Source organism: Mercenaria mercenaria, chromosome 13, assembly GCF_021730395.1.
Source record: "Mercenaria mercenaria strain notata chromosome 13, MADL_Memer_1, whole genome shotgun sequence".
In the NCBI taxonomy this organism is placed as follows: domain Eukaryota; kingdom Metazoa; phylum Mollusca; class Bivalvia; order Venerida; family Veneridae; genus Mercenaria; species Mercenaria mercenaria.
In genome coordinates this window covers 23,110,357-23,229,038 of record NC_069373.1, presented here as the reverse complement: position 1 = coordinate 23,229,038, position 118,682 = coordinate 23,110,357, and the positions used below count along the sequence as shown (strand labels likewise).

The window sequence follows — 118,682 nt, the reverse complement described above, 5'->3', positions numbered from 1 at the left end:
TTTGACCTCTGAGTATGACCTTGACCTTAAACCTAGGGACCTGGCTCTTGCACATGACAATCTGTTTCATGGTGGTGAACATTTGAAATAAGTTACATCGAAATCCCTCCATGCATGAAGAAGAAATGCTCCAGACAAAGTTATTTTTGTATCTGACCTTTGGCCTCTTAAGTGTGACCTTGACCTTAGACCTAGGGCCAGGTTTTGCGCATGACATGTTGTCTCATCCATGGGAATATTTGTGCCAACTGATACTTAAATCCTGTCTTGCAAGACAAAGTTATAGACTGGACAGGAAAAAATCCTATTGACCTTTGATCTCGAAGTGTGACCTTGACCTTTCAGCTTGGGTTCTTGTGTTGCTCATGACACGTCTTCTCATCATGGGAAACATTTATGCCAAATAATATTGAATCCCTTGACAGATGACAGAGTTCTGGACTGGACAGGAAAAAATCCCTATTGACGTTTGACCTCCAATTGTGACCTTGACCTTTCAGCTAGGAGTCCAAGTTTTGCACATGACACTTTGTCTCATCATGGGGAACATTTGTGCCAAGTGATATTAAAATCCCTTAAAGGCAAAGAAAATCTCCTATATAAGTGACCCCCCCCCCCCCCAAATACCAGACTTTTTAATCCCCAATATACAAGATCCTGTCTGGTCCAGTCTGATACGGGTCCATAAAACCCCTGTAGACTTGACATGTAGCCTAATTATTGTCAGAGAATCATAAATTTTATTGCCTACAGGTAAATTGGTTATTTCCTGTGTTTTGCATTTTATTAATTTAAATGCTGTTGTTTTTTTTAGTCTTTTTTCAGCATGTACACAAAATTATTTTAATTGATAAGATACTAATTTTGATTGCTCAGTCATGTTGAGTAATATGACCTGGCCAATTAAATTATAACTCTTGTAGCAAAGCATTTCTCACTATAAAATAATTATTCAAAACTTAATAAGAGAAATTACAAGTTCGTTTATTCAATGATTATGATCTTTTTATCAAAAGTAACAAAATAAAAACGAAAAAAAAAAAAGAAGATAATTGCTGGATTTTATTAGAAATTAAAGAAGCATTCAGTTGCATTTTTAATAGATAAAGAAGGTATATAGACAGAAGGATGTTATACATTAAAAATGCTTAATTCCTCTTGTGTTGTCTAAATAATGTTAACTTTCTTTTATGTATAATAAAATCCAGCATTAAAGATATATCATTGTTCAAAATACACAATAATTTATTACTTCTAAAAGCTATGTGCCTGAATGCATTTTTTTATATTGTTGATAATAAAAAACAGCAATAATGAGATGTAACTGTTAAAAAACTTACTTTATTAAAAATATGATAAAACACTGTTGTATCTTATCACTTTGTTTATTTAGCCCTAATTCAATCAAGCTTTCTAAACTCGTTATAAAGGTGAGAACTGATTTGCTATAAAGGTGAGAAATATCACCTGCAATTTATTTACTGCACAGTAGCTATACAGTAGCTTATTATGATAAACAGAAGCAAGTCTACCAATGGTCCTGACTTGTGTATTGGCGTTATGGACCGGACACAAAACAGACCCTGTTCATGCCATGTTAACATTTGACTGCTAAGTGTGACCTTGACCTTTGAGCTAGGGGTCTGAAAGTTGTGCATGAGATATTGTCTTATTATGAGGTAAATGTGTCCAAAGTAATATTAAAATCCCTTCATGGAGTGGAAAGTTATGGACCAGACAGGAAAAAAACCTCTCTTGACCTTTGACCTCCAATTGTGACCTTGACCTTTGAGCTTGGGGTCCTGGTCTTGCGCCTGACATATCGTCTCATCATGGGGAACATTTGTGCCATGTAATATTAAAATCCCTTCATGGATGACAGAGTTATGGACCGGACACGAAATTGCAGACTGACGGAGAAGCGCATTCCTATAGTCCCCAAAACTGGTTTTCAACCAGTAGGGGACTAATAATGTAATAGTCCTAAACAAGAAAACAATGGGCTGTACTGAACAAACTGGATTTTAGCGAGGATTTGAGGTTATGGAGCCTGCATATCACAGAAACTGTCAAAGGTACCATATCAAGTATTAGAACAACTGAAATTAACTCAAACAATTTCAAATAACAAAGCAAGACAAAAACAGCGTTTTTATTTATTTATTTGGGTAACACAAACAATTTCAGATCAAATTAAGATTTATTATGCATTATTTTTTTTTAAATCCATTCTAAAGTAATCTGGAATTAATTATGGGTTTGACAATACTCAAGATTTGAGCAGAACTTTTACTAACACTACATATACATGTATGTTATGTTTTTACTGAATCACTTCAAGAAATAGTTTAAGAAAGAAATTCTTATGTGAATAATTATATATGAGGTTATTTTTGACAAATGTTAACAAGGAATGAATAAAACATGTGCATGTAAAATGAATCATTCAATTGGTGAATTTTTATATATAAGCAATCTGGTTAAATTATGAACCTGTATTTTGATTAAAATTTGCACATACTGTGTTAAATACAAAATAAAACAATAATAATAATAAATGAAACTTTTCAGTTAAGGTGCACAATTTAAAAAAAGGTATGTGATCATAAATAAAACCCATCAGTACTGATTGATAAATTTCAATAAATACTGAAAACATTCTGCAAGTAAATTTTTAGCATCTAATATAGCTCAATTTCATATGATGGCTGAACCATTCAGTCTCTGTGTTTGGAGCAAATGCTAAAAATAATGTTAATAGACAACCTGCTACATGTCCAGTCAAAACATTTTATAGCCAAGATGGTCATAATAGTGTAAGTTGCTCAACAGACCTTGACTATTTGACCTTGAATATATGTATGACAAACATGGTACCCTGGCAACTGTAGTACCCTGGCAAGGTCCTCTCTAAACTTTCTTAAAAAGGGTCATTCTAGAGATAGAAATAGAAAAACTGCTTGATGGTCTGTAGCATCATTATGAGGTCCTCTCCCAAATAAGTTCATATGGGGCACTTGGATCCATTAAGGGGCAACTAGAGCTAAAAATAGAAATACCATTCAACAACTTGGCGCGCTGGAAAAGAAACTGATTGACAACGGGCAAATATTTAATGAATGCCGTCAAGGATGTACTTTAAAGTCCTTGGTAACTTGTTAGAATCGAAATAATATATCTCATTAAGTGATTTGCTCTTGAATAAAATCACTGTTTGTCGTTCAGATGCGTATCATTATATCACTCGGGCTGCGCACTCGTGATATAATTCCTTCGCATCTGAACTCTGACAATGATTTATTCAGCAACAAATCACTAAATGAGATATATTATTTCTTAAATAACGTCTAAAAATCAGCATGTTTAATGTGCTGCTCTCTTTAATTATTGGCCAACATTTAAAAAAACAAGCACACGGACCTATACATTTTATTTCATCGTATTAATGTCCATATTTACAAGTAAGAACTTTCATTAAAACCTACATTGTAAAAATATTTCTATTTGCAAAAATGTTAGCAAAATTGCGATTTTTCCATTATGAAAATTTGTTTGAGGTCAAATTTTTTTCAATTCGTCCAGAAAAAAATCTTTTTTATTTGCCAGATTATATACAGTAAACCTCACTTATAAGGAACAGTTTTTAATTCCCCGATCACTAATTTCTTCTTAATTCAATTTAAAATTCCTCGGTTACAGGGAATTCAGTTATAAGGAACACTTGGTTATAAGGAACACTTTTTCCAGTCCCAAAGTATGAAATTCAATGGAAAACCCCTTGGTTATAGTGAACAGACATAAAGAATAAGAACTATTGAAAACCGGAAATAAACAGGAGAATCGCTGATGACATCAGAGTAATGTTGGCGACTTTCACGCGCTTTCATGCATATGAATAAACACAAATTATTTCATTTCTATGATATTCATGGATACAATAAAAAGAAAATATATAATATTATCATTTACATTTACCAAATACAAGGAGCCTCGGTTATAAGGAACGATTTTTAGAGCTCCCAAGCTGTTCCTAATAAGCGAGGGTTACTGAATTGAAGTTTTGAAAAAAAATTCTACATTGTAGAAAAAAAATGATCCAAACATGCAGAACTACCTTAAACAAGAGCTGTTTGTAAAACATATATGCCATCCATGATGGCTTGTCTCATTTTCAGTCCCATGACCACTCTTGATCTTTGACCTATTAGCCCCTCAAAATAATAAGTCATCAACTTCATAAGCTCAATCATGCTATCAAGTTTGAAGAAACTGGGTCAAGTGGTTCTAAAGTTATTGCGAGGAAATGTTTTTTTCAAGGTTCAGTCCCCTATGACCTTGACCTTTGACCTACTGACCCGAAAAACAATAAGGGTAATCTACTTATAAGCCCAATAATGCTATTAAGTATGAAGTTTGTGAGTGAAGTGGTTCTCAAGTTATGAGGGGAAATTGTTTTTAATGTTCAGGTCCTGTGACCATGACCTATAAACTGTTGCCCAAAACGAAAACAATAGGGGTTATCTACTTTATAAGTCCAATCAGACTTTTAAGTTTGAAGGTTCTATGTTGAGTGGTTCTCAAGTTACTGAGCAGAAACAGTTTCCAACGTTCAGGCCCCTGTGACCTTGACCTTTAGCCTTATTACACCCAATAAAGATAATATACTTTATAACCACAATCATGCTATTACGTTTGAAGAAACAGAGTCAAGTGGTTCTCAAGGTACTGCAAGGTAGCATGTTTTCAAGGTTCAGTCCCCTGTGACTTTAACCTTTGACCTATTGACCCTCAAAAGATCTAGGGTAATCTACGGTGTAAGCTTAATCAAGCTACTATGTTTGAACGTTCTGGGTCAAGTGGTTCTCAAGTCATTGAGCAGAAACAGTTTTCAAAGTTCAAGCCCGTGACCTTGACCTTTGATCTATTGACCCCTAAAACAATAGGGGTGATATACTTCATAAACCCAATTATGTTACTACTGGGTCAAGTGGCTCTCAAGTAAATAGGTGGAAATGGTTTTCAAGGTTCAAGCTCCTGTGATCTTGACCTTTGACCTACTGACCCCCAAAAAAATAGGTGTCATCTAACTCATAAATCCAATCAAGCTACCACCTTTGAAAGTTGACTGGGTCAAGTGGTTTTCCAGTTAATAGGCGAAATCCTTTGGAGGTTTGGGCCCCTGTGACCTTGACCTTTGACCTACCAACCCAAAAAGTATACAGGTCATCTACTTCATAAGCCCAATCATTCAACCAAGTTTGAAGCGTCTGGGTCAAGTAGTTCTCCAGTTATTGGGGGGAAACCATCCACACTACCGTCAGATGGACCAACAGAAAGACATAACCGACAGGTGCAGGGCAATAGACCCCCACTTCTTCAAAGGGGGACATAGAAAATGTGGCTACCCACAACCTGAAAAAAATACTAGGCAAAAGTGTTAACTTCTCAGCCACTGAGGTTCATGACATATATTAAATCTTACAATGCTAGTATACTGTCAGTGACAGATGAAGTTATGATTACCTAAGTAATGTCTGATGTAATTCACAACTGATAATAGCAAAATTACCTCTAAAAAGTAAACGGTTAATATCAAATAGAAATATTTATGACAAACTGATGTAACAATGTCAAATATTTTGTTTCAGCACTTTCTTATTAACACCTTTGGTTGTTTTCTTTCCCGCATTGTATCAATAATTATGTATGCTATGACAGAACACTTTGTGTCCGCATCTTTGCTTGCATTATAATAAAATGTAATTTACACAGTGAACAACTGAAATAACAACAAATGAGAGCCAATGCAGTGGCACTATGACTGCAAAAATAGAGTCATGAGTTTTGAGCCCCAGCTCCTCCAACAAAATTTAGAGTCCCATGTATTTGTGTTTTACACCTTGTTTGTTAAAGAACCAGGGGAGCTTTTGGAATTGAAGCTTCTTCTGCATCTATCCTTCAACTAAAAGTAGTGTCTTCTGGAGGAATAGCAAATATGGATTTCCAGTGGGGACTATGTATAGGCTGACACATACATCAGTGCAAAGGAATAAATTTCTTTATCCTAATAAGACTAATAATTTTAAAATTCACTGAGGTAGCAGCAAGATGTGTTCAATAATTGTTAAATACAGATTAATGTATAGTCTTATTCATTTCATGATTTAATTTACCTATAATTAAAAATCTACACATCGAGAAATATTTGAAACTTTTGGTCAGTTTTGTTATTTTGTTTGGCCACTCAGCAAAAAAAAAAAAATGCAATGTAAATACAAGTATATACGTACACAGGTATTTTTTTCAATTTTTAAGGGTGCATAGTTCCATAGTTCCATCCAAATAGTTAGTAAAACAAGAGGGTCATGATGGCCCTATATCGCTCACCTGAGTACTATTGCTCTTTATGATAAGATCAAGTTTCGACATAGGTCACATAGGCATACACATTAAATATCATCAGGATAAATATTTTCTTGTAACAGTCCCTTTTGACCTATGGGTCACTAGTCAGGGCCAATCTCCATACCAAGTTTGAGGGTCCTAGGTTCAAATGCTGCATTTTTGTACTAGCATGATTATTCCTTATCCTGGAAGACATAACTAACTTTTAAAACCAATTTCATTAGATGCTGCTGAGACATATTCATTTACACAAAATGAAGGGAGGTAATTTTGTCATAAATTCAGTCAAAAGTTATCTACTCTGATTGTCTGAGACCATCTGATGGCATAAATGAAATTTCAAATCAGTATCTTCATTGGTTACTGAGATACACCCATTTTAATTTGAAACAAAGGGAGGTAATTTGACATAAAATCAGTCCATAGTTATCTACCCTGATTGTCTCACTCCAACTAATGACAATTTAATGAAATTTCAAATGAGTCCTATAAACACTTACTGACATAAATCGATTTTTTTTATTAAAATCAGGGGAGGTAATCATGTATTGGTATATGCATGTGGAAGATACAGGGTACAAGCCTTATAGATATATTAGAAAAGTATTCATATCAATAAGCATTCAATCTAGAGTTATCTAACATGACTATTTCTAACCATTGAAGACATAAATAACGTTTCAAACCAATCTCATTAGAAGCTGCTAAGGTACATTTATTTACATAAAAAATAAAGGGAGGTAATTTGTCATAATTTCAGTCAATATGTATCTTCACTGATTGTCCAAGTCCATCTGATGGCATAAATGAAATTTCAGATCAGTATCTTCATTTGTTACAGAGATATACCCATTTTAATTTTGAAATAAAGGGAGGAAATTCGACATAAAATCAGTCCATAGTTATCTACCCTGATTGTCTCAGTCCAACTAATGACAATAATGAAATTTCAAATGAGTCCTATAAGTATTTACTGATATAAATCCATTTCTATTAAGATCAGATATAAAGTAAGTGCATAGTGTCTAGGTCAGCCTGATGACATACATTAAGTTTCAAAACCAATACCATCAATAGTTGCAGAGATATAACCATTTTATGGATAAGTGCTGACCTTGACCTCAGTGTGTGACCTTGACCTTCAAGCAACAGGAACCGATATCTTATTGTGATTTAAGTTGTGTGCATGATTTTCTAAAGTTGAATGCAAAATGCGACATTTATCACGTTCACAAGGTAAAAATTAACATATTTTGGCTCTTTCAGTGTTCATTCAGGGGCCATAACTCTTGAACACATGACTGGATCTGAAAGGTTAGGGTTAGGGTTAGAGTTATCTTGCAAGTTTGTATCAAATCAAACCATAAATGAAGTCTGTATATGGCTGCAAAAGCCGAAATAGCAAAATTTGGCCTTTAAAGGGCCATAACTCTGGAACCCATGATTGGATCTGGCCATTTTTCAAAAGGAACCAAGATATTATGCCAATACAAGTTGTGTGCAAGTCTGATTAAAGTTGATTGCAAAATGTGGTCTCTATCGTGTTCACAAGCCAAAAACAGTAGATTTTGGCCCTTTAAGGGGCCATATCTCTAGAACCCATGATGGGATCGGGCCAGTTTTCGAAAGGAACCATGATATTATATAAAAACAAGTTGTGTGCAAGTCTGATTAAAGTTGATTGCAAAATGTGGTCTCTATCGTGTTCACAAGCCAAAAATGGCAAATTTTGGCCCTTTAAGGGGCCATAACTCTGGAACCCATGATGGGATCAGGCCAGTTTTCGAAAGGAACTGAGATATTATGCCAATACAAGTAGTGTGCAAGTTTGATTAAAATTGATTGCAAACTTTGGTCTCTATCGTGTTCACAAGAAATTGTGAACGGACGACGGGCAGACAGACGTACGACGGACGAAGGGCGATCACAAAAGCTCACCTTGTCACTATGTGACAGGTGAGCTAAAAAGAAAACAAGACTTCACAGAAGCACTTCTCTGAGCCCCTGTAAATATTTTGTCTCGGTATTTTTCTTGTCTGGCTATTTCAATGGACTGTCATCATTGTTGCTAAACACTGTTTCTTATCCTTGTAGCTTGGATAAGTTGTATTCAAAGTTTTTTAAGAACATAAGTTGAACTCCACACAGACCAAACTTCTCATGACCAAGTACACCAATCAGTTGTTCCTGAAACAGATAATTTACATCTACATGAACACTAAAATCTAGACTTTTTTAAAACAGACAGTAATGTTTAACAAGAGGCAAAAATAGGCCTAAGCTGCTCACCTGAGGAGGACGATAACATTCTCAGTTTGTTTCTGAACAAGTCTGGTGAACATTTATTCAGCAGTTCATTAAAAAGTGTTTTTTTTTAATTGTGAAAGGTCTATCCAGGGATGCTAAAGACCAATTTCAAGGGTTTCATCAGAAGCTGCTAAAAGGTTTTTCTATTCTTAGCTTTGGCAGCCCCTAAAAGGGTCCAAGTTGAACCATTTGAATAAATTTGAGAGGTAACACAAGGACATTACAGGCCAAGTTTTGTAATGATCCAACAAGCAGTCCACGAGAAGAAATCATTTAAAGTTTTATCTATTTTTAGGTCAACAGTCAAATGAAAAATATGACTCAATTGAGAAAGGGTATCCAAGGATGATAAAAACCAAGTTTAATTAACTTTTTTTTTTTAGGCTCTGGTGTAACAGTCATGAGAGAAATTCATAGAAGGATTTTTCTGTTTTTAGCTCTGGTGATCCTAAAAGAAGCTAAGCAGACCCATTTGGAAAAAAAAACTGGAGAGTATTCCATGCAAAGATACTCTAGACCAAATTTTATAATGATCCACAAAGAAGTTCAAGAGAAGAAGCCATTTAAAGGTTTCCTATTTCTATCTCTAGTGACCACTAAATGGGGCCAAGCATTTGAACAAAACTGTAAGTGGTCAATGTATGGACACTGCAAGCCAAATTTGGTGGCAGTTCATCCTGCATTTCATGAGAAGAAATTGTTTAAAGTTTTTTTTTCAATTTTTAACTCTGGTGACCTCTAAAAGGGGCCAAGCAGATAAGAAAAAGGTATGAAAGACTGATATCTTTATGATTTCACACTTTACAAGTCAAACATTGAAATTGTGAAGTATAAAATCCTAAACTTGACGCTTTTACCTCCAAAACTTTACGTTAATTTTTAATGTCATAAATCATCAAATCATGAAGTACTGCACACTTCACAACTTCATGATTTTTCTATTAAGTCATGAAGTATGAAATGTAGACATTCACAATTTCACACATCATGATTTTTACAACTTCATAAAACATGATATCATAAAGTATAAAATTCGTAACTTCACATTTTCACACTTTGATTTCTAAATAATGAACCTAACAATTTCACACTATATCTTTGGCTTCACAATCTTTAAAATGTCATAAAACATGAAACTGTGAAGTTTTTCAGAAGTTTACCTTTAACAATATTTACCAAACATCTTGAAGTCATGAAATGGGAAATCACCAAGTTCAGCATTTCCTACTTTACAACTTCACCTTTTATAAAAAATCTAAAAAATCAAGAAGTGAGAGCTTATGAAGTTCATGATTTCATGCTTTACAATTTCACCTTGAACAATATACACAAAAAATTGTGATAAAATGAAGTGGGAAATACAGTTTTAAAAACAACTGTGAGTTGGGAAAGTGTTTAATCAAGATGTTCATAATAACACTTTACAGTTGCAGTATGTGAAATCATGAAGACACTACCAGCCTTTCTCAGAAAGGACCACACAAGGATGCATATGACAAAGTCTGGTAAAAATTAACTGGCTCATTAGAAGGAGACATTTTCTGCTTAAAGCTGTGGTGGCCCCTTAAAGGACAAGCTGAGCCATTTGAACAAATTTGAGAGAGATCCATACAAGGATGCAGCAGACCAAGTTTGGTGAAGATCCATCAAAAGGTTCATAATTAGAAATTGTTTAAATGTTTTTTTTGCCTTCTTTTTTTAGTTCTGTTTGCCATGATTTTCAAAAAATTTCAAGAATTTTATCAGACATTCTTGGAACATTACATTTTGTGTGGAATTTTTTTAAAATCATACCAACAGTTTCTGAAGAAATCTTTAAAGCTTCTAAAAGATACATATAGAGAAAAATGACTTCCCCATCAGGTGGCCATGTTCTTTTGCAAGTAAAATAGTTTGTACACTCTAGGTATGGAATAGTTGTGTGAACTATTTTGAAATCATACCAGCACTTCCTAAAAATAACTCTACTAACTAAAGAAAATCTTCCATGACGCTGGTAGTCAGATTTTAGTAAAAACAAATAATTGGAAGGAAATTGATAAAGGGTTACCCAAGGAACACTTGCATGAAATTACTTTGAAATGAAGCATCATTAATCTGATGAGAAGATTCTCAAAGCTTCCACTACAGCCATATAAGGAAAAACCTGGCTGCCATTTTTTTAACAGTGGAATGATCTGATGGAAATTAGTAGATGGTCAGTGGTAAAAATCGGACCAACAGTTTCTGACAAACAACAAACATTATTATTTCTTTTCAATAAATGCCACTGTTTCATTTTGCCTTACCTCTACCACATTGCACAAAGCCTTACCCCTGCCACATTGCACAAACACTATTATCTCTTTTGAATAATTTGCCACTGTTTCTTTTTGCCTTACCTCTGCCACATTGCACAAACACTATTATCTCTTTTGAATAAATGCCACTGTTTCTTTTTGCCTTACCTCTGCCACATTGCACAACACTAGTATCTCTTTTGAATAAATGCCACTGTTTCTTTTTGCCTTACCTCTGCCACATTGCACAACACTAGTATCTCTTTTGAATAAATACCACTGTTTCTTTTTGCCTTACCTCTGCAACATTGCACAACACTAGTATCTCTTTTGAATAAATGCCACTGTTTCTTTTTGCCTTACCTCTGCCACATTGCACAACACTAGTATCTCTTTTGAATAAATGTCACTGTTTCTTTTTGCCTTACCTCTGCAACATTGCACAACACTAGTATCTCTTTTGAATAAATACAGTCGACATCGTACTTGCGACCACCTCTATTAAGCGATTTTTGTATTAAACGACCAGTCCAAATCCCTCCCGAAAGTTTTCAGTATATAAATTCATTCCATTAAACGACTTTTTTAATAAACGACTAGCGACCACATTAATCTGGTCCCAACAGGTAAAATATTCGACAAAAGTATCTATTAAGCGACCAGGTACCAAAGTTCTACCGGGCATTTCTTCATCTGTGTAATTAGCGAGTACGTTTTGCACGTGACTGAATGCAATTAACCTTTTTATCAGTCAAACTGACAAACAATATTGCCATAATTTTCACGGTTTGTGGACTTGGAAAAGTGTTCAGGATGTTAATACAGATTTTGAAACCATACATGTGTGTTCATAATAAATACAGTTACATTAACAGTTAACAAGAGCTGTCGGAGGACAGTAACGCTCGACTATTCAACAGCCTTGGCAATTGAATGAATACAAAAGTTGAAAAAGGGGCATAATTTTGTAAAATGCAAAGTAGAGGTATTGAACCTCTGTACTGCATGTCATATCATGACAGTGAACAAGTGTGTGAAGTTTCAATCCTTTCAAATTTGTGTATACTGAGATACCAGCTTACATACAAAAACTTAACAAAAAACTGCTAAGTCAAAGGGGCATAATTTTGTAAAAATGCCAAGTGGAGTTATGGGACCTTCACAGTGCATGTTAGATCATGACAGTGAACAAGTGTGTGAAGTTTCAATCCATTCCAATTAGTGGATACTGAGATATCAGATTACATACAAAAATTTAACCAAAAACTGCTAAGTCGAAAAAGGGGCATAATTTTGAAAAAAAAGAGAGTAGAGTTTTGGACTTGCTTAGTGCATGTCAGATCATGATAGTGAACAAGTATGTGAAGTTTCAATCCATTCCAATTAGTAAGTACTGAGATACCAGCTTACATACAAAACCTTAACCAAAAATTTCTAAGTCGAAAAAGGGGCATAATTTTGTAAAAAAGCAAAATAGAGTTATGAAACCTGTGCAATGTAGATCAGTTCATCACAGTGAATAAGTGTGTGAAGTTTCAATCCATTCCCACAAGTGGTTACTGAGTTACCAGCTTACATACAAAACCTTAACCAAAAATTTCTAAGTTGAAAAAAGGGGCATAATTTTGTAAAAAAGCAAAATAGAGTTATGGAACCTGTGCAATGTAAGTCAGTTTGTCACAGTGAATAAGTGTGTGAAGTTTCAATTCATTCCCACAAGTGGTTACTGAGATACCAGCTTACATACAAAACCTTAACCAAAATCGGGACGCGGACGCGGACGCCGACGCCGACGCGGACGCCGACGCATGGGCGAGTGCAATAGCTCACTATTCTATGAATAGTCGAGCTAAAAATAACTTTTCTTTTCATCTGACTGAAATTCATTAAGAGACCATTCCATTAAGAGACCACTTCTTAGCAGTCCCTTGGGTGGTCTCTTAATACAATGTCGACTGTACCACTGTTTCTTTTTGCCTTACCTCTAATTTATTTTCATCCTTCTCTATACTCATAAGGCCATAGGCTTGTTGAAACAAGGCGACATCATTGTTCAGAACTTTTATACAGTAGCTGCAATACAAGGAAAAAATAAATGTACTATTTTACAATCTGTCACTTTCATTTCCCAAATATTCAATAGTTCTGTTGTTTAAAGTTTAGCAAACAAGCACACCATGCTAGAGGAGTGAGGGGCATGGATAGCAAACACTTGCAGAGAAACCACTCCATTAGCTAGAAAAAATGTTTACGATAATAATTACTAGACAAGCAAAAGACATTGGGAGGGAAAGATAAGTTTTTAGGGAATATCATTTTTCATTCAAACATATTTATTTTTCTAAAATGACGGAGGTCATACTGTCTGTCCTTCCATCCATCTGCAAGTTTCTCTGTCCATCCCTCCTTCAATTTTGCCCAGAGGACATATTCAAATGTATTAGAGATCTCATTTGAGCTTTGTATATTTATAGATATCTATGGCTGAAAGTGCCAAGTGTAAGAACAATAATTTTATCTTGAATACTTTTCAAATTGTCCAGAGCATAATCCCAAAAGTACACAAAAGATTTCAATGAAACTTAAAATAATAGATATATAGTAATGAGAGGAAATGCAGAACTTAAGAACCATAACTCTGTCTCGAATCTGTCTTGAATAATTTTCAAATTATCTTTTTAAAAAGTTGACATTTTTTGAGTCAAATAATGCCCATAATGGCCCCTGGAATGGAAAAATTAGGATCTATTTAATATGGACTTTTTTCAACTATACCACGGAAGAATATTTTTGACCAAGTTACTGCTATATGACCAGAATATACATATTATTAGTTACTATATTAAAAACTGAAGCTGATATTCATGTCTGTAAATACTGCAAAAAGGCATTAAAATCACTTCTTTAAATTTATTACATCTTGAACACAGATATTTTGCCTCAAAATTCAAGAAATAGTATACATGAAGATTGTGTCCAACTTAAAAATATCAGATACGATAATGAATTCATCCTGTGCTTAATTTGTCAGCTAATAAACAGCAGTTATAACAGCATTATAAAGCATACTACATACATTAAATACTGCATAGTAGCATCCTAACAGACACATTACAGGCTGTCTAACAGCATCAAAGCAAACAAAAACATGCTGTCTGGCAGCATGATAACAAAACATAACATGTTGTCTAGCAGCATCATAACAGAAACATAAAGTAGCATCAAAATAGACATATAACATGTTGTGTAGCAGCATAAAAAAACTAGACTCATAACATGCTATCTAGCAGCATCATAACAGATACACAACATGCTGTCTAGCAGCATAAACCAGATACATAACATGCTGTCTAGCAGCATCATAACAGATACACAACATGCTGTCTAGCAGCATAAACCAGATACATAACATGCTGTCTATCAGCATCATACCAGATACATAACATGCTGTCTAGCAGCATCATAACAGATACATAACAATCTGTCTAGCAGCATCATAACAGATACATAACATGCTGTCTAGCAACATAAACCAGATACATAACATGCTGTCTATCAGCATCATACCAGATACATAACAATCTGTCTAGCAGCATCATAACAGATACATAACATGCTGTCTAGCAACATAAACCAGATACATAACATGCTGTCTATCAGCATCATACCAGATACATAACAATCCAGGGTTTTTTCTAGCAAATTTGGGAACATAGCCTATACCCCCAAAATTGGGAATTTTGACGCGTAAATGTTCAAAATTGGGAAATGTTTAGACCATGGGATACCCATTGTTTCACTTTGTACAACCTCTTTAACATACTTCCATTACAAAATTGTCCATAATTTGGTCAATAGTTGTGCAATGTTGATAAAAAAATTTTCAGATTGTAGATTGGGAATTTTTGAACTCATTTTGGGAAAAATACATACTTTTTGGCATTGGGAATATAGCCGAATAACGGCTATAAAAACGGCCCAAAAAAAAGCCTGCAATCTGTCTAGCAGCATCATAACAGATACATAAAATGCTGTCTAGCAGCATCATAACAGATACATAACATGCTGTATAACAGCATCATAACAGATACATAACATGCTGTCTAGCAGCATAAACCAGATACATAACATGCTGTCTAGCAGCATCATAACAGATACATAACATGCTGTCTAGCAGCATCAGATACATAACATGCTGTATAACAGCATCATAACAGATACATAACATGCTGTCGAGCAGCATAAACCAGATACATAACATGCTGTCTAGCATCATCATAACAGATACATAATATGCTGTCTAGCAGCATAAACCAGATACATAAAATGCTGTCTATCAGCATTATACCAGATACACAACATGCTGTCTAGCAGCATCATACCAGACTCATAACATGCTGTATAGCAGCATCATACCAGACTCATAACATGCTGTCTAGCAGCATCATACCAGACTCATAACATGCTGTCTAGCAGCATCATACCAGACACATAACATGCTGTCTAGCAGCATCAAAACAGATATATAACATTACTGTATAATACTAAATATGTATCCAACTCTGATATAGTGTTTCTTTCCATAATTAGTACAGCAGACACTGTCACAGTGTATAAAATAGGCTGTATTTCAGGCAAGTTATGTTCATTTGTTTCTGATTTTGTGTGTGCAATTTTCATGTCTCAATAGTTATATACTATACATCTTACTTGTTATAAGAGTGATAAACTGAAAAAATAATACTCACATACTTATTAACGTTACTTCTTTTGGTGACATTGCAATGTACACAATATGGACAATTGAATCATTTGATAGTATTGTGAATACAATAAACAAAGTTGATGAATCAATTACTAGTATAAGAAAACATGAACAGAATGTGAACACTTTCAAAGTTTTCTTAAATGTGGAATAACAGTCAATGTTCATGTTTATTATAGCAAGAATTTTATTTACCAGGTGTTGCCAGGTGTGTCACCTTTTTATCACATCCCATAATCTGTGTATGTTTTAACAATATTCCTGCACTGAGCTAGTGTATGTTGGCAAAAATATAAAACTTCTCTTGACTGTTTATGCCAGTGTTAAACCAAACAAGAGAGTTATATATGACTGTGTACTTACTATTGTAGGTGTTCAATTTGTCGCAGCATCACAGCTTGTGGATCATGACTCCCTGTGAATTAAAGAAAACATACACATTTAATACAACTATTTATAAAAACATAATACGCACAGCAATACATTGTGTATGGCCATGTCAAAATGTTGCAATTAGAAATACAAATCACCAACATCACCAACATTTAAATACAAATGAGAAAATATAACATACATCTAGAAATATATATCATATAAATCAAGATTAAGCACATATGCAAATGATGGCCCTTGATACTAAGCTCTAGGGCTGGAGGTTCTAGACAAGAAGCTTTTGTTATAAAAACAAGACTTGACCACTGAGCTAGGTAAATTTTGACCACAGGGACATGATTTGAACAAACTTGGAAGATGAGCACTACACCATGCTACAGGCCAAGTATTTTAGCTAGACAAGAAGCTTTATAAAACAAGTGAACTCTGGGGTGAGGTAATTTTGACTCCAGGGGCACAATTTCAATAAATTTGTTACAGGACTACTAGATAATGTTACATATCAAATATCAAAGCTCCACACCTTTCGGAAAAGAAGATATCTAAAGTTTTTTCCTTTTGGTTGCCACAGCAACCAGAATTCTGCATGGAATGGAATTCTTTGAACAACTTTGGCAGAGAACCATTCAAGGAACATTTGAGCCAAGATTTATCAGCTTCCACCAAATGGTTTCAGAGAAGATGTTTAAGTAACAAGAGCTGACTGATGACAGCAACAACCTTGTCAACTGAATGAATATAAGTGGAAAAAGGGGCACAATTTTGTAAAACTGCAAAACAGAGTTATGGAACCTGTACAATGCATGTCATTTCATCACAGTGGACAGGCGTGTGAAGTTTCAATTCATTCCCATTAGTGGGTATTGAGCTATCAGCTTACATACAAAACTAAACCGAAAGTTGAAAATAAGTCGAGAAATGGGCATAATTTTGTAAAAGTGCAAAGTAGAGTTATGAACTCTGTGCAGTCAATGCCAGATCATCAGAGTGAACAAGTGTGTGAAGCTTCAGTGGTTAATGCGATACTAGCTTACAAAAACTTAACCAAATCGGGACGCTGAAGCTTGATGCAAAAATATGTTGTTTGCTCTCTATGAGAACCAAAAAATCAAAATAAAATGTCAGGTTATCGATCTTTTCAACATCTAAATAAAACAGCCAAAACAAGAGCTGTCACTATTGGTGACAAATGCCCCAGAAGCGTGCCCAAGAATGCTACAATTGTCTGCACAAAATATGCCAGAATAGTTTAGGTTTGAATCATTTTGTGTCCTTGACTTTGACCTGAGAGACCTGGGTCATAAGTGTGACACGTCTTCTCAATATGATTAACATTTGTGTCAAATTATTTTCAAATCCCTTGATAAATGGCAGAGTTATGGACCAGACAAGAAACAGACCATGTTAACATTTGACTTCTAAGTGTGACCTTGACCTTGGAGCTAGTGGTCTGGGTCTAGAGCATGACATGTCATCTCATTTTAGGGAATATTTATGCCAAGTGATTTTAAAATCCCTTCATCAATGGCAGAGTTATGGACCGGACAAGAAACAGACCATGTTGACCTTTGACTTCTAAGGGTGACCTTGACCTTGGAGCTAGGGATCTGGGTCTTGTGCATGACATGTCGTCTCATTATGGGGAATATTTATGCCAAGATATTTCAAAATCCATTTATGGATGGCAGAGTTACAGCCTAGAACAGACTTTACACGGACGGACTGATGGACGGACAGTGCAATTTTAATATGCCCACCTTTGGGGGCATAAAAACCCGCCCATGTTCAATTACAATTTGCCTTCTGTTAAAAATATAGTTCCTGATTTTTATTTAAAATTTCATTATACAGTGTAACTTCTGAAAACCGAAGGACCTCCGGACCAATCTAAAAGTTCAGTATTTGGAAGTTTCCAGAATTCAGAAGTTCGGAAGTTTTCAGGCAAATTAAGTGGACATTATGCACTAGAGTTATGTTTTCTTACACTTTGGATGAAGGAAATTATTATCCTTTTTAATTGTACAAATTTGTATAAAGTGATTCATTAATTGATTTAAGAATTATTGAATCAATATGTTACAAGCATTAAGGATAATCAATTACGTATAATAAATTTCCTTTTTTGTACATGTATATAAAACAATAATAGCATTTACTCAAACATTTTCCCCTTACATTTTACCATCTTTGAAATCCCGAGTTCATCAATATTTAATTGATGTTGATAAAGCGTAGTTTAATCGATGTAACTAATCAATTAAAATATCGATCATTTTTTCATTCAAACATTACAAAAGTTTTCCACACGAAAGACATTTAATAAATCATTTTTATATATTGAAAAGAAATTAAGTAATCGCTGATTAATTCTTTACTTTTGCATCAAATGATCATTGTGATTATAATGTGTATCAAAACAAATGTGTGCCGCTAATAGATAAACAAAAGAACATGTTGACATCTTGCCATGGGGGTTTTTAGATTAAAACATGTTAAAGACAGACCGGCAAATATTTTGCTGTTCGGTTTTCGGAAGTCAATTTTAGTGTTAAAATATAAACGGTCCTTCAAAAATCGTCCGGTTTTCAGAATTCGGAAGTTCCGGTTTTCAGAAGTTAAAAATTTAAAGGAATAAGAAGGAATACAAGAGGACCATGATGGTCCTGAATCGCTCACCTCTTCACACATGACCCAGTTTTGAGTATGACATCGTTTTTTTGTATTATTTGAAAAAGTGACCTAGTTTTTGAGCTCATGTGACCCAGTTTTGAACTTGACCTAGATATTATCAAGATAAAAATTCACAAAGATCCATTGAAAAATATGGTCTCTAGAGAGGTCACAAGGTTTTTCTATTATTTGACCTATTGACCTAGTTTTCGAAGGTACGTGACCCTGTTTTGAACTTTATCTAGATATCATCAAGGTGAAAATTCAGATCAATTTCATGAAGATCCATTGAAAAATATGGCCTCTAGAGAGGTCAAGAGATTTTAATAATTTTAGACCTACTGACCTAGTTTTTGACCGCAGTTGACCCAGTTTCAAACTTGACCTAGATATCATCAAGATGAACATTCAGACCAACTTTCATACAGATCCCATGAAAAGTATGGACTCTAGAGAGGTCACAAGGTTTTTTTATTATTTGACCTACTGACCTAGTTTTTTAAGGCACGTGACCCAGTTTCAAACTTGACCTAGATATCATTAAGTTGAACATTCTGACCAATTTTTATGCAGATCCATAAATAAGTATGGCCTCTAGAGAGGTCACAAGGTTTTTCTATTTTTAGACCTACTGACCTAGTTTTTGACCGCACATGACCCTGTTTCGAACCTGACCTAGATATCATCAAGATGAACATTCAGACCAATTTTCATACAGATCCCATGAAAAATATGGCCTTTAGAGAGGTCACAAGGTTTTTCTATTATTAGACCTACTGACCTAGTTTTTGACGGCACATGACCCACTTTCAAACTTGACCTCGACATCATCAAGATGAAAATTCAGACCAACTTTCATACAGCTCCCATAAAAAATATGGCCTCCAGAGAGGTCACAAGGTTTTTCTATTATTTGACCTACTGACCTAGTTTTTGATGGCACGTGACCCAGTTTTGAACTTGACCTAGATATCATGAAGTTGAACATTCTGATCAATTTTCATGAAGATCTCATGAAATAAATGGCCTCTAGAGAGGTCACAAGCTTTTTCTATTTTTAGACCTACTGACCTAGTTTTTGACCGCACGTGACCCAGTTTCGAACTTGACCTAGATATCATCAAGATGAACATTCAGACCAACTTTCATACAGATCCCATGAAAAATATGGCCTTTAGAGAGGTCACAAGGTTTTTCTATTATTTGACCTACTGACCTAGTTTTTGATGGCACGTAATCCAGTTTTGAACTTGACCTAGATATCATCAAGGTAAACATTCTGACCAATTTGTATGGAGATCCATTCATAAGTATGGCCTCTAGAGAGGTCACAAGGTTTTTCTATTTTTAGACCTACTGACCTAGTTTTTGACCGCACATGACCCTGTTTCGAACCTGACCTAGATATCATCAAGATGAACATTCAGACCAATTTTCATACAGATCCCATGAAAAATATGGCCTTTAGAGAGGTCACAAGGTTTTTCTATTATTAGACCTACTGACCTAGTTTTTGATGGCACATGACCCACTTTCGAACTTGACCTCGACATCATCAAGATGAACATTCAGGTCAATTTTCATACAGATCCCATGAAAAATATGGCCTTTAGAGAGGTCACAAGGTTTTTCTATTATTTGACCTACTGACCTAGTTTTTGAAAGCATGTGACCCACTTTCGAACTTGACCTAGATATCACCAAGGTGAACATTCTGACCAATTTTCATGAAGATCTCATGAAATATATGGCCTTTAGAGAGGTCACAAGGTTTTTCTATTTTTAGACCGACTGACCTAGTTTTTGACCACACGTGACCCAGTTTCGAACTTGACCTAAATATCATCAAGATAAACATTCAGACCAACTTTCATACAGATCCCATGAAAATATGGCCTTTAGAGAGGTCACAAGGTTTTTCTATTTTTAGACCTACTGACCTAGTTTTTGATGGCACTTGACCCAGTTTCGAACTTGACCTAGATATCATCAAGATGAACATTCTGACCAATTTTCATGAAGATCTTGTGAAATATATGGGCTCTAGAGAGGTCACAAGGTTTTTCTATTTTTAGACCTACTGACCTAGTTTTTGAAGGCATGTGACCCAGTTTCAAACTTGACCTAGATATCATCAAGATAAACATTCTGACCAACTTTCATAAAGATCCCATGAAAAATGTGACCTCCAGAGTGGTCACAAGCAAAAGTTTACGGACGCACGGACGCATGCACGGACGACGGACGACGGACACCGCGCGATCACAAAAGCTCACCTTGTCACTTTGGTGACAGGTGAGCTAAAAACGGGACTTTGAGTTTCGTGCGGTTTTCAAAGGTTTCCGGTTTTTAGAAGGTCCGGTTTTCAGAATTTACACTGTATCCCATGAAAAATAATGTACTGTTTTTGATTCAATTTTGGTCTTTTTCGTCAGAAAAATTAATTTTACTGTTCTTTTTGAAGTTATGGCGTAGAATTTTTAAAAGAATTTTTCGAACGATGGCATTTCGTTTTTTTTTTTATAAATGACGTCAGACTGCACATGTCCCTTACAGAAGCAAGCCTCTGTGGCGTACATGCTGCGTATTTGCTGTGTATATGCCGCGAACACAGTAGTACGCCAGAGGAGTACATTTTACATACACCGCATGCCATGTACATGCCGCATACTATTTCGACGAGTACACAGCATGTACGCAGGAGGTCACTAGTACACTTCAAGTACGCAGCACAGACTCTGAAAATTTAAGGAGTACACTGCATGTACGCAGGAGGGACTTGTACAAGAAAATAGTACACTGCATGTACACAGCAGATACTTTGAAATTTGTGCAATACACTTCATATAAGCGGGAAAGACTTGTACAGTTTCTTTTGGCATTTATACTTAGTTTTTTTTTATAAGTTAAAGTCTGAAGTAAACTTCATATACGCAGGAGGGACTTGTTCATTTTCTTTTGGTGTTTATACTTTGAATTTTTTTAGGTAAAAGTCTGAAGTGCACTTCATGCAGGAAGGATTTGTACATTTTTTTTGTTTTTGGAAGCAAGAACTTGATTTCCGAGTAACTTTTATCTTAATAGCATAGAATAGTTCAGATTACCGGTATCCTGAACAATGAAAATTTGCCAAACTATTTGCAATGTTCATTTGTGAAGCTTACATCTTAGTGATTTCTGAGCTGCACCTTGCATGCAGTGTAAAAATATATTCTTTTTCATTTTGAATTAATCCTGGAGCTTTCTAACTTGGATAATTGAAAAGCCTTATTTGAACTTCGTTGCATTACATTTTGTAATACATGAAATAATTACCAAGATAATGCCTCAACAGCGCCCGAATGAGAAGAATTAATAGCTCTCACTGTTACTTGAATACTCTTAAGCAAAACACTATTCTATCATGTTTTATAAAGGCTTTAATGCTCATTATGTTAACTAATTAAGGCCTCACCAAATTAAAAAGTTGTTCATCGGATTTGCCGCTCGTATATTTTCAGAACGTTTTCGGCTAATTGCGCTCGCCCCGTTGGAAAAAATCAATCCAAAATTTTTTGGTGCACTACTTTTTACGGACGTAAAAGTGTATAAATGCTATATAATTCCAGTCCTAGATTGTTCTCAGATCGATTTTAATCAAAATAAATACATACTACGCACACATTGTCTATAATAAATCATAACACTTATATTTAGTTGCATTAAAGTTGTTTCCCTTTGATGCAGTTACACCATTTTCTTCAAATGTTTACCAAATTACATGCTACAAAAATTGATTTATTTCACTGAAAAGTGGATGAAGAAAAGCATACTAATTTATTTGATAACATCATTCTACATTATTTTGGTAAGGGTAAATACTTATTGATGCATGTCACTTATCTTTTTTCTGCTTTTTTCTGTCCAAATGATCAGCATTTGCATACGAAAGTTGGTGGGGTAAGGAATTTACATTATCACAGCAGTTTTGCCACAAGAGTACACAGCATGTATGCAGCAGGAGTACACAGCATGTATGCAGCAGGAGTACACAGCATGTACGCCGCAGGACTCGGGCCAGGAGTACACAGCATGTACGCCGCAGGAGTACATAGCATGTACACCGCAGGAGTACACAGCATGTACGCCGCAGGAGTAGTACACCGCAGGCTCATTTGCATGTGAAAAGTGTATGTGCCGCGTACATGCTGCGTACTATTTCCCGCATACTAAATTCCTCCAGCGTACATCCTGTGTACTATGTAGTCCACAGCATATACGCAGCAAGTAGTACACGGCAGAGCTCATTTGCATGTCAAAAGTGTACTACAAACGTACTATCGGTGTATGTGCGGTGTATATCCTGCGTACTATTTAAAGCCCTTGATTTCAATACACATCATGTACGCATCATATACGCTGTATGTACACAGCAAGAGTACGCAGCAGGCCTTTTTCTTCTGTAAGGGGTATACAGTCTCGTGGAAAGGGCCATCCTAGATATCCATACGCTAATGTTGTTTATACGAAAATAAATGCTTTTCTCTTTCCATACAAAATATACAGTGAATGTAAATATATAAACTTACGTGCTAGGGCTTCTTTTGTTTTATCATCATCTTTCTGAAAAGGAATGATGTAACATTTAATACAGAGTAAAACAAAAAGTGATTGAAGTCACATGGGGATAAGCAACAATGCTCCAGTTATTCAGGGTTTCAAGCCATTTTGTTTACTGACCGGAATTTACACATAGGCCAACTACTGTGAAAATTAAAGTTCTCCTTTTCTTTATTTACAAAGAATTATGATGCATGATAAGTCTGTGACATAATCAAACAACACATTGTAAACATTACCTCATAGTTATCATCTTGGTTTTCGAAACAGATGTAATCTGTAATCATGATTTCTTAAATTAAATGCAAACAAATTTTGACTGAAGAACTTCCAATACTTTATCAATAATTAATATTGTCTTCTAGGACTTGTATTTTAATGTATGTGCTTTGTCTTAAGACATATTCTAACCAGCATAATTTTCTTCAAAATCCAATTCTCATTGTTTTTCTCACGATGTTTTGACTTTTGAAGAGTTCTTTAATTTAATAAAAAGAACATTTTTTAATAAATAATCTCATTAAAAGGTCAAATACAGTGGCAAACAACCACTGACATAACTGGAGAGAATATCTTGCAAATTACACAATGTGGGAAAATTTTATATATGATTTAGCCGATTTACTCTAATCATCAAAGGTGCAAATAATTTTGCAGCTAAACTCAAGTTTGCCAGTAAAATAAACAAGAGGACCCAAAAGGCCATATGTATCGTTTACTCAGCCTAGGTCTTACCCCAGATAACCTAGTATCAAATCTGGCCTAGATTTCATGAAAGACAAACATTTTGAACATGTTTTATGTAAACAAGGTACATCATAAATCGAGTCTGGCCTAGTGGCATAGTTTTTGGTCTCAGGTAACCTACTTTTGCACTTGACCTAGATTTCATTTAGAACAAGAGCTGTCAATAATGGTGACAAATGCCCCCGCAGCGCCTTGATCTTTGACCTGGTGACCGCAAAGTCAATAGGGGTCGTGTACTCAATAAGTACTATTAGCATGTGAAGTTTGAAGGTCCTGGGTGCAGTGGTTCGCGAGTAAAGTGCCTTCATGCAAAAAGTTACAAATGGACGGACAGTTGAAAACTAATATGCCTCCCTTCGGGGGCATAAAAACATTCTGACAAAGATTAGAATGATCAAAGTTTTTCTATGATTTGACTTAATGACCTAATTTTTTCCAAGTGACTCAGTTACAATTTATCCTAGATTTTACACAGACGAACATTCCGACCAAGTCTCATGAAGATCAGGTACAAATGTGGCTTTCTGAGTGTTAACAATGTCTTTCTATTATTTGACCTAGATAATCCAGTTTCAAACATGAACGAGATTTTATACAGACAAACAATCTTACAAAGTTTTATGAAGATCAAGCAAAAAGTGAGTCCTCTAAAGTGTTCACAAGGTTTTTCTATGATTCAACCTAGTGAAATACATTTTGTAGTGTAAGACATCAGGTAAACCAGTTTAGAAAATGACTCAAATTTCAAACGGACATACATTCTTGCAGACTTTTATGAAGATAAAGTAGTAAAGTGTGGCTGCTATAGTGTGAGCAATATTTTTTCTATGATTTGACCAAGAAACCTTGTTTCAGACTTCATATAACCAAGTTTTGACACTGACCTAGATTTTATACAGACAAACACTCTGACAAACATTTATGATGATCAGGTAGAAAGTGTGGCCTCTATAGTCTTAACAAGGTCTTTCAATAATTTGACCTAGTGACCTAGTTTCTGTTGTCATGTAACCAAATTTTGTCAATGACCTAGATTTCGCAGAGACAAACACTCTGAGGAAGTTTTAAGATCAAACAGACAATGTGGCCTCTACAGAGTGTTAATAAGGTATTACTATGACTTGACTTGATGACCTAGTTTTGACGAAGCAGCGTTCACGAACAATGGACAAAGGGTGATCACAAAGTGCTCAAAGTGAGCTAAAAATGAAAATTTTGTGTCAAAATTAAGGTCAGAACTAATTATTTTTTCCTGGAAAAGGTATGTTTCCTATCACTTATCATGCAAAAATTGTAAAATGCCACAAATTGAGGGCCATAGCTCCAGCGAAAATTAATGAACCATAACATGGAGCTATAAGTATTGTATACCTTCATATCTGTCATAAATATGTTTTGGCATGGCAGTGTAAAGTCCCAATTAACTAGGTTATCAAAACAGAGGGGTGTACAGTCCCTAATATTAAGGTTATCATGACAGTGGAGTATAAAGTCCCAATAAACAAGGTTACCATGACAGAGGAGTGTACAGTCCCTAATATTAAGGTTATCATGACAGTGGAGTATAAAGTCCCAATAAACAAGGTTACCATGTCAGAGGAGTGTAAAGTCCCTAATATTAAGGTTATCATGACAGTGGAGTATAAAGTCCCAATAAACAAGGTTACCATGACAGAGGAATGTACAGTCCCAAATATTAAGGTTATCATGACAGTGAAGTGTAAAGTCCCAATAAACAAGGTTACCATGTCAGAGGAGTGTAAAGTCCCCCAAAAATGGTTATGATGACAGAGGAGTGTTAAGTCCCAATTAACAAGGTTTCCATGACAGAGCAGTGTAACGTCCAAAATAACAAGGGTATCATTACAGAGGAGTGTAAAGTCTCAAATAACAAGGTTATCACAGCAGAGGAGTGTAAAGTCCCAAGTAACAGGGTTATCGTGACAGGAGTGTAAAGTCCAAATTAACAATGTTTTCATGACAGGGTAGTGTAAAGTCCTAATTAATAATGTTTTCATGACAGGGCAGTGAAAAGTCCCAATGAAAAATGTTTTCATGACAGGGCAGTGAAAAGTCCCAATTAACAAGCAAATTCATTGAATTGGTATCCCCCATCGAATGGGTTTGTGTTGAGGAATGGCAAAGAAATATATCCCGCAAAAAGTTAAGGATGTTACTAAGAAGCAAATAATTTCATTACATTTGAACTTAAAAGAACAGATGTCCATAAGGGAGCACAATCAAGTAAAAAATCTGGAACGTGGGTTGTGACATGTGTGTGTGTGTGTGAGTGGGTAGGGGGGGGAGGTGTTACAACTTCACATGTTGATAAATATTCATGGAAGGTTTGAAAAATGAAAAAAAAAAATGAAAAAAAATTGGAGGGGGGGGGGGGGGGGGGAGGGGGGGGGGGGGGTTGACCAGTTAGGTTACAGAACTTCACATGTTGATAATAAATATTGATGGAAAATAAAAAAAATTGAAAAAAAAATTGTTTGGGGTGGGACGCATGATCAGGGTGGTTGGAGTGACTGGGTGGAGGAGTGAGGTGGGGGGAGGGTACAACTGTGCATGTTGATAAATCTTCATGAAAGGTTTGTTTAAAACAAAATAAAAAAAAATAAATATGAGGAGTGGGGAGGGGAGGGGGTGTGACCACGGTGTGGGGTGACTAGGTGTGGGTACACAATTTCAAAAGTTGATAATAAATGTTCATGGAAAAAAAATGAAACAAGTTTAATAAAATTCTACCAATTGGTTAGTTTGCTACGTACAAATATGTGGATTTTTAAACAATTAAAGGGCAATAAGTCTGAAGTTACTAAAGAGATCCAGACGAAATCGTGTGTGCACTACCACATTGTGGTGACCTAAATTTAATTTAGGTGTCATAGTTCTAGGTCAAATATGTCACAAGTTATGAAGCAGAAATACCCTATATAGTTAACACTAGAAACTACTAAGGGCCATAACTCTGGTGTTACTTGGGCAATCTGACTGAAACTTGACGTGCCACATTTCCCTATAGTGGTGAACACGTATACAAAGTTTTATTTAAATATTCCAAACCACTTCCGAAATATGGCTCCAGAAGGACAGAAAGACGGAAGGATGGACAATGCCAATACTATATCCCTCTGACTACGGCGGGGATAACAAAGTAATTATGACAGGGCAATGTAAAGTCCCAATTTACAAAGTTATTATGATAATGCCTCAAATTAAAGGGGTAAACTTACTTTCAGTAGAAAGCTGACAACTGGTGAGAAAAATACACAGTCTGTCCTATCTAAAACCTGAGACTTCTTGCTTACAGGGCTAGTACTGTAACAAATCAGCTTACTTGCTGTCTAAATATATTCTATGCTTTAATGCAATATCAGATCCTATACCACAAAAATTGCATCACAACATATTACAGCTTTAAACCAGTATTATATGTACTTACTGGAAAGATACCAGTCATTGTGCGTACAATCAACTGCATCACATTAAAAGCATCTGTTGCAACTTGACTCTGTACGTTCTTCAAAGTCGTCTCAAAATCATCGGTACTTGATCTAACTGACAAATTAACATTAGACACAGACACCTGCGTATCTGTCTTTGATGGAGGTGTTTTGGACGAGGGTTTGATAGTTACATCTTTCTTGAATTTATCCACTATCTTTCCTACTTTTCCTCCATCATCTTTTTTAGCAATAATTGTTTTAATTCCTTTAAGTGTTTCATCCCCTCCAACAGCACCCTTCGCCTGCTCAGCTTTCCGTTTTTCTTCTCGCTTCTTTGACATGGTCTCTAGGAGTTTCTTTGTGTCAAATGGTCCACCAGCACCATGTGCTCCTTTCTTCCCAGGTTGGGGTTTCACTATACCATAAGCAGACTTGCCTGGTACCTCTGACGCACCATCTGCATCAGCTTTCGGCTGAAATATTCATCGAATTTAAAGAAATCAAATATGAATTAAATTAAGAACAAAAATTTCTAGAAGCATGTCAGCATCGAATCTGTCTAATGTATCCTAATATAGGAGTGGTCAAAATAACTGTCCAGTTTCATTTTTGGAAATTTCAATTCAAGCTTACTTTCTTGAGCCAAAACATTATTAGATTACTTAATATCATTCGGTACAATTCAGAGGTATATTTTGGGAGAGGTATATTTTGAGTGCCAAGCCGAATGATCAAGTTCATAACTGTCCAAAAATGTATAAGTCCCAATATCCTCCATAAAACATACAACACTGTAACTGTTGTCTTCAGACAATGCTAATGGAGAACATACAGTTTGCCTAGGACCTCCTGAACAGAAGTCTTACCTTCAACCTATTGAGCTAATCAGACTGGCAAGAGGCTACCGTTAACTCATTGCCAATAAAACTAGAATGTTGAAGCCTAAAGGGCAATAATGTTGAGCCCATTATTTGGTGACGACACCACCTGAATGACTCAAGATTTCAGCTGATTAAAACAACACACTGGCCATAGCTTTATCAGATCAAGTGGTTCCAACGTTGTTTGAGCGGTGAATTTTACGCCGATCAGATGGAGAAATATGGCCGATACTACAAATTTCCTGTATTGCAAGTATGGTTTAAAGGAATTTCTACCTGTTAAATAACGAGTCAAATGAAAACAATGGGTGCACCTGGAGCGCAAATGTGTCTATGTTTTAGCACGTATGTCCATTTAGCTGAGATTTGTGCCGTTTATTCAAACACTTCTGTACAGTCCGGCAGGGGAAGGAGATTTTTTACAGTTTTTGACAATGTCGCCTCAAATATAGTGTTTATCGGGAACAAGTAACTGTTCAAACACTTTTCATGTAAAGGGCTACCTCTTAAAACAAAGCGTGTGTATTTTCATAGAATTATTCAGCGTTGTTTCTAAAAAATCGGCCAAAAACCTAATACAACGCCGTTTCGAGTGGGCCGCTTTGCAACGCAATCAAGTGGATACCGTTCTGTGTCTTACTTGCGAAGTCTTATCCGTCTTAAAAACAGTCATTAAAGCCTAACAATTAATAAGTTTAGAGAGTTTTATATCAATTTAATGATCCCGCTGTTTCTTATATATTATACTTTTACATTTTTATGTTAGCTTAACATTTAACATCTTTTTGAGGACATTGTCAAAAACACCAAACAAAAACATAAAGCAAGGATGAACATCGAACACTATCATTAAGTAAATAATAATAATAGTTCGTAAAAACAAAAACCATTTCACGGATATTCATGGATATTTATCTCCTCTGCGAATGTTACTGATCAGCATACCAAACTCGGGTTGACTCTTTAAATCAGTATAGTTACAGTTGGTTAACTTTTTAGTTCCATAAAACCAATACATTGCGATTTCATTACTGATTTGTTGTGCATTTGAGCTGTTCATACAATTTAAATAAAATTTGGTCCATGATAAAAGTATTGATCAGTTGTTTGTATATATTTTCATTCATATTCCTGGTGTAGCGGTCATTAATTTTCACAGAGGTAAATCACAGAGAACGATAAAATTAGCCAGGGAAAAGACAATGTTTTATTTGTCCTCAATAAAACAGAAACGACGTAATAAACCTCTATGATCGCAGCTCAAAAATGAAAACATAAATGAAACACAGACACCAATGAAAGAAAATTAACGGACCAGCAATACTAATAGAGACGTGTCATCAAGCAAACTATTAAGAGCGTTTGTTTTCTTCATGTCCTCAAAGTGAATACATGTAATAATAAAAAAAACAACACACACACAAAGAAAATAAAAAAGACTGCAAACTCGAACTTCAAGCACCAAAATATCAAGAAAAAAACCTGTTCACAATAAGGTATTAAAGAGAGAGTTTTATGTGACGAAATGTTTGAAGAATTAATAGAGGAAGAGACAGATTTTTAGACATTGCAAGCAACAAGGCTATCCTGAGACAACTTTATAAGTACCCGTTGGCAAACATCGCTTTTGTTATTTGGTTAGAGACAGTTAAATAGTACAACTGTGGCACATCTCTATTAGTATTGCTGGTCCGTTTATTTTCTTTCATTGGTGTCTGTGTTTCATTTGTATTTTCATTTTGAATGGCGACCATAGAGGTTTATTATGTCGTTTCTGTAGGGATAACGCATGTGTTTTCGTGTTATAACGTCTGTAGAATCCCGAGGAAGTCTTCAGATGTTATAACAAGAAATGAACTGAACATGCGCTGACGCTATTCTAGCATAAAACGCGGAAAAATACTAATAAATGAATACATCCTACCTCAACGTCATTAAATTTCCATGAAATGCGCCGGAATGTCTGAGTTGTTTTTTTACGTTGACGTCATTTTGTTTTGAATTATCCGTTTTGGGGCCGAATGATTATAACCCTTTGCCACGGAACTCACATATATAAAAAGGTGATATAACAGCACGTGAGCGCAAGAATCTCGATCTCTGTTAACCCTTTTCCAATCATATCGCCCCGATCCGCCCTTATCGCTTATCCAACGAAACGCCTCAATCCGCCTGTGCCGCCTACAAACGAATCGCCCGAAACCGCCCGGATAATGCACTGTTTAATAATCGTCTTTTTCCGATTGAAAACGACGAAATTTCATTGGTTTAAAAGTTTAATTGGGTTTGGAAAAGTTCATTTTACGATTACGCCCGAGCCTCGCTTTCAAAACGTTACTATTTATGCAACAAACTTCGGAAATCCCCAACACATTTTCAGAAAATAAAATTGTACATGTACCAAAATGGCGGATAGTGATAGTGAATTTGAAGGATTTTCTCCGGATGATATTTATGAAATTCCACGTCGGGATCCCGTTTCAGATGTGGAAATTAGTGATATTTCGTCGGATGATTTATCAAGTGACTCCGATTCGTCGGAAGTAGAGGAATTATACGCGTGGCAATTAGAAAATGACTCGGACAGTGACACCCCTTTGGACGATCTGCGACCGTTAGTGAATTACAGAAATTGGACTAGGAATATTCGATCGCGGTATGTTAGGGACTTTATTCATGATAGCGGACCAAATTTGACTGAAATTCCAAATCAACAACATAAATTTTTTGACATGATGTTTGATCCAAATTTTTTTGAAATTATTGCTGAAGAAACAAACCGATATGCAAGGCAAGAAATTCAACGTAAACAACAGCAGGGTGGAAGGGGTGATGATGTTTGGGAGGCTCAGGGAGAAACAACAGCAAATGAAATGAGGGCTTTCTTTTCGGTAATGATTATTATGGGAATACATAACCTCACACGTGTGGAAGATTTCTGGAGCTCCGATGACCGACTAAGAGTAGAGGGTGTTGCCAAAATCATGCCTATTCAACGTTGGCGTAAGTTGAACCAGTATATTCATCTTACAAATAACCGTGACCAGCCTGATCCTACTGACCCTGATCGCGACAGGTTATTCAAAGTCCGGCCACTTGTAGACATGTGTAACAGAAATTTCACGAGTGACATTTACCGTCCAAGTCGTAATCTGTCTGTTGATGAAGCAATGATTGGTTTCAAAGGCCGGTCATTGCTGAAACAGTACATACCAAACAAGCCGACAAAATGGGGATTGAAATCGTGGATGTTAGCAGACTCTCACACAGGTTTCTGTGTACAAGCCGACATATACACTGGCGCGAAAGGTGGTCAAGGTTCGACTGAAGGTTTAGGGTACAAGGTTGTTATGGGTATGGCTCGGCATGTGCAAGGAAAGCATCACCATCTATTCTTTGACAATTATTTCACCTCGCCGAAACTGTTGATAGACCTTGTCCCCATGCAGATCTATTCTACAGGGACGGTGAGGCCAAACAGGAAGGGACTACCACCAAATTTTTCTGATAAAGATAAAAAGGCTGATAGGGGAAAGAGCGCTTTCTGGCAGAAAGGTGACATTGTAGCAGTGAAGTGGAAAGATAACAATTTTGTTCATCTAATTTCAACTAGCTGTGATGACACCATGAGACAGGCTTCAAGGAGGGTAGGCGGCCAGCTTGTGAACATCCCTTGTCCGGACATGGTGAAGACCTACAACAAATACATGGGTGGCGTCGATCTCAACGACCAGTTACGTTCATACCATCCAGTTGGACGCAAAGCCAAGAAGTATTGGAAGTATATTCTTTGGTTTTATGTGGATTTGTGTCTTATCAATTCATGGATCCTATATAAGCTTGCCGTGACCGACAAACCAAAGAAGACATATTCCCAACAAGACTTCAGGCTGGATGTGTGTGATGGACTTGTTGCAGGGTTCACGTCACGTAAAAGGAGGCTTAGCCAAGTCCGTGTACTGTCAGCCATTGTCAATCAGGAAAACGTAGGTGGACATGTTCTTGTCAAATTTCAAGGTCGGAAGCGCGTGTGTGTTATGTGTTCAAGGAAGAAACGTAAAACAGACAGCGGTCGCCCAGTGGAGTCTACATTCGGATGTCAGCAGTGTTCGGTGAATCTGTGTAAAGATGGATGCCACACGGAATTCCATGCAATAAGCGAATAAGTGTTCAGTGTGCCTGCCAAAATTCTCAGTGGATTTATTCATGTTGGAGTTATTTATGTGGATTTTATTTATTTATTTATTTATTTATTTATTTATTTATCTATGTATTTATTATTTATTTATTTATTTATTTATTTATTTCACTGATATATATATATATATATATATATAGCTGATATATTGTTGTAGATGGCTGGCATAAACCACAACCTTTTTATTTATTTATTTATTTATTTATTATTTATTTATCTATTTATTTTATTGATTATTTATTTATTTTATTAATTTATAGTTTGGGTCAGGCAAAATCTTTTAGCTTTTCGAACTGAACAACTTGCATATAGATGAAATTTGTTTTTTTTTTTTATTTTGTAAATAGATCTAGTAATTTTTGATTTCTTAAAAAAATACTAAAAAAAAAAAAAAAAGACTAAAACAGCCAACAAATTCAATAAAAAGTTAATTGTAAATAATTGGTAATACTGTTCAGTCATGTAGATAGACAAACATTTCAACTGTATAAATGTATATAATTTCATGTACAGATGCACAGTATACATGTATAGTATTTATTTTTTATGTATTATATATAATTATGAATATATTGCAAGTGTTGTAGATAATCAGAATTAAATTGTGCATAAATAATATCAGTGTAAAATGTGATTCAATGGAAAATAAAGCAATAAAAAAGGAATTTAGATGTGAGGAAATCAGCAAATAATCAACTAAGTGTCAATGATTGGAATTTATTAGTGTTAATTCAGTGGTGATTAAACAGACATACTCCCCACTAAGATCTTAGCAAGTGTCATCTACTGTAAGTTTATTCAATTATCCCCCATCCTGTGCATGTGTTGTTATGTTTTTTGCATGGCATGTGTTAATTAGAACAGTTTTAAATGACACACCCCATCATTTTACAGTGAATATCTGGCAAAATATTATCACAGGCAAATATCTCTGTTCAGACAGGCTTATCAGATCAAACAGATCTATGTTCACAGTAGGTATAGGTTTCCAGTGGAGTACTGATTGGAAAAGGGTTAACACAAGTTTTCTTCCCTATCAAAACACCCCCGATATGTGGCAATAATGTAGGGATAACGCATGTTTTTTCGTGTTATAATGTCTGCAGAATCCCGAGGGATTGGTTGGTGTCCGAGCCCGTAGGTCATCAAATTTCCATGAAATGCGCGGGAATATCCGAGTTGTTTTTCACGTTGACGTCATTTCTATTTGAATTATCCGTTTTGGGGCCGCAATACGTTTACGCTCTGCCATGGAACGCGCATATATAAAAAGGTGTATAACAGCACGTGAGTGCGAGAATCTCTATGTTAACACACGTTTTCTCTCCTGTTAAAACACCCCCAAAAAGTGACAAGAACAGCAGTTTTATGCTAGAATGTTTTATGGAGGACAAAAACAAATATTGTCTTTTCCCTGGCCAATTTTAACGTTCTCTGTGATTTATCTCTCTGAAAATTAAAGAACGCTACTACAGGAATATGAATGAAATTATGAACAAACAACTGATCAATACTTTTATCATGTACCAAATTTTATTAATTTTGTATGAACAGCTCAAATGCACAACAAATCAGAAATGAAATCGCAATGTATAAGTTTTAAGGGACTAAAAAGTAATCAACTGTAACTATACTGATTTAAAGAGTCAACCTGATTTTGGTAAGCTGTTCAGTAACATTCGTGGAGAAGATAAAAATCCATGAACTGGTTTTTGTTTTTACGAACTATTATTATTATTTACTTAATGATATTGTTCGATGTTCATCCTTGCTTTATGTTTTTGTGTTGGTGTTTTTGACAATGTCCTCAAAAAGATGTTAAATGTTAAGCTAACATAAAAATGTAAAAGTATAATATATAAGAAACAGCGGGATTATTAAATTGATATAAAACTCTCTAAACTTATTAACTGTTAGGCTTAAATGACTGTTTTTAAGACGGATAAGACTTCGCAAGTAAGACACAGAACGGTATCCACTTGATTGCGTTGCAAAACGACCCACTCGAAACGGCGTTGTATTAGGTTTTCGGCCGATTTTTTAGAAACAACGCTGAATAATTCTATGAAAATACATACGCTTTGTTTTAAGAGGTAGCCCTTTATATGAAAAGTGTTTGAACAGTTACTTGTTCCCGATAAACACTATATTTGAGGCGACATTGTCAAAAACTGTAAAAAATCTCCTTCCCCTGCCGGACTGTACAGAAGTGTTTGAATAAACGGCACAAATCTCAGCTAAATGGACATACGTGCTAAAACATTGACACATTTGCGTTTCTCCATCTGATTGGCGTAAAATTCACCGCTCAAACAACGTTGGAACCACTTGATCTAATAAAGCTATGGCCAATGTGAAACAAGTTTCTTTTCATTATCTTGACCTAAACTAAAGTTATTTAAAAGAAACGATCATCCACACAAAAAAATAACTCTTAAGTCCACAAAAATCTTTACCAGGTAAAGATAGGTCAAAATACACATAAAAATTTGATGTATCATCCATACTGTACCCCAGAAAAGTGGTCTCAGTTTTTCCATACCGCCTTGCTTCTGTGCTAGTGGATAAGTCGACAGAGCAAACAAATCTTCTTTTAATATAATTCTTAATGACATTTGTTCTCAAAACCTTTACAAGAAAAGAAGTATCTCAAATTTTCAAAAAAAGGTATTTTACTCAATATAATAAAATATAACATATTTCAGTTACTTTTGACACTATTTGCTTCAGCTCAAAATTATTTGGCAGTTGAATGTTTGCACCTTTCAGTATTGAAAAGGAAAATTCATCTCAAACTTTGAGTACTGAATATTAGTGAAACATCTCAATTACTTATCTATATCCCTACATATATATCTAAACATCTGAGTTACTTTTCTGTATGCCTACATACATCCTACTTATCCATGTACCTACATACATATGTAAACAACCCAAATACTTATCCTTATACCTACATATATATCTAAACAACCCTATTATATATCCATATAACTACATATATATCTAAACATCTCAATTACTTATCCATTTACCTACATATATATCTAAAAATCTCAATGATTTATCCATGTACTTACATCTATCTAAACATCTCAATAACAAATCTATGTACCTGCATCTATCTAAACATCTCAATTACATATCCATGTCCCTACATCTATCTAAACATCTCAATTACATATCCATGTACCTACATATATATCTAAACATCTAAATTACTTATCCATATACATACATATATGTCTAAACAACCCAAATACTTATCCTTATACCTAAATATATATCTAAACAACCCAATTATATATCCATATAACTACATATATATCTAAACATCTCAATTACTTATCCATTTACCTACATATATATCTAAAAATCTCAATGATTTATCCATGTACTTACATCTATCTAAACATCTCAATAACAAATCTATGTACCTGCATCTATCTAAACATCTCAATTACATATCCATGTCCCTATATCTATCTAAACATCTCAATTACATATCCATGTATGTACACCTATCTAAACATCTCAGTTATTTATCCATGTACCTACATCTATCTAAACATCTCAATTATGTATCCATGTACCTGTGTCTATCTAAACATCTCAATTACATATCCATGTACCTACATCTATCTAAACATCTCAATTATTTATCCATGTACCTACATCTATCTAAACATCTCAATTATGTATCCATGTACCTGCGTCTATCTAAACATCTCAATTACATATCCATGTACCTACATCTATCTAAACATCTCAGTTACATATCCATGTCCCTGCATCTATCTAAACGTCTCAATAACAAAACCATGTACCTACATCTATTTAAATATCTCCATTACATATCCATGTACCTACATCTATCTAAACAACTCAGTTACTTATCCATGTACCTACATCTATCTAAACATCTGAATTACTTATCCATGTACCTACATCTATCTAAACATCTCAATTACTTATCCATGTCCCTACATCTATCTAAACATCTCAATTACTTATCCATGTCCCTACATCTATCTAAACATCTGAATTACTTATCCATGTACCTACATCTATCTAAACATCTGAATTACTTATCCATGTAACTACATTTATCTAAACATCTCAGTTACTTATCCATGTCCCTACATCTATCTAAACATCTCAATTACTTATCCATGTCCCTACATCTATCTAAACATCTCAATAACAAATCCATGTACCTGCAGCTTTCTAAACATCTCAATTACATATCCATGTCCCTACATCTTTCTAAACATCTCCCTGTCCCTACATCTATCTAAACATCTCAGTTACTTATCCATGTCCCTACATCTATCTAAACATCCCAGTTACTTATCCATGGCCCTACATCTATCTAAATATCTCAATTACTTATCCATGTCCCTACATCTATCTAAACATCTCAATAACAAATCCATGTACCTGCATCTTTATAAACATCTCAATTACATATCCATGTCCCTACATCTATCTAAACATCTCCATGTCCCTACATCTATCTAAACATTACAGTTACTTATCCATGTCCCTACATCTATCTAAACATCTCAGTTACTTATCCATGTTCCTACATCTATCTAAACATCTCAGTTACGTATCCATGGCCCTACATCTATCTAAACATCTCAATTACTTATCAATGTCCCTACATCTATCTAAACATCTCAGTTACTTATCCATGTCCCTACATCTATCTAACATCTCAATAACAAATCCATGTACCTGCATCTTTCTAAACATCTCAATTACATATCCTGTCCCTACATCTATCTAAACATCTCCATGTCCCTACATCTATCTAAACTTCTCAGTTACTTATCCATGTCCCTACATCTATCTAAACATCTCAGTTACTTATCCATGTCCCTACATCTATCTAAACATCTCAGTTACTTATCCATGTCCCTACATCTATCTAAACATCTCAGTTACTTATCCATGGCCCTACATCTATCTAAACATCTCAGTTACTTATCCATGTCCCTACATCTATCTAAACATCTCAGTTACATATCCATGTTCCTACATCTATCTAAACATCTGAATTACTTATCCATGTACCTACATCTATCTAAACATCTCAGTTACTTATCCTGGTGTACCTAAAAATAACTATATATCTAAAGATCTACCTTAGGAGGTACTGGTGGTCTGACACCTTTGAAATAATCATGCTGCAGTATGACGTCTGCTGAAGGCCTAGATTCCGGATCTTTCTGCATGATTTGTTTCAACAGTTCAGTTAACTCGGGTTTATACCCTGTAGGCATGTTGGGCAACTGAAACAAAATTGTAAAGTCCATTAAAGGTTATAGTCCATATGAGGTAAACGCTATGTTATAAAGTTCATTTAATTGATAGTAAACACTTAGATTTAGAGTCCATTAGAACTAAACACCATTAAATTTCATTTAATTAATAGCAAACACTTAATTTTATAGTCCAATAGAAATAAATATTAGATTGTAATAGTCCATAATAGGTATACATCAGATTGTATAATCCAGCAGATGTTAACACTGTAGTTGTATAAATACTGGTAAACATTTTAAAAGCAGCTTGCCTCCTTTCATTTAAATAGTTTTACCTGTATATCTTTAATATTTTACGATCACCCTATTCATTCCATTGAAAATTATGACAAATTATAAATGAACAGGAAAAGGAAAGGTGCAAAAGTTTCAATAACGCCACTTGGTGATAATGTGCTCCTGATATTTTGACGAAAATATGTAGGCAATAATTCTGTGGACATATATTGTAACTATGATAGTTCAATGATGGTCCTAGATTGCCCATCTGAATTTCACAGCACAAGCATATTTCACTGGGGCTATGGTTTTTAACAAATTAATAGGATTCAGATATTTCAGCAGAAAGTTACCCAAGCACTGATTGTATGATATTGTTCTTAAATTAAACAGTTTTAGACAACATGATTGTCAAAGTGTGCACTACAGTATATAAAATACAAGGCCAGCACATTGCAACCATGGTTTTTAGTAATCAAGACTGACATCCTTTAACAGAAGTTCACTCAAGGAACATTTGTAGAAACAAAGTAACCTTTATATAAAACATAAAACCAGCACATTGCAACCATGGTTTTAAGTAACAGGGATGGTCATCCTTGATGATAGAAGTTTTAGCTCTCAAACTACACTATTTGAACTTAGTAATACATCTGGTGGCAACATAGCAAGCTATATTTTCTAAAAATATTTATTATTATCAGAAAAAAAAACTAAATAAATGTCAAATATTCAAATTTCTCAGTAGTATGAAGAGATGTTCAAAGAGCTGCAAACTAGTCTACCTTGTAAAGTCTAGTTTTTGCTGTGCTTTAATTAAGACTGAATAAATAACTGCTTGAATTCTACTGATAGGTCTAAAGTTATGCAAATTTCATCCACAGAAATATTAGAAAGGTTTTTCATGGAAATACTATAGGTATAAAGGTAATAATATGCCAGATGTGCCTCTGTGGTTCACTCGGATGTAGTTCATATCAGTATAAAGTGCCATTTTCCCTGTCTACTAGCCAGATATAGGCCTTATTGATGCTTTATTGTAAAGATGAATGTCTGTAGATGATTTTAAGCCATGTTATATGCTAGGCTGGTCAAAATGAAAGTTGGTATATCCAGATGTGTACCAACACAAAACTAGCATTTTTATCACATGTATCAGTCAAAAGACCATGGTTTCATAGCATTATGGTCAATCTTATACTTTTTTTTGGTAATTTTCAATTGCCTATAGCCAGATGTTGATGTGATCTTGCAAGAGCTGGAAATGATGATAAAACAAGAAACATGGAAATTCCACAAAAATCCGGTTTTCAAACTTTGCATCATGCCATCTGTTTTTTAGGTCATGGTCTGATACACATTTTGATTACATCTAATCATGCTATTCAAAAAAGATCCAACAAACATAAATCTGTCACTGCCATATGTCATTCCTGACTCAAGTTTTCAGTTTGACTTTGACCCTTTGGCACCTAGATGACCCTTTTTTATTATAGATATACAATCCCAACCTTTGGTTTTCTATAAACTACCTATAGGCCAAGTTTAATTTCAATATATATATATATATCAATGTACACTAAGTAATTGAGAGGAAACCATTTTTTTTTCTATTATAAGTAACTGTGACCTTGACTTTTACCCTAGTGATCTCAGTCAGTAACCCTTCCAATGACATTTGCCCTAGTGGAGACATTTAGTACAGTCTAACCTATACATAATACTGTCTGCATGAAAGTGGTCATTTTAGTTGTTTTATCATAATGTGGCAGCCTTGCTGACTGGTAACTCACCAATTAATTTTCAATATAATATAATGTCAACTTAAATGAACATACAAGCATCTGCTGTTGTTGTTGTTTTTTAGGAGGGTGGGGAGTAATCCCAAACAAAATGGTGCAAAATACTGTTTTAGATGCACAAACAACACAAACATTTTGGCCCTTTATGTATATTTCTGACTAAGTCAAGGATCATAACTCTGGTATACTTAATGGCGGAATGATGCTACAGATCTGAGAAGTTGTGTAGAGATTTCTTTCTATTGTGGCCATTAAGTGCATCAAGTGAAACTATAAAACTGAAAGAAGCCCATTCGAGGATGCTTCTGACTAAGTTTGGGGAACATCCATCCAATGGTTCATGAGAAGTTTCTTAGAGGTTTTTTCTGTTTTCAGCCCTTGGAGGCATTAAGTGCAGCCTTGTGAAGTTTGAACAAACTTGAGGAAAGTCTATGCCGAGATGCTACACAACAAGCTTGGTGTCATTCTTGCAAGTAGTTACAGAGGAAAAGATGTTTAAATATTGATGCCGACAGACAACAAACACAGGGTAATTACAAAAACTCACTTGAGCACAAGTGCTCAGATGAACTAAAAGGTTTTGAAGGAAAGGATACATTTTCTTACCCCTCCATGAACAATTTTAAAGACGAGTTGGTGCATTAACATGGCATCAAAAGGTCGCTCTAATGTAGCCATCTCATACACTATTACACCTAATGCCCATATATCACTCTGAAATGGAATAAAACATCTATTAATGTATACATGTACATCTTTACGAAAATTTATTTTCATTATTTGTTGTTACAGCAGCACTTGCATTTACATAAATCTGGTATTGAGATGTTTATGGAACTATTGACTGTTTTACTCTACTCATGAAGACACTATTGCTGAAACAGCTGAAAACATGTAGACTAATAAATATATATGTACTGTAATTATATTACAATTACTTTCCTCTGGTTAGAGCACTTACCCCTGTGGTGCAGTGGATAGTACCCTTTCCCAATGCAAGGACTCGGGTCAGAGTCCCATCAATGCACTTGAAAATATTTCTACAATACTTAGTTAGTACAACAATACGGCTGCATTAATGTATTAGAGTACCCCTGTAATATTTTGAAATAAGTTGCATACCACTGCCATTTTCTAAAAACAAGAGGGTCATGATGACCCTGGATCGCTCACCAGAGTAATATGTTTCAAATGTCAAACTGATGATTTTTAGAAATTTTTTGGAAAATTTTCCGATGTACAATCAAGTAACCCCTGGGGCGGGGCCAATTTTACCACGGGGGTCATGATTTGAACAAAGTTTGTAGAAGTCTACTAGGCAATGTTACATATCGAATATCTAAGATCTAGGCCTTCTGGTTTATTTTAAGCAAATTTATGAAGATTTCCCTATGTACAATAAAGTAACCCCTGGGGCTGGGTCAATTTGACCCTGGGGGGTCAAGATTTGAATAAATTTTGTAGAGGTCCACTAGGCAATGCTACATGTCGAATATCTAAGCTCTAGGCCTTCTGGTTTATTTTTAGAAAATATTGAAGATTTTTCTATGTACAATCAAGTAACCCCATGGGGCGGGGCCAATTTGATCCCGGGGGTCATGATTTGAAGAAATTTTGTAGAGGTCTACTAGGCAATAATACATGTCAAATATCTAAGATCTAGGCCTTCTGGTTTATTTTTAGAAATTTTTTGACGACTTTCCTATGTAAAATAAAGTGACCCCTGGGGCGGGGTCAATTTTGACCTGGGGTCATGATTTGAACAAATGTTGTAGAGGTCCACTAGGCAATGCTACATGTGAAATATCTAAGCTCTAGGCCTTCTGGTTTATTTCAAGAAATTTTTTGAAGATTTTCATACGTAAAATCAAGTGACCCCTAGGGCGGGGTCAATTTTGACCCCGGGGGTCATGATTTGAACAACTGTAGTAGAGGTCCACTAGGCAATGCTACATGTCAAATATCTAAGCTCTAGGGCTTCTGCTTTTTGAGAAGAATATTTTTTGTGGTTTTCCTATGTAAAATCAAGTGACCCCTGGGGCGGGGTCAATTTTGACCCCTGGGGTCTGATTTGAACAAATTTTGTAGAGGTCCACTAGGCAATGCTATATGTGAAATATCTAAGACCTAGGCCTTCTGCTTTATTTTCAGAAATTTTTTGAAGATTTTCCTATGTAAAATCAAGTGACCCCTGGGGTGGGGTCAATTTTGACCCCGGGGTCATGACTTGAGCAACTTTAGTAGAGGTCCATTAGGCAATGCTACATGTCAAATATCTAAGGTCTAGGGCTTCTGGTTTTCAAGAAGAAGATTTTTTAAGATTTTTCTATGTAAAATCAAGTGACCCCTGGGGTGGGGTCAATTTTGATCCCGGGGTCATGATTTGAACAAACTTGGTAGAGGTCCACTAGGCAATGCTTCACACCAAATATCTAAGCTCTAGGTCTTCTGGTTTTTGAGAAGAAGATTTTTAAAGTTTTTCCTTTCGGTTGCCATGGCAACCAGAGTTCTGCATGGAATTCAATTCTTTGAACAATTTTTGTAGAGCTTCACCCAAGGAACATTCCTGTGAAGTTTGGATGAAATTTGCCTAGTGGTTTATGAGGAGATGTCGTTTGAAGTAAAAGTTTACAGACAACGGAAGACGGACGACAGACGGTGAGTGATCCTAATGGCTCACCCTGAGCCTTTGGCTCTGGTGAGCTAACAATAACTTCACAACAAGATATAGTAAATTGAGGATCTGCAAAAGTGATAAACTACAGAAGTAGTTATGATAATTTACTAAATTTTGGTATGTCATTGTGGCCAACATATGTTTTTTTGGTGACCTTAATTAAAACTAATATTCAGCTTTTTGCCCTTGTTAGGCTGAGCCAAGTAATAAATATATGATAAAAGATGTATGTCTACATTCTAAACTAAGAAATAGGAAAATAATGCACCTGTCTCTCACAGACTGACTGTAGGCGGAATTCCCAATTGCTTCTTTATTTATAGATATGAATGCTACATCTCATATATGTCTTTTGAGTACATATTATGTAACTGTTATCAAAATATACCATTCTAATATGAAAAATCCATGCACATTTCTGTCAAAACGCAGAAATTTGACGTCACATTAAGATATTATTTGGCACTATACAAGCGCCAATAAAGAGTGCTACCATATTTGATCTACTATTTTAGATAAAAGACATTTTAGAATCAAAATGACCCTGTACAGATTATTAGACCTGCAGAATAACTCACTAGAAGTCTACGCAATTCCACGGGATGTGTTACTTCCAATGTTTTAACACTTTTCAAACACGGTTACGGGTTGACCTCATGCAAACATACTATATTTGGCGCCATACGTGCACCATGGAATAATGCTTCTATATTTCATCTACTTGGTTACATAAAAAGCATAACAGAATCGAAGTAACATATAACAGAACAATGTTTTAACATATCTCAACAATATGTATTGGTTTTATGTCGTATTATTCACTTGGGCTACGCCCTTGAAAAATTATGCCGCAGGTGTATAACCTCTTTGTATTATTTCAGTATGTTAAAACATGATTCTACTGTACATTAATTCTTAATTAAAGAATATAACGACAGTACAAAATACTATTTTCTGATGCAGAATTAATTAGGAATATTGGTTGTATAAAAAATCATTAGTATATGAAAATAGAAAATCGAATAAAATATTTTTTGTGGTATAGTTACAAATCAGCTCATCCAAACAAGGGCACGTGATGGCCTGTCCTATTTTCAGTCCCAACGACCTTTGACCTACTGACTCCCAAATTATAACAGTCATCTACTAACCTCATGCAATCATCCTATGAAGTTTTTAGATTGTATACTAAAGCTGTCTTTCAAGCTGAAAATAGTTAGAGTCTCAAGGTCACTGTAACCCTGACCTTTGATGGTGACCTAATAACCTCTAAAACAAAAAGACAGGCAATGAAGTGGAAGTAGAAAAACAGGCTCTAAAGTTACTGAGCTGAAACCATTTTCAGTCTCAGGTTCATTGTGGTCTTGACAATATGACATCCCAAACAATTTGTTAGTTCTACTGAACTTATGAAATTTTATGATTATAGGCTAAAGCATTCTCTAGTTATTGAGCTGAAACTATTTTCAGTCTAGAAGTCACTGTAACCTTGACCTTTAAAATACTGAACTAAAACCAATCAGTCCAAAGTCAATCATCCTATGAAATTTGGCAACTGTAGGCCAAAATGTACTTAATGATTTGCACTGAAACTGTTGTCAGGTTTAAGCACAATGTAACCTTGACCTTTGACCTACTGACCCAAATAAAATAAGGGTCATCTACTGACCAAACGGAATCATCCTATAAACTTTGATGACTGCAGGCAAAAGCAATATTTACTTACTGTTTTGAGTCCCGAGGTCACTGTGAGCTTGACCTTTGACATAATGATCTCCAAAAACAATAGGGGACATCTACTGACTACAGACAATCATTCTTGAAAAGACTGACTAACGGTCACTTTGACCTACTAACCCCCTCCCCACCCCACCCCCAACCCACCACACACAAAAAACAACATTTGCAAAAGTGCACTAATTTGAACAAATGTTACAAAGAATCTTGTCAGGATGCTACAGATTAAGTTTGGTATAAGTTTTCAGAGAAGAGTAGTTTCAGAGGAGAAGGTGTTTATGTAAATTGTGGCTGACAGACGATGAAAAACAAGGATGGATGCTGGACCACCCACCTATACAAACAGCTCACCCTAAAATTTCAGTTCAAGTGAGCTAAAACTTATTTAATTTTAAAAGTTTGCTATCCCATACCTTGGAATCATACGGTTTGCATGAGAATATTTCAGGACTCATGTAGTAAGGACTGCCACAGAAAGTTACTGCCTTGGCATTTGGTCTCTCTAAAACTCTGAAATAACAATGGTATACATAAATGTTCCAAAGCCTTGTCACTAAAACTGAACAAACACAATGACATATCAAGAGTTGTCAGCAGAGAAACAAGCACACTACAATTGATGCACATTCTGAAGCTGCAATGTTTGGTGGGTGGGGGCTGCTTGAGTAAGAAGAACTACTGAGAAACACAAAATAAGTAATATGAGCCGTGCCATGAGAAAACCAACATAGTGGGTTTGCGACCAGCATGGATCCAGACCAGCCTGCGCATCCGCGCAGTCTGGTCAGGCTCCATGCTGTTCGCTTTTAAAGCCTATTGGAATTGAAGAAACTGTTAGCGAACAGCATGGATCCTGACCAGACTGCGCGGATGCGCAGGCTGGTCTGGATCCATGCTGGTCGCACACCCACTATGTTGGTTTTCCCATGGCACGGCTCATATAATTGTGTGGCCTCAGGGAATTCAGTCTGAACCTGAACTAGATTTCTGAGACAAATATTCTGAAAAAAAGTTTTATGAAGACCAGGAAGAAAATGTGGCCTCTAGTGTGTAAAACAAGGCTTCCCTATTTATTGGCCTAGTGATCTAGTTTTTTATTCCAGATGAGCCAGTAAAGAACTCATCCAAAATTTTATTCAAGGTAATCTTCTGACAAAGATTTATTAAGATAGGGTCAAAATTGTGTCCTCTAGAGAATTAATAGTCAAACTGTTGATGACAAATGATGATGGCACTGGACGACAGACACAGGGCAATCACGGTAGCTCACCTTGAGTATATTATGTTCTGGTGAGCTAAAAATGGATGAACGTCAATGCATTTTATGTTTGAGTACTCTGTCAATGGTTATTTTTAATGTTTAGTCTAAGCTTACATTTTGAAAAGAAAATTCAAACAACATCAAATCATAGAAAGAAAGGGTTGTTTCAAATGAAAATTGAACAGCATATAAAACATTGTATTTTACTCTACAAAACAATTTTCAGTGTACTGGTATATTACTATATACATTGAATTCCGGAAAAGGACTGCATAAAGGGGCCATAGTTTAGGACAGTTCAATGCCTTTAAAAACTTACCATTTTCAAAGAACTGTTACATATGTTTGTTTTGATGCATTTGCAATGAATAATGTCTCAGTGTTGAAATTTCACATAACTAGGTGGAACATACTTTTCAGCAATTGTTTACTTTTATTTCTTTACAAATGGCATTCGTTTTTAAAGGGGGACAACTTTTTTAGAATATTTAAAGTATCCATCATACGGGACAGTATGGCAAAACAAGTAATGGTCAGGTAGGTTGTTGGTAAAGATGTTGTTTGTTTATCAAATACTTCTGTGTTTTGATGATATACTCCTTATCCTTAAATATTGAAAGTGCTGCTTTTTTTCACAGACTGTCCCAAACTCCAACGCAGTTATCTCCCTTGCCGCTTCGCTCATTGATCACTGCCACCACAACGTTCACGTGACCATGGTTCATCATGTGATGATCGGTTTAAAATTTAACTTATATTTTAATATGATATACCAAACTTTTGACAATAACATATCTTGGCCAGCAGGAAAATATTCAAAAGCCTCCATCTGTTTTGGCTTGGGTCAAATGGTAGCATTATAATAGTGAACGGCATCAAAGATTAACGTCGACATACTCGTTTGTTTACTTCTAGTTTGGTTTCAGGACACTTACTGGTCGTGTAAATTAATACCTATTTTCATTCAGAATCATAATTTTTTCCATTATGGAACATTCGCCTGTGCTAAAAGAAGTGTAAACTTAGAAAACAATGGGGAAAAAATAACTAAATAATTATATATCTTATAGAAGTCCACTTAGCTGAATTTTAGATAAAAACATTGTGTTGGCAGTGATCAATGAGCGAAGCAGCAAGGGAGATCACTGCATTGGAGTTTGAGATTGTCCACAGCTTTGCACCTCAACAAAATCAAAGCCTCTGCATACATACTAATTTTAATAACAAACATTACTTACTAATTTTAAATACATGTCCTCCCAGGTTGGGAATAGAGTCATTTTCAAATATCGTTTGGCAATATATACTTTACTGATCAAGATGTTTAAATATTCAACTGAAATGATTACTTCGCAAGTCCCATATCTCCAAGTTTAACCTCCCAATTCTCTGACAGAAACACATTCGGTGTCTTAACATCTCTGTGTATGATTGTCTTCCGATGTAAATACTGAAAGAAACATAAGCAAGTTCATTTCAGGAATATTGACAATTCACAACCCATATTCAAGCAAAAATTTGTAAGAAAAGAAAGTTCAGCAATTAATTTCTTGCTAAATGTCAATAATCAAGTTTAAACCTGCTGTCCTCCAGATTTATAGTTAGAACATGTTTTCATCAGTAAGTAATTACAATAAAAAGAAAATGCAAAGTGATTCCATGCATTCTAAAACCCTTTTATCTGTAAAAACAATCTTTTAATCAATACAATATGCAGAAAACTCTCAAAAGTGAAAATTTTATGAAAATAGAATGAATTTAGCTGTACTTAAACAATACTGGTTTATCATGATTTATAGAATGAATTTAGTTGACTTAAACAATACTTGGTTATCATTTTTGAGCAAAGGCTCTTAGTCATTAGACTTGACATACCTTCTTATATTGGTGAATGTTTGTGCCAGTTTACTTGAATATCCATTTTTGTATGTTATAGACTGGATCGACAAGAAAAATTGAAAGACCTTGACCTTTTAGCTAGAAATGTAGGTATTGCATGCAATACATTGTTTAGTTATGGTAATTGTTTGTGCCAAGGTACCTGAATATTCACCAATTCATACAAATGTAATAGACTGTCCAAGAAAAATGATGTTCTTAAAAGTATGACCTTGACCTTAAAGGTACGGCTATGGGTCTTTAATGCTTCAAGCTGCCTTCTTATGGTGAATGTTTGTGCCAAGTTATTTGAATATACGTGCATGCATAAAAAAGTTACAGAGCAGTTGAAGTCAAGCCCCAGAAGTATAGGACAAACACTTACCTGTAAAGCACAAGTAATTTGTCTGAACCATTCTGTAAGTCGATCTTCTTCAAGTTTCTTCCCCTTTCGTTTCTCAAGAAATTCCGACAGGTCTCCATTTGAACAGAATTCAGTAACAATACAAAGTGCTCCATCACTTTCGAATGAATCAGTATACCGTAGAACGTTGTTGTGATTAAGTTCCTTCAGCAGATTGGCTTCTTTTACTGCAAGTTCTTTCTCTTCTTCAGGCGATGTACGCAAGTCAATTATTTTCATAGCATACTGAAATTGTTTATAAGTTTTTTGTGCTATAACATGGCATTAATATAATTTGCTTAAGATATTCATTCTCACATAGCAGACGTCTACCCCGGTTTCCATCTCAGAACCATATCAAACCTCTGACGTATGAGAATGAAGATCTCAAATATATATAAAATGAAATAATATACAATACATAGGTCATCACCTACCTGACCTTGATACTTCAAAATCTTGATGTATCAGTTAATTCTCAAAGTTTGACCCAAAGAAAGGTTGATAACAAGAGTTGTTAGAGGAGACAACATGCTCAACTACTTGGAACTAGAGCTATCACCATAGTCACTTATACCCTAGCTGAGGAAACAAAACATTCCTGAAGATAATTTCAAATATGTGATGAAAATTGGGGAGTATGGGAACTCCAAATCTTCGTTCATCCCAGAAAAAAATGACACACACATATATCTACAAATAATGGAGTCTGTCAAATATGATGCAGGTGTTGGTGTGGATCTCAACATTAACCAGAAATTATAAGTATAACGGTGTCATAGTTCATATAATATTTCTGCCAGAGTTATAGCCCTTGTGATGTAGTTGATGATGTGGAACACTTTTAAAGTTCCATCAGGCTTTATATTCAAATCAGATGTACTAGTTAGCTGTTATACATTCGAAACTTTAAAAATAAAAATTAAAAATGATATATTATAGTCTACGAGCTTGTCTATGTAGCAACCAAATGGTAGTATTTTCACAAATATTTCAAGGAAGATACATGTACTGTTGAAAGACATGAATGAATGTTTAAAATTTCATACAAGATTTTCAAAGAACACTGGGACAACATATTAATAATCTGTAAATGTGTCTTGGTTGGAATAAGTTGATGAGTCATTTTTTAGCTCACCTGTCACATAGTGACAGGGTGAGCTTTTGTGGTCGCCCTTCGTACGTCCGTCTGTCCTTCCACAATTTTTTGTGAACAAGATAAAGACCACATTTTGCAAGCAATTTTGATCAAACTGGTACAAAACTTGTATTGGCATGATATCTCAGTTTCTTTCGAAACCTGGCCAGATCCCATCATGGGTTCTAGAGTTATTGGCCCTTAAAGGGCCAGAATTTGCTATTTTTGTGTGTCAACAATTTCTTGTCTGCATGATAGTGGTTTCATTTCTGATTTTATTTTAACCAAACTTGCACACAACTTGTATCACCATAAGGTCTTGGTTCCATTCTTGAACTGGCCAGATTCCATTATGGGTTCCAGAGTTCCTGAAAGGGCCCAAATTAGCTATTTTGACCATGTCTGCACAATAGCAGCTTCATTTACTACTTGATTTTAACCAAACTTGCACACAACTTGTATCACCATAAGATCTCGATTCCTTTTTATACGCCCGAAGGGACATACTATGTTATCGCCTTGGTGTCCGTCTGTCTGTATGTCTGTTGGTTAGCAATTTCCCTTCTGCTCTGTAACTCTTGAACCCCTTGAAGGATTTCAAAGAAACCTGACACAAATGTTCACCTCATCAAAACGATGTGCAGAGCGCATGTTTCGGATGGCTCACTTCAAGGTCAAGGTCACACTTAGGGGTCAAAGGTCATATGTTTTGTGTGTATATTGCTCTGCATTTGGGTCGATTGCAGTGCTCTTGTTTTTATTTGACAGATCCTTCTTTAGTTCACTTACAATAATTTTTTTAATTACTTCCCTTTTATGTTACTATAAATAGCTTATTTAGTAACTTTTTTATTACTGGCCGTAGGGAAAAACCAAGACCACTTTTCTGCAGTACAACATGGATGGTACCTCCAATTTTTGATTGATCTTGATCATGATTTTTTGACCTTCTTGTCCTCAAGTGCAATTATAACAGGTGAGCGATATAGGGCCATTTTGGCCCTCTTGTTTAAAGATTCCTCTAAATATTCAGGCTAGAATTATAACAAATACTAGCTGAATTAACATTTTACCATGCAATTATGGCCTTCTATAAAAAGTATGTGTTTTAAAGGTGGTCAATCACATTTAATCAACATTTAATGACATTTTTTACTTTTTGTATATTCTGGTAGAGAATTATTTAAGGAACAAAAAGACCGATTACATAGAGTTAGATTCCTATTTGAAATGTATATTTTATTATTTTTATAAAATTTTGTAATTACTCCCCTTTAATATGAAAGTATAATAAAAAGCTGGGTATTTCTTTTTATTTCGATACAATGTCTAGTTTTACATTTGCATTTGATAGACATATCAACTATTGAACAATCTGAACCAAAATGCAAGTTTTAAAGCTGTGTGTAGCTTCTGAATTCATTTATTTCCAATCTATCTTGGTTGCGCAACCAAGATAGGCAAAGGGAGGTAATAATATTTTTTCAAACTTGCGTTTCTAATGAATTCCATCTAAATACATAATTTTTAATGCAAGTATTTCACAAATATATTACAATATGTCTAATATTTATACATTTCCTTAGGCAAAGTATGTTTATCAAATTTATACTTATGATAAAATAACTCTATCTTGGTTGGGCAACCAGGATAGGAAAACGAAATTTTAAAAATACCTCCAGTGAAAATCTAATTTGTATTAAGTGTTAAGTGAACATAAATGAGTGTAAATGATCAGATGCTAAAGTTTCGAACAAATCCGTTACATGGCCAAAATCTGATTATCCACCTTTAATCATGTTTATTAGTATTACATAAGCTCATTTGTATGACAATTTGTGCACTAATTCTATAGACAAAAATACGATTTCTGAAAATTAGTGTGCAGCCCGCTACATAGATCTACATGTAATAATTAATTTAGACGTCAAGCTACGCCAGTGGTCAGTTCTTTATTAATCTTTTTATGACCTTAAAAAGACGGTAGATTGACAAACATTGCAACATAATTTGTCGGCCAAAAAAACCTACTTTCGCTTTCAACTTTCGTTTTACATACATCTCTACATAGTGCCAAGAATATCCTCTTGCGTCCCAGAATAACGGTATTTTAACTCCCCACCTTCCTACTAAATTAGACTAACATTTAAAGTACAGTTTAATAGATCTATATAAATCTATTGTACCTGTTTGTTGTCTTCCTGACCTTTAACCAGGTACACTTTACCAAAAGCCCCTTCCCCCAATGTCCTCTCCAAAACAAACTCGTCCGACGTCGACATTCTTTTCACATGCTATAAATATTTATCAGAATTTCTGTTATAGAAGCTATATCACTGACATAAAATCCCGTACTTTTCTTTTCTTGTTTAATTCTTCCGGTTTGCTTTAAGTCGAAAATAGGTTTAAACTTGTATAAAACTTGTATACAAGTTAAAGTTACAACCTTTAACCTTCTAGGGAGAAGTCGTTGTAAATAACTATAAATATTATAATAATAGATCTACACTATAGTCTTAATGAAAACAGTAATGATAAATTAGATCTTATGAAAGTAAATTAAGTAAGTTGGCAATATACAAATTACGCGATATGTGTACAGTAACTCCAACGCAGCGAAGCGGTAAGGGAGATAGATGCGTTGGCGTTTGTAATGACCCAGCTATCGCCCTGCATTCCAGCAAATATGGTGGCTGATTTGTGCCATTTCGTTATTTCGTTCTGTCGCAGCGACACAACGATAAACGCTGAACGACGCCATGTCGAATGTCGGCCCGTCGAACGTCGCCCCACCGAAAGTCTTTACGGCGCCCGGCCAAACGTCGTCGCCCCAACAAAGAGCTATAAAAATAAATATTATTATACCTTTTTGGCCCCAACAAACATCGCCCTGTCGAATGTTGCCCCTGCCGAATGTCCATCGCCGATTGTGGATCCGACAATGTCAGCCACCATAAGCAAAGTAATTTAAAAGGCAGATGTATCGAACCCCTTGTTTACAGATAGAAGCTTAAATGAAAGTAATATTTGCAGTGCTAGACAAGGTTGCCAGCCTATAATATTATTTGACGATGTCACTAAACCAAAGCCATATTACTTGAATCAGATTTTGTTTCTTATTTTCATAACTGTTAACTGTTGGATTTACAATTCAAAATATTTATTTGATGTGCCACGATTTGAATAAACGGCGCGATGATTCAACACGTGTCATTGTATTCGATCGATGAAACGCATGCAACAGTTTATTTCTGTTTCCCTTCTGTAATCATTCTGAGTAGTGAGAGTACGCCTCCTAACAAAAATGCTATGCTGAAATATTATATTTTCTAGTTCATTTTTCCATATTCATGCATTGTCCCTAATCAAGGTTTTCATTGATTTTTTTTTTAAAAAAAAAATCGAGCTAAAAACTCTCCGCAAATCAGCCAGATGGCTTCTTCGCCGCTTAGTGAAAAAAAGTTGACATTCGCTTAGGGCCACGCAGTCTTAAAAGCCCGGCTATGGCGATCATAACCGATGTTCTGTTAATCTTTTTAATAATCGCTTCGAAATTTCAAGAACTAATACAACCAGGAAGTGGATTGCCGTAGTTGCAACGACGCAGATAAACTATTTATGTTTATTGTAAAATTGTTTATTTCAAAATGGCTACAGGTGACGATGAACAGTTTGAAGTTAAGGGACTGATTGGTGAAGGTGCTTTCGGGAAAGTTTTTCTGCTGGAAAAGCCGTCTTCTGGGGAACAGGTATATTACTATGTCATCTGGTGACTGGGTCATCAAACCGAAAGTAAATGTGTTATTTAGTCACTCAAAAGCAATTTATATTCCATATTTCATGTACTATAATGCCCAATCGTTTAGACCGTGTGTTTGTGCTTCATCACTCAAGAAGAACGATGTGGCCGGCTGCAATAATTTAAAGTATAATCTCGACCATACGGAGTTCATTTAGGAAGTAAATTTATAGCCTAATGGTAGGAGGTCGCAAAGTAACTGGAACATACACACGCGCACGCACACACGAACGTATGAATGCACGAAGACTATCAGCCGAATGACATCAATACATGTATATTTCAGTTAGCCTTAAAGATGTGCCAACTTGCTGGCAGACATCCAAAAGAAATTGAGCAGACGGTTCAAGAAGTTAAACTTCTGGCGTCACTGCAACACGAGTACATACTGAAATATGTCGAGGCATCCCTTGAAGAAGGCAAGTTGATGATCATCACGGAATATTGTCCCAATGGCGACCTCCAAGCGTACCTTGCTGAACATGCCGGAACCGTCATGGAAGAACGCCGACTGGTGGAGTGGATTCGTCAAATAACAAGCGCGCTTCAGGTAAAACTTTGTCCCCGTCATTTGAGTAGAGCATTGGTTTAAAGAGGATAAATGTAGACCAACGCCCTCTGTAGCAGGTTGAGAAAACGTATAGCTACGTAGGCCGGAAGTCGAACTCGTGGCTCTGACGGTCTACCACAACTTACACACCTTATTCATATTAAACTAGGAATACAGGATCGGAATGTGACATACTTTTCTTCTTAATCGAGATCCATCGTCGACGAATTTTTACGGACACACAAAAAATACTGTGATGCATGAATTTCTCATGAACTATATCTTTAAGCGCCATATTGGCGCCCCGCATTGGGTGCAAAATGTTACATGGTTTAAAAAGAATGTGCAGTCAGACCGGGACTGTAACCCAAAGTCACGGTATATCGCTTCCATTGGCTTCTAGCTGAGCTACAAGTAGCTACAAAATTATTCAAATATAAGCATTTTATTAGCGATATGTAACGTGACAGTAATAACGTATTTATACAACGCCCCCTCGATAGTAGTGTCAATAATTATATTTCATAATACTATATGTATATGTATGAAATTTCTAACCCATTTAGAAAAATTATGTGACATATACAAATTTCAACTAGATGGAATAATGCTATGATATCGTTTTATGTATTGTACTACCTAAACAGCAGAGTTTACAAAAAAAGCAAATTTCGTTATAAGATAGGCAAATCATGACAAAACAAGTTAAGTTCTTTATGTTGGAAACACATTTGACCACAGATCAGGGAAACAGTATCCACACATCTGCTCCTTACACGTTGAATAAAAGGTAAAACATTACCCAGTAATATTGTGACTTTTTAGAGGTTGAAAAATGAGTTTTGTGATATATTGCAGCATTCAGTGTTTTGTAACTTTTCCATATGTTCTAAACAACAGATTTGTCTAGATGACTAAAATTTCATAAACCTACTATAAGTATTATTAAATATATTGTCAAAAAAATCGAATGGGCATTTGTAGTTTCAAGCGATTCATATTTTTTTTGCAGTACCTCCATGGGCTACCAAATCCTGTCATACACCGAGATCTGAAAGCTGCCAACATATTCTTCGATGCTAAATGGAACACCAAACTCGGCGATTTCGGTATAGCTAGGTAAACTGTCCTTTCCCTAATATTTTCTATAGACAATGAAGTCAAAGACAACAGCCGTGACCTCAAACATGTCTGCCAGTACCTCATTGATGTATCTTATGCCCGTGCTTGTTATTATGGGATGCCGGTGGATACCTTGGTAGCTCAATGTTCACTGTAAGGATTTCGAAATCAATATCAGGACAGTCAGTCAGTGTTTAAGTTTAATTATGGTCCATCCGCCCTTTTGGACACAATGGAGCATATAAATGCCCCGTAGAGTTATAGACCGCTCAATATCAGGCCCTGTAGGTCTCTAGTGACAATGCATGTCCAAATATTAATGTCTATGTCTCTAAATCTGCGGTTAATGTCAAGATCTCTAGATTTCTGAAGTGAGTATCTAGATCCAATTAGTCAGTGTCCAGATCTCAATGACCATTTTTTCCAGATCTCACGGTCTGAGCCGTCAATATCCATTTCTCAAAGATCAATCTTAAAATCGAAATAGTCAATGTCAAGACATCAGTGTCTGGTGGTCTAAGTCGTCAAAGTCCAGATCTCAGTGAAAAATGTAAAGCTGTTAAATATATCAAATGGCCATTGTTCAGTGAAATATTTTATCTTTAGGTATTTACTTCAAATTGAGAAAATCCTCACCAATGTATTTCATCTAGTAACAGCCAACTGTTAAAAAACTTCCAGTTTTTAGCGGCTGTACACATGTATACTGTGTTAACAGTGTATACAATGTCTACTATTTTAATGTTTTCAGGTATGAAATTTAAGTCTAATATACCTTTAAGACCTGAACCGTCAATGTCCGGACCTCAGTGAAAATTGTAAAGATCTTAAAATCTAAGTCGTCAGTGTCAAGACTTCAGTGAAAAATGTAAAGATCTTAAGATCTAATTCGCCAATGCCCAGGCCTCAATGAAAAATGTAAAGATCTTAAGATCTAATTCGTCAAGTCCAGACCTCATTGAAAAATGTAAAGATCTTCAGATCTAAGTCGTCAGAGCCCAGATCTCAGTAATGAAAAATGTAAAGATCTTCAGATCTTTATCGTCACTGCATAGACCTCAGTGAAAAATGTAAAGATCTTAAGATCTAGGTTCTAGGTCGTCAGTGTTCAGACCTAAATAAAAAATATAAAGATCTTAAGATCTAAGTTGTCAAAATCCAGACCTCATTGAGAAATGTAGAAATCTCAGAATCTAAGTGGTCAGTGTCCAGATCTCAGTGTTCATTGTAGAGATCTCTATCTCTTTAGTGGTCAATTGGCACATCTCAGTGATCAGTGTAGAGATCTCTAGGTACAAGTGATCTATGTACGGCTCTCTAGATCCGTGAGGTTAGTGTCTATATCTCTTGAATATCTACATCCTGCAGATCTTCGTGTGTAGATATTTCCAGAATGTTATTGATTTTAATTGAAGAGACGGAGGTTCGATCATACAGCCCTTGCTTTGGTAGTCCGACGTCTCACTACTTGACCACAAATCCACTCCTGTGGATGAACGTCTCCAATCGCTCCAATCATATATCTTTAGGAGAACCGCATACAAAAATGAACTGAAGTTGCAAGGTTTGTGGGATGAATTAGTATTATACTTGTGTCGGTGCAAAAAGCACGCACGTAGGAAATATCCACAGGCAGGTATTTTGATTAAACAAAAATTAAAAACACGTATTTCTTAGGCTACTTCGTATTACGTTTTACTACTTATTCTTACTATTTCGGTGGTGTGGAACTTATGTTCGTTTTGTCTCATGTATGTGCATTGTTCATCAAACTTGTCAAAAAGGGAAAATTTGTGCTAAAAACCATCTCTACGTCGACTATTTATATTCATGGAAATGATGTATTCAGAGAACACTGGTACCTGATAACACAGGCTGACTACGAAACCAGGGGTCGTGAGTTCGAGCTCCTGATCCTCGAACTAAAGTTACTAACATTCAAAGAAGAGTCCCGCTTTACACCTGGCACGCTTAAGAACTCGGGATACTTCTGGAATTTAGACATTGCTGTGTTCCATTTGGTTATGTTCTGTTATTTGCTGTCGTATTTAGGGTACTCCAGTCAGCGAGCGACTTGGCGATGACACAGTGTGGAACACCTATGTACATGAGTCCAGAAGTGTTCGCTGGAATACCGTACTCGGATAAGGTAAATTGTCCAAAGAATTACTTTTGTTTAGGTGACAAAAGCTTACATACGAACAAAGTTTACAAACTTTCACTATTAAGGTAGTTCTGCACGTTGGAAACATATTGTTCTAAAGTGTATAATTTTATTAAGCCATTTATTATTCAATGCATCTTTATTTCCAAAAGAAATTAGGCAATAAAAAGATAGGGTTATGTGCCTGATTTTTTAAAATCCAATTTGAAAGCTTTGGTCCTCCGGTCGATTTTCACAATGGCCTTCTATAGGTAAGTCGCACTTTTGATGATATTTTCGCGCATAGAAGAAGTTCAAGAATACAGATTTTAATATATATCTTAACCTATTATATACGGCCAAATAAAATGTATCGGTTCGTATTCGCGACATAATAAAATGTCCCAAATTTTATGATAAGGTATAACTCATTTTCATATTACTTACCCTTTCTGTTGTCATGTAATAGATGATCTCTTACGATAAATATTCTGATCAATGTGCATAACGGTAAATATATAAGCAATATACACATATAAAGTAATGTATATAATTGACAAATGGCCAAAGAAAAGATTTTAAAATCAGATGGTCGTTCTATATGAATATGTTAATGGCAACCAGTGAGTAATTTTATCAAAAGGGCAACGTTATACCTTTCAAAAGACGAAATTAGATACTAAAACGCTTGACACTGTAAACTGTTTTGCCGAGTTAGTATCTACTATTGAATTATTAGTGCATTTCTGCACGTAGCAAGATTTATTTCTTGGCTATATAAATTGAATATATGTAAAGGATTTATGAATGATGCCTTTTTAAAAATTTCTTTTAACTGAGTGAAATTCATATATAGAAGTTTCACGTTTGAACCTTTAGGCCGGATGTATTTATTACACCAATATGTTGTATGTTTTAAGTTGTTACGTTATGCACATGCCGGTTTTATAGAAGAATGACTTACTTAATACTTACAATATTATAATGTAATGGAAAATTGGCACACGTTAAAAGGGTCCATCTTACAAAACTACGTCATGTTGAGAAATAACGTTTACAGTAGTTTAGCTTACATGAAATGATTTTTCTTAAACAGAAAACAGATATGTGTTACGATGTTGCCAAAAAGAGTTCGAAAATTTCAATCCAATGGTCGTTTTTAGCCTGACTATTCCCATTAATGATATGCTGCATGTTTTACTCCGCAGACTGACATCTACTCCCTGGGTATTATGATGTATGAGATGGCACACATGGACAAGGAAGCTATACTTCCACAGATGATCTTGTTCAAAATCGTCCACCAAACGGTACTGTATACAATCAGTTTCAATATAGTTTACAGTAGCTTCGTATGGGTTTTTATTTTGTTTGGGTAATATAAAGGGAGAATTTGGTCATATAGTAAACAAGAAATAAAACCCCTCTCATTACCGTAGAAAAAAATTCTATTGTGACTACCATAGTTTAGACAGTATACATTGTTCCTGTGGGGTTTTTTTTTCAGGTATCCATTTACAGGCGATAATGTCAAGTTATAAAATCAACAATATTACATACGATTGTTGTCTACAATTACATGACAAATTAAAGTTAACAAAACAAACTTTCCAGTATATTTACATGCATTTCCAAATTTTATTCAACACTTATATCTCACAGCATTGTAATATGTGATGAAATACTAATAATATTTAAAAAATACAGTGCTATAGAATAACACCAAGTTAAAGGTCCATTACTAAGGGAAAGTGAGTTGGCAATATGTTTCATAGCCAGTGCATAGACTTCTGCAAGACACTAAATAATGAAGATTGGCAGGTCAAAATTTACAGAAGGTCTTTGGAACTCAAAGAAATGTATGTGTATTATGTTGAAATTTCAATGAATCGACAGAATGACCCCCCAGAGCTTTTTAACTTTCTTCATACTTCATAGAAAAATAATTGTACATATACTGCGATTCATTTCGAATTTCTACATACCAACTTTCATTTTCGAATAAAATGAAATAGTTTCTGTGCTTTTTAAAAGAAATTAAAATGTTCACTTTCCTTAGTATTGGACCTTTAAATTAACAATCATAAAAGTGCTGTAAACTTGTTAACTTAGGTCGATTTTTATCATCTTTTTTTCTCTTCAAAAATAGCATTGACGTCAATGGAATGTCAGAAATTTCAAAATTTGCTCATGTTTTTCACGGATATACATGTGTACAATGGTGTGTGAAACTTTGAACTGCTAGATAAAGATTTGAAACTGAATATGCAAGTTTCATGAATGCTAGTACGATAGAAAAAAATCAATATTGTTCACAAAAACACGAGAAATACATATAAGTTTACATGGATAAAATCATTTTGTGAATTAGCTTTGCAAAAATGCAAATGAAAATATGCTTTCCTTAATTAAGTTTATTTGACTGCGAGTTTTTTTTGTAAACCATAAGAAGTAAGTTCGTGATCAAAGAAGCTTAAACTGGAAAGGTAAAATAAGTCGAAATGACGTCGATAAAAATGCCAGGTCTATACATATATCATTTTGTTTATCAAATACTAGACATCAAGGCCTTCGAGTAGTTTCTGCCTGACTAATCAGAATTCGGGTGCCACGAGGTCGCCAGCTCGAGTGGATAGGTAGCTCTGAGCATCAGAACGATTGCAAATCAGGCGATGAACCATTTCAAGAACTTGATTATTTTCTCCCTTACATATTCATTGAAATATTTGGATAAAACAGTAGGCACTCTTATCGCATCTCGACAGTTTTTATCGCTGAATATATATATAGTTTGATCATTTTCTTTGTTTATTTGGTAGTCATATCGAGTCATGTTAGAATAAAGATTTTGAAAAAAGTTGAGGCAATAAGAGAAGTCGCTGCCAGTAATCTCAGTTCGGTGTATTTCCAGTTACCGACGATGCCAACGGATTACAGCCGAGGAGTTACCGACTTATTAACGCTGATGATAAACAAAGACCCTCAACAACGTCCATCAGCGGCACAGATACTCCGCCATGACATCTTCAAAACTACAAAGAAACCTCCTCCTATTGTAAGATAATTTCGTCATAGTTCTAGCTTATAACTTAATTAGTTATGGAGGCATAAAATTAAAACATCATGCTTTTTGATGAAAATCAAAATTTGTTCATGTTTTCATAGTTTGAACATGGACGAACGTGAGGTATATTGAGTTAGTTGGTGGATTTTGGAGTGGACGTGGGTATGGCTTCTCGGACAGAAGGAAACAGATTAGTAGTTTCCTGGTGAAATTAGTAGCATTTCGAACTGTTTCCATTTTAAACAAACCATAAGTATTGTATGACGATTCTCCATCAGCAGCTCGAACTGTTTCCACTTTAAACATACCATAAGTATTAGAATGACGGTTCTCCATGAGCAGCTCGAACTGTTTCCAATTTAAAGAACCCATAAGTTTTTGTATGACAGTTCTCCGACAGCAACTCGAACTGTTTCCATTTTAATCAAACTATAAGTTTTTGAATGATATTCTCCGACAGCAGCTCGAACTGTTTCCATTTTAAACAAACCATAAGTATTTGAATGATATTCTCCGACAGCAGCTCGATTTATTTCTATTTTAAACAAACCATAAGTATTTGTATGACGATTTTCCGACTGCAGCTCGAACTGTTTCCATTTCAAACAAACCATAAGTACATGTATTTGGATGACGGTTCTCTGACAGCAGCTCGAACTGTTTCCATTTTAAACAAACCATAAGTACATGTATTTGGATGACGGTTCTCTGACAGCAGCTCGAACTGTTTCCATTTTAAACAAACCATAAGTATTTGTATGACGGTTCTCCGACAGCAGCTCGAACTGTTTCCATTTTAAACAAACCATAAGTACATGTATTTGGATGACGGTTCTCTGACAGCAGCTCGAACTGTTTCCATTTTAAACAAACCATAAGTATTTGTATGACGGTTCTCCGACAGCAGCTCGAACTGTTTCCATTTTAAACAAACCATAAGTATTTGTATGACGATTCTCCGACAGCAGCTCGAACTGTTTTTATTCTAAACAAGCCATAAGTATTTGAATGATATTCTCTGACAGCGGCTCGAACTGTTTCCACTTTAAACAAACCGTAAGTATTGTATGCCGGTTCTCCACCAGCAGCTCGAACTGTTTACACTTTAAACAAACCATAAGTATTAGAATGACTGTTCTCCATCAGCAGCTCGAACTGAACTGTTTCCACTTTAGAAAACCTGTAAGTATTGTATGACAGTTTCCACCAGCAGGGCGACTTTTTCCGTATTAAACAAACCATAAGTATTAGAATGACGCTTCTCCGACAACAGCTCAAACTGTTTCCACTTTAAACAAAGCATAAATGCATGTGTTTGGATGACGGTTCTCCGACTGCAGCTCAGACTGTTTCCACTTTAAACAAAACATAAGTACATGTATTTGTATGACGGTTCTCCACCAGCATTTCGAACTGTTTCCATTTTAAACAAACCATAAGTACTTGTATGACGGTTCTCCGACAGCAGCTCGAACTGTTTCCACTTTAAACAAACTATAAGTATTAGAATGACGGTTCTCCATGAGCAGCTCGAACTGGTTCTATTTTAAAGAAACCATAAGTTTTTGTATGACAGTTCTCCAACAGCAGCTCGAACAGTTTCCATTTTAAACAAACCATAAGTATTTGAATGATATTCTCCGACAGCAGTTCGATTTCTCTCTATTTTAAACAAGCCATAAGTATTTGTATGACGATTTTCCGACTGCAGCTCGAACTGTTTCCATTTTAAACAAACCATAAGTATTTGAATAATATTCTCCGACAGCAGTTCGATTTCTTTCTATTTTAAACAAGCCATAAGTATTTGTATGACGATTTTCCGACTGCAACTCGAACTGTTTCTATTTCAAACAAATCATAAGTATTTGGATGACGGTTCTCCGACAGCAGCTCGAACCGTTTCCATTTTAAACAAACAATAAGCATTTGTATGACGATTCACCGCAGTGCTGAACTGTTTCCATTTTAAACGAACCATAAGTTATTGAATGATTTCTCCGACAGCAGCTTGAACTGTTTCCACTTTAAACAAACTATATATGTATGGACGGTTTTCCACAGCATCTCGAACTGTTTACACTTAAAACAAACAAATAAGTATTGTATGACGGTTCTCCACCAGCAGGTCGACTTTTTTCCGTTTTAAACAAACCATAAGTATTAGAATGACGGTTCTCCGATAGCAGCTCAGACTGTTTCCACTTTAAACAAAACATAAGTATTATTTGTATGACGGTTCTCACCAGCATTCGAACTGTTTCAATTTTAAACGAAACCATAAGTATTGTATGACGTTCTCCGACAGCAGCTCGAACTGTTTCCACTTTAAACAAACTGTAAGTATTAGGATGACGGTTCTCCATCAGCAGCTCGAACTGGTTCCATTTAAAAAAAACATAAGTTTTTTGTATGACATTTCCGACAGCAGCTCGAACTGTTTCCATTTAAACAAACCATACTATTTGATGATATTCTCGACAGCAGTCGATTTTTCATTTTTAAACAAGTCATAAGTATTTGTATGACGGTTTCCGACTGCAGCTCGAACTGTTTCTATTTAAACAACATCATAAGTATTTGGATGACGGTTCTCCGACAGCAGCTCGAACTGTTTCCATTTTAAACAAACAATAAGTATTTGGATGACGATTCACCGACAGTAGCTTGAACTGTTTCCATTTTAAACGAACCATAAGTATATTTGAATGATATTCTCCGACAGCAGCTTGAACTGTTTCCACATTAAACAAACCGTAAGTATTGTATGACGGTTCTCCACCAGCAGCTCGAACTGTTTACACTTAAAAACAACAACATAAGTATTGTATGACGGTTCTCCACCAGCAGCTCGAACTGTTTTCACTTAAAAACAACAACATAAGTATCGTATGACGGTTCTCCACCAGCAGGCGACTTTTTCCGTTTAACAACCAAGTATTAATACGTTCTCACAACTCAAACGTTCACTTAAACAACATAATCATTTGATGACGGTTCTCCGACTGCAGCTCAGACTGTTTCCACTTTAAACAAAACTGAGTACATGTATTTGGATGACGGTTCTCCGACAGCAGCTCAAACTGTTTCCATTTTAAACAAACCATAAGTATTTTAATGATATTCTCCGACAGCAGCTCGAACTGTTTCCATTTAAAACAAACCATAAGTATTTGTATGACGATTCTCCGACAGCAGCTCGAACTATTTCCACTTTAAAATCAGCATAAGCATTTGAATGACGTTTCTCCACCTCCAAGTCTTCTTACGTGGAATGTTTGGTCAATCTAGTTTTAGTGGTTTGAACGCCGGTTTTAACGGAGGATTATTTAAGGATTGTTTGCAATGTAACTTTCAAAGAGGATGGATCTGGATCAATAATTCATATTCCGGTAGTCAACATTTATGTTTTTAAAATAGCCAAAAAAAACAACAACTTTTATCACATCCCTTTGATTTGTAGTTTACGCATATTGAATGACTTGTCAGAGCCATTGCCCGAGATTCGAAGGACCGAAGGCAAATATTTTGGATATACAGACACTAAATAGGAAAATGGCATAATGACGGATTCAAATAGTTCTGAGCCATTTTCCTTATTTCATTGCACTGTTTTGCTGAAATCACACGACAGATCTCTGCTTGGCATTTAGGTAGCATTTTCACAATGAAATAATAACATTACAGAATTTATCATGGAAACATAGGTCATACTTCGGGGTCTCATTTTCGAGCTGATTTTTCAGTCTGTTTGTTTGACAGAAATAAAAAAAAATTGCATCAAACATGGCCCCCACTTTTCTTTTGGTTCAGCACTGACAATATTCTTCAAGAAAAAGTAAGTTACAGACATTTAAAGTGGGTTGTGTTGACGTGTGCTGCAGCCACTGGATGTCAGTTTTATATAGAATAAAGAAAAAACAGCTATTTAGTGTGTTTATGCCTTTAATTTCACCTGGTGGTTTCCTTCACCATGAAAATCCGGACAGTCCCATATGACCTATGCTTGTGTCGGTGCGACGTTAAAGGAACTGGTCTCCAGATTTTGGCTAAAAATGATCTTTCTTTATTTTTTTATTATTTTTTTTTTTTGTTTCTGAACTGTCTTAAAAATGCAAAGTCAAGAAAAAAAAATGCCCAAGTTGAGAATCGAATCCGGGTCCAGTAAACATTTTCCTGCGGTTTTTACCGCTATACGACAGAGGAATTACTTTATAATTAAGGCGGTTTACCTCCAATACCCTGTTACAAACACTATTTAATTCTGAATTTAAAAAAAAAATAGTAAAAACAACTAATTCTTATGTGTTTACATAACTTATAATATATCAGTAAGTAAGTTTCAATGCCTTCTTAAGAAATATAGCAATACTGTTCTGATATCTAAAATATTTCTCTCTTTTTTTGTCGTATGATCTGGAGGTCAGTGCCTTTAAATCCAACAAAAAATAGACCCGTCATATAGCACAAACTATGGACCGGCGAATTATATAAGGAGTCTTATAAAAATGATAGACACCTCTGTCTGTTTTACATTTCAAAAGTCAACGATGCAGTCATTAACAGGCTTTATTAGATATCCCCCCCCCCCCCCCCCCCACACACACACACACATACACCCTCCCACACACACACACACACCGCCACCTCTAATTAGCTTGTTTAATCATCCAAGTATATCTCTTTTCAAAAATAGAAAAACAATGAGTCAATATTTTGTTACACATGAAAATTGAATCAAAGAGCTCACATGGAGCGATACTACGACAATTGTCGTTGAGATGTTGTCACATTTTACAGTTTAGACATGATCTATACTGTAACGTCTGTCACTTCATATTGAACTGCATATAGTTAAAGGCGCAAATACATTAGCTTCGCGCTGAGGCGACGGTTTCAGGAGTGTACTATTTTACAGCCTTCCCGAAGGAAAAGTAACTTGGATGATGTTGACGACGAGGACAAGGAGGATGATGGCATGAAAACCATTCTTGGTACCCTGACTCAGCTTTATCATCCTGATGGTCAGAGAACATTGGGTGGTGGAGCGGCAAAGATGCTGAAAACCAGTGGTGAAGTTGATAATGGCAGACCAAATATGCAGACAGATGACGAATATGAAGATAATCCCGTCATGCATCTTGTCAAGAGGACGCTGGCTGATATGGTATGCTATATATTCTCTCAGAATATCAGTTGCTCATATATCGGTATATGATTCGTAAACATTTTCTTCGCGCTTATTTACTTTCAAAATACTTGTTACTTAGTTTGAATTTGTAAAATGCAAGACAAGCTAGTATTTTTAATATGATGTGGAATTATAAAGTGTTGTTTTGTTTTTCATGTCTAGGGTCATGATCAAACGCAAATTCAAGGTAAGCTAGTTTTATCTTGTTATTAATTCTGTTTCATATCTCCTAGCATGATAAGTTTACTACTCAGGCAACTTGCTGAGTAAGCACTATTATTTAAATAACACGTGGAAGTGAGGGTGTTATTGATATTGTCCACCCGAAAACTGTAGTAATCGGCGAGGGTATTAATACAATTTTAGGGTTGACAATATCCGACATGTGTTATTTATTTTATTATACTGAAGCAACTATTGAGTGCGAAGCGCAAAGGAAACCTCTGCGCATGTGTTATTAAAATTATTACCTGGGGATTATTCGAAAACGCGGATCTGCATGAGAGACATTAAAATTAATACATTTTGAGAGATATGGACTCTACATTAGGTGTTTTACATGAGGTATAATAAAATGATATAGTAACCAAAAACAATTGGTTTATTACCATAAAATATATCGTACTTAAGTCTTTTCTATTACTGACAAATTGCAAAATGTGTCGGTTGACTCTTGCAAGTTACCCCAGTTACCCAAACCAGTGTAACTGGGCAATATTTCTTAGGTAAATTAAAAACAACAAAAATTACTTTGTTATGTTTGTCCGATAGTACTTGGTCAACATTTTAATTTGATTGTCTTCAGGTCATTCAGTACTGGAAAGACAAGTGGAAATGCTGAAAGTGTAAGTATAGTTTACATCGCAACCGAAATAAATGTTCGCATAAAATAGTGAATACAAATGTAATTGTTTTCAATACGAATTTTTCCCTTTTACTATTTCAGATAGTTTTCCCGATAGCTTTAAGTATTTAAGGGAAAATGGTTTATCTGCGTCTACTTTTTCTTCAATATTATACCGAGCAGAATCTGATGTCACCAACTAATTTTCTAAATGAGATAATTTAGTGCACAGCATACACACTGATTTCTACCCTACATAATAAGTGATGCATGTTGTCGGTTTTTAATAAATGGAGATAATTTATGATATTATATTCAAAATTTCTATTAGAAAATTACACCATGATAACATTATTTATGCAAGGGTAAAAAATAGGGAAAATCTAAACTAAACTTACAGTATACAGCCGTTTACTATAATGAATACAGAAAACTCAAAATCGCTCTTAAAAATATTGCAACATTTTAAATAATGGTGTATTCAGACATAGTATTTTTTACGAATGTTGTGTTCTCTCTTTGTATACAAGAATTATAATATTCTTTAGGAACATCTATATGCTGTATTTAATAATAATATTCATATATGGTACCATTGCAACAAAGAACCCATTAAAATACCGTCGTTAGAAGTCCAGCTTTACCTTTTCAAGTCCCTTTATTTTGAAATAATTTGAATTAAGTGAATATTAAGGTAGTAAGGACAGAAACTCTATTTTCAGTTGTTTAATTCTTGCCATACTAGTTTGACCGTGCTTGATGCCTCAGTAAATTTCCAGCCTAGCTCGACCAAGCTTATAGCGTCTGGAACGTAGATTTACATCCTATAGCTCGACCAAGCTTATAGCGTCTGGAACGTAGATTTACATCCTATAGCTCGACCAAGCTTATAGCGTCTGGAACGTAGATTTACATCCTATAGCTCGACCAAGCTTATAGCCTCAGGAACGTAGATTTCCATCCTGGCTTGAGCAAACTTAATGCCTCAGTAGATTTCCAGCCTACCTCGACGAAGCTTATAGCCTCAGGAACGTAGATTTCCATCCTAGCCCGACCAAGCTTAAAGCCTCAGGAACGTAGATTTCCATCCTTGTTCGACCATGCTTATTGTCTCAGGAACGTAGATTTCCAGCCTAGCTCGATCAAGCTTAAAGCCTCAGGGACGTAGAGTTCCATCCTTGTTTGACCAAGCTTATAGCCTCAGGAACGTAGATTTCCATCCTTGCTTGACCAAGCTTATAACCTCTGGAACGTAGAGTTCCATCCTTGTTCGACATGCTTATAGTCTCAGGAACGTAGATTACCATCCTAGTTCGACCAAGCTTATAGTCTTAGGAACGTAGATAGATTTCGTCCAAGTTTATAGCACCAGGAGGATAGATTCTCTTTCTAGTTCTGCCAAACTCGTAGATTTCCTTCCTAGTTCGGCCATGCTAATAGCCTTAAGAACGTAGATTCCATTCCATGTTCGACACACTGATAACTTCATAAACTGGTCGGTCAAGCTAACAAACAGGAACGTAGATTCTCTTTCTAGTTCGGCCAAGCCTAAAATCGCAAAAATGTTATTCTGCTAAGCTAATAGGTATATGAACGCAGGTTCTGTTTCTTTTTCTGCCAAGCTATTTGCCTCTGAAACGTAGATACCTTCCTGGATAATCCAAGCTAACAGCCAGAGGAACTAAGATTCTCCTTCTTCTTTGATTCAAGCTCCATAATACTACATTGCACTACAAATACGGATTATGGCAGACCAGTCCTTGCTGAATTGTATGAATGTCATTACCTATTGTTAAATGTTTATATTCTTGTAGATATTCCTCATTGGCAATATTCAAATCGATGATCCTTTTACATTCGTATTAGTTAAGTGCTCTCCGTTCGTACTTATATAGAATAAAAATCACTGTGAAGATGCGAAGGAAGATGCAAACGAGGCGAGGCGTGGTGTTCTAAATGAACAATAATTATGTAAAACCTTTGTAGAACGAAAATGAGTCTTCACATTCTAATTTAAACGTTCTTGTTCCAGAAAGGTATAATAAAGCACAATTAGATGTCAAAATATAAATTAAATATAAAATGTAAAAGAAGGTGCTTGAAAGTAAGAAGGTGAAACGAGTATTAACGAGAACATGTAACAAATCAAAGCCCTAAAAGGACTGTAGGGAAGCGTAGCTGAACCCGTCTGCATTTTAATCGAGAAGCCAGGCAAGAAAAGATTCCATCATTTTGCAATATTCCACTAAATGCTTCCAGGTTTTTTTTAACTCATTGAACCCAAAAGTAATCCACATCCAGACCAAAGTCAGTAAAGGTTTCTCAAATCATAATATTTGACTTGACTCCAGATCTAATAGGGAACCAATGTCTGTATGTATGAAGTCTGATCATCAGTAAAAGCAGACGAAGGCCTTAAAGGTCGCTTTGACCTCGACACAAAAATCAAAAGGGGTTGTTTATGTCTTTGGCAAAGTTCTAAGAGAATCAAACAGACTAGACTGAAAGCATGTTCGACAGTCATGGCAGGATCTTCCAAATTGAGATGTCAATATATTAACCAAGAGAACAAACAGAGAAAATGTTAAAATATTTATTTTCTAGACTGTGTAACAAATTTTTAAAAATCTTACAAACCTGTGTAACAAATTTTTAAAGATCTTACAAAACTATGTAACACATTTTTAAAAATCTTACAAGAAAACAAAGTGAGATTAAAAACTCAGTATGTTGAAGGCCCAATATTTTCTACATGTCAAGAAATCCAACTAATTCACTTAATAGTACTCTGTGTGCACTTGAAAATAATTGGGCCAGACTAGCAGCATGTCAACAAAATACCACAAGAGGGTTGGCAAGACTAGCATCATATCAGTAATATATAAGAAAAGGGTCCGAATGGCATTTTTAATTATAAGTGACTACTAACTTTTGCAAATACATCATAAAAATATATATCCGTTATTTTCAGGTTATAAAGATTGGTGCTACCGACGACTTGTATTTTAACAGATTAATTGATATAGTTTTCCGTGTGTCATTCGCCTTGGTCACATGACAAATATTTACCACATAATTAAAGTAGTTCAATGCGTAGACAAAAAATAATACATTTATAAAATTTAGAAGTGTATCCGATCAAAACCACGTTTTTTAATTTAGAAATTAAAATAAAGTGTTCACATTTATTGCATATCCATAATAAATTGCATCGATCTGTTTACTCTCAAATATTTCAATTTCTCGTAAGTATTGAACTACTTTTACGGCGCATGCATGGAGAAAGGTAGCGCTGAACCGGAACCATGTGTTCTTGGTCTTGGTCATGTGATATATATTTACGTCGTAAAGTAGTACAACGCGTAGGCAATGTTCTTTACAAGAACTTATAATCCTTGCTATATTTTTTATTTACAAACCATAAGTGTTCACATTTATTGCATATGCTAAATAAATGGTATCGATCTGTTTACATTCAGACCCTTGAATTTCATAGAAGTACTGAACTACTTTTATAGCGTATGTATGAAGAAAGGAAGGCTACGCTTCCCAAAAATGTGATACTTCACGTTTACAATATAGCAACATTTGGCTTGCCATATTAAGTAAACCGAAAATACGTGTCTTCTGGACGCATTATGGTCAAAACCAACAGGATGCTTTGGGTTTTGACCTTGCACAAGATGTTGTAACTTTAATGCTTGATCCCATTTCAGATATTGTCTTCACTGTTTGGACAACAACATGAGCTTGTTCAAGCGTGCCTGCGAGGCCCTGGATAAAAGTCACAGTGAGGATGAAATAGAGGTAAACTATAATTTTGTCCATACTTCACTTTGTCATAACGAAAAAGAGGCGTCCTTGTAAAACCACCAACCTTTCGCTAACACAACTAAATGGCTTCTTCGGATGGATGACAGTTTGACTGCCATAGCATGGCTCGAAACCGTAATGACGAACCTGTCTTCCTTTAAACACACACTTTACTCTTAAGCCTCTCAAATTTGGCATGTTGCGCTGAAAAGAACATACTAGTACTCCTGTTTTCGATGTTTTGGTTTTAGCAAAAAAAAAAAAATACTGTCTTAAATTGGAAATGATATATTTGTATTTGAGATTCACCTTTAAACGAAGCAAGCTACACGAAATTGTGCGAATAGTGTCGTGTCTTGAGACCTTTCAATGTGTTCTTTTAACGCATTGACGTGTCTTAGTATGGCTGTGAGTAATATATATTTACTGATTAAAAGCATTATACGTAACCAATTTCATGCGATAACCGCATCTTTTCATCTTGCCGGGATCTGACATTGTTGGTGAATTTATACGTAGTCCTTACAATATCAATTTTTGGTTGAGCTTGGAGCCTTTTCGATATCGGGATACACACAGAATAGTGAAACAACGGACGTCATATTAATTGTATCTAAATTTTCCATTCTAATTCATATGTAGGACTACAAACACAAGAGGTTTTCTTCAGACATAATGTTTTGATCATTACTTTTTTTTTATTTCAGGAAACGCTGATTCGTATACTCGGGCATGAGAAATATGGACTGTGTGGGGTGCAGTTGCTTCATTACAAGAACTTTACATTCAATCTCCGATCTTAGACTGAAACCATATTAATTCATTTTATATGTTTTACGATTGGTAGAAACTAGCATACATGTGCATTAGTAGATGGTTGTGATTGTTCGTACATTTTTACAAGAATTCTTGTGCAAGTTACCTGTTGCGGTCCTCTGTCGTACGTACATCCGTTACGTACATCCATTCAGGGAAAAGAGAGATCGTGTTTGTCTACAAATCCGGTGTATTTTCTATCTTTAGAACTGACAGTGATCGGGTGGGCAAAAGCCGATCGTCCTTGTATTTTTGGAAAAAAATGATGTTTTCCTAACGGTCTATTTGTTAAAACACAAATTAAATCAATGATTTTTTTGAAAAGGTTATAAAACAAGCAATTTATTAATTACATTTAATTGTTATTCCGAAATAAAATGAATTAATTATGAACGCTTAACTTACAGTGTTTTTCCAAAAGTTTTTAACATCACTATGCCGCTTTTAAAATTAGGCCTATGTCATTTAAAACGGTTATTCACTGAAAAAAGATATTTGAATACGACAACATGAAAATTGTAAGTATTTCAAATCTTTTTGAATTTTGAATATCCATAAATGAGCAAAAAAGTTATTAAAAATTAAGAATTCCGATCCCATATGCAAACGATTTAAAAACATTTGTTTTGCCCACCACCAGATAAACATATGTTAACGCGTGACGTCACGGCGATCTTGGTGGAAGCTGATAAAATTTTATTTATATTGGTGTTCTTTGGATATTTTTTCCATAATTGTTTAAATCGTCCGCAGGGCCACAAGAGCTAAAGATAAAAATCTTCAATCGAACTATCTATACTCAACGCGAATGCTCTCTTGTAGCTTTGATCGTTATCTTCCGTAAATTTACGTCCATCATCGAAATTTAGAAGTGGGGGGGGGGGGGGGGGGGGGGGGGGGGGCATAGACCTTGTTTTCAATAAGAAGCATATTTTGTTTAAATAAAACATTATTATCATTTTATTTTATGTACTTTTATTTTATTGCTGCAATGTCTCCTTTCTTTCAACAACACATGTTTATTTTGTACAGTGTCATAAAGGTGCAAGTCATAAAGGTTTAAAATACCCGCTATCAGCCCCCATTATTACATTTTATAACCCCCTAGTAGGACTGATAACACCAAACAGGAAGTAGTCCAAAATGTAGTTCCATGGTGTTGATAAATCTGGCATAATGAGTCATACGAGGATAGTCCAGTTATATTTATGGCTTAGTTTTATTGCTTATTTTATTGAGAAAAGATCTAGATAATTTTCATTGTGAATTTGCAGGTATTAGTTTTATTCTTTGAGAAAATGTCTACATACGCGTAATTGCTAAACGGTTATTTTCATGGGAGCATTTTAGAGGGCGATATTTTTCAGAACAAATTATTTTTCTTATATGTAACATAACATGTCAATATTTTTTTCTATTTTTGATAAGAAGACATGTCATACTAAATGACCATATATGGTTTTCATACCAATGAAATGCTCTAAAGTACTGAAAATAAGGTCTCAATATTTCATTATTTATATGAAATAAAGAAGGAGCTGAATTGGTAGTATGTAACCTAAGATGGTTTCTAGATTATTTGCCATAAGAGGTAATAAAAGTAACAAGATTAAGTACCAGTTAGAGCGTACGCAAAAAGTGTTTTTGATTTATTGTACCTTTTCAAATATCTAAATATTTCAACAATTTTGACGAAATAACCGACTTAGAACTATTGTTTCCAAATGACTGTTTGTGAAAAATGACGTGTACTGTTTCCAAATGACTGTTTGTGAAAAGTGACGTGTACTGTTTCCAAAATGTGTTTGTCTTTTTTTTTGTGAAAAGTGACTTGTACTGTTTCCATATGACTGTTTGTGAAAAGTGACGTGTACTGTTTCCAAAATGATTTTTTTTGTGAAAACCGACTTCTTCTGTTTCCAAATAACTGTTTGTGAAAAGTGACGCAGTGTACTGTTTCCAAAATGTATTTTTATGAAAAGTGACTTGTACTGTTTCCAAATGACTGTTTGTGAAATGTGACGTGTACTGTTTCCAAATGACTGTGAAAAGTGACGTGTACTGTTTCCAAATGACTATGAAAAGTGACGTGTTCTGTTTCCAAATATTTGTGGACATTGACGTGTAATGTTTCCAAATGTACTATTTGCGGACAGTGACGTGTACTGTTTCCAAATGTACTGATTGTGAAAAGTGACGTGTATTGTTTCCAAATGACTGTTTGTGAAAAGCGACGTGTACTGTTTCCAAAATGTATTTTTGTGAAAACCGACTTCTACTGTTTCCAAATGACTGTTTTTGTGAAAAGTGACGTGTACTGTTTCCAAAATGTATTTTTTTGTGAAAAGTGACTTGTACTGTTTCCAAATGACTGAAATTTGCGGACAGTCACGTGTAATGTTTCCGAATATACTGTTTGTGGATAATGACCCGAGTTAGTTCACACTTGCAATCAACAATCCTTGTGGCAAGACCTACAAACTGACCTACATTTCGATGACTTTGACCATTATATGATATTGATCTGCACACTTAGAACCTTAAATGCAACATTTGTTTTTCATAATTTTCTTCCCGCTCTTCCTGACAAACATACAACAGTCTTTGTGGCAAGACCTACAAATGACGTTAACCCCGACATGACCTTCACCGTCAAACTGAAAACCTTAATGAACAATTTGTTTGGTCCTACAGCCCACTTAAATGACCCAATTTGGTTTATTCTAAAACTCAACAAACCTTGTGGCAAGACCTGCAAACTGACCAATATAAAAATGACCTTGACCTTCATTGATCTTCACCTTTAAACTTAAAACCTTAAAACATATTTGGCCATACACCCGAGGAGCATGATTTTGCGTTTAGAAAACGCAGCTCCTTGTTCAAAGATATTTCTTTATATAAGTTATTTATTTTTATATAATATTTTCATATATTTACCAATTATGTATTTATCTGGCGCTTTCCCTGAGTTAAATTACGTAAATACTGCAGTACACAGGAACAGATAAAGTGAAATTGACTATACTGAAGCAGGTAGGGTAAAGATTTATTGGTTGGGTGCATATTTACAAAACAGTACATATTATAAACAAACTGGATTATACCATGTCCACAGAAACAGGGACTGAAACAAGGGATTTAACCATGTCATCGGGCACAGAGGCTGCAGCAATGAAGCAGAGGGTTGTGGCTATAGCTGTGGACGGAAGTGAAAACGCAAAATATGCTTTTCAGTGTAAGATTTTTTTATTTCAAAATGACTGGGTTTTGAATATATATGTTATGCTACTGCGCTTTTATATATATGTACTTGTGGCCTGTTGCGTATTTAAACTGAACAGCCTGGGTGTATTTATACTAGAGTTGCCTTGATAAATTTGGGGCTGCCAGGGACGTAGCTTGGCAAAAGTAAATGCTCCGATTTAATAAGAGGTCCGTGGACATGCCCAACTCAGAAACTTTGAAAAGGTACTTGCTCTTGTTTTTAGGTACATGTGTACTCTGACGAAAAATAAAGGAAATTACTTTGCAGTGTTTTTCCTTGCTAACGTTTTTTTCCGCACATGTGCTAATAGAAGAATTTTAATGCAGAAATCTTAAACAACAATTACACGTTATTGAAAAGCAGACAAATTACGCAATTATTTGTAATAGAAGATTGTTTAAGACTATTTTAAAGGTGGTCAATCATATTTTAAGCACGATTTCATGGCACGTTTTCACAGATTTTAATTTCTATAAGTAATGTATGATTTATGTGTTATGATTTTTTGTAACTAACTGCCACATTTCTGTGATATGATTTTTAAAGAAACGGATAGTTACTTTCAATTTCTCTACAATTAGTTTTACATGTTCAACTGCTCAGTGGGGAGAACGCGGATTGCGGGGTCTTGAGTTCGATCCCTGGCGCGATGTATATTCTTCGTGACGATTTGATAAAAGAGATTGTGTCTGAATTCATTCGTCCTCCACCTCTGATTCATACATTTGGGGAAGTTGGCAGTTACTTGCGGAGAATAGATTTAAACTGGTACAGAATTCAGGAACACTAGTTAGGTTAACTGCCTGTCGTTATGTAAGTGAAATACTGTTGAAAACGGCGTTAAACCCAAAACAAACAAACAAACAAACAAACATAACATGTTCATCTGATAGATGTTGGGATATTATTACAAAAATCTGAACCAAACAGCGGATTTTAAGACGGAACGTCTATAGCTTTTACAATATATTGATCTTTTGCGCAACCTAGGTAGGCAAAACGAGGTGATAATAAATTTCAAACAAATGTTGGCTATGCAAGTCTTTGACAACTTTAATACAATAGTTCTTATATGCATATCATTATACCTTCTTATCATACCTATGTTTACTAAATTTATACTTCGGCTGAATAACTGGTTTCTTTTTGGTAGGGCAATCGAGATATGAAAATAAAATATTCAAGATACTTCTAGTGAAAATCTAGCATATATTGATATAAAGGCCTGGATAAATACAAATGAATATAAACGTTAAGTTGCTTAAGTTTCGAACAAATCCATTATCCGGCCAAAATTTGAAAAACCACCTTTAAGGATGTATTTTTTCTTTATATTTTCTCCAGTTTTACCTCGGTTGTTTACTTCAAAATGCATTCAGAGCGATCAGGTTACAGTTAAGTGAACTTAAGAACACCGAAAAAATGCAATTATGTATATATCGCAAGGTATATATATATTGCATTGAATAAAGAAGCGCTTATCTATTTTTTGTGGTGGCGTGACAGTATTATATACTTCATATACATGTATGGGTAAATTCATGAAATTACAGTTCATATAGTCTTCGTTTGAGCATCTCGTGAACCAAAATCTAGACCGAGGAAGCTGTCAATTCTACTGATCTAGAAAAAAGACACGATCATCTCGTTAACCAGTGATTTAGAACATGAGAACTTCGTATCGATCACGTCGTATCTGTGATCTAGAACAAGGGCATTATCGTTCCGATCCTGTCGTATCTAGTGATCTAGATCAAGGACACTGTCGTCTTGGTCATGTATTTAGTGATTTAGATGAAGGAAATTGTCCTATCGGTCATGTCGTATCTAAGATCTGGACCGAGAAAAATGTCGTCCCAATCATGTCGTATCTAAGATCTGGACCGTGAAAAATGTCGTCCCAATCATGTCGAAAAAACCTAAGATCTGGGGCGAGAAAATTTTGTCCCAATCATGTCGTATCTAAGATCTGGGCCGAGAAAAATGTCGATCCAATCATGTCGTATAGATCTAAGATCTGGAGCGAGAAAATGTCCTCCCAGTCATGTCGTATCTAAGATCTGGACCGACAAAAATGTCGTCCCAATCATGTTACAAGATCTAAGACATGGACCGAAAACTTTCGTCCAAGTCATGTCGTATATAAGATCTGGAGCTTGAAAACTGTCGTCCCAGTCATGTCGTATCTGTTATCTAGATCAAGGACACGGTACTGTCGTCTTGGCCTTATGTTGTTAACCAGTCATCTAGATGGATTCTTGGCTATATGATTAACCTGTGACCTAATCAAGGACACTCCGTCTGGATCATATCATTGACCTGTGATATAGATCAAAGACACCGGCGTCTTGTAAACCAATCACCTTGATTAAGGGGAAACATTTTGTAAACCAACCTTCTAGGTCAAGGATACTGTCATCTCGGCTATCTTGTACACCAGTCATCTAGATCAAGCACAATTGTCAACTCATATATCTATAATAAAAAAAAACATTCCTCTAGATCAAGGAATCCCTCACCGATGTGGGTTCGAGCCTCACTAGGCACGTTGAATTCTCCATGTGAGCAAGCCATCCAGCAGGCTTGCGGAAGGTTGCTCGGTCTATCCAGGTGCCCGCCTGTGATGAAATACTTCATGGTGGGCACCTGGGGTCTTCCTCCGCCATCAAAGCTGGAAAGTCGCCATATGACGTATATGTCGATGCGACGTTAAACCCAACAAAATTAATAAGTAAAATAGATCAAGGACACTGTCGTCTTGGCCGTATATTAACTAGTCATCTAGATCAAGGACACTGTCGTCTCGGTCGTAATTAACCAGTCATCTGGATTAAGGACACTGTCGTCTCGGGAAAGGGTCGTTAATTAAACCAGTCAATGTCTGGAATTAATGACATCGCGTCTCGGCCGTATATTAACCAGTATCTAATAAAACACTTCTCGCCGTATATTAACCAATCATCTAGATCAAGGACACTGTCGTCTCGGCCGTATATTAACCAATCATCTAGATCAAGGACACTGTCGTCCAGGCCGTATATTAACCAGTTATCTAGATCAACAACATTGTCTTCTCAGCCGTATATTAACCAATCATCTAGATCAAGGACACTGTCGTCTCGGCCGTATATTAACCAGTTATCTAGATCAACAATATTGTCGTCTCGGCCGTATATTAACCAGTCATCTAGATCAAGGACACTGTTTTCTCGCCCGTATATTAACCAGTTATCTAGATCAAGGACACTGTCGTCTCGGCCGTATATTAACCTGTCATCTGGATTAAGGACACTGTCGTCTCGGCCGTATATTAACCAGTTATCTAGATCAACAACATTGTCTTCTCAGCCGTATATTAACCAGTCATCTAGATCAAGGACACTGTTTTCTCGGCCGTATATTAACCAGTTATCTAGATCAAGGACACTGTCGTCTCGGCCGTATATTAACCAGTTATCTAGATCAACAACATTGTCTTCTCGGCCGTATATTAACCAGTCTTCTAGAACAAGGACACTATCGTCTCGACCGTATATTAACCAGTTATCTAGATCATCAACATTGTCTTCTCAGCCGTATATTAACCAGTCATCTAGATCAAGGACACTGTCGTCTCGGCCGTATATTAACCAGGTATTTAGATCAAGGACACTGTCGTCTCGGCCTTATATTAACCAGTTATCTAGATCAAGGACACTGTCGTCTCTGTCGTATATTAACCTGTCATCTGGATAAAGGACACTGTCGTCTCGGCCGTATATTAACCAGTTATCAAGATCAATGACACTGTTTTCTCGGCCGTATATTAACCAGTCATCGAGAACAAGGACACTGTCGTCTCGACCGTATATAAACCAGTTATCTAGATCAACAACATTGTCTTCTCAGCCGTATATTAAGCAGTCATCTAGATCAAGGACAGTTTTCTCGGTCGTATATTAACCAGTCATCTGGATCAACAACATTGTCTTCTCAGCCGTATATTAACCTGTCATCTAGATCAAGGACACTGTTTTCTCGGCCGTATATTAACCAGTTATCTAGATCGACAACATTGTCGCCTCGGTCGTATATTAACCAGTTATCTAGATCAAGGACACTGTCGTCTCGGCCGTATACTAACCTGTCATCTGGATTAAGGACACTGTCGTCTCGGCCGTATATTAACCAGTTATCTAGATCAAGGACATTGTCTTCTCGGCCGTATATTAACCTGTCATCTAGATCAAGGGCACTGTTTTTTCGGCCGTATATTAACCAGTTATCTAGATCAACAACATTGTCTTCTCAGCCGTATATTAACATGTCATCTAGATCAAGGACACTGTTTTCTCGGCCGTATATTAACCAGTTATCTAGATTAACAACATTGTCTTCTCAGCCGTATATTAACCTGTCATCTAGATCAAGGACACTGTTTTCTCGGCCGTATATTAACCAGTTATCTAGATTAACAACATTGTCGCCTCGGTCGTATATTAACCAGTTATCTAGATCAAGGACACTGTCGTCTCGGCCGTATACTAACCTGTCATCTGGATTAAGGACACTGTCGTCTCGGCCGTATATTAACCAGTTATCTAGATCAAGGACATTGTCTTCTCGGCCGTATATTAACCTGTCATCTAGATCAAGGGCACTGTTTTCTCGGCCGTATATTAACCAGTTATCTAGATCAACAACATTGTCTTCTCAGCCGTATATTAACATGTCATCTAGATCAAGGACACTGTTTTCTCGGCCGTATATTAACCAGTTATCTAGATTAACAACATTGTCTTCTGAGTCGTATATTAACCTGTCATCTAGATCAAGGACACTGTCGTCTCGGCCGTATATTAACCAGTTATCTAGATCGACAACATTGTCGTCTCGGCCGTATATTAACCAGTTATCTAGATCAAGGACACTGTCGTCTCGGCCGTACATTAACCTGTCATCTGTATTAAGGACACTGTCGTCTCGGACGTATATTAACCAGTTATCTAGATCAACAAAATTGTCGTCTCGACCGTATATTAACCAGTTATCTAGATCAATAACATTGTTTTCTCGGCCGTATATTAACCGGTCATCGAGAACAAGGACACTGTCGTCTCGGCCGTATATTATCCTGTCATCTGGATTAAGGACACTGTCGTCTCGGCCGTATATTAACCAGTTATCTAGATCAACAACATTGTCTTCTCAGCCGTATATTAACCAGTCATCTAGATCAAGGACACTGTTTTCTCGGTCGTATATTAACCAGGTATCTAGATCAAGGACATTGTCGTCTCGGCCGTATATTAACCAGTTATCTAGATCCAGAACACTGTCGTCTCATTCATCTAGATAAAAGACACTGGTGTCTCGACCATATTAGTGACCTCTGGTCCAGAGTATGGACACTGACGTCTCGATAAGTCATCTAGATGAAGGACACTGTCGCCTCGACCATCTTGTAAACAAGTCATCTAGATCAAGGACATATCACTACAACTACAGTCACTACTGCCAGTACCACTACCACCATCTGCACAATTATAATCACTATAACCAGCACCACTACAATCACTACTACCACCACAATCACTATTACTACCGCCACAACTGCAATCATTATCACTACAACCACCACCACCACAATCACTATTACTGCCACCACCACTGCAGTCACTTTTACCACAACCACCACCACTACAGTCACTATCACTACAACCACCACCACTACAGTCACTATTACAACCACCATCACCACCACAATCATTATTACTACCACCACAACTGCAATCATTATCGCTACGACCACCACTACCACAATCACTATTACTGCCACCACCACTGCAATCACTATTACTACAACCACCACCACCACATTCACTATCACTACAACAACCATCACTACTGTCACTAGTATAACCACAATCACCACTACAATCACAATAACTACCACCACCACTACAGTCACTTTTACAACCACCATCAATATTACAGTTACTATCACTACAACTACCACCACTACAATCACTTTCACTACAACCACCACTACTACAGTCACTGTTACAACCACCATCACCATTACAATCACTATTACTACCACCACCACCACCACAGTCACTGTTTCTGTCACCACCACAACAGTCACTATTACTACCACCACCGCCACAATCTCTATTACTACCACCACCACTACAGTCACTATTACTACCACCAGTACTACATTCACTATTACTACCACCAACAACATTAGAGTAACTTTCACTACAACCACCACCACTACAGTCACTATCAATACAATCACTATTACTACTACCTTATCACTACAATCACTGTTACTACTACCACCACCTCTGAAGTCACTATCACTACAACCACAACCATTACAAACACTATAACTACAATCATAACTACACTCACCACTACAATCACTGTTACCACTACAATCATTTCACCAATTGACATTACAATCATTACACTGTTATCACTACATTTACCATTTTAACCAATACACCTATTGTCACTACGATTACTTCCACTGTTACCATTATAACCATTACACTTATTAGTCATCTACTGGTTGAAAACCAGTTTCGGGGACTATAGGAATGCGCTTTTCCGTCATTCCGTCCGTCCGTCCGTCTGTCCGTCAGTCCGCAATTTCGTATCCGGTCCATAACTCAGTCATCCATGAAGGGATTTAAATATTACTTGGCAAAAATGTCCCCCATGATGAGACGACGTGACATACGCAAAACCCGGACCCCTGGCTCAAAGGTCAAGGTCACAATTGGCGGTCAAAGGTCAACAAGGCTTTTTTCCTGTCCGGTCTATAACTCTCCCGTCCTTGAAGGGATTTTAGTATTACTTGGCAACAATGTTCCCCATAATGAGATGACGTGTTATGTGCAAATCCCGGACCCCTATCTCAAAGGTCAAGGTCCTAATTGGAGGTCAAAGGTCAGCAGGGCTTTTTTCCTGTCTGGTCCATAACTCTCCCATCCATGAAGGGATTTTAATATTACATGGCACAAATGTACCTCATAATAAGATGATGTGTTGTGCACAACTTTCAGACCCCTGGCTCAAAGGTCAAGGTCACACTTAGCAGTCAAATGTTAACATAGCATGAACAGGGTCTGTTTCGTGTCCGGTCCATAACTCTGACATTCATTAAGGGATTTTAATATCACTTGGCACAAGTGTTTCCCATGATGAGACGACGTGTCGTGCGCAAAGCCCGGACCCCTAGCTCAAAGGTCAAGGTCAAAATTGGGGGTCAAATGTCAACAGAGTTTTTTTCCTGTCCCGTCCATAACTCTGCCATCCATGAAGGGATTTTAATATTTCTTGGCACAAATGTTCCCCATGATGAGACAACATGTCATGCGCAAAGCCCAGACCCTTAGCTTAAAGGTCAAGGTCAAAAGTCAGTAAGTTTTTTTTCCTGTCCGATCCAGAACTCTGTCATCCATCAAGGGATTACAATATTACTTGGCATAAATGTTCCCCATGATGAGACGACGTGTCATGCGCAACACCCAGTACCCTAGCTGAAAGGTAAAGGTCACACTTTGAGATCAAAGGTCAAGAGGATTTTTTTCCTGTCCGGTCTATAACTTTGTCATGCAAAACAGGATTTAGATATCAGGTGGCACAAATATTCCCCTGGATGAGACAACATGTCATGCGCAAAACCCAGGTCCAAGGTCTAATGTCAAGGTAACACTTAGAGACCAAAGGTCAGACACAAGAATGACTTTGTCTGGAGCATATCTTCTTCTTCATGCATGGAGGGATTGTGATGTAACTTGGCACAAATGTTCACCAACATAAGACGGATTGTCATGCGCAAGAACCAGGTCCCTAGGTCTAAGGTCAAGGTCATATTTAGAGGTCAAAGGTCAAATTCAAGAATGACTTTGTACGGAGCATTTCTTCTTCATGCATGGAGGGATTTTTATGTAACTTGGACGAAATGTTCACCACTATGAGGCACCCTTGTTTTTAGAATTACTTTCCTTTGTTTTTACTATAAATAGATTTTATTGTAACTTTTTTATTACTAGCGGTAAAGCAAAATCGAGACCACTTTTCTGTGGTACAACATGCATGTTACAACCAATATTTAGGTGTATTTTGACCTATCTCTACCTGGTAAAGAGTTTCTTGTGGACTTATATTATATAGATTTTTTTAGGATTGATTTCCCTTTGTTGTTACTATAAATAACTTATATGATAACTTTTTTTATAATCAGCCAAAACAATTCAATATGAAATCAACTGTGGGTGTTTATATATGCACATTTTAATCCAAGTGTGTTGTTATAACATATTGTATATATAGTACAATATTCTTTATACATCATTGACAGATATCAGTTCATTATGTTATACTGCAGTAGAGAAAATTAGGTGCCTTCCAGTAGGGGACTTTGTATTGCATGGCAATACTTCATTCACTTGTTGTCACTGTGATAACTTCCAGTTTTGCCACAACAGTCTCTACCACTGTTACCACTACAATCACTTCCGCTATTGACACTACAACCACTACCACTGTTACCATCATAATCACTACCACTGTTACCACTACAATCACTTGTACTGTTACCATTACAACCACTACACCTTTCGTCCTTACGATCACTTCCACTTTTACCATTATGACCACTACACCTATTGTCACTACGGTCACAGTTTTGCCACAACAGCCTCTACCACTGTTACCACCACAATCATTTCCACTATTGACACTACAACCACTACCACTGTAACCATAATAATCACTACCACTGTTACCACTACAATCATTTCCACTGTTACCATTACAATAATTTCCACTATTGACACTACAAACACTACCACTGTTACCATCATAATCACTGCCACTGTTACCACTACAGTCACTTCCACTGTAACAATTACAACCACTACACCTTTTGTCCTTAAGATCACTTCCACTGTTACCATTATGACCACAACATCTATTGTCACTACGGTCACAATTTTGCCAAAACAGTCTCTAACACTGTTACCACTACAAATACAATCACTGTTACCACTACAATCACTAACACTGTTACCACCACAGTCACTAACACTGTTACCACCACAGTCACTACCACTGTTATCGCTACAATCACTTTCACTATTGACACTACAGTCATTACCACTGTTACCACTACAATTACTTTCACTTTTGACACTACAAGCACTTCCAACGTTACCACTACAATCACTTCCACTGTTGACACTATAATCACTACCACTGTTACCACTACAATCACTTCCATTGTTACTACTACAATCACTTCAACTTTGGACACTACAGTCACTACCACTGTTACCACTACAATCATTTCCAGTGTTACTGCTACAATCACTTCCACTTTTGACACTACAATCACTACCACTGTTACCACTACAATCACTTCCAGTGTTACTAATACAATCACTTCAACTATTGACACTACACTCACTACCATTGTTACCACTACAATCACTACCACTGTCACCACTACAATCACTTCCACTGTTATAACTACTATCACTTCCACTGTTACTATTATAATCACTACACCTAATAGGCTATTGTCCTTACGCTCACTTCCTTTGTCATTACACCTATTGTCACGAAGATTACTTCCACTATTGTCACAATAATCCATACCACTGTTTCCACTGCAGTCACTACTACTGTTACCACTAGAATCACTTCCACTTTTAACATTGCAGTCACTACCACTGTTATAACTACAATCACTTCCATCGTTACCGGCCTTCCATACAGATTAATATAGATACAGAATTTTGTCCTATTTCAGATTCAAATATTGTCTAGTGCATAGACCGATATTTTTGTTTTTCAGATTACGTGCAAGAAATAAGAAAAGAAAATGACAAAGTTTTTTTGATACATTCTGTTGAATTTAACAGTATTCTACATACAACACGTTGGGATAGTTGTGAGTATACAAGTCTTAGTTTACTTTACGTAGGATTTTGGCAGCTGAAAATATATTTAGTATTATTTATATTCTATATTTTTGTTGTATTTTGTTTATAAGTGTTCTAGCAACGCCATTAGACAGAAAGCTAAATATGACTCTTTAGTTTGAGTTAAAACTAATTATTTCGCTGAAACGTAATGTCATAAAGTTTTGTAATTTCGCTGGCAGGTCATGCCATAATGTCTTCGCTTACAGGTCATTTCAGAAAGTCCTTTCTGTAATTTCGCTGACAGATAATACCATATAAAGACATGTAATAAAGTATTTGTAATTTCGCTGACAGGTCATGTTATAAAGTCCTTATAATTTCGCTGACTGGTCATTTTATAAAGTCCTTTCTGTAATTTCGCTGTCAGGCCTTGTCATCAAGTCCTTCCTGTAGTTTCGCTGACAGGTCATGTCTTAAATTCATTTTGTAATTTCGTTGACGGATCATGTCATAAAAGTTTTTTGTCATTTCGCTGAAAGGCCATGTCATCACGTCCTTTCTGTAATTTCGCTGACAGGCCTTGTCTTAAAGTCCTTCCTTTAATTTCAATGACAGGCCATGTCATAAAAAACTTTTCTGTAATGTGGCTGACAGGTCATATCATAAAATTATTTCTTTAATTTCGCTGACGGATCATGTCATTAAGTCATTGACGGATCATGTCATAAAGTTCTTTCTGTAATTTTGCTGACGGTTCATGTCATAAAAAACCTTTCTGTAATTTCGCTGACGGATCATGTCATAAAATTCTTCCAGTAATTTCGCTGACAGGTCATGTCATAAAATTCTTTCCGTGATTTCGCTGACAGGTCATGTCATAAAATTCTTTCCGTAATTTCGCTTTTTTTCCGTAATTTCGCTGGTCATATCATAAAATTATTTCTTTAATTTCGCTGACGGATCATGTCATTAAGTCATTGACGGATCATGTCATAAAGTTCTTTCTGTAATTTTGCTGACGGTTCATGTCATAAAAAACCTTTCTGTAATTTCGCTGACGGATCATGTCATAAAATTCTTCCAGTAATTTCGCTGACAGGTCATGTCATAAAATTCTTTCTGTTATTTCGCTAGCAGGTCATGTCATAATTTTTTTCTGTAATTTCACTGACATGTCATGTCAAAAAGTCCTTTCTGTAATTTCACTGACAGGTCACGTCATAAAAACCTTTCTGTAGTTTCGCTGACAGACCATTTCAGAAATTCCTTTCTGTAATTTCACTGACAGGTCATGTCCTGAGGTCTTTTCTGTTATCTCGCTGACAGATGAGCAATTACAGGTTTTGACCGATCTCAAGATAGTTCAGTTTCTTCGAAGAAGACGTTTCTTATACCTTTACGTATGTGCACGCGTAATAGATATTTCTGTGTACAGTGATAAGCATCTTACTTAAATATATTCAGTTAATTAAATTATTGCACGTATGCATGCCCGAGCATCCCTTTTTTAATTTCAGCCCCGTTTACTATTGACATGGACACCATAGGATCACTGATGAAGCAGGAAGACCAGAAAACTAGACAGAAAATGAAACAGTTTGAAACTCTGTTGAAAGAATCAGGGGTAGGTATTTTGCTAGTATATACACAGACGAGAATAAGAAACGCCTCATTCAAACTCATTGTACAATGTTTTGTTAACCGTGATTCAAAATTCATAATTCCATTCGCAGATCTAATGATTTAAAAGAATTGATGGTTAATTCTATTAGACAGCATTTCATGGTCACTCTATGCTTCAAATCTTAAATTTCAACAGACTGGTCGGTGGTCGCCTCAACTGGCAACCACAGCAGCAAAACGTCGCCCTATGGACCCGCACCACTTACGTAGAAGATACCGTGATATTCTGGCCCACTCCTGGTGGAGCGCTGCTATCAGTTTCTGGACGTTGGCAGGCTGCGGTTGACGTTGACGTAACCGTCGTCTAATTAAATCCCGGGCGTGTTCAATCAGATTGCAGTCCGGTGAGCACGCCGGCCAAGACAAAATGTCAATGCTGCTCTGTAAAAAGTTCCTTGTGGCACGTGCAACGTGAATCGCACACTGTCATGCTGAAAGACTAAGCCTTAACGTTGACGGAATATAGGGACAACCAGAGGACGTAATATGTGGTCGATGTGACGCCAGGCTGTGAGATTACCTTGACACACGACGAGTTTGGACTTAAACCTATGGTTGATGGCTGCTATTATTCCGTCCCCACCGTAAGAATTGTGCTGCAGAACGCAATTGTTATCGTAGCGCTCACGACATCGTCTGTAGACACGGATACGTCCGTCGGTGTTCCACAAGTTGAAACTTGACTCATCACTAAACACTACGTATTGCCAACGCTGACTGCGATGGTTGTGGGCCCAATTTAGACGTCGGTGACAATGACGTAGCGTAAGAACTGACTGTGGTAGGGCCGGCGGCAGATAATTTCCCGTTCTCTCAGCCAATTTCTCACTATATGTAGACCTATTGACCTCCACGGTTACCTACCACTAAACGTGACGTGAATTTAACCGTAACACACCTGTCACGAAAATGACATTAATGTATGTAATTGTCCTGCCGTACGGACGTTACACGCAGTCTATCCGAACGAGGCCTATCGACAAGCGTTCACGTCGAACGAAATGCAGTATTGTCGAACGAGAGACGTTAAAACGTCTATCGACTTGTTCTTGTGTTTGCCCACATTCGAGCATGGCCGAAACTTGTGCACTCTCTTCGAAATTTAGCAGCGGCATTATCAAAAACTGATTAATGAAAATATGGTCGTATGTCGACTAACACATATACCTACGTAAAATTCGTTCAATAAAACCACATGGTTGACACATACGGGATGCAAGAGGAAAACACGAGGTACATGAATTTAGCCATTGGCTGAATATGAGTTTCGACTGGCTGTGTTTGTCGGTCAGAGTACATGTAGCCAACATTTCTGACTTTGCTCAACAAATTTAAACTATGTAACGAAAATAACGCCAACTTTAGACGAGGTGTTTCTTTATCTCGCCAGTGTAGATGGAATATTAACCCGTCTTTACTGAGGTTAATGAATAATTAATTTTTGAGAAAAGATTGTATGTACCCATCAGAGGTTATGCTGTACAAACATCTCAAACTACATTTCGCGCGCGCCAAAAATGTCACATTGGCGTTCGCGCGAACATATACTGGTGTGTAGTCCTGACGTGTGCGCCAGCGCGAGACAATGAATCGCGCGGTGAAATCTTTGTAAATGGCATGAACGCCAACGCGAAACAATGAAACATTTGATTTCGTCATGGCATTGGCGCCAACGAGCCAACACGAAATTTTTGTTGATGGCGCGTGCGACAGAACGAAATGTTATGTTTCATTCTGTCCCATTTTATATTTTGTTATGTCGCGTTGTTAGCTTCGTTTTGTCGCGTTGGCACACGCTCCAAAGCGACACATAAAACTTTCAAAATTTCGTTATGGAGCGTTTGAGCGCGCGCCAGGACGACAAAACGAAATTTGCTACATAAAGCGCGCGCAGCCAGCGCGACATAACGAAATGTCCTAAATCAGCCACCATATATAAATGAGTTATCCTTCCAGATAGATGGTACAGTGAAAAGCGTTCATGCTGAACAAACCGGTGAAGCTATATGCAAAGCTATCGGTGAAATTAACGCGTCACTTGTTGTCATGGGAACGAGAGGAGTCGGCAAGATTCGGCGTACATTCATGGGAAGCGTCAGTGATTACGTTGTACATCATTCACACGTCCCTGTGTTGATTTGCAGAAAATGAACATGGACAGAAGGATGCATTTGTGAAAGGACCAACTGGTTGAATTTTTTTTTTACATGTTTACAAAGTAGCCATTTATTTTTATTTAATAAACGTTTTATTCCAACGAATTTTCATATGCTTTAGGATTTGTAATGTACCCAGCATTTTAAAGGAAACCCGAAATAGAACTCGAAAAAGGAGTATTTGATTTAAAATGTTTAACACTATATTTGCAAATTCTGCCTGAAAGACGTTTGTTGTTGGTTTTTTTTTGGAAAATTAAAGGAACTATATCATTTCATTGTCTACTTTTATTATGATATGTACAAGATCACTGTTTAATGTACACCGTCGAGAAGGAATTTTGAGACCGATGCGGGCTACAAGATCAACGTTTCTACTACACCACCGAGAGGTTTTCAGAGCAATGTGAGATACGAGATCACTGTTACCTTTACACCACCATCAAAATGATCTGAAACTCCTGTAGGCTACAAAATCACCGTTACCTTTGCATAATAGAGAAGAATTTAAGATCCATGTGGGCTATCGCCTCATTTACACAACCATAAAGAAGATTTTAGACCCGTGTGAGCTAAATGTTTACCATTCTATTTACACCATCAGGAAGATTTAAGTCCCATGTAATTTAGAAGTTTGCCGTTCAATTTAAACCATCGAAAAGATATGAGACTCATGTGGGCTATAAGTTTACCGTTCTATTTACACCATCAAGAAGACTTTTAAACTCGCGTGGGCTATAAGTTCACCGTTCCATTTACACCATCGAGAAGATTTAAGTCCCATGTGAGCTACAAGTTTACCATTCAATTTACACCATCGGGAATATTTAAGTCCCATGTGGGCTACAAGTTTACCATTCAATTTACACCATCGAGAAGATTTAAGTCCCATGTGAGCTACAAGTTTACCATTCAATTTACACCATCGAGAAGATTTAAGTCCCATGTGAGCTACAAGTTTACCTTTCAATTTACACCATCGGGAAGATTTCAGTCCCATGTGAGCTACAAGTTTACCGTTCAGTTTACACCATCGAGAAGGTCTGAGGCCCATGCGCTCTATAAGTTTACCGTTCTATTTACACCATCGAGAAGATTTAAGTCCCATGTGAGCTACAAGTTTACCGTTCAGTTTACACCATCGAGAAGGTCTGAGACCCATGCGCTCTGTAAGTTTACCATTCTATTTACACCATCGAGAAGATATGAGACCCACGTGAGCTACAAGTTTACCGTTCCATTTACACCATCGAGAAGATCTGAGACCGATGTGGCCTATAAGTTTACCGTTCCTTTTACATCATCGAGAAGATCTGAGACCCTCGTGGGCTATAAGTTTACCGTTCCATTTACACCATCGAGAAGATTTAAGAGCCACGTGAGCTACAAGTTTACCGTTCCATTTACACCATCGAGACGATCTGAGACCCATATGAGCTACAAGTTAACCGTTCTTTTTACACCATCGAGAAGATTTAAGACCCTCGTGGGTTACAAGTTTACCGTTCTATTTATACCACCATAATTCCATTATATACTTTATCTGCTTATCTGGTCCGTGAAAAATATATTTTGGCGAAGTTTTTGAAAAAAATATCAAGAATTTCTGGCAGACTCGTTGTATTGAGTAAAGCATCTATCTATGACGCTTTTTAAACTTATTACATTCTTTCAAGTAATAAGAAATCATAAGAGTTACCTGACTCGAGCGACTTTTCCCGCGTGTAGATACTAGTATTAAAAAGTCATGTGGGGTGATAATTCAACATTCAAAATTATCCAAGTTGAAATTGAAGCGACATAATTTTTTTGCCTTTCCGAGAGAATACTTAATTTCAATACATAGCTAAACCGTATATAAAGACTAAATAATTACTACTTTCCATAAAATGTATTAAACTCAATAATTTGTTTGTACGATTCAAGATTTATTCTACCTTAAATAATATCATTTAGACTGAGTAGATAATTCTAACATAATATTAGATATTGTGTAAAATGACCTCCCTTCTCAAATAACATATTTTATCGTACACTTGACGTTTCCCACATGTGTGCAAACTTCATTACTAGAGAATTGTGTCCGTATTCATCAACGTTTGAAGACTGAAATTTGTTATCGTTGGATTAGCACAGACTGTAATGAGGCTGTGCCTGAATGTGCAGTCTAAATCTACAAACCGCTCAGCAAAACTCCGCAAAGAACACAGTTATGACGAATTCAAGATAATCATTTTTATCACAAACATTTCACATTTTAAAAGCCATTATCGCACCCATTTTCAACAATCGTTGTATTATACTATACCACTTTTGTACCTCTAAAGGTTTATGAAAAAACAGAACAAAAAGTTTATTTTGATATACAAAATTTTAAGTAAGATTCTCAATGTCACGCATACAAATGAAATTAATTGTCAATGTTTTGGCATCACATGTAAAAGCTTTTACATTGTTAAAAGGAAGAAACAATTCCAACAAAAGAGATATACAAGTACAGCATGGGGCTGTATAGCTATTATATGATTTTAAAGGTTTTTCTATTGATGTATCTCACACATGATTCAAAGTCATGATGCTAGTATCACAACATTTGGAACATCCCTCGTAAGTGCACGATGTACCTGTGTTATTCATATTACATATTGTAAGCTGTTTTGAGTATAATTAGTTAGGTACACAGATATTTTGCCTGCAATAACTTTCAGCTAAATTCATACACATATATGTGTTGAATATGCCGATTTAGCTGGGTCGGACATATTCTATCTAGCATGACCCTGGGTCAGATATATTCTAATAGCATGATCACAGGATCCTAAATCGAATTAGTACGACCAGGAATTAAGATAAATCCATTTAGCTTTAAAACAATTTGAATTAGTACGACCCTGGGTCGGACACATTGCAATTAGTATTACCTTCTTTAGTACGACCCTGGTTCGGACATTTTCAAATTAGAATGACCTTATGTCGGACATATTCCAATTAGTATCACCCTCCAATATGTCTGACCCTGGGTCGTACTGAATATGAAATGACTTAAAGCTAATTTTCAGTTAGAGTCATACTAAATTGAATATGTCCAACCCTGGGTCGTACTAAATGAAATAGCTTTAAGTCAATTCTCAACCAGGGTCATACTATCCGACCCTGGGTCGTACTAAATAAAAGAACTTTAAATTGATTCTCAACCAGGGTCATACTATCCGACCCTGGGTCGTACTAAATAAAAGAACTTTAAATTGATTCTCAACCAGTGCCATACTAAATACATTTAGAATATGCCCGATCCTGAGTCTTAGTGAAGAGAATTTTCTTAAAGCTGAATCGGCATTTTCGACCCTAACGGTACATCAAACATATGCAACATAATTTTCGATGAATATAAGTGCATTGTTCATTTCATGTTGACAATATAAAGATAGAATATGAACTTATGCAATATTGTATTATGACGTATAGAATTGGGAATAAACAAGAGTTGCCGCTATATATTGACATATGTCTTTAAATTGACGTTTTTTATAATCTAGTTATTTTGGATAAAACATTGTTTAATTGCTGTGTATATCATTCCTAGAATAATAAACTACAGTATCGGCCTCTAGAAATGATGTGATTTTTACAACATGTGCAACGTATGTACCTCTAGAGAGGGGTTGTCACTTTAAAAGTTATAAACACTGAATGATCTCTAGATAGTACGACAACAAAAAATAAAAAGAAAATAATTAGCTATCTGGAAATTATTGCTGTATTTCTTAAGAAAGCTTCGAAACTTAGTTACCGACAGATTATATGTTATGGAAGCACTTAAAGCCTATTAACTACTAATTGTGGTGTACAGGAAGATAGGGAAGTTTTAATTGCCGGTGTACAGGAAGATAGGGAAGTTTTAATTGCCGGTGCAACATTAAATCATGTATTGATCCCGTTGAAAATTGACCCCATTGACCAATCAAAATTTAATGTTGAAATGTTGACGGGGTCAATTCTCAACGTTGAAAAAAGACCCATGGGGGTGGGGGGGGGGGGTCTATTTTCAACGGGGTCAGTATTTAATGTTACACTAGCGCGGCCCGAGTTCGATTCCCAACAGGGGAATAATTTTTTATTTCTCAGCATTTTAAGATCTAGTTTAGATAGTTTAGAAACAAAAACTCGTGTTTAAATGTTCATTATATGAATAAACTTCATTTTATTAAAAAAAAAAAAGATTATTTTAGCCAAAGTCTGGAGTCCAGTCCATTTCGTCATCCAGAGAATAACTATATTCGTTTGTGTTTCCATGATGGTACATGTAATAAACTGCAAGTATGTCACCTATATAAACGTTTAATTGAATTAATGTAGCAGTTTACATAATACTTGTATTTAATTAAGTTTAGACAACATTCATTCTCTCTAATTCAAAAGCGTTATATGCACAAAGTTTGCATTTGTGATATTAAAAAAATCAAATATCTACCAGATTCTATTTATACCTAGTTCTAAATATGTTCTAAATATGTTACTTCTTTTCATTAACATTGCATTTATTAATGCACTAAACATTCATCTATATTATGACCTAGCTTTTGTCACAATTCATATTCCTCACTCACTTGTTCTTATACAGTCTTAGCTTTTCGATGATAATCAAGCTGTAACTTTGAGAACACCCCTCGTGTTCTAGATCGTAAAGCTTTATACCTGTGCGTTTGATGTATGATAAACAATGGCAAGGGAAAAGACAAATATACATGCAGATAATTTACGATTGACAGCGAATTGAACTGATAGTCCTCTTTACGTTAAATGTAGGCGTGTTACGAAAATAAGTGAAGTTTAAATCTGGATTGTTAAGTATTTTTTGGATAAAAATGGCAGAACAGACTGATACTGAGGCAGTAAAGCAACGTGTGGTTGCCATAGCAATAGATGAGAGCGAAAACGCGAAATATGCGTACCAATGTAAGTACCCAGTTTATATTTCAAATACCTTTATATCAAAACAACCTGTAAACAATACGGTTCATTGCGAACTATTGTAAATTCGTGCTCTATATACACACTGGCCATAGCTTTCGCAGAAGCGGTGGTTCCAACGCCGTAGCGGTGGATGATTCGTCGCAGATAAATATGACCGGCTGACTACATTTAGTTTACGCTGTCATCGGTAAGTTTTCTAATGAGTTTTTCACGTTTGACTGAAAACAACCAGTGAGACAGGAGCCCACATGTGTACTCTTCCAGTCACAAACACTTGTTTAGTGCAATTCTTTGTCATTAATGTAAACACTTCTGTACAGTTCAGACAGTTTGACCAGTTAACGAACATTAAAGAAACAAGATACACCGTAATGCGTTGCAATTGTACCCACCGCACACTGCGTTTGAATAAGTCGACTGTTTTATATGCCTGCAATGAAAATTCACCGATTACGAAGGAATAGCTGTTGCTCGACAGTGTCATACTTGCGATTTGATGCAAACGTGCTCAGTGGTCGCTTTGTACAAGATTTTGCAATTTTTGATGGAAATTCTACAAAAACGGCAGTCACTGGTCAAACTGTACAGAAGTGTTTACATTAATGACTTTGCACTGAACAAGTGTTTGTGACTGGAAAAGTACACATGTCACGGGGCTCCTGTCTCACTGCTTGTTTTTGTCAAACGTGAAAAACTCATTAGAAAACTCACCTATGACAGCGTATACTCAGCCGGCCATATTTATCCACCGCTTCTGCGACGAATAATCCACCGCCGCGGCGTTGGAACCACCGCTTCTTCGAAAGCTATGGCCAGTGTGGTATACGAGATGGGCGAAATTTTTCCCAATAATAGTCTTCAAACGTTGGATATTGAAGGACAATCATCTAAGAAACAAAGATATGCAATAAAAGTCATAGGGCACCAGTATTGAAAAACAGTTATCTGCTCTTGAAAACGGCATCTCACCCCCCCCCCCCCCCCCCGACCCCCTCACCCATCCATATGGCAGGTTATGTCGTAGTGTGTTTATGACGTCATTTACATACTGTCAAATTATTATTATATTAAAGGCAAAATTTTAATACCCTTTAAAATAGATTACGTTCTAAAGTTTATGGTTAAGATGTAAAGCATAAGCTGGAAAAAGTAGAGAAATTATTTCAAGTACAGTCCAAATAAATATCTAAAAATGAATTAAATCCGCTATTTTGTTTTATGTTGCATTGAAAACAAAATGGCTTCCATTGTGATGAAGCTTTAAAATGTTCGTAAACTCTGTATTTCTTAGCCGAATTTGAAAATTCTTTCATTACCATAAATGGTTGAAGAAGATTTTTCATATGGAATTAACACTGAAACAACATTGCCCTTTTCTTTAAATTAACGTAAAACTAGTAAGTGATGGCGAGATAAAAGCGTGATTTAGCTAGGAAAAATGCAAAAATCGAACATTTAACAAAGGTATACTTATATTTTCAATAAAGGTTGTTTTATTAACGCCAGTCTTGAATATGAATCCTTTGAATATCGGCCATAACAGTGCTATGTACATGTTATTCCCCATTATGCTTCACTTGATTTGATAAATATTGATGATAAATTATTCACTGTGAAGCCTATCCAAGTTTTCAGATATCATGTATATCAACAAGTTATTTATATTCTGTGGATTTACATACGTTTAATCATAAATGCTAATAAACAATGTGTTAACATTATTTCAAAGTCTGAGATTTTCTGTGTTTTCCAGAATCTTTTTTTTTTTACTAAAGTGCTAGAAACTTTCACGGTGCTTTAAAAAGCTGTCTGAGGAAATAAAAGAACCTAAACAAGATAAAAGTACCCATTTAAACATTATTTTAACATTTAATGGATTTACATTAACATTGTTGATTTAAAAATTATCTTAAAAGGCAGAATTTATATTTGTTGGATAGCCTAAATTCAGTTTGGATTATATGTGAGCTTTGGAAAAAAATATTGATTGGATTTAAATTTGACCAGGTCTGGACAAGATTTGGGCTGTTCCTGAATATTAGAATTGGACTTCACGGAACACAAAGTTATGAAAGACTTTCATTATTCAGATTTACGATAGTAAGTTTGAACTCCAGGCGAGGTGTTTGTTATCCGTGACAGTTTGATAAAAGGCGTTTGACTGACCACTGATTCGAGTGGAGAAGTCAACAATTACTCGCGAAGAAGGTACAGAATCCAAGAGTACAGATTAAATTAAATACTGTTGGAAGATGACGCTAAATCCAAACACAAATAAAAAAACAAAACAGGTAAAACAGAAGTTGGGTAGATGGCTATCAATGAATGGTGGGTGGATGGTACTCAGGAAGCTGGGAAGATGGCTATCCGTGAAGCTCAGAAGGGATACTCTCTGGAAAGTTTAGAAGATGAATGTTGCGGGGATAGCTATCGAGATGTTTGGGATGATGGCTACTAGTGGATGTAGCCTCATGTAGGGATGCTGTCTAGAGATTTTGGAAGATGACAAATAGTGAATGCCGGTAGTGATACTCTCTTGCGGGTTGGGAAGATGGCTGTCAGTGGACGCTTGGGGATGCTACTCCGAATGATTGGGAAGATGTGTACAAAGTGGAATGGATACTACATATGCTACATGGGAAGCTTGTGAAGATGGATTGCAGAAATAGTTGGTAAAGCTAGTAATCAGTCTACTGGGACAGGGTTGATAAGCAGGTTACAGTGAGGAGAGAAAGGTTTGGAAGTCAGTGACAGTCTTGACCTTTCCACTTACACACTCTCTTCTGACATTTGTTTAGTTCCCGGCTAACCTCTTTTATCTGGTTTTGTTACAGATTATCTCGAAAATGTTCGGAAGGAAAATGACAAGGTCTATTTGCTACATTCAGTGGAAACCAACACAGTTCTTCACTCCTCGGGCTGGTACAGTTGTAAGTATATAGGTGTAATAAACATACCAGTAAAAATACCCTGTTCATTGCGCATCTGCTTTATTAAGGGAACAGGGTGGACTTATTCTTGAAACCGGTATAATGTACTGGTACAACAGGATTCTAAATTTTTGTGTGTAATTAAGATATATGCATGTGTATGAAAAAATATATGATTAATGTAAACACTAGCTATAGCTGTCTTCTTTATTTTATGTAAAATGATCAAACTTCCGTTGGCTCCACTGCGCGCCATGATCACCTTTTCATGTCTTTATGTCATTTTAGCAAAAAAATGGCCCTTTAATTAGGAAAAATCCCCTTAAACTCGAAATGCATCTGTTAGAATGAGTTTACATTAGTGGATAAATGTTGATAATCTACGTTTTCAGCACCTTATTCCTTTGACCATGAAGTGTTGATGAAAATGTTGGATGACGAAAGAGAGATCATCAAGCGTAAACTTCAGAAGTTCGCCACTCTACTTCAACAAGCTGGGGTAAGTAGATTACTCAACATCGGCTGTATATGAATGCAGAGTAGTATAAACGCAGTTTGGTAGTGACTACCATGCACCGCAAAATCATACATATCTTTGTTTCTTAGATTTAGTAAGTATCATGGAAGGTTCTTTTCCCAATAATAGAAAACGATAAAAAAAATGTAAATTCCGAGCGTGTGAAAATATGTTTGTTTAGCGGTTTGGCGCCGTTTTTCAATAGTATTTCAGTAACGGCAGACAGTAGCCTAATCAGTTTTCCTTGATTTTTACAATACAAGTAACAGCCTGTTCCCCGCAAGTAAACTGACAACTTCTGCGTATGAATTAGAAGTGGAGGATGAAATGACTTCAGACAAATTGTGTTGCATCAAATCGTCACAGAAAACATTATCCTACCGCGGTGACGGAACTCGCTACTCTGTGGTCTGTAGACCTGCGTTCTCCCTTTTGGTTTAAACATATTTTATTAGCGAGATAGTTTACAAAATACATATACAACTGAATTGTTTTCAGTGTGTAAGGGGCCTTAAACTGTCCCTTAACCTTAGCATTGTTATATTTATCTTTTTGGAATGAGGTTGTTGCGGGGGTAGGGGTTGTAGTACTAACATTTTCAGATTTTCAGGCATAACAGTGCATTGCTCATTTTGCGAATTACGTGTATTGTTAACACAAACAATAGACTTACTTTATATCTCGATATCAAAAATCACTATAAACAGTGTCTGCAAATAACTATATGTATTTACATATCGTTCAGTTTTAGATAACAACTGGTCATAACTGGAAGCATAATTTACTCCCTTCAAAAATTTGACTTTGATGTTAGAAAAGAGGTGATATATATCTGTGCAACATACAGCCATTCCCGTTCTTAAAACCACTTGTCATAGACATGTCATAAATCATTTTGGCACTTGATGATATTAGCGACATAAAAGTGTTGCTAAACATGTTGCAAATGGAAGAAATTATTCTTCTACGTTTGTACAATCTGCGCAAGTGAGAAAGATAACAAGGGAATTCAAGTGACTCTGATCATTCTTGTATCACATTATGTAAGTGACACTGATCATTCTTGTATCACATTATGTAAGTGACACTGATCATATATGTATCACATTATGTAAGTGACACTGATCATTCTTGTATCACCTTATGTAAGTGACACTGATCATATATGTATCACATTATGTAAGTGACACTGATCATTCTTGTATCACCTTATGTAAGTGACACTGATCATATATGTATCACATTATGTAAGTGACACTGATCATTCTTGTATCACCTTATGTAAGTGACACTGATCATATATGTATCCCATTATGTAAGTGACACTGATCATTCTTGTATCACCTTATGTAAGTGACACTGATCATATATGTATCGCATTATGTAAGTGACACTGATCATATATGTATCGCATTATGTAAGTGACACTGATCATATATGTATCGCATTATGTAAGTGACACTGATCCTTATGTAAGTAACACTGATCATATATGTATCGCATTATGTAAGTGACACTGATCATATATGTACCGCATTATGTAAGTGACACTGATCATATATGTATCGCATTATGAAAGTGACACTGATCATATATGTATCGCATTATGTAAGTGACACTGATCACATATGTATCGCATTATGTAAGTGACACTGATCACATATGTACCGCATTACGTAAGTGACACTGATCACATATGTATCACATTACGTAAGTGACACTGATCACATATGTACCGCATTACGTAAGTGACACTGATCACATATGTACCGCATTACGTAAGTGACACTGATCACATATGTACCGCATTGCGTAAGTGACACTGATCACATGTGTACCGCATTACGTAAGTGACACTGATCACATATGTACCGCATTACGTAAGTGACACTGATCACATGTGTATCACATTATGTAAGTGACACTGATCACATATGTATCACATTATGTAAGTGACACTGATCATTCTTGTACCACCTTAATATGTAAGTGACACTGATCATATATGTATCACATTATGTAAGTGACACTGATCATTCTTGTATCACATTATGTAAGTGACACTGATCATTCTTGTATCGCATGATGTAAGTGACTCTGATCATATATGTATCGCATTATGTAAGTGACACTGATCATATATGTATCGCATTATGTAAGTGACACTGATCATATATGTATCATATTATGTTAGTGACACTGATCATTCTTGTATCACATTATGTAAGTGACACTGATCATTCTTGTATCACATTATGTAAGTGACACTGATCATTCTTGTATCACATTATGTAAGTGACACTGATCATTCTTGTATCACATTATGTAAGTGACACTGGTCATATATGTACCATATTATGTAAGTGACACTGATCATATATGTATCGCATTATGTAAGTGACACTGATCATATATGTATCACATTATGTAAGTGACACTGATCATTCTTGTATCACATTATATAAGTGACACTGATCATATATGTACCACATTATGTAAGTGACACTGATCATATATATACCACATTATGTAAGTGACACTGATCACATTATGTAAGTGACACTGATCATATATATATACCACATTATGTAAGTGACACTGATCATATATGTATCACATTATGTAAGTGACACTGATCATATATGTATCGCATTATGTAAGTGACACTGATCACATTATGTAAGTGACACTGATCACATATGTATCACATTATATAAGTGACACTGATCATATATGTACCACATTATGTAAGTGACTCTGATCATATATGTACCACATGATGTAAGTGACACTGATCATTCTTGTGTTACATTATGTAAGTGACACTGATCATATATGTACCACATTATGTAAGTGACACTGATCATTCTTGTATCACATTATGTAAGTGACACTGATCATATATGTACCACATTATGTAAGTGACACTGATCATATATGTACCACATTATGTAAGTGACACTGATCATATATGTATCACATTATGTAAGTGACACTGATCATATATGTATCACATTATGTAAGTGACACTGATCATTCTTGTATCACTTTATGTAAGTGACATAGATCATTCTTGTATCACATTATGTAAGTGACACTGATCATATATGTACCACATTATGTAAGTGACACTGTTCATATATGTATCACATTATGTAACAGTAAGTGACACTGATCATATATGTATCTTATTATGTAAGTGACACTGATCATATATGTATCACATTATGTAAGTGACACTGATCATTCTTGTAGCACATTATGTAAGTGACACTGATCATATATGTATCACATTATGTAAGTGACACTGATCATATATGTACCACATTATGTAAGTGACACTGATCATATATGTATCACATTATGTAAGTGACACTGATCATATATGTACCTTATTATGTAAGTGACACTGATCATATATGTATCACCTTATGTAAATGACACTGATCATATATGTATCACATTATGTAAGTGACACTGATCATATATAAATCACATTATGTAAATGACACTGATCATATATGTATCACATTATGTAAGTGACACTGATCATTCTTGTACCACCTTATGTAAATGACACTGATGATATATGTATCACATTATGTAAGTGACACTGATCATTCTTGTATCACCTTATGTAAATGACACTGATCATATATGTATCATATTATGTAAGTGACACTGATCATATATGTATCACATTATGTAAGTGACACTGATCATATATGTATCACATTATGTAAATGACACTGATCATATATGTATCACATTATGTAAGTGACACTGATCATTTTTGTGCCACACTGTGTTAGTGACACTGATCATTCTTGTACCACCTTAATATGTAAATGACACTGATCATATTATATCACATTATGTAAGTGACACTGATCATATATGTACCACATTATGTAAGAGACACTGATCATATATGTATCACATTATGTAAGTGACACTGATCATATATGTATCACATTATACTGATCATATATGTATCACACTATGTAAGTGACACTGATCATATATGTATCACATTATACTGATCATATATGTATCACATTATGTAAGTGACACTGATCATATGTGTATCACCTTATGTAAATGACACTGATTATATATGCACCACATTATGTAAGTGACACTGATCATTCTTGTACCACACTGTGTTAGTGACACTGATCATTCTTGTACCACACTGTGTAAGTGACACTGATAATTCTTGTTCCACATTATGTAAGTAATTCTGGTGATTCTTGTGCCACATTATGCAAGTGACACTGATCATTCTTGTACCGCATCAAGTTATGCAGGTCTTTTATGCTGGGCAAAGGTCATTCCGAATATTACATTATGAATGTTTGGGTCTTCGTGCCCGAGCGGTTATGGCGGTTACTGAGTCCTCACCACTGTAGGTTCGCAGCTCGCACATGGAGTGTAGAAAATTCTTTTTATGTGATGAAGCCATCCAACTGACTTTCGGGAGGTCGATGGTTCTACTCAAGTGCCCAACCCCTCTGCTTGTCTGAATAATGCCCGGAGGGGCAGCTATGGTCTTCCTGCTAAATTAAAAGCTGAAAAGTTGCCAGTTGTGACATTCATCAAAACGAAAATCATGCATTATGCAAATGACAAATGTCGGTCCTTCATTCCACGGTATAAGCTACACAGATCATTACTGCACTGTATTGACGATACTGGTTCCATATTTTGCAGGCGATACAAATATATATACATGTATATCATTTTTCCTCTGTATTATACAAGTTCCACATTTAATTCTGTAGCAGTCACTGTTTTGTAAATGTGCACAAGTCATTGTATCATGTTATGCAGGGGACATAGATATTGCACGGACTAAGCAGGTAACATTGACGATTCTGGGGACATTAATAGGTGACACAGGAAACCTTTTACCACCTTTTGCACTGATCACAGGCAATTCTTTAGTCATACTTATCCCTCTTGACTTTCACTAGTAGCACTAGTCCTCTTGTGCCACATTATGTAAGTCTGTGTCACTTGCATTTTATATGCAAAATTTATCTATGTCATATATACCATTATGGAAGTGACACAGATCTTTCTTTTTACCAAAATATGGAAGTAACACTGATCATTCTTGCATCACATTATGGAAGTGACACAGATCATTCTTGCACCAGATTATGGAACTGACACAGATCACTCTTGCATCACATTATGGAAGTGACACAGATCATTCTTAAATCAACTTATGGAAGTGACACCGATCATTCTTATACCAGATTATGAAAGTGACACAGATCACTCTTGCATCACATAATGGAAGTGACACAGGTCGTTCTTGTACCACACTTTGTAAGTGACTCAGATAATATTTTCATTACATCATCATGGTAAGTGACACGGGTAATATCATTGCCATATAATGGGTTGTGACACAGGCAAATTCTTCCCCAGTATTATGCAAATGACTGATAACTCCGCACTAGTTAAGTAACACAGACCATCATTATCTTATTTTTCAGGTTGATGGTACTGTAAAGAGTATCCATGCAGAATCGCCTGGTCACGGTATCTGCAAGGCTGCAGAAGACATTGGTGCCACTATTATCGTCATTGGGACCCGAGGAATGGGCAAAATAAGACGTACATTTCTGGGGAGCGTCAGTGACTATGTTCTACATCACGCGCACATTCCGGTGTTGATATGTAAACACGCGAGTGACCATCACCACGATCAGCATCATGATAAGGACAAATAGTTAATATAAAAACACTAAAGATATTTATACGAAACTTTGTTTATACGCATACATTAATCAGTCTATTATTATTTTCCCCCGGGGTGTAATATAAGATTCACTTTGACCCTCCCATCCCGTCCCATCATCTCAGGAATCCATACCCATATCAATGTTTAAACTTACAATATCTCTTTAAAACCATAAGACAAGCTCATATACCAGTTCTTGATTTTTGTTTCGATGAAATTATTTCCCCTTTCCTCTTAGAAATGCCTAAAAGACTAGCTTTTTTTTCTCAGTGTTTGTGAAACCTATTCGTGCATTTGACCTAAACTGGATAACTTTAGTTTATACACCAAGTTCCATAACTCTGCCTTTCATTTTCACAAACTTCTTGCCAATTTTTAAATAGAAAATATGGCAAGATTGAGTTTTTTCTGTGGATATCTTTGAAATCAGTTAATATATTTGCACTAGAATGTCAATGTCGTAAGTCAAGTTAACATAGCAGGTCCGACAACTCTGCTTTATTCAGAATTATTTTCATTTTTGCACTTGTCCCAAAACTGTTCTTTCAATATTTTATAAACCTATGTATGTACTGGATTAACTTGGATCATGGTGCAGCTATACACTTTAAGTCGCGTTAAGTATTTTAATTTGACAAAGATATTCCCGAATTTAAAAAAATGGACCTAGAAAACGTCTTAGAATTTTCTTTAAATAGCTCTGAAACCAATGGGGGTATTTCATTGGAACTTGATATAACCTTTAAATTTAGACAGCAAGACGACATAAGATTTCCCAAAATTTGGATGTTTTATACAACATTGAAAGGCTAAATAACAATAAATCTACCCTGAATAATAACGAGGTTATCTTCTTTTTGTACCTTTTTTAATCTTTATCATAAATTGCAATAACTTTAAGTCAAATGAATGGAATCTAGTATCTTTACACAGTGATATATAACAATGAACGGAAATGAAGAGTAAAAGACCCACAAGTATATCATAAATTTATATAATATTTTCATATTTTTAAGACATTACTTCCAATCCAAAGAAGGAAATTCGAATTAGCTTGATACAGTTGTAGATGAAAATAAAATAATCTGAAAAACAAAACAAAAAGTTTCTCCTAAATAAAGATAATACCGGGTATTATCTCCCAGATTGAACATAAAAGGTGCAATGAGTAGCAATCAAAAGATACAGTGAGGGTTATTTATTATAGCCTGTTCAAATGAGGTTTTTAGTCGGAATATGAATCACATTAAATGATAGTTTTAGTTGCATTACAAAGAAAACAGTGAGGATAAAGCTTTTAATCTGTAATTTATACAAACACTTCATTCCGCGTGGCCTTCGGTCCATCATTTTTGTACGGACTGGTATTTGACTCAACCGACGTTCCATAAGCTGGATTTAATGGCGGAGGGACACCTTTCAGTTACAGACCGGTATTTGGCTCAACTGATCTTCTATATGGTGGCCTTAACGATGGAGAAACACCTTCCTCATGTCCTTTACACTGGCAACTGTCGTTAGAGACCTTTGAAATAAATATCGCTGCCATTAAATCCTCTCAAATAGCACTTTCTGAAAAGAAAAGAAAAACAATATCTCTTATCTCTGACTCTAAAACGTGCTTAAAGAGAAAAGGGTTTTCTTAGAAATTATCAGTGTCATTATAAAAACGAAATAAGCTTTGTTACAGATTACTTGATCTCAACAGACTTTGTAAGTATACTTTCCTTCAGTGCCTCATTTCATGCACAGACTGGTATTTAACTCAACCGACATTCCACAAGCCAGTTTTAATGGTTGGGACGACTTCCATGTGTCTTTTTGTGCACAATTCTGTTTAGAATGGTACTAGTATTTGACTCGACAAGCCGATTTTAATGGTGGAGTGACACCTTCCGTGTGTCTTGGTGTGGATCATTTCAATTGACCTTCCACAAGCCGGCTTTAATGGTTGATGGACACCTTCCATGTGTCTTTGTGTGCACCATTTCATGAACAAACTGGTATTTGACTCAACCGACCTTGCATTTAAGCCGGCTTTAATGGTGGAGGGACACCTTTAATGTCTTCCTTCGCACCATTTCAGACTAGTATTTGACACAACCGACCATCCACAAGCCGGCTTTAATGGTGGGTGACACCTTCTGTGTGTCCTTCAATGCACCATTTCATGCACAGGCTGATATTTGACTCAGTCAACCTTCCATAAGTCGGCTTTAATGGCTGGTGACACCTTCCGCGTGTCCTTCAATGCACCATTTCATGCACAGACTGGTATTTAACTCAGTCAACTTTCCAAAAGTCGGCTTTAATGGCTGGTGACACCTTCCGCGTGTCCTTCAATGCACCATTTCATGCACAGACTGGTATTTGACTCAATTATCCTTCCATAAGCCGGTGTAATGAAGTATTTCGACCCCCATAGAATAACGACACCCCGGTCATTATTCTATAGAAAATGTGACTCCTTTCCTGTAAAATATTGACTCCCCTTATAAAAAAAACTGACTCCCTTTGAAAACTCTATAGAATAACGACCCCCGGTCATTATTCTATAGAAAAACTGACCCCTCCAAGTAAAATACTGACTCCCTAAAGATGACTCCTTCGAATCTCATAGAATAACGACCCCGAGTATTATTCTATAGAAAAAGTGACTCCTTCCATGTAAAATACTCACTGCCGAAATTACTACATTCGAACTCTCATACAATATCGATTCCCGGACATTATTCTATTTAAAAAAGTTACTCTTTCCGTATAAAACACCGGCTCCTAAAAAGACTCCCGACGATAATATCTATTAAAAAGTGATCCCCACCAAACCTAACGGACAATTTTACTAGATCTACAACTCTAATACCCCTCATTGCCAAAAGTTAACATTTTGATTGTACTACTACTACTGGTGCCGCTACTTCTATTGCTATTACTACATGTACTTCTTCTTCTTCAACTACTACTACTACTACTTCTACTACTACTACAACTGCTACTACTGATACTACTATACCTGCTTCCACTAATACGTCTTGTACAGTACATCTACCTCTTCTTCTCCTGCTGCTGTTATTGCTGTCACTTATTCCTCTGCTGCTGCCGCTACTGCAACTGCCACTACCACTGCCACTACTACTAATACTACTACTACTACTACTACTTTCTATTGTTGCCGCTACCGTACTTTACTGCCACTGCTAAGTATTGCAACTTCTATTAATACTAAGTTCTATGCTAGCAGTTTCTTGTGCAGTTTTCTTCTGAAGAATTACTTCATACCGAAGTTTGCAGGGATTATTGACACTGATGTGTTTTGTGAACGTATTGTGAATTGTTATTTTCCTAAAAAAATGTATACACCAAGATACATCGTCTAAAAACAGAATCCCTTTTCCCGTTGCGGAATGCTCTGATTTCTGTGTCAAGTGATGGTATCTGGGGCTAATGGTCAAACGGAAGGACGGACGGACAAGGGCAAATCTATATGCCCCCCTCCCCCGAGTGGGGGCATAAAATGCAGCAATTAGGCCTTAGATACATGAGTTATCACTAAATTTGACCAAATGACCGGGGGTCGTTTTTTTATGGGGGTCAATATTCTTCGTGAGGTTCAGTTTACTTCACGTGGGGGAGTCATAGTACTATGATCTGGAGGTCATAATACTATGACCGGGGGGGTCACTTTTTCTATAGAATAATGACCGGGGGGTCATTATTCTATGGGGGTCGAAATACTTCATTACACCGGCTTTAATGGCACTTGACAACTTCCGCGTGTCCTTCAATACACCATTTCATGCACAGACTGGTATTTAACTCAGTCAACCTTCCATAAGTCGGCTTTAATGGCTGGTGACACCTTCCGCGTGTCCTTCAATGCACCATTTCATGCACAGACTGGTATTTAACTCAGTCAACCTTCCATAAGTCGGCTTTAATGGCTGGCGACACCTTCCGCGTGTCTTTCAATGCACCATTTCGTGCACAGACTGGTATTTAACTCAGTCAACCTTCCATAAGTCGGCTTTAATGGCTGGTGACACCTTCCGCGTGTCCTTCTATGCACCATTTCATGCACAGACTGGTATTTGACTCAATTATTTTTCCATAAGCCGGATTTAATGGAGGGTGACACCTTCCGTGCGTCTTTCTTCGCTAAATTTCTCACAAACCGGCCTTAATGGTAGAGGGGCACCATTCGTGTGTCTTTCTTCTCACCATTTCAAGCACAGACGAGTATTTGACTCAACCGACCATCCACAAACCGGCTTTAATGGTGGGTGACGACTTTCGTGTATCTCTCTGTGTACATTTTATACAACTCGACCTACACAGACTGGTATTTGACTCAACCGACCTTCCACAAACCGGCTTTAATGGTTGGGGACGACTTTCGTATGTCACCCTGTGCACATTTCATACACAGACTGGTATGACTCGACAAGCCAGCTTTAATGGTAAAGGTAAGCTTGATTTAAGACTTCTTTCTGATGTCAGGTGTTTAAAGGAGTATTGTTTTTACACTTTAGTAAATCGTTGATTTACAACTTGCTGGCTTACGGAAGGTCGGTGGTTCTTCCCATGGTGCTCGCCCGTGATAAAGTAGTGCACGGAGGTGCACTTGGGGTTTTCCTCCACCATTAAAGCTTGGAAGTCGCCATTTGACCTATAATTGTGCTGGTGCGACATTCCCTCCCCCCACCCAATTTCAGTAGCACATGGGGGCTTCTGGAAAAAGAGTGACTTCCGTATCTTGAACTATTCTCCAAATAACAGAGTTCTGCAAAGCTGACCATACGGGGACTATAAATAAGCTTACAAACACACAAGGGCTAATGATGCTGATGTTTTATAAGGAGAAGTGTCCTGTAGGAATGGTTACGAGATTAAGCTGTATATGACAGATTTTCGATGGTTCAGTAAAAGATGATATTAAAGAACGATTATATTAGAAACGATTCAGAAAGGTTGTCAAAAGTGGAACGATATTCATAATTGGCATTTGTACAAGTCATTTTTACTAAATGGAATATATTTGTTTCATCAATAGTTCTTCATTAGTTACTAGCCCATACAAAACCAGAAATGTTACATAATTTATATAGATTGCGATCGCAAGTCATACAAAACTGAAAAATAAAAAGATGATTTGAATGAACTTTGCTATTTGGAAAATATTTCTGTTACTCAAATTTATTTCTTGCCAACTCAGGATTTATTTAAGTTTGACATACCAGAAAATAAACATTTTGAGTCGGTTTCTGTGGACAGTGACGGACAATTGAAGAATTAAAGGAAGATACAAATACAAAAAAAAATTGTTGGGCGATGGCTTGCTATGAGGACTGGACACAGTGGAGAAACCGGGGGCAGAAAGTTTGACTGGATGCAATGGTTTAGTCTCATGGCAGTGGACTTTTGTTGTCCAGATTAATTTTCAATGCAGAAGAAAAGATACAAAAAATATATCCTCGGAGTACATTGTACAACATATCAGCATTCATTCAAAATGTGTTACGAGAAGTTAACGGAAGAACGAACGTAAACATTTTAGATTAAAAAAATGCTCATTTCGCCGGATTCTGGAAAGATAAAAGAACTTACGAAGGAATGTATTTTGTATACTAGTAGTGTGTTTGTGAGAGATCCGCCACGACGGGAGTGGGAGCGGGGAGCAGGAGCAGGAGCGGAGCAGATTGCGTAATCAATTAATTAATTAATTAATTAGTTAATTAGATGCTTGGGGGAGATTGCATCATGCGGGTGTTGATTGCGCGATTTAATCTCATTTGCTGAGGGCAGAAAAAGTGTATTGAAAGGGATCAGGTGTTTTTGGCCACTGCTTATCTTGATCAATTAATTAATTATATATAATTAATAACGATTTTGTTATAAGGAGAAGTGTACACTTCGTCGGCTGTAGGGAGCGTAGACAAAGTAAAAAAAAAATGGATGCCGGAAAGAATTTCGAGATCAGACAACGCAGGAGAGTGCGCATGCTAGAGTTTTCATTAAAGGTTCACTATGCACAAGCTGTGGTAGATAACATAGAATACGCCGCAAGGTCGGCTTGCTGCGGGTGCGAATACAGAAGTTTGTCACAGACTGATCACTCGTGCGTTATGCTAAATCAAGCTGAGAAGCTGCGCATTTACTTTGATAGGATATTAGTAAGACTTGATGAGGAAAAGATCATTCTTAAATGGCAGAGGACAGTCAGCCTTTTTTACGGATACGACTGCCTCATCAACATGATGAAATGCTTCATTTCTGTGAACTGATATTTGAACCTGTTACGTACAGTTTCTCCGCCTTCCTATGAATATGTTAACAATATATTTTTATTCATTTTATGACAAGAGACAAGACAAGAAAAAATTTTATTATGATAACTTGTACACATATTGGAACATCGTTATATACAAACAAAATTGTAAATGAAATTCGTATAAGTCAGTGAACTAAACACATGAAGTAAGAACATATATACAGATATGGTATTATTTATTTTGTAAATATTACGGAATCGTTAAGACCAGATAAACTGAATGAAATGTGTGTGTATACATTTCTATGAATTTTATCCACTCGATAGAAAACATTATTAACTTTAAGTGGAGAATGAAGCAGTTTTTAATTGAAAATTCATAGATACTATGGATTAAATATTAACTTTAAGTGAAGAATGAAACATTTATTAATAATAAAAGTATGGATTACTACATTTAGGTAGTCGTTACTAGGGGAGGCAACCCATGCATGAATCTTATACTATTTCCTTTATTAAAGTAACAAAAAAGTATTTAACCTTTTCAACATGGTTTCAAAGGGAAGACCTTTAAACTTTTAAAGCGTCCTGTAAACGCAACGCACGTCGTATGAATAGTTGGTTGACAATACGAGAAAAATGATTACCGCTTTAAAAAAGTAAGATTCATTTTTTTGCAATATTTGCCTTAATAAGAACGGGACAAAGATTTTTTAAAAAGTTTTTTTTATTTTATTAAATTTTTTTGCGTAAATTTAAACATACTCGGGCGGTAAAATAGTAGCCCCTTGGGTAAATTTGTACTCGAAAAAAATATTCTAACGCTTTGCACACAATCCCCAAAGGGTTTACCCCGCCTTCTATCTCGTTTGAATCACAGAGAAAACAGATTTCTTTGGGTGGCGCTCTAAGCGATCCCCTTTTCCATCCCTTTCCCGGGAAACTCGATGCGAAGCCTGGGGCCGCGGACAAAAACGAATTTTTAAAGTTGCGATTAAAACAACCCGACCCAAAAACCTTTGAATAACTTTTTGAAATTTCAAAAGCTGAAATTAAATTCGGATAACGAAAAAAAAATTTCACCTTTACTGCAAAAGAAAAAAGAACAAATTTTAAAAGTGTTTTTTAAAAGTAACAGAAATTTTCTCAAATTTTAAAAAAAAAATTTTAAACTTTTTCAATGATTACAATGGGTTAAAGTTTGTAAAAATCAAAATCTTTGGGGAGATTTTTTTTTAAAAAAAAAGTAGAACTTGAGGGTTTCCTTTTTTCCCTTAAAACCTTTTTAAATAGGGGAAGTCCCGTTTGGCAAAATTTGACTTTTAAAACATGCTGTATATTTTAACGTAAAACCTTGGGGGAAAGCAAACAAAAAGTAAAGGCCCGTTCAGGGTTTTATCTTCTTCGCCCGAAAACTGTACGAAAAAACAAAAAAACATATACTAAGAATAAAAAAATTTAAAATTTTTTAAAAACCCCTCTCAACTTTCACAGCGTTTAAGCTCGTCAGGGAAAACGAATACTTTGCGTTTAAAAGTATTGTAATATTTTCCCGGGATCCCTAAACAGAATACATAATATAACTCCATGTTTAAAAAATTAAAGAAACGCGCGCATTGCTAGGGCGTTTTTTTTTTTTGTGAAACTAAGGCATATTTGTAACGTGAAAAAACCCTTTTGTGCCATAAGTTTAAAGACTCTAAGAACCCCAGCACTTTGTTTATTCATACCCCGTTTATCATCTTTTAAAAACGAATTCGTCCCGCCTGGGCCGCCAAGAATGAAAAACATCTCGTTTTAAGTTTTCAACCGTTTTCTTTGTAAACCCCCCAAACTTTCACAGCGCTAACTCTTTTCGGAACCCGAATATCTTTGCGTTTATTATCATAAAAATTTACTTTCAAAAAACCCTGGCAGAATACATAATTTAAGCAACATATAATTGAAAAAGGGCGCGCTTTGCAAAGGGCCCAAATTTCCTCTGTTACAAAGGGCATATTTTTTACGTAAAAAAATCCCCCTGTGCACAAAGTTTAAAGATATGTAAATGTATCTCAGAAACTTTCTTTATTCATCGCCGTTACATCAATAAACGAATTAAACCCCGGGGGGGCCAAGAAGGGAAAAAATATCTGGGATTATTTTCAAAACCGTGTTTAAATTTAACTTTCTTTTTCGCAATCCGGCCCCCTTGGATTACAAGTTTCCCGGATAACTGCCCGTTTTTTACCAACTGTGAATGGGACCCCGGGCAGGTGCTGAATAAAAAACGTGTGAAATTCAGTTTACCGAAAGTATATTAAAAAACGAAAACAATCATTCCCAGCGACCCCGATTGAGGATTCCCTTAGAGCAAATAGGCGGCAGATAACAATGTGAATTTTATCAGATATTCAGATAATTTAATTTAATAAAATTTTTTTTGCTTTTAAATATAAAAAAAGGGGTTTGGGAAAAAGGGTTAATCAACATTTTTAAAAAACCCTCCCCCCAAAAAATTTTAAACAAAACAAAACCAGATAAAATGTGCAGGTATGAAGGGCATTTCGTTAACCGAAAAGAATAGAAAATATTTTTTTATTTTTGGGGGAAATACGATAGACATCCTGGGGCCCGGGGTTTCCCCCCATGGGAAATCTCTCCTCTCTTCTCCCCTCCTCGTTTACTGATGTGTGCGAAAGACATATAATTTTGGGAACTGTAAAAATTGTTTTTAAAGGGTTTAAAACGCGTGCAACTAAATTTAAAGATATACGAAAAGGCCGGGGTTTAAGAAAGAAAAACATCTCGTGGTATTTTTTGGACGGCGTAAACATTTGCTGATCAATTCTTGTCACGTTTTTTTTTTGTTTGTTCTTTTGGTCACCATCTGACATACACTTTTGGCGAACATTTTTTCACAACATATCCAAAACCCTTTTATATAAATTTTAAGCAAAATTTTTAAAGGGGCCAAAACGATTACAAGAAAAACGGTTCAAGTAAATTGTAAATCGGGAAACTCTTGCGAGCGCATATTTGCGGAGAGAATAAATGTTAATTTTTGTTAGAAATTTTGTTAGATAAAAGAAACCCTTTTTTTCTAAAAAAAGGGTTTTAAAAATTTAATAGGAAATTATTTTGGTTTGCGGGAGTGGGCCCTGTGTCCTTGCTTCTTTTTATAACGCAACCCATTGTATGAACGAATTTCTTTCCCTTTAAACCCGCAAGTTTTGTGAAAATTATTTTTGGCGGTCTCCAATAAAGAAAGCATAACAGCGTTTGTATTTCAAACAACAAAAAATAAATATCAAAGATCACCCTTTAACGTTCCCAAAATTTTTCAAAAATTTCCCGGGCAAAACACTTTGCGGAAAAAAAACTTAAAAAAAAATAGCCAAAAAGTCAGTCTAAAACAAATCACAAAACAAACGTTGGTTTAAAAAAATTGATTCTGCCGAAAATCGGGACGGGGCCTGTTAAAAGATATAAAAATCCCAAAAACATTTCACCCAAAGAAAAGTGATTGAAAATTATAGGGAAAGTCCAATAAAAAAAAGCAGTGGGTTACTAGAATTGCGCCTTATGATCTGTCCGTGCCCAACAACGGTATTTTTTTTTCCCTTTACCTTTTTGGGAAAAAATCAAAAAAAAGGGGAATGGGGTTAAAACATTTACTGATGTTGAACTATACAGTTTAATCTTTTAACCCTGTTTTAAAAGGCTATTTTAAATTTTTAAAAAGGGAAAAACACCTCAAACACATAATCGGGGGGACTTGGGGGTTTAACCTTTTGATACTTTAAATTTCTTTAAGGGGGATTTAAATGGAATATGGTTCAAACCACCCTTCCCCTTCACAATTTACTAAAAACATTCACTAAAACTAAGTACAATTATAAAATAATAAAGGGCAAATTTAAAAAGGGAAAATAAAATAAAGAAATTTTTTTATAAAAGCCCAACCGTAAACATCCCCCCCCCCTTTACAATTTAGTAAAAAAATCACTAAAACTAAGAAAAAACTAATAGCTACACAATAATCTGTCATCAAACCCTTTAAAGGATGGGGGAACCCCCCTTTTTTAAGCCCGTTTTTTTAAAAAGAAAAAAAAACCGGGATACCCAAGGGCGGGCACTTGTTTAAATTTTAAGAAAATAACAAAGTCATATTTACATTTGATTTATTTGGCCCCAGTTTTTCAAAAGAAATATCCTCTCTTTTTCCGACCATTTATTAAATGCGAAGGGGTTTTTTTTCATAAAAACAAATTTAAGCACCCTGTTTAAATTTTTAGCAGTGGGGCTTTTCAAACATTTATTGCGGGTTTAAAAAACCTATGATAACTAAACGCCCCCGGGCAAGGGGAAAGGAAAACACTTTCCCGCTCCCCTGCCCAATTTTTGAAAAATTTACAAAATTTAACTTTGTTTCTGCAACCCGAGGATACCCCAAAAAACTTGTAACCCCTAACATCCCATTTGTGTACAGACAAAATTTCCCTACGAAGAGAAAAAAAAAGGGAAGACTGACCCTACGGTACAAAAGTAAATTTTCGCTGCCCTTTTATAAGGCTTATCCCCCCCGTCTTAAGGGGTTCCGGGAAAAGGGGTGGACACTTACCGCTACCGCGTGAATGGTAGTAAAATTTGGTGTGGGTGTCTAAAAAAAAAAAAAAAAGGGTTTGGGAAACCCCAAATTTAAACACGGGATTTTTCCCACTATACCCAGGCATTTCGTTTTTAATGTGCATGGGGGAAATTTTACCTATTTAAATTTTTACTCACACCCCACACCACCCGAATGGCCATTTTCTTGTTTTTTATTTTATATATAAATGTTTTATTTTTTTAACAAAAAGCATAGAAATAAAAAAACAATGACTGTGGGGAAAAAATTCGACACTAAAAGAAATTTTAAACCCTTTAACTGGGGGGGTTTAAAATTAAATTTTTTTTTTTTCTAAATTAAATTTGCTTAAAATTTTTTTAAAATTAGAAACGTTTATTAAAAACCCCCGAAAAAATTCTGTATATCTACCTTTTTTTTCCACTTGAAAAAATTAAATTTTTTGCACTTTACTTGGTTTTGTTTCAAGAGAAATAGGGACATCGGCCGGTGCAAAACCTCCAGTTGAAAATTTCTACTAAATGTATTGACCCCAAAACGCGGGGAAAAATTTTATGTAATAACCCTTTTAGTGAAAATTAATTTTGCCCTCGGGATGTTAAAAAAAAAACTTAGTATATCTATCAGAGGGAAAAGGGGGGAATAGTGCTTGAAAACGTGAAACATAGTAAACTTGTGAATTTTTACCAAATTCTTGGATTTAATTTCAAACTAAATATTTAAAAAGGGAAAATACATTTTTTAAATGTTCTTTTTCCTACTCTGCTTTTACTTAAATAGTAAATGAAATGTAAAAACTTTAAAATTTGAAAATAGTCTTTTTTTGTAACTATTATTTTAAAAAAAAAAGAATAAACGGACCTTTCCATATAGAGAAAAAACCCAACAACAACGAACTACTTTAAAAAACCCCGAACATTTACAAACAAGGTTTTTAATACAGGGGGATATCCCTGTAATTTTTTCTTTCCACCCATTTCCTTTACTGAAACTGTAGGAAATTTCCCACGATCAGCTTTTTTAATTCAGACAACCTTCTCCCAAATTGTTCAAGTTTTCATGAAAAAATGGTTCAAAGTTTTTAAAAAAGGGGGGGCAGGGTTTCCTTTTTTGGGTTAAATAAAACAGACAAGGACAAAACAGAAAAAGCCCTACAGGCGAAGGGGTCGTCAAAACAGAGAAAATTAATCTCCATAAAAATTTCAATATTATTTTTAAAAATTATTTTCAATTTTCATTCTATTTTATGACGGGACCCGCTTTTTGTCAAAAATTTTTTTAAACTTTTTTCCCTGCCTTTTCCAATTAAAATTTTGACACAGCAACAAAAAATAAAACACCACACACTTTCCCCGTAACCTATCAACAAAATTTTGAACTTTTAAAAATTCCCCCAAATGGGGGCAAATTCGGGGAAAAAAGTTTAAATTTAAATCAAATTAACTCAATTTTCAGGAACTGAAAAATGCATTATTATCCACTGCCCCTATTTGTACCCAAAAGGTCTTGAAATACTTTGGCTTTCAATTAAAATATTGGGAAAACTTTTTACAGCTGCGGATTAAGATACCTTAAACAAAGCGTGAAAAAGTCTGGATCAACCAAAAAATTTAGTTTTAAAATAATCCCAAAATCAGTACATTAAATGCTGAACAAAAATTTAAATATAAGACAACAAATTTTTAAAACAAGAAAATTTTTAAAAAAAATGTCGCAAAATTGTTAAAGCCCAAAAAACACAAAAGGGGTTTCCCATATCATTTGGGGGTCTTTTCGGGCATCTATCATTTATCTTTTTGGGCAAATACAAAACTAAACCCCACACTTTAACCTTTTTTTTTCGTGGGTGGGGTTTTTTTGGGTTTCGTTTAATCACAGAAGAAAAATTTTACAGCTCGGGTTTTTTACAAGTTTTTAACAAAACAGATATTTTTGGGGGCATTTTTCATTCTCATTTCTTTTGGAAATATGAAAAATTAAAAATTTTTAAAGGGTTTTAAAAAACATTTTTCCCCCCAGGGGACGCAAAAAAATATTTCCCCCAGCCTTTGTAAATTTTTTATTAAAATAGGAAATGCGGGCAAAAAGGGGGTGCTGGGGTTCACAGGGGGAAAGTAAAAAAAAGGGAAAAAACCCTCCCGGACGGGTGTCAGCAAATTAATTTTGCAAAAAATTTTTTTGAACATTTGCTTGGTCTCGAAACCCTTTGCATATTTTACAGTTTTATTTTTTTTGAAAATATTTCAAACAAAGAAAACACTATAAAAATAAAAAAATAAGGGAAACATAGAATGCCCCATGTTTAAAAAAGCAACAGATTCCCATAAGTAAAACTTTAAAATTTTTCAATCGGTCACTGTCTTTTGTCAGCTAAGTCCGTCGATTGAGTGCCACAGGATTGAGACAAAAAACCCGGTCGCAAGCCCGGGAAAAAAAAGGCAAGTTGCTTAGACAAAAAGAAACAGATGTATGTAAACTTCAACCAAAACATGCCAATGAGATATAGACGAACTTTTTGCGAATAGGGGCCACTTTTGGTAAAAATGCTTTTTACCCTTTGTAAGACACAATAATGCCCCCAAAAAAGTTTTTAAAAAAGAACAACCGTTGTTTTAATTTTCAAACCCAAAAAAACCAAGGATCCAACTTCCTTTATTTTAACAGAACTACATTAGACCCCGACCCCTTTAAATACCCGGGTTTCCTTCAGAGCTAACACCACTAACACTGACCCCAGAACTAACATTTATGCCCCCAAAAATAAACGGGCATTCCCCCAAAAACTAAAAACTGACACCAACAGAATTATCCCCAAATTTACCTACACATCTAAAATTTTAAATTCCGAAGCCCCCCAAAAAAACTAGAACGACAAGAACAAACCCACTGACCCCCCAAGAATATCTACAAATGTTGAAACCCCTAGTCAATTCTTTTTCCTTGGGAACCAGTGGGAAATTTTTATTACTACTTTGTATCATTTTTGTTTATTTTTTTTTTTGGGCAAAAAAGTACTTTTAAAAAAAAAAGAAATAGGCAAAATGTGAATAATCTGTGGCGTGCCGTTTTTTTATTTTAAGCACACAGGACTGTCCTACACAAAAATATATAGGAACATTAAAAAAGAGCAAACGTGCACCTAGAACATGCTCAAAGGGTGCCCATAATATGCAAAACCCGCAGGCACCCGGGAACCCTACAGTTCCCAAAGTTAGCCCCCAATCCCCTCTTCACAATTAAAAAAGGCCAGCTACTCAAATTATTTTAAAACTTTAAAATAGGCCCAGCCAACATCATCGCATTATTAAATTTATAAAACTCTTTCCCTATAATGCCCGATCACAAATTGTGCATGGTATTGAAATGCGTCAATCCAATAAAAAAAAATAATGTATAGAAAACTAACATAGGCTAGGAAAAATTCATCAAAAAATCAGGGGCCGTTCGGGGGGAAAAAGAATTTAAATAAGTATGCATCTAAAAATTTCTTTTGAAAAAGTTAAATCGGGAAACTCTTGCAAGGGGTTTCTTTTTTCTTGGAAAAATAATCATCGAAAAATTTGGGGATAAAGAAAATTAGGGGCTTCATTAATGGGGCCACACATTTTTTGTTTTTGGGAAAACTGAAGAAGACCACAGGACAGTTCTCCTGAACTTTGGGATACGAGTGCCTACATAAGGGTACTTTATTTTTAAATTTCATTCGAAAGAGCTCATATTTCATTTTGTGTCCCCAACTTTTTACAAGGACTTTTTTTTAAAAAGTAAATTTTTAAATTTTTAAAATTATTTCCCTCAAACCCCTTACTTTTTTTCCAATGACAATATTTTATAAATTTTATGTTTAAATTCATTTTTACTCACCCAGTTTGGCTGTTATTTTTTCGATCTTCTCAATCGTTTCAGCACGATTTTAAAAGTCGGGGTTTTTGGTAAATTTAGTTTCTAAAACATGACCAATTGGGCCCTGGGTTTTTTCCAATACCCCCCGCTTTCATACCCTTTGGGTTTGTAAAATTCCCCCATGGATATGGTGCCTTTTTTTTAAAAATTGGGGGTTTTTTGACATTTCCCCTTTGATACCCAGGCTCCATAACCTTAACCCCCTTTCAAAAATTCCAGTTTTTTTAGTTCTGCCCTTTTTTTTTTTTTCCCGTTTGGGGCAAACCTGTTTTTTTATTTTGGGACCAAACGCCCCCTCTTCATGGAATTACACCCCTAAAACACGTGTATCATTAAAGGTTCCCTTGTTAAAACCGCCTTTTGGAATACATCGGGCGATGCTCAAAATTTTGCTTTTTGGGGGGGGGGACTTTTAGCATGTGTAAATGTTGATTCTCCCTCAACCCGGGGCTAGAGGGGGTGGAGGGTAGCTTTTTTTCCCCACTACCGTCCATAAACCAGGTTCAATAAAAACCAAACCCTCCCAACATTTTTCGTTTTTTTCTTTGTTGAGAAACCCGGGAAGTTTTCCCACTTTTTGTTCTATTTTTGTACAAAAAAATGAAAATAAAATCATTTGGCCACAATTGACCTCCTGTTGTTAATGATATCTGAAGGGGTTTGGTTTTTGTAGGAAAAGGCCATATCGGGGGCCCTTAGAGCGAAACTTTTCAAATCTGTATTAAAAATAGAAGCAGATAGACCGTTTTCGCTCTAAGCCCTCGTATTTTTTTGTTTTTGATAATGTATACTACAGTTCCCCTTATAAATAAGCTAAAATTTAAAAAACTTGAAATTAGGTGAAAATTGGGAAGAATTATGGATCATGCTAAGGGTTACCCAAATTTCCCCCGGTACGGAAGGTGGGCCTTTTAATTTAAAACCCGAATTGTACACGATTTGTTTTCCCAGTTTTTAAATTTGATATTTTTCCCCGGGGAAATATAAATTAAAATTTTGGCGATGATGTGGTTATTTTTTTAAAACAACAGCAAAAGGGAGTATACATTTTGGGGGATATCCAAATCTTTTTGTTCCTCTGCCACAGCATGCTATCTTTTTTCCCAAGCTTTAAATGTAATTGAAAATGCCCATGGCCCCTATTTTGCTCACATTTTATAGCACACGTAAATTTTACAGACATTTTGCAGATTCTTTTTTTTCCCAAGTAAAAACCCCAAAACACTTTAAAAATCCAGGAATTTGTCAAAAATATTTTTCCCCCCGGGCACTAAATCTTAATTGATTTTTTTAAACCCCGGGTTTGTTTTTTTTATTTATTCGAAAGTTAAGGGACGGGACGTTTATTTTGAATACTTAAAAAACTATAAAAAAACCCCCTTTACCCCTCCCTTAAGACATCTGGCCCGGGGGGGCACGTAGTATTATTTTCAAGCGGGATATTTTTTTTTTTTTTTTTAATCTTTAGGGGGTTCTATCATAAATTTCAATTATTTATCATGTGTAATAATTTAAAGGAAAAATATAAGATTGATCTTTTGAGTCCTACTTACCAGTTTTTTTTTTTGGGACCAAAACATATTTCGAATAAAATTTTATACTTCCAACAAGCCAAAAAATTTTTCGTTAAAATTTTAAAAAAAAATATCATGTTGGTATTATAGGGCAAATTTTATTTTAAAAAACTGGGAAAAATTACATCGAGCCTTTTTCCCCACTAAAAAATTTAAATTTTTTCAAACTCACTAAACTTAAAAAAGAGTCAGATTGATAACTCTTAATGACTAATTTAATTTTTTTGATAATATAAAAATGAATTTCCCCGAATTTGGGACAACATTTTATTCCCTTTAAGATCATTTTTTTCATTTTCCAGTTTTTTTTTTTTTTCAACAACTTTTTTTTGACTTACCATTTTAGATGTAAAAATTTTCATGCAAAAAATACAGAGGGGAAAAAAGTAACTTTAAAAATTTAAACAGCGTCCTGGAATAAAAATTTCCCCATTTTTTACACCCAAACAGCAGAGTGAAAAAAAAACTAGTTTTTGTGCTCAAATGTTACTCCTAAATACTGGGTTTTATTCCCCATTAAGTTTGGGCCCTAACTAATTGGCCCCCTCACCCTCTGGTGAAAACACTACTACAAAGGGCAAACTGGTCCAAATGTAATTTTTGTTGGGGGGTAAGAGGGATTAAAAAGAAAGTTTATTT

At 35.8% G+C, this 118,682-nt stretch overlaps 4 protein-coding genes across 4 annotated transcripts; 3 read left to right on the top strand and 1 right to left on the bottom strand.

Annotated features, from left to right (window-relative positions):
• Positions 1 to 2,144: 2,144 nt before the first annotated feature.
• LOC123529350 (serine/threonine-protein kinase Nek1-like) lies at positions 2,145 to 51,723 on the bottom strand. The gene is made up of 11 exons (XM_045309662.2): positions 51,328 to 51,723; positions 47,986 to 48,249; positions 47,072 to 47,172; positions 44,875 to 44,971; positions 40,654 to 40,761; positions 37,847 to 37,993; positions 27,614 to 28,090; positions 23,388 to 23,421; positions 16,120 to 16,171; positions 12,974 to 13,064; positions 2,145 to 8,592 (listed from the first exon to the last, which is right to left on the bottom strand). The coding sequence occupies exons 1-11, from the start codon at positions 51,421 to 51,423 to the stop codon at positions 8,488 to 8,490; spliced, it is 1,572 nt and encodes a 523-aa protein (XP_045165597.1). The 5' UTR covers positions 51,424 to 51,723; the 3' UTR covers positions 2,145 to 8,487.
• A 979-nt stretch (positions 51,724 to 52,702) lies between these two features.
• Positions 52,703 to 70,883, top strand: LOC123529351 (uncharacterized). Its single transcript, XM_045309663.2, has 11 exons — positions 52,703 to 52,890; positions 53,227 to 53,490; positions 54,503 to 54,609; positions 56,665 to 56,761; positions 57,964 to 58,065; positions 59,667 to 59,810; positions 64,738 to 64,986; positions 65,173 to 65,197; positions 65,816 to 65,855; positions 69,571 to 69,661; positions 70,375 to 70,883. The coding sequence occupies exons 1-11, from the start codon at positions 52,789 to 52,791 to the stop codon at positions 70,468 to 70,470; spliced, it is 1,317 nt and encodes a 438-aa protein (XP_045165598.2). The 5' UTR covers positions 52,703 to 52,788; the 3' UTR covers positions 70,471 to 70,883.
• Positions 70,884 to 73,544: 2,661 nt separating this feature from the next.
• LOC128547847 (uncharacterized) lies at positions 73,545 to 87,789 on the top strand. The gene is made up of 4 exons (XM_053521331.1): positions 73,545 to 73,721; positions 83,605 to 83,700; positions 85,192 to 85,298; positions 87,314 to 87,789. The coding sequence occupies exons 1-4, from the start codon at positions 73,592 to 73,594 to the stop codon at positions 87,506 to 87,508; spliced, it is 528 nt and encodes a 175-aa protein (XP_053377306.1). The 5' UTR covers positions 73,545 to 73,591; the 3' UTR covers positions 87,509 to 87,789.
• A 4,382-nt stretch (positions 87,790 to 92,171) lies between these two features.
• Positions 92,172 to 102,530, top strand: LOC128547846 (universal stress protein Sll1388-like). The gene is made up of 4 exons (XM_053521330.1): positions 92,172 to 92,469; positions 95,322 to 95,417; positions 95,810 to 95,916; positions 101,442 to 102,530. The coding sequence occupies exons 1-4, from the start codon at positions 92,379 to 92,381 to the stop codon at positions 101,676 to 101,678; spliced, it is 531 nt and encodes a 176-aa protein (XP_053377305.1). The 5' UTR covers positions 92,172 to 92,378; the 3' UTR covers positions 101,679 to 102,530.
• Positions 102,531 to 118,682: the final 16,152 nt, after the last annotated feature.

Bases quoted from the DNA above. Each gene is read 5' to 3' on its own strand.
- LOC123529350 (XM_045309662.2), bottom strand. From the start codon at position 51,423: ATGTCGACGTCGGACGAGTTTGTTTTGGAGAGGACATTGGGGGAAGGG. The intron at 44,972-47,071 runs GTAATCATTTCA...TTGTTATTTCAG, and splicing joins GGAGATATGGGACTTGCGAA to AGTTTTAGAGAGACCAAATG. The intron at 8,593-12,973 runs GTAAGGCAAAAA...TATCTGTTTCAG, and splicing joins AGGATGAAAATAAATTAGAG to GAACAACTGATTGGTGTACT.
- LOC123529351 (XM_045309663.2), top strand. From the start codon at position 52,789: ATGGCTACAGGTGACGATGAACAGTTTGAAGTTAAGGGACTGATTGGT. The intron at 54,610-56,664 runs GTAAACTGTCCT...TGTCGTATTTAG, and splicing joins GGCGATTTCGGTATAGCTAG to GGTACTCCAGTCAGCGAGCG. The intron at 64,987-65,172 runs GTATGCTATATA...TTTCATGTCTAG, and splicing joins AGAGGACGCTGGCTGATATG to GGTCATGATCAAACGCAAAT.
- LOC128547846 (XM_053521330.1), top strand. From the start codon at position 92,379: ATGGCAGAACAGACTGATACTGAGGCAGTAAAGCAACGTGTGGTTGCC. The intron at 92,470-95,321 runs GTAAGTACCCAG...GTTTTGTTACAG, and splicing joins CGCGAAATATGCGTACCAAT to ATTATCTCGAAAATGTTCGG. The intron at 95,917-101,441 runs GTAAGTAGATTA...CTTATTTTTCAG, and splicing joins CTCTACTTCAACAAGCTGGG to GTTGATGGTACTGTAAAGAG.
- LOC128547847 (XM_053521331.1), top strand. From the start codon at position 73,592: ATGTCCACAGAAACAGGGACTGAAACAAGGGATTTAACCATGTCATCG. The intron at 73,722-83,604 runs GTAAGATTTTTT...TTTGTTTTTCAG, and splicing joins CGCAAAATATGCTTTTCAGT to ATTACGTGCAAGAAATAAGA. The intron at 83,701-85,191 runs GTGAGTATACAA...TTTTAATTTCAG, and splicing joins TACAACACGTTGGGATAGTT to CCCCGTTTACTATTGACATG.